General features: G+C 42.4%; 9 protein-coding genes across 17 annotated transcripts; 6 read left to right on the forward strand and 3 right to left on the reverse strand.

The window, feature by feature from the left end:
* The first annotated feature begins 15,421 nt into the window (after positions 1-15,421).
* On the forward strand, positions 15,422-17,050 carry LOC136779184 (uncharacterized). 3 transcript variants are annotated; one of them, XM_066736623.1, is made up of 2 exons: positions 15,422-15,563; positions 15,630-17,050. In XM_066736623.1, exons 1-2 carry the CDS (start codon positions 15,555-15,557, stop codon positions 17,004-17,006), a joined length of 1,386 nt encoding a protein of 461 aa, XP_066592720.1. In that variant the 5' UTR covers positions 15,422-15,554; the 3' UTR covers positions 17,007-17,050. The 3 variants fall into 3 exon arrangements, with proteins under 3 accessions (XP_066592720.1, XP_066592728.1, XP_066592737.1); XM_066736631.1 differs by having other exon boundaries at positions 15,441-15,563; positions 15,610-17,050; XM_066736640.1 differs by having other exon boundaries at positions 15,516-15,563; positions 15,607-17,050.
* A 3,049-nt stretch (positions 17,051-20,099) lies between these two features.
* On the forward strand, positions 20,100-22,245 carry LOC136779225 (protein takeout-like). Its single transcript, XM_066736701.1, has 6 exons — positions 20,100-20,304; positions 20,570-20,662; positions 21,228-21,378; positions 21,489-21,625; positions 21,705-21,854; positions 22,022-22,245. Exons 1-6 carry the CDS (start codon positions 20,244-20,246, stop codon positions 22,171-22,173), a joined length of 744 nt encoding a protein of 247 aa, XP_066592798.1. The 5' UTR covers positions 20,100-20,243; the 3' UTR covers positions 22,174-22,245.
* A 927-nt stretch (positions 22,246-23,172) lies between these two features.
* On the forward strand, positions 23,173-25,761 carry LOC136779155 (GATOR2 complex protein WDR24-like). 4 transcript variants are annotated; one of them, XM_066736570.1, is made up of 3 exons: positions 23,173-23,433; positions 23,642-24,349; positions 24,587-25,761. In XM_066736570.1, exons 1-3 carry the CDS (start codon positions 23,361-23,363, stop codon positions 25,432-25,434), a joined length of 1,629 nt encoding a protein of 542 aa, XP_066592667.1. In that variant the 5' UTR covers positions 23,173-23,360; the 3' UTR covers positions 25,435-25,761. The 4 variants fall into 4 exon arrangements, with proteins under 4 accessions (XP_066592667.1, XP_066592685.1, XP_066592676.1 ...); XM_066736588.1 differs by having other exon boundaries at positions 23,642-25,131; positions 25,244-25,402; XM_066736579.1 differs by having other exon boundaries at positions 23,642-25,131; positions 25,206-25,361.
* A 253-nt stretch (positions 25,762-26,014) lies between these two features.
* Positions 26,015-30,388, reverse strand: AdSS (adenylosuccinate synthetase). Its single transcript, XM_066736655.1, has 7 exons — positions 30,247-30,388; positions 28,805-29,020; positions 27,989-28,091; positions 27,280-27,643; positions 26,801-27,193; positions 26,469-26,725; positions 26,015-26,336 (listed from the first exon to the last, which is right to left on the reverse strand). Exons 2-7 carry the CDS (start codon positions 29,000-29,002, stop codon positions 26,287-26,289), a joined length of 1,365 nt encoding a protein of 454 aa, XP_066592752.1. The 5' UTR covers positions 29,003-29,020; positions 30,247-30,388; the 3' UTR covers positions 26,015-26,286.
* On the forward strand, positions 28,998-36,277 carry LOC136779216 (putative nuclease HARBI1). Its single transcript, XM_066736689.1, has 4 exons — positions 28,998-29,808; positions 34,433-34,574; positions 34,666-34,822; positions 34,930-36,277. Exons 2-4 carry the CDS (start codon positions 34,436-34,438, stop codon positions 35,705-35,707), a joined length of 1,074 nt encoding a protein of 357 aa, XP_066592786.1. The 5' UTR covers positions 28,998-29,808; positions 34,433-34,435; the 3' UTR covers positions 35,708-36,277.
* On the reverse strand, positions 31,374-33,955 carry LOC136779233 (protein max-like). The gene is made up of 4 exons (XM_066736713.1): positions 33,398-33,955; positions 33,227-33,286; positions 32,926-33,160; positions 31,374-32,840 (listed from the first exon to the last, which is right to left on the reverse strand). The coding sequence occupies exons 1-4, from the start codon at positions 33,434-33,436 to the stop codon at positions 32,659-32,661; spliced, it is 516 nt and encodes a 171-aa protein (XP_066592810.1). The 5' UTR covers positions 33,437-33,955; the 3' UTR covers positions 31,374-32,658.
* Positions 36,278-42,886: 6,609 nt separating the features above from the next.
* LOC136779174 (SET domain-containing protein SmydA-8-like) lies at positions 42,887-50,496 on the forward strand. 2 transcript variants are annotated; one of them, XM_066736610.1, is made up of 5 exons: positions 42,887-42,911; positions 48,510-49,041; positions 49,143-49,517; positions 49,627-49,962; positions 50,174-50,496. In XM_066736610.1, the coding sequence occupies exons 2-5, from the start codon at positions 48,614-48,616 to the stop codon at positions 50,481-50,483; spliced, it is 1,449 nt and encodes a 482-aa protein (XP_066592707.1). In that variant the 5' UTR covers positions 42,887-42,911; positions 48,510-48,613; the 3' UTR covers positions 50,484-50,496. The 2 variants fall into 2 exon arrangements, with proteins under 2 accessions (XP_066592707.1, XP_066592698.1); XM_066736601.1 differs by lacking the exon at positions 42,887-42,911 and having other exon boundaries at positions 48,478-49,041.
* On the forward strand, positions 45,063-48,337 carry SMSr (Sphingomyelin synthase related). Of its 2 annotated transcripts, none has more exons than XM_066736677.1 (6): positions 45,063-45,300; positions 45,639-45,968; positions 46,040-46,365; positions 46,442-46,585; positions 46,744-46,898; positions 46,969-48,337. In XM_066736677.1, the coding sequence occupies exons 2-6, from the start codon at positions 45,663-45,665 to the stop codon at positions 47,367-47,369; spliced, it is 1,332 nt and encodes a 443-aa protein (XP_066592774.1). In that variant the 5' UTR covers positions 45,063-45,300; positions 45,639-45,662; the 3' UTR covers positions 47,370-48,337. The 2 variants fall into 2 exon arrangements, with proteins under 2 accessions (XP_066592774.1, XP_066592765.1); XM_066736668.1 differs by having other exon boundaries at positions 45,064-45,300; positions 45,635-45,968; positions 46,969-48,335.
* An 11-nt stretch (positions 50,497-50,507) lies between the features above and the next one.
* On the reverse strand, positions 50,508-66,389 carry lov (jim lovell). Of its 2 annotated transcripts, XM_066736516.1 has the most exons (11): positions 63,620-64,213; positions 62,306-63,367; positions 58,554-58,592; positions 53,795-53,821; positions 53,346-53,492; positions 52,699-52,832; positions 52,311-52,617; positions 51,956-52,214; positions 51,639-51,872; positions 51,170-51,328; positions 50,508-51,085 (listed from the first exon to the last, which is right to left on the reverse strand). In XM_066736516.1, the coding sequence occupies exons 1-11, from the start codon at positions 63,808-63,810 to the stop codon at positions 50,714-50,716; spliced, it is 2,931 nt and encodes a 976-aa protein (XP_066592613.1). In that variant the 5' UTR covers positions 63,811-64,213; the 3' UTR covers positions 50,508-50,713. The 2 variants fall into 2 exon arrangements, with proteins under 2 accessions (XP_066592613.1, XP_066592623.1); XM_066736526.1 differs by lacking the exons at positions 50,508-51,085; positions 51,170-51,328; positions 51,639-51,872; ... (3 more) ...; positions 53,346-53,492; positions 53,795-53,821 and adding an exon at positions 66,347-66,389 and having other exon boundaries at positions 58,534-63,367; positions 63,620-64,221.
* Positions 66,390-138,219: the final 71,830 nt, after the last annotated feature.

The raw sequence follows: 138,219 nt of genomic DNA on the forward strand, positions 1-138,219 counted from the left end.
CCTCCCCCTCGCACTGACATGAAAATTTCTCCTAAAACTCCCCAAAATTAACGACCCCTCTGTTCTTTCGCATGCCTCTCGTCTTTTTAAAAACCGACGGCACATGAATAAATGATTTAACCCCTTCTCGTCCGCCGCTTTCACGCATGCAACAGTCAAATCGATTTAATCGCTCTCTCCTCGCTATACATATACATAATCTACTTTCAAACCTTTTCTGCAAATTATACAAATTACTCATAAACGCTCTCTATATGCCAATCGATGACTAATATTTCTGTCACTGTATTAAACCTTCCACTTACCTCTGCAACGAAAACAACTTGTTATTTAGTACTTTGTCCTCTCAGGGTTGTGATACAAACCCATAGAATATAGTATTAAATTTCATCATTTTTCCCGTGCAAGCACTCTGCTCTCTTATTTACAGAGACACACAAACACACATGTATATGGATAAAGAGAGGAGAATGAAGGAAACCGAGCGGTTTCGTGCGTGCAAGCGTTAATAATTGCTGGAGTATGGTGAGTATGGATCGCGTACAGGGAGTTTGAGAAAAATTGAAGAAACTCTGGGTGTTTCGTGCTAATGGACTATTCCTCCGGGTGATAATCCATTTGATGGGGTGAATTCTTCTCGCCAACAATGATCGCGTTGGAACGAGTAGTTTGCGTTGAGAGTCAAAGTCGGAGCGTCGACGATTAGCTTTGCCGGCGGCGTGTTTTGTGGGCTTGGCCCGCGGGGGCGGAGCGTATTATCGCCACGCAGAGGGGTAACGGGATCCGTTATTGGCCACACCGACCGAGCCGAGCTATCAAGCCAACACACTCTTTCCTCTCCGAGTCAGCTCTCTTTTAAATTCTTTTCTCACTTGAATTTCTCTTCTCTCTCCATTCTTTCTCATCCTCTTAACTTATTCCAATGCTACTTTCCGTTTGTCTCCCCTCCTCCTCCCCCCCCCCCCCATTTCGCTTCGTGTCAGAAACCTCGTTTACCCAGAACGAATTTTCCCCATGCGAATTAAATCATAATCCTTTTGGATTTTTCACTACAGTTGCAAGGATCAATGCAGTTATGGTAATATTTTTAAATTTTTAAAAAAATTTAGTTTATAATGTTGGAAACGCAAACTCAAAATGTACTCGTGTATTCTTCCAATGCTTGTATTTGATTTATATAAAGTCTATATCCAACGACTGATCAACTTCATCAAATATTCCAGTTTATTCAAATAATTGCAAGTGTCGAAAGATTCGCGTCTCGAATATTTATCATTATTTTTCTAATCACCTTGCAAGCAAGCAGATGCAAAATGACCGAAAGTTTATTACTGGCGTTTGAAAACGGTACTTCCTGATGTCATGATTAAAATAGCGAGGGGTTCAATCTAGGATCTCCGTAGTCCATATATACGTGGCCTATGCCGCTTTGCTTGAGAAACAAAGTTACAACAATAAGAGCGCCACGCTTCGTGAATATAGCCGATCAACCGCTCGATAGTTCTGGACCGTAGCTGCGCACCAACACGCACACTAACGCACCTACGCAAACAACGTATACACCGTCAACGTATAGCGAGGAATTACAGAAGAAGACTGGGGAATAATTAAGCACGGACCGTTCCAAGGTAAATAGAGTCCCCTAGTCTGTCTACGACGTCAGATTCGTGTTTGTATTCCCGTAATTATTCTGAGGAAGCGCAAATTAGCATTCGCCCATTATCGAAATGCTGAAGCGATTAAACGTCTTGAAAAAATTAATCAAAGGCTCCATATATTTATATATAGCATATATCCCAATAGCACGAATATCCTTGGGAGATCCTTGGAACGTCCCGAAGGTACAACCACAAGTCCTATGGACGTACTCGAAACATCCTCCGAAGATCATAAACTTTATTTCTACGTCATTGGTAAGATTTCTTAAAATTCCAAGGAAAAGACACTATATAGATATATATAGGTACGTTTATTTGCAGAGTTAAAGGAGCATAATGTAGTCATTTACTATACAGCATCTTCGGACGTTTATTCGATGAGCATTCCCACAAGTCCTCCGTGGACTGGGGCTAAAAATGAAGCTCGACTGTAATTTTATAATAAACGTTTGGATATTGGTAGCTGGCTGTAAATATACAGCAGGTAGGGAGAGGAAGGTTCAACGCGAGGTCAACGAGGGTCAAAGAGGATCACGCGGTTGATGTCTCTACTGACACGAGTGGTCGAGGTAATACAGCCATATATATATATACATATACTATACAGAGAGAAATCCACGAGGAGCCTGCAGTTTTGGCCCTCTACCGAAAAACCGAGCAGCCCTCGCGATCGGACGGACAGGTGCTCCTATAAAATTAGATAATGACCGTGATCCTCCAACAAAGCTTTTTTCACAGCGTCCACCTTGACGGGAGCAAATCAAATTATACGCTGATCGATGTCTCCTATATTAGAAAGTAAGTATATTATACTTCGATCGAGCGATCCACCAACCCGTTTCCCTTTTAGGACGCCAACTTGTCATTGCTCTTGTAACACGCGTGGTAAATCGATACTGCAATATCGATACGAAGACGATACGGGATGGAAGGGAATACCGAATCTGCCCTCGATCCTTGTAAATGTCATACATATGGCTGCAATAATTTTGTGATTTTTTATATCAACATTGTTTAATTAGTATATAATTATTCCGAGAGCTATAATAATTGTGTTTCGAAAAGACTGTGAGTAATACCTCAAGTGGTCATCGGACGTCTCTCGATCTTGTATGACGATCTTTGGAATATCCGTATATTGTTCACAGACACTGATGAGAAACATAGGAATCTTCGAGGTGTCCGAACTGTGTACAGTTGTATTTCTCATAGATTTACCAGGTTTTTTAATTAGTATATAATCATTCCTAGAGCAACAATAATCGTGTTTCGAAAAGACTCTGAGTAATACCTGAAGAGGTCATCGGACGTCTCTCGATCTTGTATGACGATCTTTGGAATATCCGTATATTGTCCTCGGACACTGATAAGAAACGTAGGAATCTTCGAGGTGTCCGCGCTGTGTTTCTCGTGGATTTTCCAGAAGGTCCGCGCGTGGCTGGGTTAATCGGGGAAAATCGCTTGGAGCGATCGCTCGTCCGGTGAATTCAGAGGCGAATTTGGAGTTTGAAAAGTATATACGTAGCACGGCGCTTCCCATGGCGTTACGTGCGCTGCACGTCAAGATTAAAGGCTTCGGAGCACCGGAACGGGAGCGACAAAGGAATACCACCGGTGCTTTCATTCCGACAACAAAAAAGCCGCTCGCGGTTGCATCGCTTTCCCTCGATATCGGCGTGTATGTAAACGAGTCTCTCTCTCTCTCTCTCTCTCTCTCTCTCTCTCTCCTCTTATTATTCCTCCACTTGTGCGCAAGACCGGATGAAAGTACAAGCGCGATTGCTCAACTCAGGAAGTGACCAAACTTAAAGTACCAAGTAATGCATCTTCGTGAACACACACATACATCACCTCGACTTTTGCCCATTGTGCCTTCGATAATGACAGTTGTCCACGATTACCAACAACCTGCATCACCGACAGTTTTATATATACATTACTCTCCATTTGGAAGCTAAACTTTTAAAATTCGTCAAAAAAAAGTGACAACTATTTTTATATCCACAAATTTCTTACATTTATATAAAATAATTAATTTACCTCCACCACTTGTCACGAGTTTATAAAAATAGGCATGGAAGAAATCTTCGATAAAATTTCAAAAGAACTCGTCTATATATATATATATATACGTTGTACACTCGAGTTTGCGAAAAAAGATAGTTTCCTGGTCTTTCATACACAGTGGCTATATTATATATACATGTATACACACAGTATACAAGGAAAGTAGCGATTGACGCTGACGAGAAATTCACATTGCTTTTATGAGCAAGATCGGATCTACTTCATTGAGCGTGTGTAAAGGGAATATAATTAGGAAGCTTGAAAGGCGTGCTTCCGAGAATAGTAGAAACTAGAAAAGAGATACAAAGAGGCGAGCGCGAATGGGCGGTTTCCACGTTCGCCGAGCGTCTAGCTGCTTATTCAAATAAGAGGATAGCTTCCGGAAGACGAGAAGGCCTGGCACAGTGGTATGGCATTCTCTTGTCTATACGTATATAGGCCGTGTACACATCCTACATATATAGGTACCGGGCCAGCTGACTCCTACAGCCACCTCATTTGACCCTCTTTATAGCCTTTCTTAAGCTAGTTAGCCACATAGTGAACCTTCACGCGTATTAGTAACACCTATTCGACTCGACACTCAGAAAATTGCTTATTCCATAACAATTTACGACTGTCTATTAGCTTAATTTGAATGACGCCTTGTACACACACTACTACCGTCCTGCCATTGTATAATCTCTCAAAGCACACACGTACGCTTTTAATATGATCATCCGAATCGTGCGTTACGTGTACACATGTATAATGCGTCGTTAAAAACACCATAAGAATATTCTTATCTCGCCTGATTAATATATCGTTCCCAATAAAACCTTCTCGATTCTTATGCACGATACCATCTTGTAACGCTGACTCGTGATAGATTAGCTTTTGAAAAAAGCCACTAACGAGATTTCTTTCTGAATTTGTAAAAGGGCTAATTAGGTTGGTACAGCTGGCCCGTCTAGTTTTATCCTCTCTCGTATATTATTATTATTATTATATATATACTTTTGCATCCTGTATCTACGATTCTTCGGCAACCAAACTGCTACCTCGTTTGTTATTGTGTTGGTTAACTCTGAGGACTGTGGAAAGATGCGGAAGAAGTATGTGTGTGTGTGTGTGTGGTATAAAGGGTTGCGCGGTTATAACGCGGACCGATAGATTTCACGATAAGCCGATAGACTGGCCCACAAAATTCATATGCATGAGCCCTTATTATATGGTATTAGCTATGCGCACAGGTGGTTGCCTTAGAGTGTGGTCGTGAGCTTGAGATATGTGTAACACCTTGGCGAGAAGCTTCGTCTTAACTGCGTTACGCGACTCCAAATTGAGTCGAATAAATGTAACGATGAAAAATCCTGTAAATCGTTACAACAATGATCACTCCAAGTCTTCGTTTTTATTCCTCTTCACTTGTCTCATTCGACTTTAGATATTCAGTTGAATAAATGTAACAACGCGATAAATGCTCTAAGTCGTTACAACGATGATCACTCCAAGTATTCGTATTTATTCGTCTGTACCTACTGCGTTATTTGACTAGAAATTTAGTCGAATAAATGTAACAATGAAAACTGCTGTACCTATATATATATAAATAATCGTTACAACGATGGTCACTGGAAATATTTAATTTTGTTCGTTTACAGCATTTATCCGATTCGAAATTCATTCGTATAAATGTAACAACGAAAAATCCTGTAAATGGTTAAAACGACGATCGCTTGAAATCCTCGTCTTAATCGATTCTTCGAAATATATTCTGAGATTCTTGTAGTAGAAAGAAACGAGCGTAAGATAAACGTATAGAAAATGACGAGAAGGATGATCACCAAGAATCCAGCTGTTCATATAGGAAAATCGATAGGTCCGTTTATTCTTTGGAGGTGCTGGCGAGCCGCGGGGAGGAGAATAAGCGAAGGAGCGTAAAGGAAACGTAGAAACTGTCAGAGTTCCCTGTCCTTGACTTCCATGATCGATTAGCGGTCCGGAATGGAAGAATCGTGCAGTAAATTGCAGAAGCTACGCAACCGCCACGAGTAGATCTCGCGCTCTAAATTGTCGGATTCCTTCGATAACTCATGATTATTTCCCATCGGTAGCCATTTTATTCTGAATTGCAGAAAAACCTGCATCCTGCCCGCCATTAATTGCATTAATTATGAAACGCTCGTCGCACGGTCTTCCGGGTCTCTCGCGCGACGCTTTAGAAATTTGCAAGACGTCGTATACATATATATACATACATGCACAAAAAGAGAGAGAGAGAGAGAGTATACACAAGAACATATGTCCTATACAGTCGCTGGATATCGCGAGTTCCACGAATTTGAGAGAGTTTTCTCATGGTTGTCCGGTGCGAAGGATGGATATGGCGCGTTCTTATAATTGGAGTCGCACAAAGAGCAAAAGTGGAGTACCATTGGTGGACAGATGTCGCGTGCAGGGTCGTGCTATCCAGAACCAGCGAATCGTCGGTTCTTGCGTTATTTAGACCCGAGCTATAGATATACGCATGGCTTAATTGCATTAATTAATATCCACGGTCCCTTTCCGGGACTTTCTTTCTGGAACAATGAGAAACGTGGAAGGAACGTTCCGGACAGATGCTCGATTCCCTCGCTCGCGTTCGATCATCGCGGCGCTCGCAAAATTGGCTGGTGTCCGTTTTCCCGAAGCGCGCGCGTCCACTCTCGTTGGACGCCATGGATATACGCGAGGGGATACATATATATATATATATATATATATATATGCATGTATACATGGAGGAAGAAAAGTGGAAGGTATATATACAAGCCGGGGATGAGAGTTAAACGAACACCTGTGCCAACTGGGGCGCGACCGAACCGCAGACGGATGGACGAGAGAGCGAACGGGTGGACAAAACAGGTGGGTCCGTCCCGGAGAGTGGTCAAGATTCTTACCACTCGACGCCGCTCGACGCCACCGCACTCAGCCACACCGCGCGGCCTCGCTCGATTCACAATGCGGCGCCAAACTCGCCTCCGATACCTCCCTTCTCTCAATTATGCAATTTCCTGCCGACTTTGCTCCTTTTCCACCAGCGATACCCTAATGAGCTCCGTGAAAATCATTACCCACCCTGAATAGTAATTTTTTGCACTTATTTTTCTTAAGCCTCGCCTCGTGTGTGTACGCTAATGCATATATTAACATAACTGATAGGGGTCGTGTCATATATTTAATACAAATTCACATTTTTTCTTCGTGTCTTGCATACCCCCCCCCCCCCCCTTTTTTTATGAGAGTGCAGGGTGTGTTAATATATAACTTCCAGTGTACGTATATATATATATATATATATATATATATGTAACGGTGTTCAATTATTATTTGGCGTTTCTATATATACAGATTTTGTGAAAGCATTCCATCTATACGTATATAGAATCCCTCAGTCATCGTTTTTTTTTCTTCCTTCCGTTGATTAGTCTCGCGGTTTCTCAATTGAAAATTTCAATTGACTTGGTTGGGATTAAGGTAAGGCACGTATAGGCAGGTTTTCTCTTGCTTCTTATGCAAATCCTCTTCCAGTGACTAAAGCACAGAGCAAACAGTATAATAATATAATAGACGGAACGACGCTACGTGTAATTATCCTGTTCGCTTGCGTTTTGCATGATATTTCTCATTCTTCTACTCTGTGCGTGACCTTTAATGCCCACGAAGACTCATCGATGACCTTGCTCATGTATACCCACACATTTATTCACATTCCAATAAATTCTTGCAAATTTCAACGATAGATAGGTATATATGCACACATTTTTACTCATTTATATTGCTTCGTTTATATATCTTTCCAATCAACTTTCAACATTTTCAGCTAAAAATACCAGAAGGATTCCTAACAATTTCGCAAATTGCTTTACATCCTATTTTTCTTTCTACAGTCTTGACAAGTGGTGACTGAGAATCTAGTTTAAATTTCAAGAACAGAAACATAAACATTTACATAAATTTTCATTGCTTCGTTTGTTTTTCCAACAAACTTGTCAGATTTCCAATTGAGGAAACACAGAATTTTCAACAATTTCAAGAATCACCTGAAATCATGCTTTTCTCCCACAATCTTGACATTCTATCGAGATTTGAGTTTGAATTTCAAGAATAAAGATATATAAAAATTTACAAAAATTCTTACAACTCCATTTATATTTCCAATAAAATTTCCAGCTTTTCTGTGAAAAAACCGCGTGCAATTTTTATTTTCTAATTTAACGAGTTGCCTCAGTTGGCATTGTTTTGCTAGGAAACGTCATGAAAGAGCCTTGACACGCGGTCGAGAGCCGAGTTTAAATTGCAAACTTTTAATCCTGATGGATGTGCGTGTGTACAATCGGTCAGCTTATTAATTCGCAGCAGCGACGCAGTTTGCATGCACCGCGGGCAGGTAAACAGCGCAGCCGTGCCACGCTAATTAGCCGCGATTATCACGGGAAAAAGAGGAAAATTTAATTTCGATGATTTGCAATTTTCGATTCAGCGCGTTCCTGTCTTTTCTCGCGCGATTCTCACCAGCAGAGTGCGCCTTCGAGGCCCTTACGTAACCAATACGAGCGGACGAAACTGCGAACAACCACGCGAGAGTGAAAAACCTCGACGATGCGAGGTGCTGTGTGCGATCGATGGTCCGCGACTGCACGGCTAACTCTATAAACGCTATATAAACGATATATATATATATATACATGTCCGACAAACAAACAATACTCGAACCTCTGAAAGCTTGGGAAACTTGGAAACGAGCGCGTTTGGTTGGAGGTGGATCGAGGAAAAACTTTGCGACAAGTTGATAATATGAAAACGAGAATAGCAATATATATATATATACACGTGGAGGTAACGAATGGTTGGCGAGTAAGCGAGAGGGAGGGGGATTTATCGAAGGGTTAACGTGGATCGTTTAGCGATAATTGTGTTGAGCTAGGAAGCCGCTAATTGGCAAGCGTTTCGTATCCGTTCCGCTCCTAATAGCGCCTGGGATTCTCCCAGGAAGCGAAAGGTGAAGATAAGCGGATATACCGCGCGGAGGAATCGACTGTGATCGACAGGACTATGGGCGCTACCGTTTACTTAAACTGCCTCTCTCCGCTATTATCTTCGCATCGTACTCTACATATATATATATATATATATAGGCATAGAAAGAGAGAGAAGCGATAGAAAACTCTTGGCAAACGCGCGACACGAATTCGCGAATACGCACAATCGCACGAGCCATTAATATTCATCTTTGACCCCTGCCATCCCTCTTTCCTCATTTCCCAACGCAGCATTGTAAGCTGGAACAATATACGAGCAAAGAAATTCGATCGCGATTTGCGCCAGGTTAACGAGAATAAACCACGAAGAATATGTTTCTAATCGATAGATGCAATTGGATTACACGCGCCATTGCTTTTCGGCTTTCCTGCTGATTTGGCAGGCATAATCGAGTTGGAGCGGGCTGAAAAAAGGGAGCGAGGGTGGTTAAGTGGCGGCGTGGATCGTTTTCCTTTGCTTCGAAGGTAGATGACGTGCCGATAATCGCCGGGATTCGAATCTGCTTGCTTCCGGGCATAATGGGTTGAGGGAGGGGAGTGCGAATACCTATATATATATATAGAGGGTCACCTGCCGAATGCCTGGCTGGCCGTGGTACGTCGTCGCTAAGCGGCGAAACCGCTCCTGCCAGATGTTCCTCCGTCCATCCTGCACCACGGGCCCCGGCCTGATATATCGCGATGCACGCATTTTACGTACTCCCCTTCCCCCCACTGTATCCGCCACGCTTTTTCGACCAGCTGCGTCGATTCGCCAAATTTATCGGCGCATCTCCGCCGCATAATCAGCCAATCGGACGTCATATCGCGTACAACGCCGTTTAATGATAACCTCGCATGAGTTACGACCACGAGGAACTATCTCGCTCCTTTCCGGTAAATCATGCCTTCGAAACTCGAGCCGCTATTCGTGTGCGTTAAGCGCGCCTCATTGTTCTTCCTAGTGTACTGCCACTTTGTATCCCCCCACCCCCCTCCCCCCTCTAACCGTCTTAAAAGACTGGATTTTCACGGCCCTGCAATTTCACTCGAAAACTTGGCATCCCTCCCAAAGTTTATACGCGCGTCGACGCATCGGAGATTGCCATCGGGGAAGATCCCATTGTTCCCGTCACTAAAAGACAACGCGATTGATCGATCCAATCGCCTTTATTCTCCCGCACGATACTCGCGAATTTTCTGGTTTACTATATATATGTATGTATTTAACTGCTCTCTCTCTCTCTCTCTCTCTCTCTCGCAAAGGAAATTAAAATTCTCCGTGGTTCTTACGTTGGTGGTAATTTTTTCCCCTCTCTCCCTGTTTCGAAGCGAATCACAATGGGATCGGGAGGCACGTAGGTATCCAGCTGTGACGGTCCCGGGTAAAGTACTAATGCGTCCAACTTATCGCTGAATCTTCGCATAATGAGTTAATCGGATGTCGTGCCGTGCCGGCTCCTCCCCGTGATAAGTGCGTAATGCAAACACGCGAGGATAGGTCAAGTTCCGCGCTGAATCTCCGATATTTTTCATATTTTTCCCTACGCCTTTAAAATTTTCTGCCTATGGATTGTGGCGTGCTCGAAGGAGAGGGTGGGACTTTGGCTCTCGAGGGAGAAGAAGACGACGACGACGAAGAAGAGGAAGAAGAAGAAGAAGAAGAAGAGGGAACAATGAGAGGAAGTGAAGGTCCAACGAGTGCGGCTATTTTCCACCGATAAATATCCATCCCCCTCTTCTTCCTCATCAGCGTGCCCGTTAGGCATACATCCATTCTCAGATCTTCTATCTCTCCCCCCCCCCCCCTCTCTTCCCTGCCATCCACCTTAATCTATACCGTACTCCAACATTATTTCGATCGGGCTGACCTGGCGCGCTCTGCGATGCCTCGGTGCCACTAGAAATTACCACCCCCGCCTCCCCTCATCCTATTCACATATTCTCGTAGCTCGCATCCGGCGAACAGATCCGATCCCAACCGCGATATCTCCCACGAAAGATGAATTTTCACACCGAAATGCTCTTCGTCTGCATATATATAGTTGTTATTATTATTATTATTATTACGGTTTTCACCCGTCCTCTCTTCCCTTAAAAAAATATCATCTCGTAAATACGCGAGCTTTGCTCGTTTTCAACGGTAAAGATCGTTATTGGCCGAGATCGATGACAGAAACCGTCTCGAACTGGAAATGTTTTCCCTCTACGATCCGACTTTAAGGCTGCAATTAGTCTCGATCGAAATGTCCGTTTCGCCTCAACGATCCAGCGAGAGAACGAATGCTCGCGATCACGAGGCGATTTTCCTGTGGCTCTGATTCGTCTTTAACCTGCAAATGCAAAACTTCCAAGTGTACGCCGAGAGAGTTAATTTGTGATTAAAATAAATGTTTATCCAAAAAATTGCAAATTATAAATACTTGGTTTTATAATAAATAATTGATTAAATTGTAAGAAGAGAAACGATTCAACCATGAATCAGACCAAGTCATCGTAATTAAATTTCTTTGGTATCGAGCAAATATTTAACCAACAATATTTTATTCGAAAAAATTATATTAATTTTTTTCTCCGTGTGGTAGTAATCTTCCTATGTGTATAATCTCATTTGGTGCAAGATAGCGATTGGGTGGGGGTTGCAAAGCTCGTCCATAAGAGGAGATTAATTAGACAGCGTTGAACACGGTGGTTTCAGGGATCTAGTCGCTTCGGTTTATTCGCGGGTTTAGCCATGTGTGCGTGAGCGTTACAGTGTTAAGTGTGCGTAAACGCGCGTAATGGGTGGGGAGTGGCAGCGCCAGCTGGCGTCAGAGTGACAAGATCTAAAATTAGAGCGCCTGTGTTGCGTGTCGATCGTCGCATGCGCATATCAACCGCCCCCTTCCGGCTTCGCCTTATTTTCAAAACTTCTTCAATTCGCTTCTCTCCCCTTTTCTTTCTTACGCGATACTCGTCGCGTCTCTCTGGCAAACTGGAGAAACCGTGAGAAGGAGATCGATAATGCACGAGTGTGGACGTGCCTTGCTCCCCCCCCCCCCCCCCCCTCCCATAATTTCATCCTTTGCAACTCCTCGCCGCAATTCTTTTACGCGACTCGCGCGAAACCCGCAAACGCTTATCGACGTGGGTCAGCTGCTGGAAGTAGCATGATCAGACATGTGCATGCGCGCGCTGTGAAAAGGAATCGCGGGGGGAGGGGGAAAACGCGTCACGAAAGTCCAGAATGCTCGCTTGTTGACGAGACTGGCTCGATTAAACGAAAATATGTCGAGCCCCGTGTAATCCATTCTCATCCGCTTAAGGTCGGATGATCGAGCCAGCAAACCTCCTTTCTGAGGCGCGTACAGTCGCTGCAGCCTAGCCATTCCGAGTTCAGCGAATCGTCCGTTCAAAGAGGATTATACACTTTAAATAGAAATTTATTTGTCTGTCTCTCTTCGATCTCCTCCCCCCCCCCCTTCCTTGCGCTTTTAATCCAGCTAATGATCACTTGCGTAAGCGATGCTGCAAGAATTCCGTTCAATTTCTGCCAAACTTTTAATCTGTTTCACAGTTGTTCCTTTTTTGTCCGAGATAAATATTAAAACTTCGATCAGATAAGTTTTCGAAGCTTTTAAGACACGTTTTAGATGACTGATATAGTTATTCGTAAGAGACTCGCGCCTGGCGAAAATTCCCTCAGAGCGAACATGTTGATAAGCGATTATTATTTCACGTTTCTCTCGTTTGCTTGATTGTTTAAAACGAATCATTATTCTTATTATTTATATGTGATTCTATAGGCTTAGCTTTTTGCATTTTCAATAATAAAATAATCGCTCAAACTTTTTACACATAATTTCAATTAAATTTTTTATAAAATACATTTCATGTTAGATGAGGCAATCAGGGTACTCAATAGTATCCTGATAAATTTAATAAATGAAACAATACTTATTAAAAAGTTTTTAACAAGTCCTTGTAATATGCGAAGCACTATAAGACTGTGAGTACTTAAAAGAATAAATATTACCAAGAAACATTTATAGACGATATAAAACAATAGAAAATTTTCTCCCACTGATAAAACAATAAATTACAAATCGAGTTAATAATTCGATAAAAGTGCAATGAGATCGAAGGCTGATTTGGTATTACAAAGGCTGAAGGTACACGTTGAAGATGGTCGCAGCTGCCGCGAAATCGCGAATCACTGCTGGACGCCCAGTGTGAAATCGGTGCTGTCCGCTTCAAGCTGCTCCCGTTTGGGGCCTGCACAGTGCACAGGTGCCTCGACTGCCTCGCTTACGGCCGTCTACCCGGTTGCTGACTGCCTTTCCAATCATCGAGTGCGGCCCGTCGCTTTCGTGAGCATCGCGCCAGCCTCCGACCAATTATCGAAAATTGTTCTTTTTGCCGGAGCGCGAAAGGCAAATTGCGAGAATCGAGGACAATCAGAATCGGCCGGGAGGAGATTTTCGCGAAAGTGACAGTATACATAGCTATAAACAAATACGGAGGAATCGCTTGGTTGCCCGGGGCGAAAAGCTGCCCATCTGCGCGGGCTTGAAAGGAGAGCGAGTTTCAGTCTGTACAGCGTCGTATATATTTATTAAGAAGAGGAGGAGGAGGAAGAAGAAGAGGGAAAGAGCGCGAGAGTTACTTGGGAGCGTACCGTATTGAGAGATAGGATCTTGCAGTAGCACCGGCTGCTCCAGATAACATCGGAACAAAGTGAGCAACCCCTTGGTCGCTTTCAGCCACCTTGCAACGATTTGCTTATCTAAGGCGCACCTTACGGCTAGAACAACGTCGCCATCTGTACCTCATTAGCTTAAGCGGTACAAACAGAATGTGCTATCTCACCTCACCTCGCCAAGCCAAACATCGCATGGCTGCCCTCATCCCCACTCCACTCTCTTACACTCTGTGCTTCGGGCTACCACTTCACGGTCCCTTGTACTCTTCTGTGTATACGCTCGACCATTGGGACACCCGGTGCACACCTACTTAACGTCCATTAAACACCTTATTAAATCCTATACACCCCCTTCTTAAAATTACGAAGGAAAAAGTAGTCTTGAAATGTTTAGAAAATTCAAGTATATCGTCTTTGTTTATCGGTCACTGGAAAATCCTTTTGTTTGGTCGAGAATATTTGTTTTTAATGTATGCTTTATTAAATTATGTACAGCTCTTGTTGAAAATTACAAGAGAATAATGCTGATAAATTTTAAGAGATTCGAAGCGTATATTTTTCAATCATCGATTCCTGGAAAAATCTTTTTCTTAATTGAGAATATCATTATTCTTGCTGCACACTTTTCAGGATCCATTAAAAATTCTATTAAATCTTACGTGCGCCCTGTTTAAAATTACGAGAGAGAGAGAGAGAGAGAGAGAGAGAAAATAGTCGTGAGAAACTTTTAGAAAATCAAAGTATATAGCCTTGATTCGCCAATCGCATGGAAAATCTTTTTATTTAATGGAGAATATCTGTTTTTAATACCTACCCACTTAATCTTCCTATACAAAACACCCTATTAAATCCCAGAAACCTCCTCTTAAAAGGACGAGAGAGAAAATAATGCTGGAATACTTAGAAAATCGAAGCGCATAGTCTTCGGTTGTTGATCTCCGGACAAACCTTTTCTTTCATCGAGAATGTAGCTGGTTTTAAAATTCCAGCCTGCGACGGAGCCATGGCAAAAGCTGCATCCGGGTGTAGGTCGTTGCTCAACAACTCGTAATAGATTCCACAGTTGCCTGACACTTGTCGAACGTTGGTATTTTCATGGATTATCATGAGAAAATGGGAAGCAGAAACAGACGCAGGTAGCCAAAGAGTTTTAGGTGTACCTGCTGCTTTGAGGAGTGGTCGTCTGCCACCCACGCAGCATGAATACCAGTGGAGGAGACGAGGCGAGTTTACGCGACAATGGCAGCTCGCACAATGCCAAGAAGAAGGCCCTCCGCAGGAGAAAGCATTCACAAGCAAATGAGTCTCGGGCACTCGGTACTTGCTCCCTATATCTTCGCCTATACTTCATTCCTCTTTACTTTGGCCACATCCGTCGCCTTTACGTGCGATACCCGAAAACGCTTCGCGCAAATTAATGCCGGATGCTAATTGCTAATTTATCGTGCAATGGCCAATAGCCGTGACGAATGCTACATCCCAAAAATGATTCATCGCCATACGGATCGGTTAATTGTTTTTACCGATCCCTCGTTTATATCCAATGACACAGACTCTGCTTTCGCGATGATTAATGCTATCTCGTTCGTATGCACGTCCGGCTTACCTTTCTTAATTAGCTTAAGCTTAATTCAAGGAGCCTCGGCTTAAGATAATTAATAGTGGAGAATTAATTGTTGTGAAAGAATTTCTTATTCTTAATTCTCTTAGCTTTTGTTATACTGCAAAAGTGGTTTTCTGTTTTGATACTCGTCGATAAGGGTGAGAAAAGGATAGTCTTAAGGTTTACCAACGGTCGGTAAAGTTGCTCTCGTTGGATAACGTATCCGACAACGTTAATATATCATCAGAGTGAGGTCTCTCTCTCTCTCTCTCTCTCTCTCTCTCTCAGTGGTACCACATAATATAAACTAAGTTTCTTCTGTTTTTCTCAACATTTGGTAGCACTGTAGCGTTTATAGCGTTGTTTCCACACTACTGTCAAGCTTGATCGTACATTTCTCTTTTCCCATGGAATATTACTGTGTTTACGTTGAGAAATAAATAGAAGAAAGAAAAATTCATGCACAAAAGCTGCCACATCTTTAGTTCGTCGCTCGAGAAATAATGTTGGAGGTAAGGTTTTAAATTTTCACTGATACATCATTGAGGTATGTAGTAGAATATTGACATATCTTGCAGGTAGAGAATTGCCCCAGATATTCAAGAAATCGGACAGATATTGATAATAGAAAATGGAGATTGAGGAATGATTCCAGCGCTGTTAATGGAATTTTGTGTCCCGAATATTTCCGACCGAGTGAACAAAATAAATCTGAGTCTGCTGCAGAGATGCCTTCCAAGGGGAAAATATTAATTACTTCAAAAGATCAGAGAAAAGAACCCAGGTGTAGAAAACCGATAAGAGAATGCTATTGCAATTTGGAAGGAAGAAAAGTTCATCACAAGGACAAAATTCTGAAGAAATCATCGTCATTGAGCGACTGCAGTAAAGACTCCAGTGACGCGGTACAAATGGCATCGAGAAAGGACAACGAAGAGCAGTCGAGTTCTCCTCTCAGCTCCGACACTTTAAGAAGAATAAACAAAATTAATTACGTACCCAAATCACAATTCCTGCGTAATGTTCGGAGCAAGGCCTCTCTCGACAAAAAAGCCACATTTTTCGACCAGTCGGACAAATGCCCGAGGTTAAATTGTCACGAGAGATTGCAAGGAGGAGCCGATATAAAACGAGATAAATATTATCACCGAATACCCACGGCCAGTACTCTCGAATCAAGCAACACATACAGATTAGAGAAATCAGATTCTTTACCGGAAATGAGAAATCTCGAGGAAAATCATGGAGCCTGCTCGCAAATGCACAAATGCCCGAAAATATCCCAAACCAATGCCAAAGCAGTGAACAGGAAACCTACCGTGTTCTCCAAGCGTTCCTTGCCCGGCGAGAAAAGGGAGAGGTCGTTATCAGGATTTCAGACGAGGAGTAGAAAAAATATGGAGGCCAGGAGAGAGAAGGATTGTTATTGCAAAAGTTGCAAGAAAGTCCACGGATCGAGCAGGAAGGATGCAAGCAGCAAAGAGGATAAAAGAACTTGCGGTTCTTGTTCCAATTGTTGGAAGCACGCTTACACCCTGAAGGAGGAGATGAGGAATCTGGTGGACGAGCACATCAACGAGCTTCGAAAATTTCGTGATCAGAACTATTTCGACACGCATGGCTCGGAACACACGCTCTCCTCCTCGGTATCCTCGGACTCCGTTCAGCAGTGCTACTTGAACGACCGCCTCTTCCCCGAACCCGTTAGGAGAGTTCAGAGGGACAAATTGGCGGTGACCTTGCCACCTTGCGCCACGAAGCAAGGGAAGCGAATCCACTGCTTCCCGAGATACGTGGTCTGGCAGAACAAAAGCAGCGGTAGGAAGCTCCCGTGCAACGAGAAGAGGCGATGTCAAGGCTGCCCATTAACGGGCCACGCGATTGATCTTGGCGCGTTGAAGAGAAATTTACCGAGCAACAGTTTGGCCCTCGAGTTTCAGAAGCGGCTACCGTGATAAATCAGACTTTTATCCTTTTTCAATAAATTTTTCCTCACCAGCCTCTCGTTCTTCTTCATTTATCAAGACGCCTGTCCAGATTTAATGAATCCCGTGGAAACCTTTATCTTTCGAAGGTTTTCTCGGAACGCTCATACGCCTCTTTTTCTCGCGGAATATTCGGATGCAATCTATACGAGCCTAACTGGTTTATTCCGAATCCTCATGAATGTTTCATGACTTTTCCGGTTCCTCCGTAAATGGACGCTGCGTGGATGCAATGAATCTTATCTTCTAAATTTATTACTACGGTTTATCGACGAAAGCAAAGATTTTCCGGAATTGGCACGTTAACCCTTGCCGCTGCCGATGCTAATAAAATTTGCTTTCAGTCTTTATAGCCTACTTTTTTCCCCTCGTTGCGCAACGTTATTTTTATTTCATAGGCTTTCCCGTGAGAAAAATTATTCGAAACGTGTGTGCGGCGAATGTTTTTATCCTTGAAATATTATTAATTTAACTGCGGCCGCAGATTTCCATGTACTGCAGTGCAGAGTGTATCGCTGCTGTTTAGCGAAAATAAAATTTAATTTTTTCCGCCGTGAGACACGCGTTGTAAATCATCGAGCATGAGCGTTTTAAAGGCGAATTTGCACTGGAAAAAAAAACTGCTTTATTGGCGCGCGCTCTTCCCTTGCCGAGCGCGTGCAAGCGGCTCGATAAAAAATCACTGCGTATGAAAATTCGAAGTCAGAAATTAAGAGCGAGCGATGGATATAACTGCCAAGTGCCAGCTTCGTCGTCGAGTTAAGTGGTGATCCAGGAATTTTTATCGCGGATAATCATCTTTCTCGCATTGTCCGCGTATATGCACACGCATATATATATATATATATATATATATATATATATGTGTGTGTGTGTGTGCGTGCGTGCGTGTATTATGCGGTTTCTTCGATTCATTATGCCTCCCTCGTAAAACAAAAAATTATGATTAATGAGAAACCGCTCTGATTCTGTGTCAGGGTAATTCAATTAATTTATTATGCACCATTAAGACTACTTATATAGCCGACTCGTTAAGTAATACCATTAAAGGGCAGTGAATTAAACCATACGGTATAACGGTTGCCAACCAAGTTTTTCCACTCGAGGCTTTATGCATCGAACAACAATTTGTTTATTAAACAAGCGCGGTAATTATTTTCAGGATCATGGTTCAACGCCAAGATAAATTACTCACGCGTCGATGGAAGTTTCTTGTAAGATTTTCTTCGGGATGCTCATTCATATTCATTTACAAATGAGTCAATGAACATTCGTTCTGACTCACTAAAAGCTATCAAGAGCCTGTTATTATTTAAACAAAAACGTAAAACAGCGTTCATAAACTTTTCGAGAGAAGAAACGGTAGACCGCGAGGAGTATTTAGCAAGGAGAATCAATAGAGAGAGAGAGAGAGAGGGGAGAAGAGAGACATCGATATAGAAATTAAAGCAACGAGCCTCACCCTCCGACTAATTACAATTTCTAATGGAACAATTATAAAACACTTTGGAATAGGTTAATTATCCAATTATTACAAAACATTTGTTTCTTTTTCATACCTCCATGCAGATTACGATTACGACATGACGTTTATTCGTACGTTTAAAAATTACTGCCAGTGTATACAGTGATTACTTGATTAACTAGCATATATAACCGAAGAAATTATTCCATTTAGCCAAGGAATTTCATGATTGTTGACGAGAAGCATCGAGAGATTTGTTTTTCCTGGTTAGAAATTGAAACGCTTATCACGGAAGAAAATTAATTAACACATGTTTGTACAAAAAATTGTAATTTTTTATTAAAACGATATACTTAGACGAGGGACTATTTACATTTACGTCATTGACAATAAATTTTATAAGGCCGTGAGAGAAGCTGTGCTACTGCACCGTTTTAATGAGCTGGACAGTCGCGATATTCGCAGACACAACAAGATCTCCCGACGGATTTTTATCAACGCAATTGTGGAAATGCGAACGAGCCAATAATCGAGTCCAAGAAAACTGTCGCTACCTACTGTTTATGGATTCTCGAGAAATCAACATTCATATAGCAATCTCTCTTTCTCGTTGAGCTATTTCAACGGTCCAATAAACCATATAATGACATAATAGTAATTACAATAAATCGCCCGCTTTGGTCGGATGTCAATGAAAAATCACCTTTTCCTAATAGATTGTGTAACATTGATGTTGACCTTAGCAAAAAGTTCAGATCGACGGAACTTCTCAGCTTTTATCAGAGTGTCCTTGGTAATCCTTGAATATTGATGCTGTAATGAATCAATTAATATTCAGGGTAAAGATGTATAGGTGCGGTCATTCAGGTTTTAGTAAAACAATTCTCTTTGATCGAACGAAGATAGACGAGTGGCTCTAATTCAATTACAATCTTGCTCAATTTTATGGATAGATCGTTTCAGGGACCAACGACCACGTAGGGCACATAGTCATTGTGATTGACTACGTGTCTCGCTGCATGTGTGCTTCACCTATTAACAGATGCATACCCCCCAGCAAAATGCACCTATCGATTCCTACACTTATTTCAATCAATGCTCGTTAAGAAATAACCCAAACGAAGTCCCAAGATAACTTTCAACCTATTTACTGAATTTTCCATTATCTTCGAGTGCGATCATGAAAGTATTATTCAACGGATGATTTATAGCAATTTTGATAAATTAGAGCTGAACAAATTGTTGACTAATAAGATAAATTATTAATTTATGCGTACATTCCTAAACGTCATACGCGATTTTGTGCATACGTGTTTGGGTATACACGAGGCTGAAGAAATGAAACCTGCTGATGGCTGTACGAGGAAAGATGCGTGGTTCTGAGAAAAGAACTACCCTTCGGTAATTTTTTTATTCTTCTCTCCGCAACTTTTTACGTCTTTTGATTTATCCTTGTTTCGAGTTCACGTGTTTTCGTGACCGAACCGTAGGAATTTTTTCGAGGATTTTCGCATAATGCGGCATTAAATGATTCACGTACGTGTAATATTCAGCGTCGAGTAGTGGGGCGGTCGGCGTTTAAATACCCTGTATGTTTGACCGCTTCATTCAGTCCACACATTCGCTATCTGCCAAGTATACTCGGCAGGAACTAAAAATTACAGTGTCTTTAACAAGGAAACTCGAGTGTCCTTAAAGTTACCGTCGCGTAAATAAGCAATTACACCGCAATTATTATTAGAATGATCAAAGTTGCAGTCCTTCTCCTGGCAGGAATTGCCATTGCAACTGCCGCGGAAATTCGTAAGTATTTTTCCTTTCCCCGAGAGCGTTCGGATTTTTCTATCAATTTCCTTTGTTTGTCTTTTTTTTGTTCATTTTTTATTTTTAACTTAAATTTACGATTGATAAATACTAGGAATAATAACTGCACGTGTATATGTGTGTGCATTGAAAGAGAAAGTAAAGTTCGAGCTTATGGTGGCCATGCTTCACCCAATTCTGCAGTAATGCAATCGGTTATATAATAACTCGCTTTAATGATCAAACATAATTTTCTCCTATCTAGCGAGAGCCTTCCACATTTGCAACAAGTCCGAGCCGAATTATTTGAATTGCATTGCTGATTCTGCGACAAGAGCCATTGTGTCCTTGGCAAATGGTAAGATTAAACTTTATATTTAATTAAATTAATATAATATTATTATGAAAATTCAGAACAAACCTCACGAACGATATTTCATTGATAAACTCTCTGGACCACATTCGCTGTGTATGGTAAATTATACAGAAAACTATAGAAATTAAAAAAGAAACGCGAAAAGTGCGAGTGCTATATAATAATAAAAATTAAAAATAATAATTAACGTCTAGTCCGGTGGGAAAATTCAGTTTCCTGGGTTATTTCTTGCAAAACCAGCGATGCGTTTTTTTTCTACTGATTTCACCAGAGCTGCTAAAGTATACCGCCTTTCCTTCAAAGAGGTACACGAGTTTCCCCACACGTATAGTGGCGTATTGTAATTTGCAGAGGTTCTCCTTGACTCGGACGTGTGCCCCTTCGCTTTCTTCCATCGGTTCATTGATATTTGCCTAAATTTTTCCTCATCTTCTCTCAGCCTTCCTATATATATATATATATATATACTCGTACTCCTATATACACATGAAAATCCATTAATATTATTGCGCAATTCAATAAATAGATTCATTTGAAATTTCAATAGGACTCAAGCCATTCAGAATTCTCCCAATCGAACCGTTGGCCGTGGAATCTGTAAAGATCGGCGAATCCGAAGGATCCGTCACGCTCAAGCAGGAGTACAGAAATATCAAATTGTATGGCTTGACCAAAGGTCTTCAAATCTCCAATTACCGGTTGGTATATGCTGCAATGTTTCATCAAATTTTTCATCCACAATTTATTTATATTAAACTCTGTATATATATATATATATTTAAATATTAATACGAACCAATGGTTACAGAATAAATCTCGACGACAAATGCGAGCTTCTCTCGGAAGCTTACAATCCTCAAGTTGAATTTGTAGCAGATTATAAAATTAACGGTCGTATCTTGGTGTTGCCTGTCACAGGAAATGGAAAATCCAACATTACTATGTGTATGTAATGCCTGATTGAAGAGATTCGAGTGTATTTGGATAATGTTCATTAATACTGACCTTGATTACTCCTCGACAGATGACTTAAAGACAGAGACCAATATCTATTGTGAAAAGTACCAGAAGAAGGGAGAAACCTTTATCAGGGTGAAAGATTACGTGGTTAAATTCAGTCCTGGACGAGTGTCATTGCAATTCGACAACCTCTTCAATGGTGACACAGTATTGGGTATGCCTTGAAGAATTCTCAACTGATTATGTATTCCTATTGAGCAATACGTTCTTTTGATCAATTTGTAAAAGGATAATATATTCCAGTAGACTTTTCCGGTTGATAATAATCTATAGTCGCCATTGATGAATATTTTTTTCTAACGCACAATTTATCGATTGCAGGAGACCAAATGAATAAATTTATCAACGAGAATTCAGAGTTGCTGTTCAAGGAACTTCAAGCGCCGTACGAAGAGACCTTCGGACTTGTGTTCCAAAAACTCAGTAACGATATTTTCAGTCGAATACCCATGAACAAACTTTTCCCAAATTGATTCAATAAATTTACCCTTTTCTTGTTAAGTTTTGTATATAAATATAAGCGACAATAAATTTTGTTTTTATTTTTACAAAATCACTGGGGCATCTCATTATATATCCTTTCCAAAATCTGCACATACTCTTTTATAACACAATGAAAGGAGTACATGTTATATGTATATATGTAGTTATATAGCTCGTCGTTTAAACTAAATATGTAATGCAGAAATAACGCGAAACTCCTCAGACACTTTATGTCACGTGAGCTAACTCTTATAATAAATGAGTAAAATCTGTTATTCTTGAATTTAACGATTGCTATATATATTAACATTGAGCAATGCAAGGATGTATATAATTTTATTAAAAACAAAGTTTTCTAGATATACGATTAAACAGACTTTTCTTGAATTATTTAATGCAATAATTAGAACTACATTGAAACATTTAAAATGCAAATATACTCTGTATGTTAAAAGTATAAAATTATAGAAAATACGTGTAAAGCTACTTATCGAATTGTAATAAAAATTAATGGGACAATCATTCTTCAAATATGAGAACTACGTAAGAAGTTACTTTCAAAGTTGATCTACTATTTTTTGTTTCAAAGTAGACTGCAGATTATATATTAACGAGCAATTATGGATTTCTAATTTGAATATTTACTGAAAGTACATACATTCCAGTTGACTATTAATTTATTATTAAAGTAGTCGCAAAGGGGGGGGGGGGGGAGATCGCGCAGAAAGGGCTAAAGATACTAGATAATGTAATGATATTACCATTTCTGCGATTCAATTTACCTGACCTGAAGTTCGCGTTTTTCTGCCAAAATATCTTTTCCTTCTTCGTATGTATACATATTACCGACAGTTACACCCGTAAGTAACAATTCGCTCAGGAACTCGAGGGGCAGCTCCTGAAGTATACCGAAGCTGACCGAAGCTCAGCGAAGAAGGCCGAAAAATGCGCACCAACACTTCACAGTTGTTCACGCACTTCACCGGACGTAAATCACGTACATACCGACCGAATGGTCCGAATGGCGCACAGAAGTGACTGAAAGTTGCATCTTTGTATACATTTTTTTTTTTTGTAAATCTGTGATAATTTGAATTCTATTACTTGTAAAACAAAGGAATTTAATTATATAATTTATTGAATTTCAACCTCAGTTTGACGTATATAAATATATATAATGAGTAGAAAAAAGTTACGAGTAAAATGCTCGAGCTTAAATGAAGATAATAATTCTTTCCGAGAGAAAGAAGGTATAATCTAATAATTATTAAAAATTAGTTATAATTTCTGTGTGACTTTCGACGCAAGACTTTATCGAGTTCCTGATAATTGCTTTAAAATTTTTGTGATTCTTCTGTACTAACATATGATTTAATTTATATCGTGTTTTCCTTAACCTATATAATTGTACATTATAATAATTATAACACTAAATAAACTTAGCATTCTTTTTATCAGGTTCATCAAAGACTGCCTACAACTATAAGATTTGTAATCAAGATGCTGTTGCTGTGACAGCATTCGTCAATACTTACCAGCCAAAATTCAGTACCCCGATCAGAAATAAAGATAATATTCAAAATGCTAAAAATTCTCCAGAGCATGAATATGGTCACAGTCCAGTATCTCTTCCTCTTACACAAGATGGAACCAATGAAGTAGTTTGGGATTGGCAAAATTCTTTACCTAGCACTGTTAACAACAGGGGGAGCTTTTCATCTGACACACCTAAAAGAAGAAAACTATTACAAAAGAAACGAAATTCTAATTCACCATTGCTTTATAAACCACCTAAGAGAAAACTAGTAAAAGAGAAGGAGATGGAAAGCATGGGCCAGTGGAAAGCTGAGTTACAGGCTTTATCTGAAAAAGTTAAAACAATACAAGAGACAGAGGATATTAATATTTGTAATGATAGGAACTTAAAAGAAAACAGTAATGGAACTGAATTGATAGTGGATGTAAATGTATATAATAGTGATAATAGCACAAAAATGGATTCAAATACAGATGACAGCACTTCTCAAAAAGAGAGTGCTGATTATAGTGAGTTATTTGATGATTCTATTGATGAGTCCATGATGATTTGTAGTCAAGAAATAGAATCAAAATTTCAATCGTGCGCAATTGCTGATGCCTGTATCATTACTAATAATTACACATATGGTAATAATAAAGTCTTATCAGATACTACAAAAAATGAGATACAGTGTAATATGGTAGTAAACAGCTATGCTTCGAGCAAGTTACCAGCCTTGCAGATGCTTGGTTTATGTAACAGATCAATGATAAAAACTAATAAGCTGACAAGTGTAGTAACCAATTTAACAAGCAATGGTTTAGAAAATCCAAAAAAAGATACTGAAGCTGCTTACCATAATAATAATATAATTAATATTTCAGAGCAAACATCTTGTGTGCAAAAGATCAAAAGCGAGAAAAGTAATTCTATTTTATTGGATTTCCCAGATGATTCGTTTGATGACTGTTTAGCAAATTGTATCGAAGATGATAAATTAACACCAAAAACCATTAAAAGTACTTATAATTTCAAAAATGAAGAGTGTTCAAATATGTTATCCGAAGCAAATAAATTTCATTCATCCAATGTAACACAAAAATGTAATATGTCAAATAAGTTTGCAAAATCATTTGTTCACTCAAAAAAAAACCAAGAAGATAGCCACCTTATCGACATTACAAACGGAAATATTACCGTTCAACCAAACAGCATTACAAATAAAATTGTACCACAAACAGATCCAATTCATACCTCGCTTATGGAGAATAGAAAATTTTTTAAAACCAAATGCCTGTCAGATTCTTACTTTGCTCAAAACAATCATGCTAATAATAAAGACAAATTTGGAGGAGTAAAATCTTCGATGAATAAAAATTTACCAGTAAAAGGTCTGATTAGAGCTCAGTCAAATTCGAATATTCAGTCAGTAAGTACAAATGCTTCAATCAAGTTTTCTTCAAAAACTACAACATCTAGTTTAAGCGGACTTCAAATCAACAGATTAAACAAAAAAGAGGATAACATTAATGTTCAAGCAGGTCGTAATATAGAGAGTCATGAGCCAACCAAAAATTCCCAAACTGTTCATTGCACTCCTGAGGAAATTGAAAAGAAAAGATTAGAAGCAAAGATGAAATTGGAAGCAAAAAAAAGACAAGCTAGTGCATCAAATGTTAACAATTTGGTAAATTCTAAATTAATAAAAAAATCTATACAAAGGTTTGGTTGAGGATGTTGGAGAGAGAAAGAAACAAACAAAAGCCAACAAATTTCGTACAGGAGGAAAATAAATATTTTTGGTTTTTAAATTTATACAATACTATTTTAGTATCAAGAAAGTGTTGTTATATATTAACTTTATGTGTTATTTCCTCTTCTACATGTTTTAAGATCAGACTTCTATTAAGCACCATTATTCTTTGTAATTTCGATAATAGCAGAGAAATACACAAGTGATAACAGCTGTAATAAATTAAATGTTAAAATAGTTTTTTTTATATCTTATTTTCTAAGAATTTTTTTCCTTTTATAAAATATTTCCATGCTATTTGTGTACATATTTAAATGTTAAAATTACTCATATTCAAGATATGTAATTTAGATAAGAACAAATAATTTTTAAGCAATAATTAATACATAACACATTTTATTAAGTATTTTTGTACAGTAACAATAATTGAGTTAAACATAAAATAGAACATTTTACAGAAACACTTGATAATTAGTCTATTGGAATCTAATGCAGTAGCTATTAAATGACTAAATTCTCATTATTACTTACAGTACATTTATTAAGATATGTAATTAAATAACTTGAAATATAATACTATTTTATTGAAAACTTATAATTAAAAATTCACAAAATTTGTGCGCATCTGCCATGAATAGCAAGTAAGGTATTCAACAGAGCAAGCCTTTGAGAAATTATAATTTAAAATTCCGGTGTTAATAGATTAAACACGAAACAGTTGTAGTAAATTTGTTCCTCTCCCGGTAAAGGAGACGCGGATGATTAAAAGTAATAATACATTAAGCGTTATGTACGTTTATCAAACGGTTCATTGTTGATAATGATGCTTTGTCAAAGAGCAATGACACTTTCACGACCAGCACCCACACCTATCCATTTGACTACAGCACAAAACAAAAAGTAATGTTGACATTATTAATAATATCCTTAAATTTTCAAAGAGAGAATAAAGTAAAATTAAGACTATTAAAAAAAATATATATTTTCACATTATTTTAATTGTATTAACATACCTGGTATATTTAAATGCTCCTCTATTAGCTGTATATATTTTCTTGCATTGGTCGGCAGTTTATCTAAAGAGCGCACTCCTTCGGTATTTGAACTCCAGCCGTCCAATTTTTCATATATCGCTTCGACTTTAGATAATTCAGATGTGCTACTTGGAAAATAATTGATTTCTTTCCCATTTAATTGATAGGCGATACATACTTTAATCTCCGACAACGTATCCAAGATATCCAATTTCGTCAAGCATAGAGAAGTATACCTTTGCAGAAAAGAATAGTTATGAATGACGTCTAAAAATTTCACTCATATCCTAATTATTTTAGTATTTTCTTACCCATTAACCATGGCTGTGAATTTAAGGACTGCCAAATCCAACCAGCCGCATCTTCTTTTCCGTTTAGTCGTTACACCAACCTCATGGCCTCGCTTTTGCAGCAGCTCACCTGTAGCATCTAACAGCTCAGTTGGAAATGGCCCATCGCCAACTCTTGTAGTATACGCTTTTACAACGCCAATAACTTCACCAATTGTACTTGGAGGTAACCCAAGCCCAGTACTCACACCTCCTATACTACAATTGGAGCTGGTTACGTATGGGTAAGTACCAAAATCAATATCCAACATTGCAGCATTGGCACCTTCAACCAACACCTTTTTGCCTTCTTGTAAAGCATTGTGCAAATACTGAACAGTCTCTTTAACATAAGGTCTGATTCGTTCTGCAAATCTGTAAAAGAATATATCTGCTTATAGTAAAAACGAAATTTATATTATGGAGCTTTTTAAATCTGTTAAACAAAACAGATAGCGCACCCTTTATACCGCTCGAGCTCTTGCTCGACGTCCACATGTAATGCTGGAAACATTTTTTGATACGAAGTAACCAATGTTTTAAATTTTTCGGAGAATTTATCAAAGTCACCGAGAAGATCGCCAATTCTTAGACCATTTCGAGCAGCTTTGCTAGAATACGTGGGTCCTATGCCTTTTTTTGTTGTACCCAAGGATTGAGTTCCTTTCTCCAATTCTTGCAATCCATCCACCTGTTGATGAAAATCGAAGACAATGTGGGCCCGATCTGATATTATAAGACGTTCTTTCCAATCTTTGAGTCCTTTGGCTTCATTTTTCTCCAATTCCTCGAATAGACCAGGTATATGAATGACCACACCATTTCCTGTAAAGTAAATATCACTTGCTATCATGGACATAGATTTATAATTAAGACATAATAGAGCTGAAATAATAAGCCTATTTGTAGTAGTATTATAGCACATAACTCATAAACAATATTCAAAAATTGAAGTATTGATAGACTGATAAATGATTAACACCTACAGTCTCAAAATTAAATGACGTATAAAAAACATTATTTGATATTAGACTTAACTTTCCAAATAGAAAGACTTTCAAATTTTGTGTAAAGAAATGTAAAACATTATTAATCACATTAAAACTTGATAGCTATATCTGAAGCTGGCCTCATGTGTTCTCTGTTTATCTAATCTTAAAGTAATATTACCTATTACTGATTTGCATCTGGGATTGATTATACCACTAGGCAGAAGATGAAAGTCGAATTCAGCACCATCTACAACTACTGTATGACCAGCATTATTTCCTCCCTGTGGAATTACAGTAATTTTTCAAGAATAGATCTTATCTCTAATTGATTATAGTGAAATTGACAAAACAAAAATAAAAACCTTTATATTTTGTTACTATTATTACTGACTTTTATAAATAAACAACTCAAGGCAAATCATAAATGCAATAGCATACATAAATTTTGCTTAGTTATCCTTTTCATTTAAAAAGAAAATATTATGAAATGTTTCCTTTATACAAGTATGTAGAGATTAATTTGAAGATATCACTTTCAATTATGACATGATATAGAGATATATGTGTTTTAAAAATATATTATACTGTGTTATCTTGAGATTATATAATTGAACCATATAGTAATAAATGACTTAATGTTGAGGAAAGAAAAGACGAATGAAATTGAACTTGAGTGTAGAACATTATAGATGAAATGTAATAAAAACTGTAAAATAAGTAGACTTGTATACAGTGGTGGATATCCTGAAATTGGCAGATTTTTGGTAATTAAAATTGTGCATGTATGTATTAGATAGTGTGTGATTGAATTATAGGGCAAAATACATATAATAACAGTTATATAGTATAAAAATATAGGCAAGAATTGCGATGGTTTGAGTTTGCAGTGAGAGACCAATATAAGACTGATAGGACTATTATTGCGAAAGATTAAATGATTTATACGTAAGGACAATCATAAGAATAAATAGTAAGATAAAACGCACACACACACCTGACATCTGCATACAATATCAGCATCGGTAGCTAACATATCCACTACTTTTCCTTTGCCTTCATCACCCCATTGTGCACCAAGAACAACCGTGACCTTGGATAGAGCACCGCTCGAGGACATTCTCTGCTTCTTTCGTGGAGACGTTAGCGTAGTACAAGTTCCATTTGTTTGCTGATTCGAATGCTGCTGCTGCATCCTCGTCGTCTCTAGTCTCTGCACACAAGTATCGTATATCGATATTTACAAATTTCTAGGTTACCAACCAGAAATGAGCATCCGCTGGCATCCGCCAACGACCGGGGCAATACGGACAAGACCGACGGGACAGACAGACGGGACTCACGAGAGACACGAGACTTGACGAGACATAAGTCATAGGACTATGGGATAATGGGAATTAGGTGGGGTAGGGTAGGAGGTAGTAGTAACTATTGAGTTAAAGTGTTATATATAGGCCTTATTCTATAAACAACAGTAAGCTCAAATTTCAATTTGGTAATTATTTAAAATAAGGAGCCATCTAACATCGTATTAAAGGATGAAGCGAGGCATTGGCTATTAGTTAAGACGCATATAATCATTGCGAAACGGTTTCGTTTATAAATTCGGGGCAGTTTTCCAAATCAACCATCTGATACAAGTATACAGTTTGTGTGACACGCACTGTATAATTCGTTTCATTGGTCACAGCCATACGTAAACGTCCACAGATACGGTGGATGGACAACGGAATGGAAACGAGTCTGAGGCGTCTGAGCGGCTGCAACTGAAGTAACTGAACAACCATGAGTTAAAATAGTTTAATTCATTTAACGGAAACTATTTTTTAACTTAAGTTTAATAAGTTAGACCTCGGTTAAAAAGATTGGTTGAGAAACGGGGATGAGATGTAACCAAATTCTGTGATTGTAAATTATCATTGTGCACTGGACATTACGATACTCGTAAGCACTCGTATTCTGCCCCGTATTCTGTAGCTTTAACGGCAATTTTCGGTACCGGTAAGAGTCAGAAAACGATATATATTTGCATTTATCATTACACGTAGTGGTTTATGCTGTCAACTTTACCCTAACGATACGAAAATTTGTTGGTAAGAGATACAGAATTGCCCTACTGCGGTAGTACTTCATAGTAGTCAAGAGATACTATACACACAGGTGGTGCGTACTACACGCGCGGGAGTTGTGATAAATGATGTCGAATTAGATTGAATTAGTCGTAAAATCATAAACCTCGTGACAAGGAGTGAACGGTTCTATCTTTATATTATTCAGGGCCGATTCTTTCACTTATTGGTAGAGGTGTTGGTATATTTATCTGTTCGGTAAAACTTGAAAATGAATAGAATTCACTATGGTTCGTAATCTTTACCTAACCATTTTATTTGACCAATAGGTTGAAAAATTTGGCTACAACTTTATTATAGCTTTACTTACTGTCCTTTCTGCCAAAGTACTGCTCCTCTCTACCCTGTTTGCTGCGTGTTCTGGTTTGTGTTACACCACAATCAACCGCAATATCTTGTGACTTGCATTGCATATAGTTGATATGATAAGAGGGTTAGGATGAGGGAGGAGATTCGTCACGACTTAACCAGAATTAGTTCCACGATTCGCTCATTTTCCCACTCCGGTAAAAGTCAGCTTTTGTCGCGAGCGCCAGAAAACGAAGCGGAGAAAATGAAAACAAGCTCTCACGGACACGTGCTGCCTGTACGTGTCAAATGTATGAGCATGTTTGACAATGTGTGTGATAGTATGGTGAGGTAAGGGGTTTATTTTCATCGCCACTCGCAACTTTAACATAAATGTATTCCAAAATATAAAGAAAAACGATGATAAGCTTAACGCTGTTTCAGCTTAGACTAAGTTTGCTTCAATTTTTTTAGTATAATGCTTAGCTCGGTCATCGTTTTAACTCAGTGTCCGATTGAATCCCGAGTTTATATCCGTTAAATTACAAAATTCATGACAAATTTGTACTTTTCCATCTAGCCTGACTTGGATGAGGCTCCTAAATGCGTCAAGGACGCCAATAGCGGCGATGTCCTAACATTCACTGTGGAAAATTAACTCATCGACCTTTTAGTTAACTTTTCTCTATGCATACTTCCTGTCTGCTATAATTCTTATTACTGCACCATAGCAATAAAACGATGATTTTTCCAACAGACTGAATTCCAAAATAGCTGAAACCACTTGAAATTTCTATAAGATTTGTCTCATATTAACATATACAAAAATTTCAATACTTTTCATAAATTCAAATGATTACAGAATGCAGTTCTATATGTAAACTTTATCTTTTGCCTCATTAGACTACTACATTTTCTCCCATTGCATCTAAAATTTATATAATACATTTTTTCTTCTATTATACAGACTTGGTGTCTTATCATCACCATAAATAATGAAGTCTATGCTTCAATCATGGAAATTTTTTTTCATAGTAGCATATCTCAGGAGATAAAAGATAAGGTTGAATAAATATCAATGATGATGTTTAATTTATATTTCTTAAAACACAAGTGCACTAGAATGTTTGTAATATATCAAAATCAGTATTAAAATGTAAAATGATAAATATCAATTTATTCGCTCAAGATTTTTAACAAATTGTTCAACTAGGATATAATTATATCCTGATTAAGAAGATACTCTAGAAGCATACATATCTGTTAAACATAAATTTCATACTGATAGGCAGCACGAATTTAGAATGCCAAAAATATACACAGTTTAGCAATATCACCTAATGTTTCTGTTGGAAGGTATCCTGAAGGTCGTTTAATGATAATACTAAGTCCCATTACAATCAATAAAATGGTTTTTGATGTATAATTATTTTTACATACAATGTCTGGTACAGCCAGCACTACACTTTCAGATTTCATAAATTAAATTAATAATTGTTGGACTCTACAAATACAATCAATTATTGATTCCACTATCATTTACTAGAGTCTAAACTTTTCTGATTCACCTTCCTCAATATATTTTTAAAATTTAAATAAAAAATCTTTTCTTTTCAAGGTTTTAATTTCTGTTTTACTGTAAGTATTGACATTGCCAACACTGGTAGCATAAAAATGAGCTTTCATTACTATGAATAATCAAAAAAGTGTAGACCCCCTGAAGTGCTTAACTGGTTAAACTTGTGTTACAACATTGGGTGCATTCAGCTAAGATAACAGTTGCGGAACTCTGTGTGTGTGTGTGAGTGTTGAGTAATTCTTCTTAAACTCCTACTTCTATTAGGTAAAATTGTGGGATCTAACAGTAGTAGCCAATAACATACACTGCTCCCTTAACAGTTGACTGAATTGAATGCACCCATTTGTGTGATATTGTATCAATTTGGTAAAACTGCTGCATATAGAAAAACCTTAAAAAAAAATTCTCTACATTGAAAATCTTCTAATCAATTTTGATCAGATTTTAGGAAAATCATGAGACGACCCAGAGGAATTTATCCTACAAAACATTTTGGTGTTACTGTCACACCCTGTACAGTAAGCTAACTTTGAATATACTGAGAAATGTTGTTTTCGATTCTAATCTATTTGCACATCTTTTATACACTGATCTATCCTTCAAAGTGAGTTACACACTATGCTTAGAATAGTTATATTTCTTAATATATATTACTTTAACAGTTTAACTACACCTTTCAAATGCATTATTTGCATTTACTTTAACATAATATTTCTAATGCAATGCTTTAAAATATGGAACTTAGCTAGTTACTTAAATAATTACTTACTTTATATATAGATGCAAATTAAATATACAGTATAATAATCCATTTTTTTTCTTTATAAAAAATTAAAGATTTTTCTCAATGCTAACTCAATGATGTAAGCCAGCAACTTTTAATTTTTTTGGCTGGCGTATGGCTCTTCCAGTTTCACTGTCTGATGACTCTGATTCTGTATCATTGAAATTACCCACACTTACTGAATCAGACTTTGATACTTCGCATGTTTCAGCGGCAAAATTACCAGTTACTTTTGCCTTTTCCAAAGTTCTTACTATTATAAGATTTCACCAGAAAAAAAAAATAATATTAATCTCTAAAATAAATAACTTAAACATATCTCGTCTGTATAAACATACCTTGAGATTCTAATAAACTATTTTGTCGCTTTAGATCATCAATATCTTGTTGATGAGACATGTTCTTCCGACGCATAAATTGTATATATTCTGCAGCCTTTTTTAAAATTTGTGCTCTACTTGCAACCTTTTCTCCTTGTAATGCAGGAACAGAATCTCTAAGACTAGAAAAACTGTCTTTGATATGATCTCGACGCTTACGTTCCAGAGCATTATGATGCGCTCGCTTCTCGGCCTAAGAATGAAATATTTACATACTTTCATAAAGATCCAACTTAAAAGTAATGTGTACCATTGATACCTGTGAATAATACTGCGTGTTATTTGAGTGTCTCTGCCTAGAATCCGAATCATCGCCTTCCTACAATAACAAATCGATGACGATTACAGTTCTTTAGTAACACTACTACTACCAGCAATATTCATAATCATAATAAAATATTTTATAATTCATTGATAGATAATAACTTACATCGCTCTCAATATCTATGTCCCTATCATCGTCACTCATTTTTAATTTTATTGAGTTATTTATACAGTAAACAATCTTTTAACCTCCAACTTAACCTCTTCTTTCTATTTCTTGTTATATGTTACTCCACTCCACTCATCAATTACTGATCACACTTTTACTCTTCTTAAGCCTCTCAGGGCCCATGCACGACACGCATAGCCCATAGGAGTCATAAGGACGCACAGTGTCGCACACTCTCGCAAGTTGCAGAGGCCACCTTCCGGCTGCGTTCAGTTTCACGCATATACGGACGGGTCTTTTCCTAATAGCGGAGCAGCGTTGTCAAGTGTAGTATAATTTTCCTATTGCGTAGTATCCTTAGGATACTACGCTACAGTTTCTGTTCCCTGCGGGATCCTACGCTATAGTTTCTGTTCACTGCGGGATCCTACGCTACAGTTTCTGTCCTTGCGGGATACACGGAGCGTTTCCGTTTTGCAATCGGATTGGAAGCGAATTGATTTAGCCGCAGGGGTGCAAACGAGACGAAAGATCTGACGAAAAGTTCCCTAGACTCTAATCCAAACCTTCCGATAACCATAATCGGATTTCGGATTCAGATTGAGGAATTGGTGGGGGTAGCTAGATTTGAATTCAGCTATTGAAAATTTGTCGTGTTTTTAAATTAAAGCGGTGAGTAGAAATAATAGACATTCACTAAACGTAAAATGATAATAAATTTCTAATAGTGAGAATATACGTAATAGCATAATGTATATCCTATAATATTTAGAAATTTATCATAAAATTTATTCTGAATATTTGACACACAATTCATTCTTTGAGTAAAAATATTGATCTAGAAAAAAATTAATTCTTAACAGAACCAATTACCAAAAAATTGATTTTCAACTTACTTTTAGTGAAGTATGCTTTTAGAGGCCGTAACCATTTACTAAGTTTAATTACAGATGTATAAAAACAATTCTTAATGATTAAGAAGTATTATTTAAAATTATATTTTTTTACATAACATTTAAATACTTATTTTAGAGCATGGATCATTTACACACATGGACTACAATATTTGATGATGACGAAGAAGTTATTGAAGACATTATGACATATGACAGGGAAAATCATTTACGGATTGAGGAATTTTATACCAACATAGCATTAAACTATTCGTTAACAGGTGATATCGGAATAAAATTTTCCTTTAATTATATTTAAAATATATTTAAAATTGTATTGTATAACTAAAATGTTACTATATATTTGTATAGATTTCAAGTCTCACTTTCGTTTATTCAGAACCACTTTTGAAACTGTTTTGGAGAAAATTGGGCTATGTATAGTAAGCAGGACTGGACACCCTAAAGTAAATCCTGATAAACAACTCGCAATGACTCTCTGGGTTTTGGGGAATCAAGAGGTTTATAGGTAAATTAATAAATGATACAATGCTATCATCATATTAATAATTTTCTTAAACATAAAGAAAGTCTACAACTATATAGTAGGGTTACCTGTATTTTTCTGTAATGCAGATCTGTTGCTGACCGGTTTGGTGTAAGCAAAGCCACGCTATGGGATTGCGTTTTTAATGTGGCTTTTGTTTTACAAAACCATGTTAAAGAATATATTAAATGGCCAGAACAGCAGCAAATTTTTCGGAATCAATATAAATTCATGGCAATTGATAATTTTCCTGGAGTAGTTGGGGCAATAGATGGATGTCATATTCCAATCAGTGCTCCAAGTGATAATCCAAATAGTTACATTAATAGAAAAGGTTTTTATTCTATGGTGCTGCAAGGTATTTGTAACCATCGAATGAAATTCATTGATGTCTTTGCTGGATTTTGTGGAAGTGTGCACGATAGTCGCGTGTGGAATCGTAGTGAAATCAAACAATTAATTGATAGGAATGTGGGTCTATATTTTCCACAAAATACACACATAATTGGTGATTCGGCTTACCCATTATCGACATATTTGTTAACTCCGTATAAAGATAATGGGCACTTAAACCAAATACAAATGAACTATAACAGAAAATTATCAAAAACGAGGATAATTATCGAAAGGACTTTTGGAGTATTAAAAGGTCGATTTAGAAAATTACATTTCGTGTATATGTACAATAGCGACATGATTCCACTACTAATTTTAGCTAGCTGTATTTTACATAATATATGCATTGATCACGAGGATGATCCATTTGATGTAGATTTAAATAATAATGGAGACTTGCATAATGAAATACATAATATTTTTTCAGACGCAGTGGAGAAAAGAGAGATAATTGCTAATTTGATAAATTGATTCTTAAATCTCATTTACTATCATCTTCTTATTCTACTTTTGATTCTTCGAGCACTAGCAAAGGGTTAATAAAAATAATGTTATATATTATAACAATCAGAGTATAATGCAGAACTTATCTTACATTTTAAGTACTATTAACTATTATTAGCATTACTCATCGTTAAAGTTTAAGTTAATTTATGGTTTTGTTGAAACTTTCATGTTTTTAGGAAGTGTGTTTCTAAATTTATGCCTGCAGGTCCTATTGGTAATATCTAGAACCAGTTTATCATTGTTTAAGCATTATATTAATTGAATGGTTGAAAAAAATATGATAACAATATTCACTTAAGATACTCCGAAACATATATGTAAGAAAATGTTTATCTTTACCTACTCTAACAATTAAGGATACCAATAATGATAAAAGGCTTTGAAAAGGTCTTACGCAAAAATCGAATACTTTGTTTTCAATCTATGCTTTAGCGTTGAAATAATGGTTTCTGTATATGCATTTAGTACTAAAACATTTATTTTAATCTTTGTAATATAATAAAATCATTTATGGAATAAACGTAATCTGTAGTAAGCAACACTTAATTATAAATCTAATTATGAAACTTTCATCATGTAAACTATTAATATACACAGTAACGACTAAACAAATATTTACAATAGTTTAAACATGTCCATATTTGTAAATAAAATTTTAAAACTTTATAACGCTTAATTTCATATTCAACCAAATGTTTAATGTTTCACTTTTCTTCATTGGCTTCAGCTTCTATTGTTTTCTAAAGAGCAATAAAATATATAAAACAAAAATTATTTAAAAAAATAACCATTATCAATGAAAAGGTTGATTATTTATGTTGATGTTCTTACTTACAGCACTTTTTTTATAAAGCGATAACACTTCTTTCTTAATCCTCATGTTTTCTATATGATGTTTCTCCCTTTGTGCATAAATTTTCTCTAATAAGGATTGATTATTTGTTGATCGCCTTTTTCGCACACTACGTTCTATATTTTTGGACTGGCAATGACATTTACTTGGTATAGTGTTACTAGGGCTCACTTCACAATCAATGATCTCTGCAATTATATCTCTTGAATCAGTTTTATTTAATTGACAATTATATCCACTAGTACTAGAAGCTAATGCAATTGGCGATATCTCTGGTGAATGCTCCAATAAACCTTGCATGGTTTCATAAAAGAACCATGTTTTATTACCCTCTCCTGTTTGGCTTTTTTTTTCTTTAATATATTTAAACTTTTGTTTAAGATTTTTCCACTTTGTACAGCATTGCTCAAAATTCACTTTGTAGCCGTGGCTTTTTAATTTCTCAGCTATACTTAGCCATAAACGCTTTTGGTAGCAATTTTTTTCACTTAGTATGTATTTCTTCTCACTTATTTCGTGTAAAAGGAGTTTTGTAGCACTTATATTCCAATGAAAATGCTGAAAATTTATGCTCTCCATATTTGAAAGGTTATTGGCCAGATCCATCTAAAAAGAAGTAAATAATATTAGTGCTGATATTATAGAAAATTCGACTTAGATCTTATTTTTCTTAGCTAAATATTATAATTTTTATTTAGTTAATTTTACACTTATTTAATTATGCTATTACTCGCATATTCTAACTTTATTAAAAATTTATTATCATCTTACGTTTAGTGAATGTCTATTATTACTACTCACCGCTCTGATTTAAAAACACGATAAATTTTCAATAGCTAAATTCAAATCTAGCTCCCCCCACCATTTCCTCAATCTGAATCCGAAATCCGATTATGGTTATCGGAAGGTTTGGATTAGAATCTAGGGAACTTTTCATCGGATCTTTCGTCTCGTTTGCACCCCTGCGGCTAAATCAATTCGCATTCAATCCGATTGTAAAACGGAAACGCTCACGTTTTGGCCATTAATCTTGAGTATTCTTGAGTCTTGGCGAGGGGAAGTTAGAATCAGAGGGGCGAGGGGATTTCTAGGGAGTTTGTCCGTAGCTGTCAAATGGCGCGATTAACCCTCAATTTTATATCATCAACAAAAATAATATTTTCGGAAAACGATTGTGGAAAAGAAGGAAGGATTTTAATAAATAACAGAGAAGACAAAATATATAGGATGAGTATAAATTAATAAAAAAAATGAAAATTATTGTGAATTTTTAAGAAAATATACTTTGTGGTTATTTTATTTTTGTTACAGTTGAAATCCGGTTATGATGACTTTCAATTAAGGAAAAAAGTAATTATAGACTAATAAATGAAAAAGTATTAAAATATGAAGCACTTCTCTGTATGGCCCAGTCATTTCAATAATTGTGACTTAATGTTATAATAGTGAATGTGTAAGCGATTAGTGCATATACAACAAACTCTTATTGTAAATTTAATAATCTTGTATGACAATGTTTTAATTGCTATTATTTTAAATTAAAGCTAGTTTAATTAACATATTTTTATTTCATCCCTTTCTCAAAATTCTAAACACATGGTAATTACCTATTCTTATAGTAGTCATATATTCGTTAAATTACATACAAAATTACAACTGTTTTATATTTGTAAAGCATAGCTGTTTGTTGCAATGATTTTTATTATTCAATGTGAGACAAATCGCATTTTGTTTAGGTAAATGTCTTATTTATCCGCCACATCCTTCCATATCTTATGCGACATTTATTTGACTCCGTTGCACTATTTTCTTCCAGTCTATATCATATAACATTAATTTTCTAATCATTTATACATACACACAGATCTAATAATACTGCTGATCTGCAATTATTTTTGTAATTGTTGAAATGATTGTTAAACCATTATCTTGTTTAATTTGTAAAATGGACATTTGAATGATGCTATTAAAATTTGGCAACTTTTCTGCGAGATATGTTCTGATAATATTTGTGAAGATAAAGTTCTTTAAAAGGTATATGTATACTGCTGAGTTCATCTTGTTTTCAGCTTTAAATAGTTTTCCAACTACACGCATGGATATCTATTTTGAATATAGAATACATATTTCATTACATCTATTATGATATTGTTAAGATTGATAGAAAGATATCAATTCTTTGAAAATGATATATTATATATCTAGTAACTGGATTAATTAAGGTTTTAGAACAGATAAATTTCACAAACAAATAGGACTAACAAAATATGTATTATATATTGAGGAAGGATATCCAAATGTGAATTATTTGAAGCTAAAAGCAAGATAAATTCAGCAGTATCCTTAAATGTATTGGAGAACAACATCCTCTCAAATTTAAAGAGAAGATATCCTATGGAAGAGATGCCAAACATTATAAGTAAAATAATTCAAGTGTCCATTCTTCAACTTTAATAGAACAATGGTTTACCAATCATCTTGACATTTATAAGATTAATTAGTCAATAGAATAGGTATATTTGAGTGTATATAAAAATAGCAAAAAATTAATCGTATATTTTGAAAACTAAAAGAAAGAACTAACAAGGCAAATAAATGTTACATAAGATATGGAAGGATGTGGCGGATAAATAAGACATTTACCTAAACAAAATGCGATTTGTCTCACATTGAATAATAAAAATCATTGCAACAAACAGCTATGCTTTACAAATATAAAACAGTTGTAATTTTGTATGTAATTTAACGAATATATGACTACTACAAGAATAAGTAATTACCATGTGTGTTTAGAATTTTGAGAAAGGGATGAAATAAAAATATGTTAATTAAACTAGCTTTAATTTAAAATAATAGCAATTAAAACATTGTCATACAAGATTATTAAATTTACAATAAGAGTTTGTTGTATATGCACTAATCGCTTACACATTCACTATTATAACATTAAGTCACAATTATTGAAATGACTGGGCCGTACAGAAATGCTTAATGTATTAATACTTTTTCATTTATTGGTCTGTAATTACTTTTTTCCTTAATTGAAAGTCATCATAACCGGATTTCAACTGTAACAAAAAAAAAATAACCACAAAGTATATTTTCTTAAAAATTCACAATAATTTTCATTTTTTATATTAATTTATACTCATCTGATATATTTTGTCTTCTCTGTTGTTTATTAAAATCCTTCCTTCTTTTCCACAATCGTTTTCCGAAAATATTATTTTTGTTGATGATACAAAATTGAGGGTTAATCGCGCCATTTGACAGCTACGTACAAACTCCCTAGAAATCCCCTCGCCCCTCTGATTCTAACTACACAACGCCACGACGCAAGATTAATGGCCAAAACACGTCCGAAAGCAGTAAGCACTGAGAGCTTATTATTATACCTAAAACACTATACTTCGTTTCTTCTCTGTGAATCACACTTACTATACATTTTGCGTGGTATATTCAATTCTCGCCAACAAACTATACAGCGTAGTATCTTCCAACATGGCGGACTTGGCAACGCTGAACTGAATACACCCCTAGTCAGAAATTAAGAGCGAGATTCGCTCATGCCATCGGCGGGCGGCGGCATCGGCCGCTGTCCGTCGTATTTACTCCTGTTCCGTTTCCGCTCCGCACTCCGCAGCATCAATCATAGTAATCCTCGCCTGTGCTTTAGGGTAATTCTGTAACTTTTTAACGACAAATTTTTTATATCGTTAAGCAGGGAAGTTAACGATAAATATCGGTATTTGGTGAGCGGGAAATTGATTCCTTTACTTTACAATTTGGCTAACTTCACTCTGTACTTTACATCGAAAACGATATATGTACTACACTATAGCTGAACACACACGATTCAATGGTACATACTAGATTGTCCGAAAACTTTTGTAGAAGTGAGTCGACTACCTATATGACTAGTGAATATGGCCGAAATCTAGTAATATATTGCTATAATGTCGTAAGGCATTTATTGTAGTATTCATTTAGATATCAAGATGAGAAAAAGATAATTGAATAATCTTCAAGATAACGTCAATTTAAAGAAGCAGAAGAAAAAACTGCAAAATAAATGTAATTAAGAAAAACTATGGATCTTAGATAAGTAAAAACGTTTGAATAATTTAAAGTATTTATATATTGAATTTACTAGTGTTACTTTGTGGAAATATATTTTGTACAAATATGATTTAGGTGTTTGTGGCTTTCGCAAAGGATTAAAGAAATGCAGCATAAATGTTTATCAGAATAATAATGAGAGACGAGACAAAAATGACTGATAAGTGTAATTAAAATATTCATGCGTACTTTATTGACATATATGTCATCTGGTATAACTTTTACTGCTACGATGTCCATATTAATTATGATTTTATGATGAGAAACGCATGGGTCAAAGAAGGCAATACTTCTTACAAGGTAAATGTAAACAATTTGCAAATGTATTATACTTTCAATTTCAAATATAAAACTGTGTCTTAACTGTTTAGTTGATTAATTATTTAGATATTACTTTTATCGCTGGAATGATATCTTGCTCATATCTACGATGAGCAGAAATAAGAAGATATGAAGGACTTTCGACTAATCCCATCCATGTAAATTGCTTCCTTTGGCACAGAGTTTATGGTTAGTAATCGCAAGGTATATGTAATTTTTATTACAGTGTTTATTAATTCAAAGTTACTTTTAATTTGCTTAGCTTAATGAGTTTATATATTAAATATGGTCTGCTTTGGTTTTTCAGATATTACTGAGCGACTGAAGTGGAACTTTTATCAAATAACCTATTCAAGGATTATAATAAATATATAGAGTATGGATATATATATAATTATTAATAATCATACGATGCAAGATTTGTACAGATGACAAGTGTCTTTATAACAGTGATTTTGCAATACTTAATTAGAACAAGTTCAAGCAAAGTTAAATTATACAAGTTAATATTGAAATTTTATCATTTTCACTATTATTAAATATATTTAATAGATATACAATATGCAGGGCGTACCACTTAAAATGCTCCAGAACATAGATACAAAAAGACGCGTACCTCTTCAACTATAAGAGATATTCAATGTTTGCACAGGACTTTTTCGAAACCTTTTGTTATTTGCTTCCAAAAGGGTCATATGAAAAAATTGAATATCTCTTATAATTAACGCAATACACGCTTTTTGTATCTATGCTCTGGAGCATTTTAAGTGGTACGCCCTGCATATTGTATATCTATTAAATATATTTAATAATAGTGAAAATGATAAAATTTCAATATTAACTTGTATAATTTAACTTTGCTTGAACTTGTTCTAATTAAGTATTGCAAAATCACTGTTATAAAGACACTTGTCATCTGTACAAATCTTGCATCGTATGATTATTAATAATTATATATATATCCATACTCTATATATTTATTATAATCCTTGAATAGGTTATTTGATAAAAGTTCCACTTCAGTCGCTCAGTAATATCTGAAAAACCAAAGCAGACCATATTTAATATATAAACTCATTAAGCTAAGCAAATTAAAAGTAACTTTGAATTAATAAACACTGTAATAAAAATTACATATACCTTGCGATTACTAACCATAAACTCTGTGCCAAAGGAAGCAATTTACATGGATGGGATTAGTCGAAAGTCCTTCATATCTTCTTATTTCTGCTCATCGTAGATATGAGCAAGATATCATTCCAGCGATAAAAGTAATATCTAAATAATTAATCAACTAAACAGTTAAGACACAGTTTTATATTTGAAATTGAAAGTATAATACATTTGCAAATTGTTTACATTTACCTTGTAAGAAGTATTGCCTTCTTTGACCCATGCGTTTCTCATCATAAAATCATAATTAATATGGACATCGTAGCAGTAAAAGTTATACCAGATGACATATATGTCAATAAAGTACGCATGAATATTTTAATTACACTTATCAGTCATTTTTGTCTCGTCTCTCATTATTATTCTGATAAACATTTATGCTGCATTTCTTTAATCCTTTGCGAAAGCCACAAACACCTAAATCATATTTGTACAAAATATATTTCCACAAAGTAACACTAGTAAATTCAATATATAAATACTTTAAATTATTCAAACGTTTTTACTTATCTAAGATCCATAGTTTTTCTTAATTACATTTATTTTGCAGTTTTTTCTTCTGCTTCTTTAAATTGACGTTATCTTGAAGATTATTCAATTATCTTTTTCTCATCTTGATATCTAAATGAATACTACAATAAATGCCTTACGACATTATAGCAATATATTACTAGATTTCGGCCATATTCACTAGTCATATAGGTAGTCGACTCACTTCTACAAAAGTTTTCGGACAATCTAGTATGTACCGATTCAATTTCCCACTGTGTAAAAATTTTCATTAAAGTTACAGAATACGGGGTATGCAGACAGCGTTTAAAACAATTAAAACCCAAGCGTTGCTTCATTCAGATGGTTATTGGTTAAGCCCTTGTGCTATCTATCGAGTTTGCATTTCGTTTAGCAATTTAGCATGCATGTCGCGCGCCATAAATGAATTTTAGTTGATATTTATGCCAAGTTGCGCTACGCGAAATAATTAATAGTTGTATCATTTGTATGTCAAGCAAAAAATAACCTTATTGACCAAACATTTTACATATTATTATAGAAACTTCGTTTTTATTCTGTTATTAATTGTAATAACTTATTATTAACTATTCCTAAAAATATTCTGAAATGATTGGTTACAAAGTTAATATAAAAGTTTTGTGAAGAGGAATGGAACCTGGAACTATCAGTTTCATAAACAATTACCACCTGCAATACATCTTACGAGAAACTGTAAATAAAGCTGCATAAAATTAACAGCATTATCATATATTACGGAAGAAATAATAGCGACAATTTAGGTGAATTTGCTACGAAGAGTATATTCGGGGAAATTGATTCTGTTTAAAGCAATCTAAACCCAAAACAAACGTTATAAAGGGTCTGGACTTTACTAGCGGGAAAGGTTTTTCATATTACACGCCCCGGTATACTTGAAGTAGCCCTGAGACCTAAGCAATAAAACAACGATAATAAATGCAGTAAAACGGAGAAGCCTTTATATCCGTTACTCCAATAACTAACACAAATATTTATAAATTTCATATTTTTAAACAAACTTTTTTTAAATTATTATCAATAAATTGTTTGTATTATTAAGATAAAAATAATTGCCTCAATACGATATTATTTGGATATTTTTTTCTTTACTAGCTGAAAACTTTAGAACATAATTAATGTGAATAATAATTATCCGAAAAACATCGTACTTGTGTTTATTTTCACCTTAAAAATAGAACCAGTTTATTGGTAATAATTTAAAAAATATTTTAATAAAAATATGAAAAAATAAATTTATGTTAGTTATTAGAATATAATATGGATATATAAGTTCCTACGTTCTTAATGCGTTTATTGTCATTGTTTTATTGCTGGTATCAATGTGCTAGTTAGGTAAACCATGTGGTGTGACAAACCTTCCCCCCGCTAGCGAAGTTCAGACTCTTTAAAACCTTTGTTTTGGATTTAAACAGAATCAATTTCCCCGAGTATACTTTGGCCTGTATAGTTGAAAAGGGATAAAATTTGAACATTTATTTAAAAATTATTAAATATTCTGAAATCTTTGTTTATATGCATATATTTGATTTAAAATATCCTTTTTATACTTTTTTCCTATTCCTTTTATAAATCTCGCTGAGATGGGTTACTTGCATAGACACATAACGTATGATCGCTCCATTTATTCATTTATTAAGTATTTGAATATCTTAAATACGGGATTTTTAAAGAAAAATTACTCGGAACTTTTTTTCTTCAAATGACGTTAAGAGTACAGGGTTAAAATTACATACATTTCCTTAATATATGCGGAACACCTTGTACATTTTAAATTAATTAAGAGGAGCTGAAATGTTCCAATTTACATCTTTTTCACCCTTTCGCCGTTAGTCCATATCAGTCCATATTCTAGGAGTTCGAATTTTTGACATTTTTATTCCTTTCGGTAAACTTTTCTTGAAGTAAAACAAAATAAATTATGTTTATAAGTATTTTTTTAGAATATCTGCATTTTAACTTTAATTTGACCAAACTAGACCAGAAATCAAAAAGAAGCGCCGCACGTATCCAAATTTCTGTATAAATATGCATTTATTTTGCTATATAGTATAACCCCCTCTACTTGACTTTTCCCTGCTGCCCGGTCCCGTGTATGTAGCTAGTAGCTACATTATCTCCCGAACCCGAAGTTAATTGAGTTGAGGCCGTTGATTGAGGGCCCAAACCATATCAACTAACTTCACTTTATACTCTTCAGGCCATTGACGCCATTAACGGTCTGCCCCCCCCCCCCAACCTCCTTTTGAGTTCTGTCTGACGTCATTCGGAGACCATTTGTTCTCTCTCCCCCCTAATCTTCATAAGTTCGTTCATTCTCATTCCTTCTTAATTTCCTATAGCAAAAAGTAATGATGTATGATTCAGTCTCGATACACAATATTCGATGTAGTGAAATTTGTTTACTAATACTGCCAATGTGTGATTTTCTTTGACAGCAAAGGAATCTTAATTAAAATCTATAATGTTCCATAAACGCACTAATATATTGTGATAAGAGTAATTGATTGCTCAAATGAAATAATTTTATTATCCATTTAGGGTAAGTAACATTTGCTTCTTAATCTTCATATACAGGTTATGTGATTAAAATAATCTATTAATAGAAGATAAAAAACAATTATTTTAATTACTGTTTACTATTTATTACCATTATTACTATTATCTAGCTTCTATTTTATGCTGTTTTTCTGATAATACTTTTTAACCAAGTTTCTGTTACATATAATGGTAAAAAATTTTATCACAGGTGTATAACTTATCTAATATTTGATATGCATCAAAAGTTCAATAATCTTGTTTCAAGTTCTAATTAAACTCTTATCATTAATTCACGATTAGATAGTAATATGGAATTTTAAAATCTTTTATTTTAGGTAGAAAGTTTAATTAGTGAAAATAAAAATGCCTGATACAAAGAATGTGGCTGAATGGACGATAGAAGATGTAAAAACTTGGCTAGAAGAATCTGGTTACGGTGCATATGGGAATCTATTTGCTGGTCGGCACAAGATAGATGGGAAAGCACTATTAATGCTAAAAGAAGATGACTTAAAATCTGAAGGACTGAATATTATTGTACTTGGTGATATGAAAAGATTATACATCAGTATAAAACAACTGCAAAGAGAAAATCCTGTGGTATCATTGGAGCTTGGATATGTTGATTCATTTACTGCTCCCAATTTTTTTAATCATATTAGACATGATGTAAGTAGCTTATTTAATTGCTTTTGCTGATGCAGCCAGTTCAAATATTTAAACTTAAATTTCAATTTTAGATACCTCATGTTGGAAATAATGAAGGCTCTATAGAACAGGAATTTTATTCAGCTTCTGTGTCGGAAGATGGGCAAGCTTCTCACTTACCACCAGAAATTTGGAAGACTTTGATCAGTTTGGCATATCTATTTATTGTTACATGGATCACAGCCTTTGTGATGGTCATAGTGCACGATCGAGTACCTGACATGAAAAAATATCCTCCTTTACCAGATATTTTCTTGGACAATGTCCCTCATATACCATGGGCATTCGATATGTGCGAAGTTACTGGCACTGTTCTCTTTGCCATGTGGCTTGTTGTTCTTGTCTTTCATAAATATAGGTCAATATCTTGTTCACCATAGTTGTAAATACAGTCCATAAGCCATTTTTCTATCATTGATCTTTATTATAAATAGGTTTATTCTATTAAGAAGATTTTTTGCCCTTTCTGGTACAGTCTTCCTACTTAGATGTGTAACAATGTTAATAACTTCATTATCGGTGCCTGGTGCGCATTTGCAGTGCCAGCCTCGTAAAGGATCGGACGAAGATTGGACAACGTATGAATTAATGAGAGATCTCATGGTGTTTGGAGGAGCAGCGCATGTCATACGCCAAAGGCGTTGCTCCATACCCGCCATGAGATTTTACCTTTATACTAAAAGTAACGAGAAAACTTATATTTAATTTTCAATTCTGAAGAGAGTTTTATTTACAGCACAGCTTACGGTGAACTCTATAATAAAATTGCCATGGCCTATGTTATTTGGCGAGGAGCTGGTATGTCTATCCAAGGGGTAAGGACATGTGGGGATTATATGTTTAGCGGACATACCGTAGCACTGACAATGCTAAACTTTTTCATTACGGAATGTAAGCGATAAGCATATTGTTATCAGAAAAGATGATTTGTTTACTTAAATCTTGTTTTTTTTAATTATAGATACGTCAAGGCAGTTGTACTTCCTTCATACCTTTTCGTGGATGCTCAACATGTTTGGTATATTCTTTATTCTAGCTGCGCACGAACATTATTCCATCGATGTATTTGTAGCGTTCTATATAACGTCACGTTTGTTTTTATATTATCATACATTAGCAAACAATCAAGCTTTGATGCAACGTGACTCAAATCGGACTAAGATATGGTTTCCGTTATTTAGTTTCTTTGAATCATCCGTTGACGGCATTGTACCAAACGAGTATGAATCACCGTCAGTTATTATTTGTAACTTAATCTGTACTGGGAGGAACATAATACAGTATGCTCAATCTATTGTTTGCTTCCCTAAAACATGGCGTAGTATAAATGGTAGTGTTGGTAGCATAAAGAAAAATCACTGAGAAAACGATCAAATTCATAGTTCACGATACCAACAAATTTTTGTCAAAGAGATCACATGTAGTTTAAAAATCGAGTAATTGAGATGGAATATTTATTTTTTATAAACGGTATTCTGTCTTGTTAAGAATAAAAGTCGTAAATGATCATTATGATATTTCGAAGTAATCGAACGTTTACAATATTTGTTGCGCCATGGTACTGTTTTATGCATGTAAAGCATAAACGTAGGCAATCAAAAAGGTTTTTATGTTAAAAACATGAGAGCTATTACAATAAATATTTTGTACAAGCAAAAAATAGGTTACTACATAAAAATTGCAGATATGACTGATATTCTTAATACGGCAGTATTGTACATACTTTGTATAATACATACATATATAACTATGAGCGCCTGTGTATTGTGTATATGAGATTGAAGAAAATATTTGTACCGTCTTTTGAAACTCATGCGGAGAACAGTAATATATAAGTAATGATAAATAATACATAGAAACTCGCGAATATTTCATGATAGTATTTATATTATCCAAAGAGACTTTACTATCCTTTATCGGATTGATGCGATAAATAATTGTTTATCCTTTGAAGAGATTTTATATTAGTGTAGTATCTTATAGTTAATATATTTATTAAAATAGCCAAAAGATATCTTTATTTATAGTGCGTTGATAACGCTACAAATATTTCGAAAGAAGCTATTGTGGAATGTCGAAAACGTATCAAACAAATATATAAGTACACATATATATATTTGTAACGTTTGCACAGAAAAGAAAGTAATTTTCCAAATACTATAAATCTGACTAGATTATACATTCCTCTTCCAAACTTTGTTTAAAGTGGATAAAAATGATTTAGCCTTGTTTGTAAGATACGAGAACTACTAAGTTATCGAAGAATCTTTGTATCTACCTAAGATAATTTATTAAACGTGTCTCTCTTGTTGATTTTGTACAATAAAAAAAATACACTTTGTTACATGAACCATATTGTTTCTGCGCGCGATTTCTACTGCTTCGTTTATTTCCATTTTTTTTTTTTTTTTTTTTAATCAAGCAGCTTTCTTTTGCGCCTATAGCTTTCTAAGCAGAGAAATACTAGTGGACGCGCGTACTAAAATTAAACCTGGCCACCAGCGGTGGTCCACATTGCACCGAGATGCGAGATGTAAGAGCTAGAGTGGTGGATAAGAGTTCGTACAGCAGTAGTACTAGGTGTCGTGCATTTGAAAGCGAGAGCGATGAACATCGAGGAAGAGAAGAAAGACGGTGAATGTTCGATTTGTGGGAAAGAAGCGAGCCTGAGGTGCGGCGCCTGCAAGCAAGTCTTTTACTGCGATAAGGCTCATCAACGGGAGGATTGGAAGCGTCACAAGTCTCACTGCACCCGACCATGGGAAGTTCGCGAGAACGAAGAGCTCGGGAAACATTTAGTGGCATCGAGGGACCTGCGACCCGGCGAGATCGTAATTTGCGAGCCGCCATTGATATGGGGACCGGCACTCCATTCCGATCTGAGAAGCTGCGTTGGTTGTGGCAAAGCCTCCAGCGAAGCTAGATGCGAGCTCTGCATGTGGCCAGCGTGTTCGCACGACTGCGCCGGACTCTTGGACAAGAATAGGCACGGTGCCGAGTGCGCGTTTCTCCTGGCTACGAAAGTCATCCCCAGGTGAATTTAATCCTCTTACTCTATACATAGATATATGTTAACAATTACTCCAGCTTACTCCAACGAGTGTACCAACGCGCAACTGCGCGATTTCCTTTCAGATGCGACGTTCTGCTGGTCATCCGCTTGTTGATCCTGTGGCGCACGAAATCTAAGAAATGGGCCGTTTTGTCGAGCTTCGAGAGCCACGAGGAGTCCCGGGGCCCAGGAACAGAGGCCTACGACGAGACGCAAAATATAATCAACCATCTTGGGCCGATCGCGTCGATCGATCCGACGATAAGAGATATGATTGGAAAAATTTGTGGAATGATAGACGTGAATGCGGTGGAGAGCTTGCCCGATGGCACAGTTGCGTTTTACGAGACAGCTTGTCTCCTGGAGCATTCCTGTTTACCCAATACGAGGCATAGTTTTTCTTTGGATGAGAAAGGCAGGCCGCGTATCACAGTAAAAACGACCAGTGATATCGAGAAGTACTTGTTTGTTTATTCCTTAAACTATAGAGCTGGAAGATAGGGTGCTCGATCGGTGAGGTGGAGATGGAGATTTATAATTAATTACTGTATCTACGTTGTGTTTCAGGGGTGATCACCTGACCACTATGTATACGCACGCACTGTGGTCCACGAGGGTACGTCGAGAGCATCTTCGAGCCACGAAGTATTTCTTATGCAAATGCGCGAGGTGCGCGGATCCAACGGAACTGGGCACTCACCTGAGTAGCCTCAAGTGTCCTTGCAAGGATGGCTCAATTTTACCGAAGGATCCTTTAAACTTTGACACCGAGTGGTGTTGCGATCGATGCCCCGGTGTCTTGTCGAGCGTGGAAGTTGCTCAGCTGACGGATAGATTGGAGGAAGAAGTGGAGGAAGCATCGAAGCTCGCCAGGAAAGAAGTATTCTCAGATCTGTTGTCCAGGTAAATGTTGACTCCAACACCTTGTAAGACTTCGGATTTGTCATTATCGAGTCAACGTTTTCATCGACTTGTTTCGAGGAACGTTCAATAGATACAGTCTATCATTTTGGTTTCAATGCGGATGTAATAAGTATCGGTGAATAATATCGACTCGGTGAGGACAGAGCTTTAAATTAGACTAAAACACTAAGCATTATTTTTTGCTATTCAGACTGAGCTGTCTGCTGCACCGTAATCATCAGCACTGTATAGCAGTCGGCCATTCGCTGATACAATTGTTAGCCCCCGATGAGCCCATGAAGGCTGAGCTGTGCAAGGGCATTCTGGAGGTCGTGGACAAACTGGATCCACAGGGTGCAAGGTTGGCCCTTTACACTGCGATCGCATTGCGCGAATTGTCCAAGTGTCCGGGAGAAGACAGACAGTCTTTGTTGACTCGCGCAATGTTACTGTTAAAACCTGAACCGGCCAACAGTCCTGGAGGAAAATTGCTGAAATTAATAGAAATGGAACTATGCTAAAATATACTTGTGTACAAATGCCGCTTCTTGTTTCTCGCAATCTTTATTTCAATTTGCACAACGCAGCGCATTGGTTGAAAATGTTCACAAGATTTGACACAATAAAGATTACATATACATAATGTGTGGAGTATGTAGGGAGTAGATAGATGTGTATGTATGTGTGTGTGTGCGTGTGTGTGCGCGCGCGCGTGTGTGTGCTCTGGACATATGTGTATCCATCACATGCGTCAATTGGGCAAGCAGGAGCGTCGAGTACGTACGCTCAGCAAGGGGTAAGAGAGAGATTGTCCTTTGAGCTGAGCGGTGATCTGAAGGAGGTACGCTCTACCTGGTTGAAGTTTCTTCAGGGTAAATGGCAATGCTTTGTCTCTCGGAGGACTCTGTTTTTCCTCGCAAACCTCCAAAGTGTATTCCGATCTGCGACGTCTCTGCAAGCCGCACTGGTCCGGAATGATCGTCGAGCTGGCCAACGACAATGGACCTCGTAATTCTCTCACCAAAATGCAGTACTTGGCAGCACCGGCTGGTTCCACTCCCACTGTGACCTCGTTGCAGGTCCTCAACGATCTGTACTCCCTAGGACTACTTCTCGTTGGGATCTTGAAAATAGAGCACGCAAAGGGTGGTAATCATGAGCCGAGTATACAAGGTTCTATAGAGCTATAGTATCGTTGCATAATTACTTGTGGATAGATGGTCGATGACGATTCTTGGGTGGCAAGAACCTTGACGCTCGAAACTCGCACCAGCTCTTGCGGAGTGGCAGAGATGTGCAAGGTGTACAGTTTTCCGGCTGGTATTGCAGGCACCCTTAACGATTCGTAGCCTACTACCTCTTTTTCCTGCACGGATATATTTATAGAATCAAAGAATAACATAGAAATTGTAAAATACATTTGGAACAAATATCCTTCGGTTCAAATAAATCCTTGTTGAAACGGTCGCAAAATAAATATTTATTCAGTTCCAAACAAGTGACTGATTCGACTAGGTAAAATTTGTTCGAATGCGATCAGTTTAAATCCATTTAAACAAAATTCACTAATATCAAGTAAATATTTATCCACGACTACGCAAACAAAACAGTTATTTAAATGGAATAATTTCGTTCCAGTGTATCCATACGTAAAATTGTCGAATAAACTTTGATACCCTCAGTATTCCTGGTCCGTTGAGTTTCGCTTTGACGATTCCACCGCCGCAAGGAAGAATATGGAAGATCGTCGACGCGTTGTCCACTGGGCGATATCGGAAGTTTATGAAGCCGTCGTTCCTTCGCAAAGTGGCTGTGGTGTATCTGCCAGTTCGCAGTAGGAATTCAGGTATTTTTCGAAATCTTATCGAGTCTACGGCCACTCGATTGGACACGTTGTTCCTCATATTTACCTGTATACAAATCGTTCTTAGTAGTGTTGATAAACATAACGACAGTGATGATAATAATAATAATGCTTGAATCGTATACCAACCACGTAGAGAGTAAAATTGTAAACAGTGTCGTATTTCATTCTGTGAAGCGTCAATTTGGTCTGACGGACGCAGTGAAGTCCCTCGGGAATACTGCGATGCTGTTGCTGATGTTCCCTGCTGGAGGAGGAGGATCCACCCCTATGTGCACCATGGCTTTCTGATTTTAGGAGATTCCTAGCAGCGCAAAGCGTCGATGGATGGTGCTGCGTTCCGGAAGTCACAGCGAGGCAGTAGTTCGAGAGATGAGGATCCACGTGGCTATAACGTCAAAACACACACACACACACACATAAGTGTGACATAATTTTCCAAAATTCCATTTGAACGAATATTTTTTGCAAACCATAGTCCCACCTCTTGTTCCACGACACCGTGAGTCGTCTTCTGCTCCTACGCTGCTGAAATCTCAAGCTGCGATGTCGATTCTCTTTATTATTGTCGGGTGACCTCTCCAGCGACGGGATGTGCTCGAAAGCACTGGAAGTGGCGTAGAGCAGGACGGTGGAGTCGACGGTTCGCGGTACGGACTCGATCTCGAACCAGTAGAGCCCCGCCCTAGTTTTTGCTATCGTAAAGTTTTGGTCCTCGGCTCCCTCGTAACTGAACAACGGGGAGCCTGCTTTCAAGGTTTTCACGGGCCATCTTGTTTGCTGTTGCGTGGCTGAAATTGATAAAAGAACAAACACCATGCGACTGGTGGAATGTGACGCAGTTTGAGGAATCTCTAGAGATTTTCACCGACATTTGGATCCGTCGGTGTCCTGTCCGGCACTGTCCGGGGGTTCGACGTAACTGACGCTCCAGGAAATGGGGCCGCTGCAGGGGCTGACCAGTAGAGTGAGCGGGGGACCCTCTCGTGGATTTAGGTAATAGAATCTGCAACGGTATTTATGTTTACTATTTTCGTCTTGTTCTCCGAAATAACACTTACTTATACAGAGAGTACAGAGAGTATATGTAGTATTCAGTATTCGCTCGCGTCTGTTTATTTTTCGTTGCGCGGCGCGCACGTGCTCTCCACTGACTGAGACGGCTATTGTAAAATTAGCGTTATGCGCGGCGTGGCGCGGCGTCGCGACGTCTGCAGGGTCGCGCTCTCGACCCCCGTCCCCGTTATCTATATTCGGCAGCCGCAAGCGCGGATTCGGAATCATTCTGTCATTTGACTTTTGGCAGGACTTTATGGTGCGTAGCGTCCCCCAGCCGCCCCCCTTCTCCGCGGAACCATCTTGCGACCATACTTTGTATAATTGGAACAGGAGAGAGACGCGGTGACTCTCTTCGGCATTGCCATTACTATTATCATTATCAAAGCTATACAAAGCAACTTTCTCGCATCGCTAAAACGAAAGAGGGAGGATGCAAAGATGTATAATTTGCGAGACTCACCGTGACACGTTGCCCGATCTGACGGTGGCCGGGATCTGGTACTCGGGGTGGAGGACCCCGGTTCTGTTGAACTCCTGGGCCCTGGTCGGTCTCTCGGTGCCGAAGGGACGCGGGCTCCCGAAGCTTTTGTAGGATTGCTGGGAGAATCTCTGGCAGAAGGCACAAGCCGAGCAGAGCTCGACGATCAAGGCAATCGCGAGGAGCAGAGAGATCGACGAGCGGTGTATCATGTTGCTGTTGTTGTTGGTAGTGGCGATGGTGGGTTCGGCGAAGGTTCTCGCCGGTGCGGGTAGCACTGGCGCCGCAGACGTCGACGACGGCCACGGCATCGGGAGACTGCGAGGCAGCAGCAGCAGCAACGGCGAGCGAGAAAAATGGACGCGCGCGTCCGGCGGCGTGTGCCGAACGGCTTGGACTGCTAGCGGCTTGTTGCGTAGCGTGTGTGTTGCTGCTGGTGCTGCTGCTGGTGGTGCTGGCTGTGCTGGTGCTAGCCGCGGAGCTGTTGGGGCTGGCCGCAAACGTCGCGTCGTCGTCGGCGGCGAAGCAGTAGGAGGAGGGGGGGAGGGGGGACGGGTAACGGCGAGAGACGTTGGCGCGAACGTCAAGTTGTCGCTGCTCCGCGATAGGTGTAGCCACGGGCTCGTTAAAAAGAAGCAAACTTTAACGGTATATTTTTACGTGCACGCGGTTGCCGCGATGCGTCTACAATGAAAGCGACTCTCGCGTGGCTTATTCACCAGTATATTTACGGTCTGCGGTCGAAAATGGGCTTTTTCATATGGTCGATGAGTGACGGCTCGACTCCGAGAAGTTGTGCCGTTTTCGGTCGCTATTTGCGCGCCTGCCTGCCTTTCCGTCTGCCTTCCTGCTCTCGCGCGCGCCGTGCCGTGCCGCATGTACACATACGTACGCTGTGCATAGACGACGCGCGGCGGGGCTATAGACAACGGATTCCCCTCTCGACTCCCCCCTTCATCGCCCATCGTCGGGATTTGGCGACTATCGCGCGTCCTGCGACGACTCCTTCCTTGCAAGTGTCATCTGCCGCCTGCCACTGCTGTACCGCCGCCTCCGTCGCCGCCGCCGCCGCGTGTATTTATAGCTGCGCTTGGAAATAGTCTCGGGGCAGCGAGAGAGCAGCCGTGCGCTAGTGTAGCTACTCAGGATTCGAGGAGAAAAATCACGAAGCTTTGCAAATGTTGCTACTGGTGTGCGACGCGCTGTACACACACACACACACACATATATATATATATAGAAGCAAGAGATAGCGAGTTCCGGGAAATTTATGCTTTTTCTAGAGCGCACATACGGTAATGTCGATAAATATCAGGTTTTTCTCGCGGTATAGACCACGACGAGGAGGAGGAAATACTGGTTAATTGACGATTATAGCGAGACAAGGAGAGAAAAAGCGATGAAAAAGAAAGCAGGGAGAGGCTGTTCGCGGATGGGCGATCTTTCGTTTAACCGACGACGTATTACTTATTTATTAGGACCGTGTGCCCGGGTGGTCCGCGACATGACGGAATCGATTACGCGAATTCGCGGAACTGGCCTTCCGGCGCGCGGCTGCTGGGCTCTCTGTGGGCTCGGGGAGCCGAGCCCTTCCTCCCTCCTTGGGACTCCCCCCCCCCCCCCGCATCCATCTCCCTCTACCTCTCGGCAACGCTTACCCCCTCCCCCCTCCCCCAGTCCTCTCTCCCGGCTTATTATATAATCAGAATAACAATAATTGCTTCGGAACTGCTTCGACTGCTCATCAATCCGTGTGACAGCCGGTAGCTGCGGGCTATGCGTTGCGTCGGGCGGGCGCTGGCCCGGCCGGCTCCTTGGGGCCCGCTGCTCCGGCCGCTGCCAGCCCACGAATTATCTCCGCTTATTCGGCGGACGCGCTCTTTATCGCAGCGGCCGTTTAACGACATCAATAATATATAGGCTGGCCTTGTTTGTAAACGCACACACGTATCTCCATGCAACGTTGCTCCGTATACTCTGCTAAGGGTGGTAAGAAGGCATATCGGGCAAATTAACAACGCTCGCTTTGCAATTGTATGTACAGTTTTTATTAGGGTTAATATAGTAATTCTCATTATCAGGGCGGGTGAATACGATTGGGTCGTGTCTTGTGTAGTACGCGTCTCTTGGTTAGTCCGAAGAGTGAACGTGGCTTCTCTCTCTCTCTCTCTCTCTCTCTCTCTCACTCACTCATTCTCTCTCAAGGTAGCTAGCCTCGTCCTAGCCTCGTGCGCAGTTTACATATTTTCTCTCTCTCTCTCTCTCTCTCTATCACACACACGCATACTCTCTCTCTCTCTCTCTCTCTTATCTACTCCTCTCATTGCACTCATCATTACATAATAATCCGTCAATGAATAAATTCATAATAAATCCATATATAAATGTGAATTGTGTGCGTGAGTGAACTAGTGGCGCCGATCCTGTGGTAGGATCGACTAGGAAGTCTCTGTAGTAACCAGCGGTAAACATATCACAAGTTATGTAGCGTTTGTTATTCATTATCGGATCGAGGGTGCCGGGACGAGCCGGTGCGGGAAATTTGGAAAAATCACTGGCTTCCCAAAGCCCGTCCGTCTGTGTGTGTGCTTCCCGCGTATACGGCTCGTCCATCGACTCTCGGAAATATTGTAATTGTAAGTAGTTCTATAGAATGCGCGCGCAGTGCCACGGCGATAGGTAATTGTTCTTGTATATCAAACTTTATAAACTGTAATACAATGTAAACCTGTAAAAAATATACTGGGTGGCGGTGACTCTGTATAATATAATAAGTAGTAGTATAATCGTTATGGTACAATTGTAATTAGTATAAATATATTGTATATTATATTAGATTCTGCGACGTATATGTTCAAACGTTTCCATCATTCCTCCCGTTTCGCAACAAAGCGTTCTCTGATCTCGCTGATGCACCATTTTTCTCCCCCTCCCCCCTCCTCTCTTTCTTACACGCAAGCATTCACACATGCATTCCATCTCTCTCTCTCTCTCTCTCTCTCTCTGAAAAACTGACCCAAAAAACCTAATATAATCCCACGTTTCCATCGTACGGTAAAAAGGCACTAGGTTTTCCTGTGTATACCATTAAATTACTATCGGGTCGTTCTCCACATACCGAGATATTTGTACTTTATACTTGCGCCGATGCAAATATCGATAAACGTGGATAATTCTATGGAAAAATGAAAGAGTCGTTTGTGAGTGTATGCAGACGAACTTGGCGAGGCATGGAATGACGATAGTTCGCGGTAACAACAGTCGTAATATGGTGAAACAAGAATTATTCCATTGATAAAACTGCGTGTCCTTATTACCGTATGACGTAATAGCGCAGCGCTTTCCATCAGTACTCCTCTCGTAATGCGCTCGATTCGAGGCTAGGGCGACTTAGGAACTACGTGACGACAGCACAACCGATGCGAGAGTAACTCTCTCATTTTTACACGCGAGTAAACACACTCCGCACTCTTCTCTCATCCATCTCGCAACTCGCTCGCACGATTTCCCTGTTGCGTTTTTGCTTCATTATCGTTTAAAGCGCGCGCGCCATCGATAGCGGTGATAACAAACAAGTTTTGGATCCTCGATCGCGATCCATCGATCTATTCCGCGCGGCGAGACAAACTCCGACTTTCCAATCTCTCGGCCGAGTGGCTTTATCACGCGCGCGCGCGTGGAAAGATCGATGAGCGGTAGGTATACAGTGGTGGCGCTTGGTGAAGAAGAGGAAGCAGTTTATCGACTGCCGGTAACTTATCGGATAGAGCACGAGAGAGAGAGAGAGGGGGGGGGGGTGGACAAAGATACAAAGAAAGAGAGAGAGAGAGAATGCATTCGAAAATGCCAACGGTGGATAAAACGAACGAAGAGAGGATAAAAAGACGAGAAAAAAAGAAAAAAAAAAGTTTTGATTGTGACCCGAGCAACATCTCTGTCCCTCATCGGAGAACGAACATGGAAATCGTGCTTTTTCAATCTTTACGGTACACTGTACTATTTTCTCGATATCGATCAAAGGTTGTATCCGAAGATGTAACATCACTCGCGAAGCACAATTATTATTAAATATACATATATATATAGATATAAGTGTATCTTTATATTTATATACATATGTCCGTTTGTACGTGTGTGTGTGTGAGTGTGTGTATCTCTCGTGTGTACAAGTATATATTACGCATAAATAATCCATCGCGCCTTTTCTTCTTCTATTTACAAAGTGTAGATTACGAAATGAAAAATAATCTCTCGGAGATACAACTCTCGATCCTTTTAGCATTCTTACAATTTTTTCCCTCTCCCCACCCCTCTCCCCCCCCTCTCTCTCTCTCTCTCTCTCTCTCTCTCTCTCTCTCTCTCTCTCTCGCGTTCGAACACTCATGCACACACGCGCAAACTCGTTCACTCGTTCGCTTCCATCCGATCGTTTCTCCCTCTCGACAAGCAGGTTAATACTTTTATCGGATAATAATCGGCTCATCTTTCGTACTGTAGGAACTTAAGATGGTGACCTCCCTATGGAGTCCCAGAAAAATAAAAGTCAGTTTTGTTTCATTCGGTGCCTCTTCTTATACTTAATAATCGTGTGTCTATGTACGCGTGTGTGTAACAAGTCGGCTGTAGCACGGAGGCATAACGGATAAACCGGTGATAATAATCAGCGTAATCATAATAATCGTATAGTTTCAATTTGTTTTCATCTCGATCGTCTCAGTCGGTAAGCGATAAAAATACTTGTATAGGGGCGATGACAGTAACAGCAATAATGATAAAATCCTACTTAAAGACTACGCAGAAGACGGTAGTGTTGCGGCAATGATCATTGCGACGACAGAAATCACGGTTAATTACAAAAATTACAAGTAATCTCAATCACGAGGGAAAATAAAGTAACGTTAAGCCGATAGAGCGCTAATGATATGTTGCGATCGTTTCTCTTGCCTATAGGGATCGTAACTTTTTATAATTGTTCTCAAATAATATTAGATAATCATTATAGTATACACATAACGAATTGCTCATTGATAATGATAATAAAGTAATAATTACAATAATAATCATAATCATAATCATAATAATAATAATGATAATAGTTTAAGTAATAGTAACAGCTACAATGAGGAATACGGGCGGCGCACAATTAATAATATTTTATAATATTCGTGGATTTTCTCACAATTCGAATACAACCTCTCTCTCTCTCTCTCTCTCTCTCTCTCTCTCTCTCTCTCTCTATTTGATTTGTGCGCGTGTGCGGATTCAAGTTTTAACAACGAATTATAATATCATCAGCCAACCCCCTTCAGACCGTTCGTATAATCGGCTTTCACGCGACGCGCCGATTCTCTTCTCCCACTTTTTTTTTTATTTCATTTTTCTTTACTTTTAAATTTAACTAACGCTTACTACGGCATGATAATATGTATATCCTCGTAATAATAAAGTAACCAATTATACGCGTTTTCTATCTACACTCTATGTGACAATGATAATGATTTATTTTTCTTAAATGGAGCGTGTTCTTTGAGAAAGTTTTGCGGAAAAACGTGAATGGGTTGGGGAATGTGTGGTAGAGGGGGAGGAGGGAGGGGAGGATGGGGGGGGGGTTGTAGGCATTCGGGGGTCGAGTGTGGAAAGGGGTTCGTGCAGCCCCGTACGAAGCGAAACGTTGGCCGGATTACGCTATCCTTGTCCCGTTGCTCTCTCGTGTAATTTTGTCATTCCCTCTCCCCTCGAACGATTCGTTTCGTCTTAGCAAAGGGCTCTCGAGTGTAATGAAAATGGGCACGTATCTAACTAACGTATTGATTTCTTTTACCCATTAACTGCTGCACAAAATAATACTGAAGTCTGCACATGGTGCCTATCACATATGTCTATAATATATATATTTATATATATATATATATATATATATATATAATATAATATATGTCTCTCTCTCTCTCTCTCTCTCTCTTTTACACGCACAGACACTCACGTACACAGGCACGCAACACACACACACACACACACACAAGCGCGCGCCATAATCATCGGTCGTTCGAACAGTCATTCGCGCATTTCACACACACATTACAACGTAAACTTCTCTTCGCGTCAACAGAGTGAATAAAAAAAATCGTTGGAACCATTTTCGATGTGGCTGTACCTCTTTTGGCAATCTGTCTATATATCGTTACAATATCATGGTGAGACGTTTAATTGGAACAATATCTAATATATAGTTACAAGAGTAAAACTGCGTCGGTGTAGTGGGAGTAACAAAAATAATTATGTAACAAGTCATTAAGAATATAATGGAGTGCGTGTGTGAGCTTGTTCGGAATGTCCAATTGTCATCCAAGCGTTGCTCTGCAACCAACGGCATGGGATTGAACGCGCACGGTACAGTCCATCATCGAATCAGCTATAATAAACTCTTTTGAAACACCCTGTTTAAATATATAATATATACATATAATAATCATCATATCGTCAATAATATCAGTTTGTATGGTACAGGCCATTTGGGCTGTCAGCCTGCGGTCTCTAATATTTTTATACTTAAAACCCTTAGTTTTTCTCTCTCATATACCCATACAATTCTCTCTCTCTCTCTCTCTCTCTCTCTCTCTCTGTTTCTCCGTTATACACTCTACTTATAAGATATATTTAATAATAGATTTCATCTCGCTCGCGTCGCTATTTCAAGCGAGATGTCACGCAACGTCTCTCTTTCCGCAATATTATTCTGCCACACTCCTCAGCACATTTTTTCTTATTAATTTGTTTCTTCTCTTAAGTTCTTTAACGAAATATTATCATCGTATTATAGCTTTATGTATTTACCTTTACCTTTACAGTTTAATATGTAGCTTCTTTTTTTTATCTATCGTAGATTTGTCTGTGGCTATCCCTGATGTGTTAGTTACCCTGCGCTTCCGTCTGCTTGTCGAAATATTCTTGTGAAATTGTGCTCTACCATTAAGCTTATTATTCTTATTCCCGTTCTTCTTGGTTCTTATACAGTCAGGTTCACACAGAGATTTCGGTGCTCGCCAAGATATTCGCACTCTTGTTTCGTGCACCAACGGTGATATTCGCAAATTTATCCTCTCTTCATTTCCATCTTCCCTTCTCTCCGTCGTTCTCCGAGCGTCGCCGCGGCCGTGACAACCGGCAAATAATTCGACGGGCGCGTCCAAACAAGGTCCGAAAGGTCGTCGCGATACACACACACACACATATATATATATATATGTATATGTCAATAATAAATAAAAACGCTGATTTGGAGGAAGGACGCGAGGAACGAAACGTCAACAATTAAAATATCATTATTATTATTTACAAAATTCAACTACCGTATATATCGACACGGGTATTGCACCGATCCCTAAAAATAATACGCGTGTCACGGGAAAGAGGGAAACGAGAGAAAGAAATCGTGTACGCACAAGACTTTTGGCTGCTGGCTAATCATCGTCTTTCCATTGGACAGCGCGCGCGAATCGATCGTGCGTGTTCAGTCTTTGCGTGCGTACGTACGCACGCACACGCAAGCACGCCTCTCCAGAAATTAAGAAGCGAAACGAGTCAAAGTAGACGCGATTGATGATTGTTTCTAGATAAAAATTGCACCGTGCGCGCGAGCTTTGTCCAAGTGATTTATTTGGTATGATCGCTCTCGCGTAGCAGGAACTATTATATCGATCAGCGACGACGCTCTCGTTTGGTCTCTCGCTCGTCCCACGAGAGGCGTCGGTCTGAATCCGCGGTGACGAAGAAAAGGAAAATTGTTGTGGGAGGGGGGGGGGGGTGGGGTGGGGTTGGAGGAAGGGAGCGAACGGACCTCGGATCGACCGGGAAGAACGTGTTTTGCGGGATACATATACTATATGGAGAGAGATATACTATATAACGAGTGCATCAGCGTCGAGTCAGTCTTGTATGCGAAAAAGAGTGAGAGAAAATTTGGCGAAATCGTGCAGATGGTACACTCGATGAGCGAAGAGGACGAGGAGGACTCTTCTTAGTCGGAGCCGTTCTGCTGCAGCAGTGCAGGTGCCGATTGGGGTGGTTGTGGCTGGTGAAGGGGTTCGTGATGATGCCGATGATCCACGGGGGAAGGCGAGCGGCTGCTTCTGGCGGCGTTCATGTCGCCGGCTCCACCGCCGCCAGGATTCGAGCTCGGATCGAAGGCCTTCTGCTCGCTCGGGGGCAGGAGGTGTACCATACTGACCGGAACCGGGAAAGCGGCGGCAGCAAAGTCCGGGAAGAATCCCTGAGGAAGATTGGCAGCGAGCAGCGAGTGATGGGGAAACCCACCGTCGTCGGATGGATGACCGGGCAGACCCGCCAGTGGATGGGAGAGCTGAGTCGGCGGTTGGACGGCCTTCACGTTGTTGTTCAGGGAGTTCATGACGACCTCGCCGGTGGTAGCACCGGTGCAGTCCCTCCTGAGTTGTTCGAGCTTCAGGCTCTTACCGTATTTCCCGCGCACGTACATGAGAAGACTGTTGTACGGGATGCCGAAGATCCTGCTCGCCTGGGAAGTGGTCATCTTCTTGTTCCAGACGTGCTGCAGCGCCTCGGTCAGCTCCGCGTTCGTCCAGGATCTCGGTGGTCCGCCCCTGGGGGCGCTGTGCTGTCCTTTGGGCCTTCCCACCGGAAGTCCCCTCGCCCCGTGGTCGGTCCACCTGCGAGGGGTGTCCCCACCCCCGCCGCCCCCGTCGCCCCTGTGCTTCTTCGGCTTCTTGCTCGAGTGATGGCCACCGAGGCCGGCAGCACCGAACAAACCGTGCAGCGTTTCCGGTTTGAAGCTGTCGTGCAGATCGGCCAGCAGGGAGCCCCTGTCCAGTGCACTGGCGTGGGGAAAGAGACCACCGGCCCCCAGAGACACCCCGTCCAGAGGGAACATGGACGCTACCGAACTCCTGCGCGGCGTCATCGGCGACTCCTGCTGCTGTTGCTGCGTCTGCTGCTGGGATTGTTGTTGCTGCTGTTGCTGCTGCTGCTGCTGATAAGAGTGCGTTCTGCTCGGTGTGTGAGGACTGCCGTCCCTCTGATGGTGTCCTTGGGGCGGAGGTAGCTGGCTCTGCGGATGACTCGGCAGCCACTGAGCCGCCAGTTGACCGAGACTCGTCAGGTACTCGCTGTGATGATGAGGTGGCGTTAGGGATAACGCTGAGATTGCTGGTAGTCCCGTGGCTACCGCCGCTGACGGGATATCCTGGAGGGAACCGTCCGGATGGAGGAGGCTGGTTCCGGTGAGGGGCGAGCCACGCGGACTGCTAGCGGCCTCGCTGCTCTCGGCCTTCGCGTGATGCTGCTGGTCGCTGGAGTTCGGGGAGACGGACCTCCTCTTCATCGACAGATTCTCGGCCATGTCTTCGTGCTGCGACTGTTGCTGCTGAAGCGATTGCTGATGAGGATGCTGCTGCTGGCTCCCGCTGAGGTTGAGACCGCTCGGCGGACTCAAGCTCGGGGGTGGATGGGGTCTGCTGAGATCCTGCGGCACCAGTTCTCCGGATCTTCTTCGTGGTCTGGCCTGTTTGCGACGTGGCAATAAGGGGGAGGCACAATTTTCACGTAGCTCGCGCATACTGAAGTTCAAGTGACTCATGTGGGGCAGCCTGTCGCGGTGGTCCCTCGACGGATGGAACATCGACGGCGTGGGAAGCGCGGAGGATTCCCTATTGGACGCGCCCTCGGAAGCATTGTCGTCCTCCTCCGGTGTGTCCTGGCGCGCTCCTTCGGGCGTCGACGCTTCCGCCAATAGAATCTCCGCCGTCGGTGTATCCGGCGGAGATGCTGGCCTTGGTTCCGAGGAAGCCAGCCCCCGAACTTGCAGACTCTCCGCTGCTCTCATGAGTCCCGGCAAATCTTCCCGTCCGACCCGGACTTCGCCTCGGTACATGAAGTCGATCAAGGCAGCAACCTCGTGGCCGGGAAAGTCCTTCAGCACGATCACCGGATGCTTGCACGGATGCTCCGCGAATATCCTCTCGAAGAACGGACTGCAATCGCATATAAATCCCTCGTTACACCGGTCGAAAATCGACAACGTTAAGTTTGACCTCTGGAGAGATAGGGGGAGACTAACCCCCCTCTAAATACATTGCGTTGGGTTAAAATTTTAATCGCGAACGATTCCCTAAACGTCCTGGGAACATCCCAGGTACATCCACAGGATATCCTTGGAATATTCCGAGGATATACTCGTGCTATCGCAATGGGAATAATGGAATTATCCGTATAGCAATAATTACCTGCAGGCACTGAGCACAACCTTGTGCGCCCTGAGGCTGGTTTCGGCACAGACGAGGGTCACGTCGACGAGGACCTCGGCGTGAAGCAGCGCTTCGAAGGCCTGCAGAATGTGCGTCTGGTGGTTGTTCCATCTAAGCGAGTAGTGCGACTGCAAAGCCATCCCATCGGGACTCTCCGCGGTGCTCGACATTTTTTCTCGGCTCTCGACGTTAGCGGAGCCACCTTGGTGCACTCGGTGGCCCTTCGTTCCTCCCGGTAACGCGTCCCAAGTTTCTCTCTTCCATGCACGCACGCACCACGAAACGCACGCACCAACAATAATAACAACAACAAACCTGCTGCTACTACTGCTACCTCTACCAATGCTACCGCTAATGCTCCTCCTCTTTCCTTGATCCACCACCAAAAACAACACAAGCACCAGCAACAACACCGATACCACTGCCACTCTACCACCACCACCTTCTTCTTCTTAAAATATCTTCTTCTTCCTCTTCCTCCTCCTCCTCTTCCTCGTCTTCTCTTTCTTCTTCTTCTTCTTCTTCTTCTCCTCCTCCTCCCCCGCAACTCCCTCGTCAGTAGCACCTATGACGCCGGTCTCCTGGAAAAATAAAGACGACAAAAGTTACTCCACGAGACCCGATAGAAGAGGATTGTCGAATTCAGACTGCTACTAAATGGTTCATTGGTATTTCCATTTAGGGGAAAAAGTGAGTGTCGCGTTGTTTGCAAAGATCCACGCCAAGTTATACGAGCGACGAGTAGTCGGAAAGTTTTGTATTTTCAAGTCAGCAAAGTTTCAAAGTTTCGAAGCTCTTGCGTGTCCGTAGCAGTATCGCGCAAGGACGTCAAGATGGAATTTTCCGGCTGCTGCTGCGCTTCTCTCTCTCTCTCTCTCTCTCTTCCTCCGCCATCAAAATTAGCAGCTTCTTATTTCGTGCGAGCATAGAGATCGAGTTTTAAACTCTGTTCGGTTTCCAATGTATACATAAATATATATATATATATATATATATATATATATTTATATATATACGAATGAAAGAAAGCGTAAACGTCGAGAGAGGAAAAAAAGCCTTGCCGACATGATCGATTACAACGCTTTCTATCGATACTCGCTTTTCCAGACCATTTACGAGATTCCGAGAAACGAGTTGCAGTTGGCCGCGCTGTAGGTACTCGTAAACAATAACTAAATATAAAGAGAGAACGTATATATATATATATATATATATATACACACTCTATAGATTCCCGCGTATAAAGTTCCTTATAGGCTCGGTACGGGATAGAGTTACTCGCAGGATTCATGCAAAGTCATTCGGCTTGCGAGTGAGGAACATGGCAAGGAAATACAATAGCGAAGGGCGGGTAAGACGAGGCGAGTCTTTGACTTTTCTTTCTTTCTAGCTTTCTCTCTCTCTCCATCACGCTCGCTTCCATCCTCTCGTTTTTCTTTTCGCCGCAGCTCGAAATAAGTCACGAGCGTCCTAATGGCATCCCATACGATCAACGGAAGTAAATCAACGATTTTTCGCCCATCGAAGCATCTCCTATCGGTCGATCGAATATCTGAATATTAGCCGTGCGCGCTTTGAAAGAAGCTATATAGACGACGACTGCCGGTAAGTTTGTTGTCAAACTCGCACACGTGTCTCGAAGAAGTACGAATTTACGGTGCGCTCCGAGCAATCGATGTTTCACTCTGTTTTTCTCTCCCCCTCTCTTTCCCGAACATGTACGCACACACACACACGCGCGAGAGAACAAACACACACTCGTCCCGCAGCCCGTCTACCATACGTCACGTACTGGATTGTTTCGTACGTCAGGCGAATAATAGGACGTGCAGGATTTATCGAAGCTCCAACTATGCATATCAAGCTGAAAACGACTCACTCACTCTCGGACTCTGCGCGCCTTACATGGCAAACGGATCAAAAATCGGAGGCTCGATCACGATTTACGCTCCCTGTGCCCGCTCGCGATCCTCGAAAACCGTCCTTCATATCCGAGATTGTGGAACGACACGCGAGTTTTAGGCGACGCGCACTGTTTTCCTCCTATATATGCTCGGCGATGGAACGCTCGAGGAGAGTATAGACACAACAGAGAGCACTCGTCGACAGTTTTTCTACCAAAACAGAAAACACCAAACTACACTGTGAGAAACTCGAACGACGTATAATCACCTTCTTTCTTTCCCTCGGAAAGTTTACGGTAGGAATTCTTGGTTTTTAGGGTTAGGTCGGTGTTGGTAAGAGGAGGGAGGGGGGAGTGACGTACTAGAGTTTTAGCAATTTGGCGGGAAAATTAAGAATAGACGGTGGCAACCGGCGATCCGGTGCCGCCGCGTGGTTCCTCCAAGGGAGAGAGAGAGAGAGAGAGAGCGTGGCGCCTGAAACGATCAGCTGATCCCGCACACTGTCACCCACCGTTTCCAACATAAACACACGAAATCCGTGTCAGAGACGGATGTGAATCTCTCCGAGAAGAGCAGTATACTATATATATATATATACAACGAACACTCGCCGGATAAACAACACAATTGAACAGCACTGTCTCGAAGTGCACGATTCTCCTAGAGAAATTAGAGGTTGTCGATGCAGTTGCAAAATACACGATGCGTCGGATCGGCGTGATGGTTCGACGCGGTGCAAGGAGGGGGTGGGTGGAAAAATGTGGAGCCAGCAGCACGAGGCTGACAAGCGAGTGAAACTGACCGTATGGTGTGTATTGCGTGTGCGGCACAACGGCGTCGACGACGGCCGGTGAGTGAATGCGCCGTTACGTGACGTTAGGCGCCCCTCCTAAGATCTCCGCCCCTCCAACTCCTTAAACTCCAGCGCTTCCCCGTACTCTCCTACCCTGAACGCCCCCCTACTCACTCTCTCTCTCTCTCTCTCTCATGAACCACTCTGTCGCTCGCACACCAACCAAAGCGTCGCTCCCTCCCTCCAATCGCTCCCCCCCCCCCCCCCTCCCCCCACATCCTCCTATTCCTCCTTCGTCCATCCTATTCCTCCCCACCAGAACCTTCAAAACTTTCTCCCCTCGAGCCCCTCGGACCTTTTACCCACTCCCACACCCACCCCCGACCATCGCTCAAAACCCTATAATACATACACGCCGCCGCGTGTCCTCCTGCCAAGCAACATTCGCGGATCGCCAGCTCTACCCAGCTCCCTTTTCAACTTTTCCCTTTTTTTTCTCCTCTTTCCCTACGCCCGCCAACTACCACCCCCGCAAATCGCACGATATCCCCGATGCTTTGCGTGCACGCATCCACCGTTTCGCTCCGTTCATGCATACACCCTCGCTGCTTATTGCTTTAAATACCAATTGGGCACACGCGTTATGTACGGTGCGATTGACGAGCTACTCTCTGTCTCTCTCTCTCTCTCTCTCTCTCTAAATATATATATATATAAGCTACACAGAGTTGAAAGATTCTGCGTCGGAAATTTAAAAAAATGATGATCCTCGTCGAGAAATAAACCGTTAAATAGGGATTGTACCTGCGATGATGCGCGGTCCTTCCTCGGGCTTTACGTACATGAGAATCTCCACTCGAAACAGTTGGGAATTCATGGATGGATCGTTCACGGCGACGAGTAATCAGCAGCGATATTTAGCGAGATCCTGTTAGCGGGGAACGATGGAAGAATTTTCAATTATGCGCGGAAGAAGCTTCGGGAGTGTGGAGATTGCACGCGAGAAAAAGCACAATCTGGCGGATCGATGATCGATCGATCCGCTGCTTTGGATTGTCTCGAGCCAGCACGGAGACGATAGTACACATGTAGGGGCACACACACACACACACACACAAAACGAAGACACACACGTACACACACAGAGACACAGAGGGATGTATATACGGGTTCACCGTGTTATCGCACTGTTGGATCACGTTGGAGCGCGATTCCGCAGGTGGCAGTCATGATATTGGCGCGAAAAGGCAGTCCGAGTCCTGGTGGACCCCCTGGTTCGTTTGGTGTTTCGACGCGGACGCGCGAGAGTGGCTGTTCGAGAGGAATTTATAATAATGTACTACTGGCAGAGCGTGTAAATATGTATAGAGCGAGGACACGACACGGTTGGCGCTCTCCTCTCGCTCTTGGAGCAGTCGCGTTGTGACTGCCTGGGCTGCCTCTTGGTACTTGCCACTGAAAGTGGAGAACGAGCCTAAGAGTCCCACCTCCTTGGCCACCTCCAATGGAGGGGTACCAGCCCATCGGACCCTCCTCCTCCCCCTTTACTCGCCACGCCGGCTACTATACCTCGACTCTCCACCAGCAGTACCACTGTTCTATACATATATATATATATATATATATATATATATATGCAGCTACTCTTGTCTCTTCTTCCTCCTCTTCTTCTTCTTACTCCTCCTCTTCTTCCTCTTCCACTTCTTCTTCTTCTTCTCGCTAGTGGTCAACGAACAAACCTCCGACAAACGTACACACAGAACGCATTATCCCTTGGTTCCCTCTATTACCTGTGACCCTGCACACTTTCCAGGCCCCTTACCTTGCCTTACCCTACCTTACCTGGCCTACAGCCCGATGCCTCTCTGACCCTTAGCCCCCTGCGGTCTCAAAGTCTTAGCCCCAGTGTCAAACGCTTTATACCGTACCTTGTGCCTTCTAGCTTTGCTTCGCTGCTGAGGCGGTGTGCACCTGTTCGTACTTGAAGAGCCTCGCATGCGGATTAACACATAATTTGCCTCTCTTTCCCAAATTTTTCCAATAAACTCCTAGACGCTATCCGGCATTGTACAGGACGCTCTTACTCATTGGTCATCGAGCTTTATGGTTTACCTTTGTCCCCTACTAAATTTACCTGGGACAATAATTTCTGGAATAAGATTATTGTACTGTTTCATACTTTAATTACCTCGTGCCACGTATGCACGCTCGTAGTAGGATATGTTATGGTTGTATGTACCGTTGGTGGATCAATGAGTCAGGTATACAGTAATAAATAACGTTTATTGATCTACCCATGTCGGTGTAAACAATTGCTTTCCCTTTCACCGAAACAACAACAACGAGAATCGACACTCTTAACCAATTCCCTGAAATATACGGTAAAGTCTTTTTTGCACGTGGAGGAGTTGGAGAAGAAAACGCGCATAGCGGTAGCTTCGTTCAGGCGTTGTATTGCCAAGAGGTATAGCTATATATATATATATATATATATATACATATATAGTACTACGAAATTTTTCCGAACGAGTAAAGTTACTTGTACTCTCTCTCTCCCTCTCTCTCCCCCCCGCAAGCTGTCAGAAGTAGGGGTGCCGGTGGGTTCGCCGCAGTCTGGATTAATTAGTATTCTATAACCACGATAATAATCGCGGTAATTAAAAGACTCCGAAATCCAGTTGGTCGGCAAGTTCGAACGTCGGGAAGTACGTACTTCCCGTTCCCATTCCCATTGGCATCCGGCGGCAGGCGGGCAAGCAGCTAGAGTAGCGCAGGCTGGTACCACTACACACCCCCGAGGAGCCGTGTCCGAGCGACTCTCGAGTCTCGATTCTGGCGGCTCTCGGAGGTTTGCGGTGCCCCTTTCTACCCCCGTCGTATAACTACCCCCTCCCCCTTACGGCCCCTCTCGGAGAAATTTTACGCGAGTTCGGTGCAGCGGTTCCCATTCGCGGCGGTGACCGTCGCGCGCGCCTCGGTGTACGCCACACTACGCCACGCTCTATATATAGAATGGTACGCAGGGCGGGGTGCCGGCGAGCACGCGTCACGTGGCGCTAGAAAAGCGAAGGTGCCCACGGATGTATTTTTTAATTATTGATTTTAATGACGAGGGGAGCCGCTACCAACGCCATCTTGGATGCTGGGCGGAGTAAGAAGCGGCCGCGTGCGCTCTCTTTCTCTGCCCCCCCTCCCCCTCTCCATCTCCCTCTACCTCTTTCTCTTCCTCTTCCTCTTCCTCCCCTCTCACGCGCTCTTTTCCACACTCTTTTCCCTACTCGTACTCTCCGCTCTTTTCCATTCACCCCACCCCAGCCACTCTCTCTCTCTCTCTCTCTCTCTCTCCAGGTCCTTACCCCCTCTATTCGAAGGCTCTCTCAGTTTTCTCCGGTGGTCCCCTTTCTTCCTCCCTAATGCCGAGAGATAGACAGATGATGATTAAGAAAGCACACCGCGCCGCCACCACCGCCTGCTTCTACGTGTGAGACAACGCCGGGACGCCATCAGCCACCCCCTCCTCCCACCCCCCACCCCTCTCCTCTCGTCCCAGCCAACTCCTCCACCGATTCCTCCTCGTCGCTTCATTTATTCCCTGCCTCCCTTTTTTCATCCCGTACCTACTCGCCACGCCACGTAAACCTCCTAGTTCATCGAGTACATTATCGAGCCTTCGCGTTCTTTTCAAAATCGATCCCCCTCCCCTCCCCCTCTTAACACCTCCTATGATATCACCTGTGGAGCCGCTGGCACTATTTTTCCGCGTTGCTCTCCGCATCGATATAGTCTCCTCTCTCCCAATAACTTAAGCCGACTGTGCGGGCCAGGATTCTTCTGGAAAAGGAGTACGTGGTAGGCGCTGCAGCTCGAAACCCCATTGTGAATTCATTAGGGGCCGCACGATGCAGGCAGGGGGTAGTTGCTTCGAGCCGGCCTAACGCCGTCGAGTCACGATTTTCTATATAATGTACGATACGCTATTACTATATATATACATGTACCGAACGCCCATACGTGAACGCTTATATCGATCAACTCATCGACTCGGCGAGCATCGCGCCTCGAAACAGCAAACGCCCACTTGATACCATTCCGATTGCGAGCGACTCGGTCCAACCGACTGTAATTTAATAGCGATAATAACAGGTGCATGCACCACGCGTGTGTTCGTGTGTGTGTGTATACCGTGTGAAGTGTACAAGCAGATCTCTATCGGCGTGAGTCAGTCAGTCAGTCATATGGAAGATGCGCTATATACATGTATATATACATATATATATAGGGGTAAAGTCCTTGAATGTTTAATTGCATCGGCAGCAACGCGATCCTCCGACGCGAGATTTACGTTATAGCAGCCTCCTTTCGTATACATATATATATATATATACATGGATACAAGGATAAAAATCGTTCATGCTCGACGATGCGGTTGCTAATTAAGATTATCGCAGCTATGCAGGATGAGCATGGCGAGTCTCGATACAATGGATATTGATATTTATGTAGGTCAGTCTTTCGCCATGAAGCGGCAACTCGTCATTCGTCAGAGCACCGAGCGAACTTTCCGAAAGCGGATAAAGCGCGACGCGACGCGACTCGACTCAGCGGTCCGGCAAGTCCGAGAACGATCCGTGAGCATCGATCCAGAGATCGACGACGCAACCGAGATTTTTAATCCTCGCTGATCGAGCACGCACGTTTCTACAATGGGATGGCTTTAGCCGCGGCGCGAGGCGCACAAGCGTTTTACGCTTTCTCACTCTCCTCGTCTCGATACACGATGGATCTGAGAACTCATCGGGGGGGGGGGGGGGGGGGGAGGAGGAGGAAGAGGAGGAGGGGGGGGGGGAGGGAGGGAGAAATAGTCGTCGCGTGATGCGGTAAAGTAACGGGGAGCGTGAGACCGGGGATGGAGTCGAGGGCGAAGGATAAGGAAGTTGGTATAAGGTTGGAGGTGGGAGGCGGTGGGTGGGAGACTCCGTGGCAAGAGGATGTAAGGGGCAGGAGGCAGAAAAGTACGAAGAAATAAAACGAAATCAGATCTCAGCATCCGTCGAGGTTTATAGGAGGAGAGCCATGCCGAGACTCGCTGTATATATATCCTAGCAATTACTATTCCTGCAGGATAAGAATACGTTCGGTTTCTCTCTCATCGATGATGCTCTGGTAAATCCTTACCAATTATATACGTACGTGTAATGTACTCTGTATGTGTATATATAGTGCGTTGATGGATGAATCTTGGATGATCCTACGAGGAAACGTGTCAAAGGCTTGTATATATATATATATATAGGAATAGAAATTCGTTTATAGCTTTGGAGAGGAATAATTATTTTCAGCATCGAAAAGCAGAGACTTGTATATATATAGAGATGTAGTATTGGGAAAGACGTCTCGAAATTTTGAGAAAACACGAGGACGTCCACCCTCCGCAGGGTAGCGGATTCATAGGCGGCCGAGCGTTGATGAGTCGAGGCAGGCAGGCAGGCAGGCAGGAGGGGTGCGGGAGATAACGAGTGTGAGGAAGAAAGATAACGAAGAGACGCGCGGGAGCAAGTGCGATGAGGTAGGAAGCGAAGAAAAAGGAGGCAAAGTAAGACAGAGCTTTTGGGGTGGCTGGCTTGACTGGCGAGGGGGTCGGAGGTGGCGGAGGTGGAATTAATGCACGCACCGGGCCACGCACCCAAACCCCTTACGGCAGCCAGCCTACTTCGTTATACGACAAGTATAAGAGGAGAGCACAGAGACTTTTATTGATCGCCTGGCAAAAACTCAGGAACCCTCATTTCGTGCTACGTACCCCAACCCAACCCCCTTACGAAGCGAGCACCTCACCCTACTACTTCTCATCCTCATCCTCCTACTAACGCTCTTCTTCCCATTACACCCTCTACCCCTTCCCTTCTCTCTCTCTCTCTCTCTCTCTCTCTCTCTCCTGCCATCGTCCCTACCCCCACCCTCGAAGGGGGGAGGGGGGAGGAAAAAGTGGGCTGCTGTCGTCGCTCCGGGCGCTGATACTAGTGCCAGTCCGATAATCTTTTACACTTAAGATCCTAACCCTTTCCCCACGTAACTCGATCATTTCTTCTTTCTTCTTCTATTTTTTCCCTCTTCTTCTCCTTTCTAGCCGACCAGCTATACATTTCCTTACGATTTCTCCCCCTCCTCCTCCTTGTCCCCCACCACCCTACTCCTCTTCTCCTCCGCTTTCAATTATTCTTCCTTTGCGTACCACTCCTCTCTTTACGGCGCGCGTTTGAACTTTAATGCATTCGTAACATGGTTGGCGTTAATTAAGAATGGAACATTTGCCCCGGCTGATCGATTTCCTCGAGATAGACGCACCACCACCACCACCACCACCGTCACCGTCACCGTCACCGTCACCATCACCATCAACAGCCCCTTTCCCTAATGCTGCTTTTCCATTCGATGAAAAATTTTTCACGTTTCTTCTTTTTGCTTTATATATATATACATAAAGATACGCGTCTGTATACACACATTCGCGCACGTGTCATTCGCTCGAGACACAATGGCAGCGTTGATGCGAGCAATGTGCGCTAATACGCGTGTGCGTGTGTGTATGTGTGGACGCATTGTGTACAAACGTTGCTTTGAAAACTTGAAAACGCTAGTATGTGGAGTATGCATGGTCGTTGTATCCGGGAAAGAGAGTCACAGAGCTATATACATATACATATAGCAGGGGTATGCTATATGTATATAGAGGAGCAAGGGTGGAAGAGAGGACACGAAGGTTCGGGGTGAGAAACGACGACGAACGGGTAAGATGTGTTTGTTCCACACGAGCTATTGTCCGCCAAGACTACCTTACCATTGTTCGTTACAGTCTCGCCCTCTCTCTTTCAACGCACAGCCTCCCCCTATCATTCGCGCGCGGTATCTTACATCGTGCAGGGCTTTGTAACGGCTCTCCAACCGAACAGTTCCTTCTTTTCCCCTATTGGCCGAAAAGGACAAGAAAAAATTGTCATCCCCGATTGCGGAGCGGTGGTATACACCCCCACCCCCACCCCACCCCACCCCACGCGCACCACCATTCTCGCAGTTTTAATTTCTCCGACGATTCCACGAATCCTCCAGCAATTTCTTATCGCGATTCCCCCGGGAGAGATTAGTGGAGCGCGGCAAGACACTTGTACGTTTAGCTGCTGGATGACACACAGTCACGTGACATTAATACTCAACTGCAAAGACAATCGTCGCGGACGAGTCCGCGCGCGCGCTTATACACTTACCTTGTATCGAATGCCAAGTCGACCGTGTCGAGACAACGTCTTAATTGCCATGGCGCCCTTAACATCGATACTGGGTCGAACCGAAGAATTTTCATAGCCAGCGATGAATGATCGTGAAATATAAACTACCATTCGGATAAAATCCAGCAATTATTCTTTCCCCGAGTCTCGATCATTTCCAGATTCACTCCGCTGCAGCAGCTTGACTTTGAATTTTTGCAAAATTGCAGGTTTAGAAAGGTGTCTCGTGGATTTATGTCCAGGGGAGACCTTGTACTTCGGGACAGTTTTCTTTAAATTGCTGCTGCTGTTGGTTGTGCAGAAAATAGTTTATTAAGATTCTTTTATCTATTCGCTTTGTGCATAGACTATATTACTTATCATTAAAATTTTATCGTCTAATTTTTTACGTTTCTTTAATTGGAAAATTTTCTGCACTTGAGAAAATCAACAAATGCTCCAAGGTACAAGGCTCTCCCCTGTATGTTATATGCTACAGCAGGACGTATGTCTGGAGATTGTGCGAGTTTCTATTTCAGCATTATTCGGATAAAATCGTTTTATCGTTCTTTTTATACAGTTCGATGATTTCTACACTGATCGTATAGCAAATTGATTTAGAACTTTTCTAAGCTTACAGAGGGAGGGGAGGTTTAGAAGCGTATATACCATATCATTAGTATATTCTCCATATAACATAGTGAAATAAATCATTATACTATATAGGAAAAGTCGAGTAAAATCATTCTTTTTACAAGACTCGATGATTTCCAAGTTGCGACTGTGGTAGATTGATTTTTAATTTTCGTAAACTCCCAGGAGGGGGGGGGGGGAGTAGAACCGTGCAGTGTATTAGTCATAGCCTACAACGATAGCGAAATAAACCACTATGGAGATAAATCCAGTAATTATTCTTTCTATAAAACTCGATAATTTCCAGATTGTCAGAAGCACACGTTGACCTTGAGTTTTCGTAAACTTGCAGGTTTAGAATATTTTAGTGTGTGTGTGTGTTCTACCTAGCACGACGCATGTCTAGATTGGGGAACGGGCCACGTGATAGTATAGCGCGAAACTATGAAAAGCGCGCGCCACTCTCTGCCACGCTGTAATATCTATACCTACTTGCGTATATGTTGTAGGCTGGAAAAGACAAGCTACTGCTGCGTGTATAGGGGTATCAGTGAAAATTAATGAAAAGCGTGAACGATACTGTTCGAATACACGAGGCTCTCCAGTAAACCTATATATTGACGATGAGTAACGAAAAAAAAAGAAATAATAATTAATACGTTAAACTCACACTTTTCTCGTCGTACCGCACTGTTTTCTTAAGAATAAAAGTGGAATCTGCAAATATCTAAATTTTCAGTTTTTTGCACCCGTGTCTTTATCTTTACCCTAAATATGTACTCGTGGTATTTTGACATTAAATCTGGCCTTTCACACAAATTTATATATAATTTGAAATTTTGTCTCGTCATGGATGTGCATATTAATTTGTAAACGTTTGATTATTTCGAAATATCACAAAAGTCAATTAGGAATTTTGTTTATCTTTATATACTTGAATCGGTTATGAATCACAAGAGACGCGACACTACCACATGTATAAAGACACGTCATTGAAAATCAGTGGTAAAGTTGAACAAGTCGGTTTGTACGCAAAATTTTCTCTAGTGTGGAGGACGAACAAGGCGAAAAGAAGAAGAATTTTAATAATAATAGTAATAATTAAAGCGCTGAACTCGCGCAATCATAGTAATGGTAGCTATAAGGCTCGCGCGCGATTAGACTGTGGAACGAGCGTAGGTACCTCGAGTAGGTAAAAATGGTAGTGAAGGTTGATTGAGAGGAGGGGTGGGGAAATATTGTAATAAGGAAAATTTTCGCTTTTGTATACGTATTTAAGAAAAGGGAAAGAAGAGAAGCAGCAGCGGCGGCAGCGGCGGCGGCGGCGGCAGGAGAGCAAGGGGTTGGTATTGGTTTGTGTATATAGATAATATAGGTGTAGTGCAATAGTGGTAGTGGTGGTGATGCCGGTTTCAAGGGGGTAGTGTGCGCGAGAGAGGTGTGGAAGGGCTGGCCTCTCTCTCTCTCTCTCTCTCTCTCTCTCTCTCTCTCTCTCTCTCTGTCATGCAGGATGGTCGTATTGTCTCAGCAGGGTGGTTGCTGGGGGGTTGCGCGGCTCGAGGGGACATCGCGCGCGCGGAGAGAAGCGGCGCCTAGGTGTGGGTCTTCGGAAGGAACGAACGAACGAACCTGGCTCGAGGAACAAGTGAGAAGAGAGAGAGAGAGAGAGAGAGAGAGGGTGGAAAGAGAAAAGAAGGGGCCCAGAGGGGACGAGGAGTCAGGCAAGGGGTAAGACGTTGCATGAAGGGTTGGAAATGTAGATAGAATTTCTTCATTTCGCGTACTTCGCCCTCGCTCCCTCCGGCTCGCTCCAACCCCCCACCACCAGCACCACCACCAGCAGAAGCAGCAGCAGCACCACTCTCCGGATCTTCACTACCCGACGTTTTCCTTCACCTTTTCTCTCTCTTTCTTATATTCTTCCTTCCCGTAGCAGCAGGCAGCGCACAGCAACCCCCTCTCCCCTTTACCTTTCTCTCTTTTAGTCTTTCCTCGTCGTTACCAAACACCCCAAGATTTTGCCTCTTCTTCATATCAGAGCCGTCTTTCCTCCACCCTTCTTTCCGCGCCGCCCCCGCCCACCCCCGCTACCCAGCAGCCTCCGACCGAACCCCGACCCTCCCCTCTCATTTCACCCATCCCCGCCATTCTTTCTCTTAAGACTCCGCGGCAGAGGAATCGTTAAAATCTGGCCGTACCCTCGTACCCACTCCACCACCACCGCCACCACCACCGCTGCCAGTGCCACCCTCTCTCTCTCTCTCTCTCTCTCTCTTCACCCCCTATCCTCGTCCCTCCACGCTATATAGCTAGCGCTGCCACGAACCGACCCTGCCGACGAACCACCCTATCCACTACACACTCACCAACCCTTGAATCGCACACACACACACACACTGCTGACATTCGCGAATGCATATAGGCCCATATCACCGTCTTTCACGAGTCGAGCGTTTCGCGATTAGCGTATTAGCGTTTCACTCTCGATTCTGCGATAATATATTGTGCCTACGTTATATATATATATATATATATATATATAATTATCGATATTCATTATTCCCTCGCCATGTTTATATATAGCAAAAGTGATTTATCCAGACTTTCCACACGAATACTATTTATCCGAGTAGACGACAAACGCGTGTCTCGAGCCATACGCGTATAGAGTATAATATATAAGATAAGAATATAGTTGGCGCTAATTAAGCGTCGTTTGTAATTCGTGCACGTTCGAGAGCCTCGTGTTGTTCGCACGCACCGCTCGGTTAGCTCGATCTATATACATACATATATATAGCGATTTAGCCAAACACTAAATCAGTCTCCGCGCGGGCGTCGACGGCGCGTGTGACTCTGGGGTCAAAGACGAGGGACTCTTGGAATCCTCCCTATATACATATATATATATATATATATATTCCTGAAGAGACTCTTTCTTATACATCGAGTTCCTCCATTTTTCACCTCTCGATCGAGAGTAACGAATCTGTCGCTCCAATATGTAGAGTTATAGGAAGCTCATTACGCGATTGTTGTTGGCAGGCTCGGGTGTAATTAAAATTTATGGACTCGGAGCCGCTTCCGCTCGCCTTCTACCAGCTATTACGTCAATATGCATCTCATTAATATCTCATCGTCTCTGAATGTTTTTTAATCCCACCCCCTCGCAGCCGCCACCAACTAGAGAGCCGCCCTCCGATATGCTGAATTGAAAAATAATTGGAGAAGCATGCAAATGATCGAACAATCTTCCTATATATATATAGACACTGCATTTTGTTTTATTTCCATTCGTGTCATCGAATAATCGCAATATATATATATATATATATATATGTAGTATATGATAGAAAAGAGATGGATATTTCGCAATTGTTTATACGAAAAATTAATTACAATAGTTTGCGCGCAGGATGACTGCTACTCGATAGGAGGATGTTTTTAGCCGAATGGAAGCTGCCGGGTGCGACCGATTGGACAAAGCAAGCCCCTCTGACTTGCGTGAAAAATATGTAAAGTATTGATTGCATTTTATAATTACTTGGGAGCCGAGCCGGTCGTCTTAGCTACCCTACCTACTCTCGTGCCACCCTCTCAGCTTCTACGTTCTCGCACCCTCCACTACCCTACGCTGTGGGATCTTCGCCTCTTCGTCTTACTCTTATTTTCCATTCCCCTAACTCTCCCTCGAACCCCCCCCCGCCCCTCTCTCTCTCTCTCTCTCTCTGCCACCCCATCTCTCTCCTCTCCCTCGTCATCCCCCCTCGTCAGCCCCGTCCCCCCTCCCCCCTCCTCTCGCTCTTTCTCCTTTTCACCCCATCTGTCTTTTTCTTCCGCTTCAAACGGATAGACCTTATCTATACGCGACTATACCTAAGTACTTACGTGCGAGCTTGTGCGTGTGCCTCTGTGTGCACGTGTTTACACACTCGAATATCGAAAGAAATCTCTCCCCGAAGCCACCCCCTCCGTGCATGCGCTTCTCCCGCGCACACGGATCCATCCTTGCGATTAAAGCCATCGATTAACGTTCGACTAGTTTACCATTTCCAATTAAAGAAAACTTCCTAATTAGTGGATTCTCCGGGAGAGATCTTTTCGCGGGCTCTTCACCATTCTCTTCCTCGCTCCGAGACGATAGCTTGTATCTTGCGCGAAAATTTTTGCGTGTGAACGGAGGGTCCAGCGATCGCTCGGCGAAATTAGAATTACACGCATGATTCTGTGCAAAAAGTTCGTATACGTATTTACGACGCTTGTTCGACGGTCGAGTAAATGTGAAATCGCGCGTTATTAATTTTCGGTACGATAATTAAATACTGGCTTGAGCGCGCAGCGTGTTATTTCCCGCGGAGAGATATTAATTAATATCCTACATATATATATATATATATATATATATATATATATATATACGATTGGACAGAGTCTCGCGAGGATTTGGCAATTTGTCGAGTGGCTCGTCGGTGGATTCCGTGCGTGTGTCACGCACACATGGAGGGGTGTAAGCGCCAAGCTATATATCTATATATATATATATATATATATATATAAGAGGTCGCGGGAAATAATTCGTCGCCCGTGCTGCGCAGGAGGATTTAAGACGAACGAATGTTAGGTCTACTCGCAGCGAGACTGCCAGGCCAGCAGGCAGGCAGGCTGGCTGGCAGGAGTGGAATATCGGAAAGGTAAGGAAAATGGGCAAAGAGAGAGAGAGAGAGAGAGAGAGAGAGAGAGAGAGAGTGGAGTGGGTTGGCTCGGGCTGTAAGAGCGGGTGCTGCGAGACGGAGAGTAGGTGGCTTGACGAGCGGAGGGTGTCGAGAGGAGGAGAGCGAGGGGGTGGTAAGGTGGGCAAAGTAAGGAAGGAAAGGGTAGGTAAGGATGGCAAGTGTTTTTACCAACCAGCATGCGACTGCCGCGCGCACTCATTTACTCTCGGTAAACTAAGACAGTCAAAGCACATGGCCGAGGTATTTGCACGTAGAGCAGCCTCCCCCCTCCTCCCTCTTTCCCGTTTCATTCCCAGACGCCCCTATACGTCCTCTCTATACACACACACACACACACACCACATCGTCTCAGAGTCCGCGCCGTTTCGACGGAAAGAGACGCGTGGTCCGCCGGTGAGCCATGCTCTTTCCATGTGTGAGATATCCTATATGTGTGTACATTTGCAAGTACACAGAGACGCGCGGTAATCACGCATACCTACACACGGATGCGCCGCCCGCGCGGCTGTGAATGTGCCGCCTGCGGAGGGTGCAGCAGCGCGGAGAACGAACGCACGTAAGGGTTTTCTCGGTTTCTTACAGCGAAGGGGGAGGAGGAGGAGGAGGAGGAGGAGTGGGAGTTTCGGGCTTCCGTGGAGGGGGCAGAGAGAGAGAGAGAGAGAGAGAGCAGCTCTGCCTAGAAGTTGCGCCCAGCATTTTAATCGATTTCATTTGCGCGCATGTGAGCGAGTGAGCGTGCCAGGTGAGCGAGAGAAAAGAGTGGAGAGAAGAAAGAGAAAGGAGCGAGAGAGAGAGAGAGAGAAAGAGAGGCTCGATGGCTAAAAGGGGGATGACGAGAGAGAGAGAGAGAGAGAGAGAGAGAGAGATAAGCGGCGAAGAAGCGAGACGAGCTCGCTCCTCCGCGCTCCGGTGTATAAACCTTTCTTTGTTTTGCTTTGCTTGCGTCATTAGGGGTTGGGGATGGACGGGGGTGGGTGCCGGAGAGACCTCCGTGAGAGAGGGCGTGGTTCTTCTGCAATCTACATATAGGCATTCGTGCACCGAGCTTATAGAGATACGTTCACCAACACACACGTGGACGCACATGTGCCTCGCGCCTCCTGGCCCCACCGCGACCGCCCAACCACTCGTGCCGATACATACTCTATGTTGTGCTATATATATATATATATATATATATGTGTATAGCTGTGACTGTGTGCGTCCGTGTGTATACACATTATACCTCGCGCTTCTTCTTCTCTTCCTCGTCGACGTCGAGTCGTTGCGCCTGTCGTGGCTTTACTCATAATTCGTACGATGCCTCGACACACGCTCCAGTTAAAACTTTGCATCCCCCCCCCCCCCCCCTCCAACCCGACCCGACCCGGGAAGCCATCCCCAGACAGTCGCCATTCGGCGAGATCCCATTATGTACAATGTGCATGTCTCGCCGTTTGCGAAATCGCTCGTGAAATCCAACCACGATGCCAATGGTCGAGACTCTCCGCTTGAAAAAATCTTCCTCTGCCTCTTCTTATTAGTCTAAACTGTGTATACGAAGCCATTTCGATATGGACTTTTTTTTCTAATCGATATTATGTATATATATATATATATATATAAGTTTATTGGGTAGAACGAGTTTTAACGCGAAGGAATCGTATCGTGATCAATTTTAAGCTTTCTTCCCTTACTCGGTATTAGAAAAGTCTGCGAAACGCAGAGTCACGTGTCGCGCGTACGGTGGGGAGGTTACCACGTGGTGAGGAAACTTGCGGAAAGTAATGTGGGGGTGAGGTCCGGCAGCACGCGAAGATTTTATTGGCTTTGCTACGGGATGGTCCACTGCGTGGTCAGCTGGCGTCGGCGCTACGCGCGAAATCGGCCCTGCCAGAGGGGTGGAACGGGGGTCTCTACCAGGGGGAGGGACTCGGTCACCACGTGGCTGAGCACGTGGTCTTAACCCTCCGTCAAGCCCCATCCACTTTCCTCTTCGATGCACTTTCTAACCTTCGCACACTCCTCTCGCTCACTCGCTATCCCACTTTTCTGCAACTATATTCTGTATATATGTATATGTGTATGGTGAAAATTACATTCGAGAATCCTTTTTCAAAATCACCGTCTCTCCAAACTATGCCATTTGCTCGAGACTCTATTAAAGCGATATAGTATTATTGCGTATAGATATTTTATTACGAAGTTGGTTGGGATTAAATTATACGAGCAGTGATTGGCTATTTATTTTCGAGTTTTTAATAATGCAGTATGTGATTTGTATTTTTAAAAATTATTGCTCTGCTTAATATTAATTATATTAAAGCAGTGTGTTATTGCGTATAGATATTTTTTTACGAAATTAGTCGCATTAATTTATAGGAGTATCGATCAGCCATTTTCTGCCAGTTTTTAATAATGCAACATGTGATTTGTATTTTTAAAAATCATTGCTCTGTTTAACGTTAATTATATTAAAGCATTGTATTATTGTTATAGATATTTTTTTACGAAAAATTGGTCGCATTAATTCATAAGAATATCGATCATCTATTTTTTTGCCAGTTTTTAATTACGCAATACGTGATTTTTATTTTAAAAAATTATCTCTCAGCTGACCATTGATATTAAAGCGATATGGTATAGTTGCAGAGATATTTCGTTACGTAACTGCATGGTTGCATTGATTTACATAAGCATTGATCCGTCATTTATCCTCGAGCTTGGAAACGGAGCCTGGTTTACGTTTAAAAAAGTAATTGCTCAGTTTACACTCGATTACATTAAAACGCTCTACACAATATCACAGATATTTAAATGGCGCAAAATCCATCGCATTGATCCACAAAAATATCGATTCATCCTTCATCCCACGAACCTCCAACAATAACTCGATTTACATGGAAGAAAAAAAAACACCGCTCAGTTTTGATAAATTTCTCTATAAACATTCTACGAGTTAATTATACAAAGGTGGTCCCAAGCTCGAGTCTCAGAACGCTCGACGGAGATTGCTGAATTCTGGTTGATTTCGTGATAGGGAAAATGTGCTCGAAACGGTTCTTTCCGTGGATCGTGCAAGGGATGATTATAAATGGAAAGGAGGGAGGGAGGGCTTCTTACACGCATGCACATAGGTTAAAAAGCGGTTTGATGCATGCATGTATGTGTGTGTGCTTAGTATGGTATATGGGTAGCACGGGATGAGTAGAGTAGTACACGACATGTCATGCCGTGCCTGGCTCGCCTTCACCGGTGCGGCGCGCCTCACCCCGGGCCGCAACCCCTCGCCACATCGATCCGCCTTAATGAGTGGAAAGAATAAGACAGCCTCCCCTCCGTGAGTCGAGCAGCTTCCCCTCCGTCGCTGCTCGCCTTCTTCTTCTTCTTCTTCCTCTTCTTCCTCTTCTTCGTCGTCGTCGTCGTCGTCGTCGTCTTGTCGTGGTGGTAGTGATACACATATATATAGAGGAGTATTTAGCGGTGGTGGTGGTGGTGGTGGTGGAAGAGTACTCCCTGTGTATTCCCAGTGAAACTCGGTGCTGTAGCAGTGTTGGTGCTTTACGTTTTCCGGGTGGCGAGGAGTTATAGCAGAGGCTTGCAAGAATAAGAATAAGTAAAGGAAGGAGAAGGCCGGAGGGGGAAGGGGGAGGGGGTGGTAATGCTCCCGTTGTTTCGTGAACGAGGGTGGCACGCACGCACCCCCTCCGCTACCAGGAATGTTAATTCCCGGCGCTTTAATTCTTACGAATATTTCCCTCGTGCCTAGGGACGATCGGCTGCCTGCCTCGGTTCGGTTGTGGAGGGTGCCTTTGGCTGAGGCTCCAATGAGGAATAAGTAAGGAAGAGAGCAAGAAATACTACCAGACTCGAGCATCGACTATTCCCAACCTTTCGCTCCGCGAAAAACCACCCGATATCCGCAGAAAAATCTTCCTTCGCTAAATAAACTTTGTCGTTTAAATATCGCAACTACCATCGGTTTATCGTCAATCAATGTCTTCCTTGAATATGATTTTTAAACGAGTTTTTAATATATATAGGTAGTATATTATTGTAATTAATTTTGTGTATCGACAGTTGAATTTAAACTCCATTCCGACGTGTATATACAAAAATACTTTATTTTAAATTTTACATAAAGATAATTTTTGCAATTTGTACTTTCTATATATAAAAATCGCAGTGGTTGTCATTTATGTATTTAACAGTATTTTTGAATCAAAGTGTTATGTAACTCTGTCGATTTGTTAAGAAAATATACGATTAATTTTATTTCTTTTTCGATTGATGACACTTCACATTTTTACACACTCTCGTGTGTAATGTTATATATATATATATATGAAAATCCAATTGGAGTGGGATCTATCGGCTGTGATTCGTAATTATTGTCAGTTGGCAGTGAAAAAGAGTAATTGTTATTTACCATTGTCGATTTCCTCGATTCGTTCCGAGGAAAGGAGGAAGACGGGACGAGAGGATCGAAAGAAAACGAAAATCGCGCAGGTATAGAGCTATAGTGGAAGAAACGCGGGGCAGAGCGTGAGGTAAAAAAGGGCCAAGTACGGAGAGTCGAGGAGAGAAATGTTGCTCCTGCGGTTTTTGCCGGAGCGTCACATCCGGTCATCCGGTCGTAATCTTCGCTTATTGTAGCCTGTATCCCTCGAAAGGCACTTTTGAATCACTGAAACTTTAAGCTTGAGATTTCTTCCCTTTTTCTATGAGTAAATAAAACATTTGTTTGTTTTTATCCTTCAAGATGGCGAGTGGTACGATGTGTAGTATTACTTATAACAGTTTATTCGAGTCAATAAAAGCCAGCACAATAATCCCCCCTTTTAATGGTCTGAAAAATCCAGTAAAGAATTTTTTCATATTCGTATAATGATTTTCTACACGTAGCTGCCTCGTTCTTTTTTATACTGACATTCCCTCGCGCTCCCTTTGCTATACACTCTCCAATGGACTCTCGATACAGACTCTTAGAGGATGAAAAAGGCCACGCAGGCCCGTGCGGTATTAAATTATCTAGGGAGGTCGGCCTGCTGTGCACAGCCTATATATATATATATATATATATATACATATACATATATACTGGAGGGTTCATCAGAATATTATGTAACCTGTCTTCTAATTCATCGAGAAATTTTTCTATCCAACGAGTCACTTCCTACACTCCACATCAATTTGTATTTTTCCCATCTAATATCTTTATTATTGAAAAATACAATCTGCAGTAAAAGGATCGATCAAACTAGTATTCATCCAAATATCGATGTAAAATCCTTCCATACTTTGTTCAAAAATATTTCTACTCAAAACAATATTTATCTATACGCTTCATATTATTAATGAACATTTTTTCAATACAAGAAATATCAAGCGGAAGTAAATCCATACTTATCAAATATCTCTCTAGCAGGCAGCATCGAAATATACACGAAGAGTATATACATAGATGAATTATGTGCACTCGTTGGAACAATAAGCACCGTAAGTTCGATGTTCGATCCGCGCGATCGTGAAACTACCTATACCGTAGCAAACGTATCGTGGAATAAGGTTAGCTCTCCGTGTAGCCAAGTTATCCGTCAACTCTTCCCAAGAAACATTTATCGATTCTTCGGAATCATTACGAGAGTAACCGACAGGAGAAATCTGTTAAACATTACGAATTTCGTGCGAAGCAAGTATTGAATTATGTTTACTATAGGTTTATGGCCGCAATGATAAAAAGAGAAACTTGACACGCAGCTATATTCGAAATTCGCAGGAGCATTTCCTGCGCGCAAATTGTTTGTCCGCCGCGCCGACGGGTGTTGCGCGCGAGGTCCGCGCTAGCAGCATCTTAATCTTCCCGCTAGAATCTTCTGGCCATAAAGAGCGACTGGCCGCTGCCTCGGAGATGCATGTGGAGGTGAGACGCGAGGCCCGCTCGCTCGAGATCTAAACTCGCCACGGACGATAAATTCGACCGACGAATAAAATAGATCTCGACTAATTGTGAGAGATGCACGACTCACTCGTATACACTCTCTCTCTCTCTCTCTCTCTCGAACCGATAGAGGCTCGTGTGTGTTGCACAGGCTTGTGCTCGAATACCCCGTCGAGTCTCTCTTTGTCCAACCACCCTACTCCCCCCACTCCTTCGACTCTCATCGCGTCTCGAAGAGGCAGCCGCACGGAGACTCGTGTTCTGAAACGTGGCGTGCACTCTTGGCCTATGCGCACTCCGAGTGCTATATATATATATATATATGCAACATCTTGGAAAGATTCAGCGAGCGATGGCTACACGAAGCGATACACGCGAAAAATCAGTCGATATCCGTTTGATGGACCAATTTGCATGTTTCCGATAGACGTTGAATATTGCATCCCGTTGCCTAAATTGGTAAGGGGGCAGCTTAGGAGAATTTTAGCCGGCGTCTTTACGGCTCTCTTTGTTGCGAAAGGGAAAATAAAAGCTTGGAGAGCACACTCGGCCGTCAAGTACCTTAATTGCGCCTGCTGTATAATGATCCTTTAATTGGAGCCCAAGATGCATAAGCTGTTTTTATGAATATTAATTTCGTTAACGAATGTCGCGCGGATATAATAAAGCTTGGCAGTTGCATTATGCAGCAGTATTTTTCCTATTCGATCAATTAGGAACTCGCTTTGTCCTCGGAGTTTTGTTCCTTTGTGTCTGCATGTCTGTTTAGCGACTTTCAGCACCGCGAGAGCGCGTCGCGGTCCTCCGCCGTTGCGGTGTTTGCGGGTTCTTGAAAAAAAAATCGTTTGATATATATATATATATATATGTATATAGGTACGTGTTTTTTATATGCAGGTTGAATTCTGGCCTCTGGAAGTCTAATAGGGAAATCATCAATTTTTCTGCAAATTTCACTTTTGGATCGATTCAATGGGTCTATTCTCGAGACGCTCTGGTCTTGTCTACTATGCACATATTTAACCCTCTCGAGATGTTATATTAATAATGAGTGGTACAATTAGCAATTTTCGTACAGAGGCCGAGGGAAACCATATTAGACATTTGTTATTTAGAGTTCTTCTCGACTCGCTTTAAATCTATTTTGTATGCTATATAGAGAAGTCTCATTTTTGTGTATACAAATTTGATCGGTTCGCGATGTGCCAGTGGACCAGTTAAACGGTGTACAGCGTTATTTACGAGGTTCTACTTATCGTCGCGAGAATGTTTCAATCGATAAAATTAGCAATTTTGGTTTAGGTCGAGAGGATATTTGTTATTTAGCTGCAATTCTCGTGATTCGTTTGGATATTATTTGATTTGTGTCCTATATATACACTGAGATAATTGCTCATTGCTCGAAACATATTTCTTAATTGGTGTGTATATATATATATATATATATAGGTGTCTGATTTATTACGGATTTGATTTGTGCAGTATTGTGTGAAATGCTAAGACGTATAGAATACAGCATTATATATATATATATATATATATATAAAGTTCGACTCGTCGCGTGAATACTTTGGTCGGTACGATTAACAATTTTTGTTTGGGTCAAGAGAATATTTGTTATTTAACATTCTTCTCGACTCGTTTCAAACCTGTTTTATATTCTATATATATATATGTGTGTCTAGATTTTATATAGATTTTTTTTGTTGGTCTACAATGCAGCGGTGGATAAATCAAACCAAACGATACATGCATAACATATATAACACTATACAAAATTGGACTCTTTGCATGAATACTTTGATAGGTATACAATTAACAATTTTAGTCAGGTCTAGAGACGTTTAATTTTTTATAGAAATTTGATCGGTCCACCATGTAACATTGGATGAACGAGAGCCAATGATATATCTATAGCATATACAACGTTATACAAAGTTGGATTATTCGCGTGAATATACTTCGATGAAGGGCTAGGAATTATTTGTACATTTCAGCTATTTACTATAGTCATTAATAGGGATTTCCTATTACTGATTACAGTAATAAACAACCGAAATGTGCAAAAATTTCCGAGCCCTGCTTTGATGGATAAAATGAACAATTTCAGTTTGGGTCTCAAGAATATTTCCTATTTTAACATTCATCTTAACTCGTTCAAAATCTGTTTTATATGCTGGACAAATTCGTCTAATTTTTTATAGGAATTTGATCGATCCACGACGTAACATTGGATGATAGAGAGCCAACGATATATACATAACATATACAACACTATATACAAAGTTGGATTCTTCGCGTGAATACTTTGATGGATAAAATTCGCAATTTCAGTTAGGTTCGGAGAATATTTCTTATTTAGAATTCTTCTCGACTCGCACAAAATCTATTATACATTCCATACAAATTCGTCTAATTTTATAGAGATTCGATCGGTCCACTATGTAACATTGGATGAACGAAAGCCTCAGCGATACACATATAACATACATAGAAGGTTATACAAAGTTGGAGTGGTCGCGCGAACGCTTTGATCGGCCGAGGTGTCGTGGAAGAAGAAGGGTGGTCGGCCTGGCGCATGTTCGAAGCCCTCGCCTTGGTTGGTACTACTCGTCTCGGTAGGCTCCGAGAGAGAGAGAGAGAGAGAGAGGGAGAGGGAGATGGCACGAGCGCAAAGATCAAGCAGGATCGTGCGACCCGGACCCCTCGCGACCTGTGCGCTTCGCTCTTCCATCGCGCGCCGCGAAGATGCGATCCACGCCTGTGATGATGCAACTTCTCTCTCCTCGCGGCTCTCCCCGCGCCTCCACTTATTTACTTATTCGCCCAAAAACAACCAGCACAAATACTAATCGCAATTACCCCATGCAACCTATATACACACACACACACATACATGCACCAGAATTCCAACGCATCGCATCAATCGAATACCAAAGGAAGAAATGCAATTAAACTTTTTTATCCACGTTACTCCAGATTTTATAGCCTTTCCATTTTAAAGGGCGGGGGGGGGGGGGGTTAATTCTTGGATGTTTTTATCGAGAAAATTTCGTTGATGCGCGAATAAAATCTCCGTGCAATTCGGTGGAAAAAGTGTGCGCGAGTCGTTGCTGTAGTAGCGGTGGATGAGGAGGGGGGATGGGATTGGTGAAAACTAAGATGGCGTCCTGTTTACTTCGTTAAGGAGTTAATTACTCCGGGAGTCCCAGGTCCTGCCGCTCGAAGGACGATGGACGTGGGAGTGACGCTGGAATCTGATGCAGACGCGGACAACGAGAAAGTATTTCTCTCTTGCGCACACACACACACACACACACACTTTTCCATCTCCTTGTATACGGCGCACCTGGCAAGCAGCACCCCCGGTAGCTAAGGGTCGCGAGTTAAGTGCCTTCGCCGCCCGGTAAATCCGATCGAGGCTTTTCCGCGGAATCTATTTATCTATTTATCTCGGCCTAGAGGTAATAAGCTGATATTAAAATAAATAGGAAGGTAATCGTGGACAGGTTTGCTTCGCTATAGGTAGATAGCTCTAGTCAGCTGTCAGCGACTGTTCCGCCCCCGGCTCGTCGGCGACTGGACTATATACTGTGTATACATATATATATATATATATATATATATATATATAGATAAGCAGAGGTCATTTCTGCAGCGTTATAATAATCTCTCGAGCCTCCTGGTAATCGAGAGACTCCTCTGATCCAATTATTTCGATAATATGTATATATATATATATATTGTAGTATTATAGAAAAATTAGGCCAGAAGAAAAATTGCAAATATTTTCAAGTGGAAAATCGCAGAGTTATCGATCAACGCTGTTCGCGTGTGTAGGATGAGAAAGAAGAAGAAGAAGAAGAAGATGATGATGAGGAAGAGGAAGATGAGGAAGAGTGCTAACGAGTATACGCGCTACTTAAAGCATTTGAACTGTAAGACGGTATAGAATGTAGCAACACCTCGTTTCGGGATGAATGTATAGCAGTTGATAGGGAAGGTTAAAGGGGGTGGGGGAGGGAAGGGAAGGGACGCAGCGAGCTATCCAGGCAGGGTAGTAGGCACTTCTAGCTTCCATCAGCAAAGTAATTAATTTTTAATGTACTTTGCCTGCTTATTTCTTTCGTATCATGAGTTTTTTCGCTGTGCCTCCGGGTAGCGGGTGCGGGCCGACGGTTATGAATTTCTAATGAGATTCCGTGGAAGATCTGCGAGAGATTAGCGTAGTCGGTGCTGTGGTGAGGCGGCGAGCCCCGGCTAAAAGTGTGTACCTTGCATGTCTAAGACTACGGGGACCTAGGAAAATGCTTCACGGATGAGAACAAGATATCGAGATAACGCCAAAGACTTGCTTTTGCACGTACCCAATGCTTCCACTCATTTTTCTTATCTTCTACCCCCTTTCTATTTTCCCCATTGCTTCACACGCCCAAGGGTTGCTGCGTTACACGATTAGTTCGAATCGTTTGGATCGAATCCCATAAGAATAAATATAAAGGTAACGTTGGTAATGTTACACTCTCTCTGTAATACAGTTTTCCTATGTAAATTCTTGAAATACAAGTTTTCTACACATTTTTTTATCATTTACCCCTCTCCCTACTATTCTCCCTTTGCTTGACACGCTGAAGGGTTGTTGCATCACACGATTATATAGTTTGAATCATTTGGAATACCATATAAGAATAAATAGAATGTTTTAGTACTCGATACCACTATTCTGCAACTAAAAATGTCTAAAACTATGAAGACCTACAAGAATATGTTTCACGAGTGAGAATAAGAAATCAAGATAACGCCTAAAACACGTATCTCAACAAACCCAATTCATCCAGTCATTTATCTCACCTCCTCCCCTTCCCCCTCCAATTTTCCATCTACTTGACACACGAAGGGTTGTTACGTTGGACGATTAGTCCGAATCATTTGGAATCCCATAAGAATAAGCAGGATCCACAGCATTGGTAGTGTTACAGTGTACTCTATACGAATGTTTTCCCATGTAAAAACTTGAAGAAGTTACAAGTACCGTGTTTACACTGGGGACTGGCGAGTCTACGGCTGAAATATACGAGGCTCGTTCCAGCTTGCACTTGGCTGGCTTGTTTTCATAAATTTTCCTATTGCCACCGCAGCGAGGCAGAGCACAGGAGCAGGTATGTAGGAAGGAAGCACAACTACGTCCTCCACTTGCTACAAGAAAGACAGGTAGACGTGCGTTACGGTACTTGGACCCTCAATAACGCACGATCTTTTCAACGTATCCATGCACCATCACTAACACACACACACACACACACGTACACTCTACTGTGTGGGATAAGCTCTCTGCTAAACCAATCCACGACTGCCATTGTCAATGCTCAGGTGGTCTTCGTCTTCCTCTTCCTCTTCGTGTCGTTTCGCGTGTGAATTCTAGTTATCCTCTTCTCTCTCCCTCTAGTTGTGCAGGGACACTCGGAGGACCACTCGGTACGATATACAGGGTGCACTCGACCTTTCGACAGTATTGTCATCAAGCTTTTCATTTTACCTTCACTCTACCTGTGACCATTGTCAATTTTAACTGCACCGTTACGATCTTTGACTCGCGCGTCCTTTCCATTCCCTTATCGATAGCGTGTTTCGTGATTTAAAAGCTGGGCCCCTTATCTTTCCAATAATTATTGTTTTCTCTGTCCTGACTGACGCGCGAGCCGCCGCGCCACGACTCAACGTTAAACACTCGGACACTATTTTACTCTGAAAATGACAAGGCAATTTCTTCTCCTTTGCTTCTCGTTAAGTAATCAAACTGAATGCACAGGCTGCTCCGAATAATGTAACATTCGAGTAATATCCAGAATTATTTTCTTTTTAATCTCAACTAGAATGCTGTGTATAGTATACTATATATATAAAGTTTGTACCCTACGACAAACACTGCAAGAGCCAGTACTGGTTTATTTTTTTATTTTTGGGAAAGCGTGTAAAGCAATGCCAATAATTAATGCAGCAAGGGTATATAAATCATGGAATAATAAATATAGAATTGCTGAGAGAAGGGAAGGTTTAAGCCGTGCGCGCTACCTGAGGGATGCATCGGGGAACGAATGGTCAGGTGTACAGTATATATATATATATATATACGTGTGCACGGAATAGTGGAAAGTGTGCCGAGATTTTTCGCTTTACCTGGCTTTTGTTGGACGTGTAACACCGTTACGAGGTTTCGTGCATTAGGCACTAATTTTATAATCCTGGTATATAGCATGGATGAGCGACGGGCCTCCACCTTGGTCCTCCTCGTCCCATTGACGGTTTCAACTGGCAAAAAGAATCCTCGAGAAGGACACCGAATCTCTCATCCTAGTGTCTGCGCCATTATTCTAATCCCTCGACACCCAGAAGCTATAATATGGTAGCTGCAGTGTATAGGGGGTCGACATGTGTTTGCAGTTTCTTGCCTTGACCTTGACCCAGCTCCCCCCCCCCCCCCCCCCCACCTTCCCTCTTTCACTCCATGACCAACACGACACGTTACGTTACACGTGGCCATATACATGTCTGCAGATGTATTTATTGAAATTATGCACTTTCCTGGCTCTCTTCCTAAACTTTACGAGCAGCACCTGTAAGCCAGCTGCATGCCTCTTATAAAAAGCCGAACGCGCAGGTACTCGCCTCTGCTTCTCGCATTTGCACTACGTTTTCCTGCATTTTTCTTCGCGTCCGTGCCTCCTCTGCATATACTGCAACGCACGACAAATCTTTTGCTCGCCGAACCGTTTTCTGATTTTTTGATTTTTTCCATTCTTATGGGTTTTTGTGGAAATTAATTTTTAAAAATGCAGTGTAGCTTTTTAATTACGAGGTTTTTTTTTGTCGATGATGAAGAGTTTTTGGATATGTGCTTTTTTGGGTTAAATTCTATTGTCAATAGTAAGGCAATTTTATATAAATATAGTTTTCTAAACTTTCGATTTTTCCTGTTATACATTATTATTCGAAATCAATTTGGAAGAATAACAGAGCGGAAATATGATGGCAAATTTTTTTTAAAATATTAAGAGTTTGAAATCATTCCTGTTACTAGGGTAAATGACATTGTCACCAATAAGTTATTCTCTTATACATATACTCCTAACATTCCCAAACTTTCAATTTTTTCCATTCTTACGTTTTACTAGAAATCAATTATTAAGAATGACATTGTAGAATTTCAACCACAAATTTTCTGTAAAAAGAAAAAATTTTAAAACACATCTATTGTCATAATTTTCATCGCCAATAGAAAGCAAATCTCAAACACATATACACAAAAGAATTCTCGAAACTTTCAATTTATCCAATATCGCACGTGATAATTAAAAACAAATTCCAAAGAATGACATCGCAGAACCGTCATTGTAGATCTTTCGGAAAAAATGAAGAATTTAAAGGCACATGCATTACTGGGGTAAATGGCATTGTCAACAGTAAGGTAATTCGTTGTTACGGATGGTTTCTCAGTAGTTGGATTCTCGGTAAGAGTAGTTATCTCGATCTAGAAGAAAAGCTCCTCGTCCTCGTATCGGTTGGCTCACGGTACGCCTCGTTTTTCACGATTCAACAATTCCGTCTTACTTGGCCTTGCCGATAGGTTCTCCAGTCTTCGAGGAACGCGTAAACCCTTGCTTTCGCGCGCATTATCTGTTTATCCTTCTTTATCCCCTTTCCTTTTGTTCCGCAGGCCAACCTTATGCTTCATCAGCGCTCAGCAGGTAGTAACAGATTTATGTGTACGTCGGACGCCGACCGTACGCGTTTCTCTCTCTCTACATAGTCGGACCAAGTACAGGTGTACTGGTTGCACGTACCGCTCACGAGCCTAAGCGTCTAATGTGCGTGCGTGAAAGAAGGACGCATATATATATATATATATATATATAGCTATGAGAGAGTGCAGTACGTATATATATATATATATATATATATAGAAAGGGGAGGGATAAGGAGAGAGGGAGCATGGGAGGAATCGAAGGTAGCGCAAAATAGGCAGAGAGGAGCAATAATTATGAGACATAAAGTGACGAGCACGAGAAGTTGAGGAAAGGTTGGCGCGAGAGGTAGAGATGAACGATGCGCGGAGAATTCTGGGAAGAGGCAGCTAAGACAATGTTGCTTCTCTGAAGGTCCAAGCTGAGCCATTAGCGCGAGCTCCATACCGGTGGCCGAATGCCAAGTGCCCTTCGTTTCAGTAAGCCCGAGCGAGCAAGCAGAGTCTTCGTGCTTAAGGATAGCCCCAAGGCCTCGTCTCTCAACCTTCTCGTTGGAGTTGGACTCGCTGCATTCAGCCCCATCTCTTTCCCCTGACCCCCCCCCTCCCCCTCCACCACTCATTCCGACCCTTCCCAATACTTTTTTCGCTTCTTTCCCCCCTTTTCCCCCTTTTTTTCCACCTTTTGCCTTTCCCTTTCGAAGCCAGTTTTTTCGAGCTTCGCACGGACACACGCACCCAACATGACCTTTCGTCCTTTCGATCCCACCGCGCAAATTTCTCCCGCGTCTCTCTAAACAATTTAATAATTTCTCTTCAACTTACCATCGTCTTTTTATCTATCTATATTTCGATGTATAATATATATATATATTGGTGTATGGAAGGAACCAGTAGCCCTCGCGGAGCTTTTGCACCATCTATATATATATATATATATACATGTTTCTCCTTAAGATATCCGAAACGCCCATCCGAGAAACGGCGCTTTGTCTTTAGAAGAGATGCCGCTACGGGAAGCGTATTGAATTTCTCGACAAGCTAATTACAGCCATCTACTCGATCATCGACTAGAAATGCGTACAATATCGGTGGTCACTCGCCAACAGTCTACGAGGAACACAAATCACTGGATATATTCGTCCTCGCTCGATATACACTCTTCTCTCTCTCTCTATATATATATATATATATATATATAATGAAAAAGTTTGAATCTCGAATTCTGCGAGAAGTCTAGCGAGGAAATTAAACGATTGATGCGGTAGCTCGAAGAGACAACAGCCACTTGGCTCTTTGACGAGCCGCCTCGTGTATTACATACTGCAACGGATAGGCAAGATTTCATACGTCCCCGAGCTCCATATACCAGTCCGTTTTACTCTCCTGCGAGGAGGTGTTCTCACCACCACACTCTCAGGTAGAGCTGTAAACCCCTCCGCAACGCTGCTTCTTGGAAAGGTTCTCGCGAGGAGAAACTATTTTCACCGAGATATGGTCAGAGTTCAGTGTTTGTTGGCGAAAGTGAAAATTTTATGTCCCGTGTCTGTGTGCGTGTATTATGCTGGGAAAGGATTGGAAAAGGGGGGGGGGGGGGGAGAGAGGTGTTCGATCATGTCGGTTCGGGAGACTCGATCGAAAATTGCGGTTGGATCATGAATGAACCCTCGAAACGACCTCGCGAACCCCACGTCGAAGCTGTGAATGAATCTAACTATTCCTATATACACGGTGAGAAGGGGGGAGGGTGAAGGGGGGGAGAGAGAGGAGGGGAAGGGGGGGGGGGGGAGGGAGAAGAGTGCCGCTGCCGCGCCGCGCCGGTGGCTCCAAGTATGAATGAAGTCTGAAATAGCTGGCAGGAAGTGGTACCATAATAAATACCTCGTCTACTGACTCCCCATGTTAGATTCCTTCCACTCTCCGGCCCCTCAATAATGCAGGACACTCGTTTCCTCCGTTAACTCGGACAAATCTAATAGACCAATTTGAAATCTTTGCCATCTTTGGCAAACTCGCGATATTCTCGTATACGCAGTCCCATCGAGCGTTGGTTTTCTCCTTGTACATGCACACACACACACACACATATATATGCACACTTACTTTCCGTTCAATTTTCAGATTTCAAGCAGATTAAGCAAAGTATGTTTGCCCCGTGAAACGATGGACATTCGGATAAGCGTTGGACGTGGAATCTTCGATCGATGATTATTTGATAAGAACGCGGCGCCAGTCAGTGGATGTATTAACAGATGGTGAAATATTCATGCTACTTATATATAGATATATATATAGATATATAAGTGGGTTATTCCAGTATTTTCTCGTAATAATAGCACGAAGGGTTATACGGAAGAGGAGGAACGAACTAATTTGCTTGGTGAATTCCTAGGTACATGGACGTCGATTTTGAAGGGACGTTCGGCCGGAACGCGATGCACTCGGGGGACTCGATGACTGGAGTCAGCAGCAGAGCAGCAACCAGGAGCCAGCACCAGCAGCAGCTCGCCAGTAGCCAGGCAGGGAAATTTATCGCTCGAGACGGGGTATAGTTCCATCGTTAGGAGTCGGAGTGGTTGTGGCTGGATAGGGGATGGTTTAGGGTCCACACATAGAAGAGGAAGGAGCACACAGCACGTATAGGATGGAACGTGTGGGGTATTGACTAGCCGGCTGGTCCCGGCAAGGGTTGCGGCTAAGACGGGAGGAACAGAGGCTGAGAACAGTAAAGGCTAAAGGAGGAGTCGGGGATGAAGCGAGGAGGAGGAGGGGGGAGGAAGGGAGAGTGAGAGGGAGAGCTCTCTCATTGCTAAAGGTGGTTCTAGGCCAGGGCTTGGGAAGCTGTGTAGGGTGGACTACCTAAGACTGATATGGATTGTAGATTATTCTGGACTTCGGGGTGCGGCTTGGCCAAGGGTTAGTATCTCTCGCAGAAGCCTTGCGCTCACCTCCGCCGCATCTCCAGCTCCGTCTCCTCTTCTTCCTCTTCTTCGGTTCTCCTTACACCATCCACCACCACCCTCTCTCTCTCTCTCTCTCTCTCTTTCTCTCTATCTCTGTACTCTGCCATCATCCCAACTGGCCGACCTCCCCCTCCTTCCTATTTCTACTCTTCCTGCCTTCCCATCTCACCCAGTTCCTCTAGCGACCCTTCATCCCCCTCCCCCCTCCTCCTCCTCCTCCTCATCGCCATACAGTACGTCAGTACTGCTCCTCGCAGAACTTGATCGTCTGTTTCGACGCGCCTAGGCCTGCGGCCGATTACATGCCTTGCTATAATCCAATCTTCAGCGAATCCTTCTTCTTCCCCCCCCCCCCTCCCTCCCTCTCACACACACAAACACAACGCATATACACATTCTACTCTACTTGATCCTACAAAGTAGCACTAGCTTCATAATCACTCTTAATGACAGTTGTTACGGAACCGTCGACGCTCGACGACTATTAGTTTCTCATGTAGTACCTGGTACACCGCGGCACACGCTCGCTAATTACCTGTATACGTACCCCGTTCCATCCCATCCCATGAACCGCCTCTCGGCAAACTAAAACTTTCAGTCCCGAACTTGTACTTTTCCAAATTGTAATTCGCCTTGCTCGCGTATTACTTTTCCTCGGTGTTCCTCCAATTGAAACGTCATGATTTCAACGTGCAACGCGTTCGTTTGTTTCCTTCGAGATTTATGCGTAAAACTCGTATAATATATATATATATATATACTATATACAGGATAGAGAGTGAGGGAGGGCAAGGGGAGGGGGGGGGGGGCTCTATTCGACGCTCCTCTCCGACTGCAGCAGTTTCGCGGAAGCAACAAGCTGTTTATGGCTGTTCCTTCTCCACGCAGTCGTCCTTTTTCTTCTTCCCGCATCTTCAGCATCTAGCAGCCACGGTCTCTTAGACTTTGGCTCGACTCTCCGCGCGTGCATCGCGTCGCAGCCACCTTTTGCTCCGCTACGCTCTCTGTGCTCCGTGCTTCTTTAGGGGTGGATTATACCAGTGGAGAGCGCGTATATACTAGAAAGAGAGAGAGAGAGAGAGAGAGGCAAACCCTCCGGGGAGCGAGCTTCGCCGCGAAGAGCGTGCCAAGTGGCTGTTTACATCAATTTTATCGCCGATTTCTGAACCCCCTGTCAGGAAAGATTTCACGCGCGCTACGCTACGACGTTTCGAGCCTGTCTTCGGATGTTCTCGTGGAGGAGCTACAGGGAAGTTGGCGACGACGCCCACTGCGTCTCCCTATAAACGCCAAGATTATTGCTCGATGGATCTTTGTCTCATCTGCTCTTTTCTCGCGGCATAAATAAGAAGCGGGGGCCTTAACCCCCACCCCCCCCCCCCCCTCAGCAACTCTTTTTCTCCCATAATTCTTTCTCCGAGAGGCCAGGACGATTCTATCGGAAGATTCAATTGGCAATGTTAATTATGCTAATCGAATATCCAGCCGGTAAACTTAAAAAGTTAAATGGTTCTTATTTAATGCAAGTATAACGAAGCGTCTCTCTGAAATTTCATTTCAAGTTTTGTTACATTTGTAGATGTTAGTCAAGGATAAAGACGTCCGGTAAATACACTTATTGTCAGTTTCAAAGTGCACGCCTTCGGATGGGACCCACAAAGGCACGATCGATATCACGAATGGTCTGTTTCGTACACATTCAAAGTGATTTATGTTCTTACACGTAGAAAGCGCGCGAGTATTGTATTGGACATGCTCGCCTACAGTTTCTCGTGGTCTGCGCTTTCTTAATTCCTGCTTTCTTATTTCGTTCGTGGAACGAATAAAAAGTTGGAGCAGCTATGTCCCCCGATCGGCCGGTTCATACTTTGCAGCTAGCTACCGCTTTATTACCGCTGACGTGTAGCGTGAATTATGCATTGCGATAACTAGATTGTCTTTGTATAAAGGGGACAAAATGCACGATTCCTTTCGCGCCTCGTGCATATATATATCTATATCTATATGTATATATATAAGGCAGCGATTAATCATAGGAATTTTTAATCGCGGCGCTAATGCGTAATTAAACTCGAATCAACGACTAATTGTTCTTATTCAATGCTTGCGAGAAAAGAGGAAAAAAAGCATTGCTCGTCCAAGGCAACTTGGCGCCCTTATCACATTCCGACAATATAAGCTGTGGACTTGAATATATAAAATCATCTCGGATTAATTTGTCGCGATAACTCGGACCTCTTCCTTCCATTATTATATTCTTTCAAAATTATTACTGTACAATAACTCGGTTAGAGATGTAATAGTGTACACACCAGCTTGGTACATATATATATATAGTTTGGCGTTGTCCTGCACGAAACAGAAGTACGTGTCCATGGTTCTCGTAATGGTGGGTGGGGGTGGATAGGAGTGCCGAAGGTAGGAGAGAGAGAGATAGAGGAGGGAGAGGGTGGCGTATGCGCGCATCTACAACCCTTTTGCATCCGTCTATCCGGTCAACCCCCAAAGACCGGGTGGATAGAGGTTGCTCGGGAGCCGATCCGGGACGTGTGCTGGGCAGGCGAATACGAAGCTTCTCGCGAATACAAGGAGGGATGGAGGTTTACAGAACACGGTTTACAGAGGGACACGGGTGTATATATATATAGGATAGAGAGAGAGAGAGAGAGAGAGAGAGGGTGAAGGAGTGGTAGGGGGTAGTAAGACTTGGAAAGACGGCAGGAAAGCCGAGGGAGTCGAGGGAGTCAAGGAAGGAATAGAGGAAGAGGGTCCGAGTGCGTGTTCTGTGTGTGACTGGAGAGAGAGAAGGAATGATGGGAACGTGGAGCATTCGGCGATTGGCGAGAGGAGGAGGGCGCTCGCTGAGAGAGCGAGTTGGATCGAGAAGTTGATAAGGGTAGTGGAAGGAGGGGGAGGGTTGGGGAGGTGGAAGGGTGACGCGGAGGGAGTACCGTTAATTCCCCGATACAATGCTCATATCACCTTCCCCTCTCCCTGACCACCCAGCAACGAAGTAGCGTCCTACCCCGATGCTCCCCTGCTTTCCCTGGCCCGTCGGTTCGCTCGCGGACGTTCCTTGTCTTACTGGCAAACTTAATCGATATTTCACAGTTTCTTACCCCCTCCACGGTTCGCGCCGCTCTTCGTGTCCGGCCGCAGAGGGGGTGAGCGGCGAGGCATCTTCCTTCCCTCCAATCGCACTTCCGAGCAGCCAACCCATTCACCCCCTCCCCCTCCCACCCACCTCCTCCACCACCCCCTAACCATCCACATCCCCCAGCTATGAGAAACTGTGTGGGTTGCAAATATCTATCTGCATATTGTATTACGCGTCACGATAATGTAGACCCTGACTCGCTAGTCCTGCTGCTCGTGAATCCTCCTCACCCCCCCACCCCCCATCCCCCTCTCCCACACCCCATCCAACGGTATACAGGTATTTCAACGCCAATAGCCCATCGTCTACTCTCTCTCTCTCTCTCTCTCTCCCGTTCCTCCTGCCAACGACAATATCAACAACGACGAGCATCATGACGCGTCTCATTTTTCAGCGCCCTTATAACGGCGCGCGTCTTATTATTCTAATTGGGCGATCTGGCCGATCTCTCCATGCTTTCTTAAAGGCCGATACTGATCGCCATCGTCTTCATTAGCCGCCGGGGGAAGAGGGATGCTTTTCGGTAGGTGCCGCTCGCTCTTCTCTGCTTCGGCTACTGCAATAATGAGGAGATCGGTATTAACGAGGCACTTCTGTGTTATCCTCTCGTACAAATGTCCCTTCGCGTCTCTCGCTCGCTGAATTTATTTATTATCATAATTAATCGATAGGGAGTGTTTATATATACATATGTTTGGTTCGCTGATTTTTTCTGTGTATATAACATAGCACTGTCACTCGATACAGCGTCCAATAGAGATATTGCCGCACGAGACTCGCCGAAGACGTTGCCCAGGCTCCGCACTTGCCGGATAAGACGTAAGGGAATCCAGTGGATAAAGCTGTAGGACGGGCAGACTCGCAGCATCCGCGTCGAATAATGAGAATCTTCCTTGTAACGAGACTCTCCCTCATTTTGACGCGTTGATTTATCGCGAAGTGTGTAATTATTTTTCATTTTTCACTGCTGCTTGTGTATAGAGAGTATATATATATATATATAGCTATGATTTTTGTGCGACGGAAAGAAACCGGTAAGTGAGCCAAGGTCCTCGGGATACCTTCCGCTATTACGCATAGCGATCTTTGACCTTCCGAAGCTCTAGGTCGAAACGAATAGCGATATCGATTTGCTGCGGATGCAAATTCTATTACGTTCGATTGATACGCTAATATGTGGAGATACGGTGAAAGGAATTTTTTGCAATAATTACACTAATCAAATATATTACAAACTACGACGCTGTGTGTTATACAGAAAAATAGTAGAAACTTTGTAAAAACTCAAATTAATATAGAAATTTTAAACGCATTTTTTACTAATTTTCTCAATTTCATTAAAAATTGTTAGCCAACGTTGATAATAACTGTATAAAAACTTTGTAATAATGACCATTCAATCGAATAAAATTCTTGAACAAGATTTCATTTGCTTCTCCGATAACCCTTTATCCACGTCAGAGTACAAATTCTACCCACGTGTATCTACATATATAGGTAGTATAAAGAAATCCTTGGAAAGTGTTTTTATAGCAGTTGCTGGACGTTAAAATTGGGAAACAGCATTTGGATTGGGTTAGGCAGGCTGGAAGGAGGTGGGAGAGGAGAAGCGAAGAGAAGAGAAGTATCTAGATAGAGAGAGGGCTAGGGGAAGATCCGTTACTGTCAAACAGTGGCGGCCGTCGGTGCCGCTTCTAGCAAAGCACCTTGTGCACGTGAATCAATAGCATTAACCCATTCCCATTCCATCCTATCAAAAGGGGGATGAGTGGGTTTGCTGGCTGGTGGGGAAGGACGAAGAGGCCTGGGGGGAGGAGTGGTTGGTCTTCGGATGGCAAAAGGAGGAGGATGTAGAGGGGGTGGCAATAGTAACAATCCTGAGGTATTTAGCCGCTCGCCCCCAGGACAGCGAGGGAGCCAAGATACCGCTAAGACCGTCCGCGTACTCTCTAGCATCCATCCCGTATAGTGGAAGGCCTTCTCCTTCTTCCACTACTACCACCACCACCAACACCAATACTACATCGCTGCACCACCTTGCAAGTCGCGCAACACATCAACTTGCTTTGTTCCTGTCTCTCTCTCTCTCTCTCTCTCTCTCGCTCTCTTCGTATGCCAACCCGACCGAATATTCCCGAATATATATCCTACTGTATTCTCATACGAACTCTCTCTCCCTCTCTCAATACTCCACAACCGACTCTGTGTGCATCCTATATGTGTAAGTGTGTCCATACCGGGTGATCACCCGGGAAAGCCTGCCTCGGGCTAGGTCAACGTTTCCGAATCCACGTTGCTCCACTTGTACAACTAATACGCGTCATCTTATATGTATATCTATATACTTGCTCGTCTCCTTTGAAATTTTTCGTACGTTTGAAAAGCCAAGGTCTGCTGAAAAATCCAATGGGAAACACGTGGGGAAAACGTTGATATTGCGAGTTTAAATATGTAGCGCGGTTCATTGAGGAGATCTCGTTAAGAGCCGCCGTACCCAATCGATTATTTCCTCTCCCTCATCCGCTTTCCAAGTCCAAGTACGACTTATTTCATTTTCAAGTAAGAATAATTTTGTTAGCCCGTTCGATTCGATTCGCAGCTTCCGTTACGTACAACGACTTCTATACCATTATATATATATATATATACAGTGTAGGTAGGAATTCTTCTTTGACAGACGGAAATTATTTCCAGACGTAATATTTAACATTGTGTTAATGAGATTAATCTGCTCGTTCTTGTTTCCTCCAGAGAAGACTACGTTTTCTCGGAATATATTTAGATAATTTGATAGTGTTTTTCTTCAAAGAATTAGCATCTATATATATAATGTAGGACTTTAATATCGCGATTGCGCGAGAAAAAAATTAATAAAAAGTACCGAAGAGGTATATATACTTGTCGTTGGTTCGATTAATCCGAATATCGGGGAAACTGGCATTAAGACGAGCGGTCTCTGAGTGTGGAGCACGCCAGTGCGGAGCAGAGTGGAAAGAGGAGCGAGGAGAGCGAAGGGGGTGGGTGGAAACTGGAAGGATGAGACGGTTGTGTTGGAGTCGTCGACTGGCAGAGTCAGAGAATCTTGGTGCGGCCAGCAGGAGCGCGCTGGTCGCTCTTAGATTTAGCGAGGCTCTCCTTGTTCTATATAGGGATGCGGAGCCCAGCAGAGAATCCACCGTGGAAAACGTGCCTGATCAACATATGGATCCACGTTTCTTCCATAACTACCACGCATACTTGGTCTCTCACTACACCATTGGATAATAGAGAAAACTTTTTTTGCAATTACTATATATATATATATATACCTACGATTATTACCACTCAGATTTTACGTGATTATATACTGTACTTCTTATATTGTATTGACTCTTATGTAATGGAATTAGAGTGATATAAACCTATGAGGATTGATTCAACGAATTGATTTTTTGTTTAACGTTCGTTGAGCAATGCCGAAGAATCTTGATGTGGACAATAGACAGAAATATTGTGATTTAAATAAATATTGCTGTAAATACGTGCATTGAGACGTATAATTGATTTTAATTATAAATAATTATTTAATTTAATGCATTGAATTTTATTTGATTCAAATAACTCTTTATTTTTATGCAAGAACTATCTGATGCTCTTGGATTTAGCGAGGCTCTTCTTGTTCTATATAGGGATGCGGAGCCCAGCAGAGAATCCAGCGTGGATAGCGTGGCTGATGAACATGTGGATCCACATTTCTTCCATGACTACCACACATACCTGTCAGCAGCACTCGATAAAAGAGATAGTTTTGCAATCACTGTAACACTGACTATTTCATCACTGAGATTTCAAGAGATAATATACTTCTTGCTAGTATTATCAACCCTTGTAATTGCTGGACGATCTTTACACCAACCTACGATGACGATATCGTTCGCTACCTACAAATAGAGACACAAAAAGTATTTCAATATTTTAAGATATTACAAAATATAAACATTGTCAATCTTACTTAAATTAGATTATACAAGTTATCAATATTATACACTGTATTGCAAGAGCATCGTTGCATGATTCGATGATATATAAACTGGGTCTGATTAATGAACAAAATATTTAATTACACTTATGACTATTTAGCAAAGAACGAAAAAATCGCAACGAATAAAAACTTGAAAGAATGATCTCACTACCGCATTTATTCACTCACACGAAACATATAAAGTAACCTTATTACAAGAATCCACGTGACAACACAGAAAAATTCAGCGCAGCAAAGGCGTCCGACGATCACACACGAATGCACATTTCTTCAATACCCATGCATAGCACACATTCCCGCGAGTAGCATGCGCCTGATAAAAGAGAAAGCTTCGCAATCGCTATAGCACTGATCATTACCACCAAGATTTCAGGCGATAATACAGCACTTGCTCGTATATCGACCCTTATAATTAGAGGACAATCTCTATGCAAACCTACTCGAGGATGATACGAAGGAGTCGATTGGATTGCGAGACACCGAGCCGTGACTGAGAAAGCATGGAATATTTACGATGACATGAAAAATTTATACTATAATCGGGAGAGCATTAAAAGCGACAATTACGGTTTTTCATCGGGGCAAATAGAGATTTTTCAGCGGATGAACGTGGATCGTGGTTCAATGGTTATCGGGTCGTGGTTCATTTGCGTAACGATCGAAAAGTGGCCGCACGATAATTCGATGTAGATGAGTGGTGGAGGAGGAGGAGGAGGAGGAGGAGGGGGGGGGGGGGGGGGAGGGCAGCACGTTGGCAGGCAGACTGGCAAGCTGAAATCATGCCGGATGTGGACTGCGGTCTCTGTCATGCATCAGCAATTCATATCTGCCGGGTGCATTGTCTCTATCGATGCAAGTGAGGAATCTCACGTACTTCCACGCTTCTCCTACGATCCTGCGAAGATCCTGTCGAGCTACTGGCTACATCCACGCCGTACAATTCCTTTTATTCGCCCTCTCTCTCTCTCTCTCTCTCTCTCTGCACAGTACACTATATATATATAGCTGTGCTCCTCGCTACGAACTCGACTCTCAATGGACGCAGTCACGTGAGATGAAATACTTTTTTTGCACAAACACACGCACACTTTTTTAGCAGAATAAAAAATCTACGAGAGTTTCGCGATTCCCAATGATCGCAGACACGATATATTGGTCCAACGAAAGCGTAGATCGGTATCCGCTGGAGGGTAAATCGAAGACGTGGGCTAGGCTAGAGGTTAATGGTGTACACATACGTTAACCGTGTAATAGTCACGGCAAGAGGTAAGCTGGCCGAGGGATCGTCCTTATGCTCCGGGGTGAAATTACACGCGAGGCGTTATTGGGCACACGCGAGAAAACGCTTGCGTGTTCTCATAAGCATACTATATATATATAGGTAAGAATGAAAAATCCAGGCCGATTCCCCCTAGATATCCAGACTATCGATGCCTATCGGAGAGACCTCGCCTCTATTACCTACCCTTACACGATCCTATCGCATATACACCATTATTTCATTCTTTTCACACAAAAGTTATAGCAGCTTGTTATTATTGCTACGACCATAAGCTTTATTCTTATTATTATTACTAATAAAGGATAACACGTATAAACAGAAAATTTATATAGCCCAGCGATTCTCCATATAATATCTCTCAAAGTGTCTTACGGGATGAACCGTGTTACGTATAGATACCATAAGCGCGTGTGCGCGACAGGTAAATCATTTCGCGATGAAGGAAGGTTACCTAAGAGTCATCGTTAGTCGAATAAAGTGGATGGAGCAACGAGTGAAAACGTGATTCACAAAAATCTTTGCAGCATAATTCGTTTCCTGAAAGATCGCGTCTGCCTTGATGGATCTTCAACGATTTAACGATCTTTCGAGAATTTATTGAATTTCTCGCGAGTGAATTTTTTCATATTATATCGTATAGTTTTAATAACGTTGCGCTAAAAGTAAGGTGTAAAAAATGTGGAGAATACTCGATGCGTAGGATTCTATGGTATATATATATATATATATATATATTTTTTTTAATTCCTAGGAAATTTCACACTGAATTTAGTAGACGATCTTCAACGATTTAAAGATCTTTCGAGAATTTATCGAATTTCTTTATATCATATCGTAAGTAGTTTTAATAAAGTTTCTGAAAAATGCCACCTAGAGATTTTCTGATAAAACAATGATGAGATGCGAAAACTTTAATTATACATTTTTCTTCCATATATAAGTGTGACTAATCGATGATACAAATTTCGTGATATTAAATCGTATAATTCCACTAATTAAGTTACTAAAAAATACTACCTATGCTCGCGTTGCAAAAATAATAGGAAGCAAAAATGATTTATATATTATACATCGTGTTTCTCTTCTGCACAGGTGTGACTAATTGATGATGGAAAAGCTCTCGTACGATCGTCGTTTGATCCCTTTTGGAAAAGTTTATGTAAGACTACGTATATAAGTGTCCCTTACACGCTATTGTGCTAGCCACAATGCTGGATAAGAATAGGGAATAAAAGAGAGAAAGAGAGAGAGAGAGAGAGAGAGAGAGGGAGAAAGGTACACGTGATGCGTTGCACACTAGTAAAATCGCCTCTTATTTCCAAGGCCCATCCTCTCCATTCTCTATCTTGCTACTTCGCGTACTCTCCCTTTATCTCCCCGGAGGAAGACGCTCGCGAGTTTTGCGTGTATATAATTGCGAGCGTGGGTGTGAGGGTGGGGGCGTTGTGTACGTGCATGTGCGTCCGTGCGTGTTACGAGGGGGTTTAGACGTGGAGTCGAGGCGAGGATGGTGGTAGTGGTAGAGGGTAGTGGTGGTGGTGGTGGTGGTGGTAGTGGAGTGGTGGTAGTGGTGTAGGGAGGGTGGGAGGGGGGAGGGGGTGGGTGCTCCGAAGGAAAGACGGTTGCTTGGCATGAGGAGCGTTCATCAGCCCCCGAGGTTTTAAATACGAAAGGAGGAAGGGAACTAGGGAAGAAACCACCCCATCTACCCCACCAGTGACGGATTGATTAAAAATCTAAGGGGCGAAAATAACATCGGGCGCCTCTTTAGGCTCGCTTCTTCTCCACCCTACAAGCTGACGTATCGAAAATCTTTTGTGCCAAGGGACTCTGCTCCCCCCCCCCCCCCTCCTACCCTTTCTTGTCCCTCTCCTTCATAATAATTAATCGTTTATTCAAACATTCATTAAAATTTTTCCATCTCGTAATTGGAGAGAAAATACAAAGACTCTCGTATGGTATAAGTGAATTATGGCTGTTCCATTGGAAGGGGTAAATCGCTACATGCACGCTGTATTATATATATATATATATATATATATAGATTTTCAAGGAAAAAATGATTTCCCCTTTTTCGAAGAAATTGCCGTGGGTGGCTGCTGCTGCTACTGCTGCTACTGCTGCTGTGGCGCTCCATATAATTGATATCGACGTTTCGCCGGATAAATGTATTACACTTGCATTTCCTCCTCGTCACGCCTAAACTTTTTCCCATCGAATGGCCTTTGCAATAAAAGCCTGGCGACGCCACGGTAAAATCTAATATACATAATTGCGGCTCTACCAGCTGAAATCTAATAAATAATATCGCGAGCGAGAAAGATGCCACGTATAGTCCAGCAGTGATAGGATGGAAGTGGGAGAGGTGGAGGAAAAGATGAAGAAAAAGAGGGGGGGGGGGGGGAGGGAGAAATTAGCGAGGAGTAAAATGGAGATTCGGAGAGAAAAAAAATCCTCGAGATCCGTTAATGCGTGTATTGAGTTCTTTTGGGGTGAACAGCGATGCAATGGTGGGGCAAAAAGATAGAGTAGGATGGATTGGAGTGATATATATATATATATATATATATATATATATATATATAAAGGGGGATGAGTAGTCGAGAGAGAGAGAGAGAGAGAGAGAGAGAGAGGCAGAAATTTGCATTATGGCAGATTTTGGGGTGAAGAGAGTGACGTCGGCCCTGTGTCCCCTCGTGGTGCGACGCGACGCGACGTATACGTCTTACGCAGCAGTGTGTATAGTTTTAAATAGTCAGACGAGGTTAGGTGGGCGAGAGAGGTGGCTGAAAGGATGCTGCTGGACTAAGAAAAGCCGCGGAGCAGTAGAGAAGAGGGTGTCGAAGGATGAAGCAGGAAGGATCTGGAAAAAGAGAGAAAACGTGGGGGGTGGGTGAGGAGGGGGAGGGGGCGAGGGAGGAATTGTAGAGAGTAGACGACGCGACGAGGGCCGTCGGAGATAAGACGCAAACGAAGCCCCTTCGCGTGTCTCGATCGATAGCTCTACGCGGAAAATTCGAAAGTAAGATGCAATTAAACAGCGAGCGAGGGTAAGCAAGAAAAGGGGTGAGTTTTCCAGGCCCGTAGGTCCTCCTGGAAGCCACCCCAACGAACCACCTCTCTGCCCCCTCCACCCCCTGCCTCACTCCACTATAGCTGTTCTCTCTGCACAACCTTCCCTTCTCTCTGCCTTATATTCCTCAGCAGTACTCCGCACCCTCCACCCCTCCCCCACCCCCCGCCCCCGCCCCCGCCGCGCCTCGCGGACTCACCACCTCTCTTTTCTCTTTTTCTCCTCTATCTCCAGCATCTCCTTTGGCATCGTTTTCCATTGCTCCTTCAACCTCGCCATCCTTCTTTCCTCGAAAGACCGAGAGAGAGAGAGAGAGAGAGAGAGAGAGAGAGAGAGAAAGAGAGAGAGGGAGGGATGGAGTTGGTGCACGCGGCCTCCGGTCTCGGTGCGGTGCGGCGTCGTCGGCCCGAAGGGAAGCAACCCTTTTTCTCTCAACCCCCTCTAGTATTTATATTGAGCGTCTTAAAGCATCCCCCTCTCCCAGCCTCCTTCACCCTCCGCCATCCACCTTTTCCCTACCCCCGCTCGGCCCCGTGACGTCACTTTAAATACTCTTTTCGAGGGAGGTGGGCTGCCGCCAGCCTGCTAGCTATAAGGGAATTGGTAGTCGCTGCCTTCGAGAGGAGAAAACCTCTCTCTCTCTCTCTCTCCCTCTCTCGCCTCATTCTTACTGCCCCCTGCAGTCCCTCACCCCTTTCTTCGCCTTCATTTACCCGTCTTCCTCCGGTTCCTGTGCTACACCCTCCACCTATCCACCCTCTCTCCCTCGAATCAGTCTTAGCACACCTACACGCTACACCACTACTTTGCTTGGCCCGCGTTTCTCATTTTCTCCTTTCTTTCTCGCTTTCCGGCATACGCCGTCTTTTTTCGTGCGCACGCCCTCTCGCGCTCCTCCTCCTCCTCCTCCCCCTCACCCCACCTCTTGATCCGCTCGCGCGCGGTCCACCTGCCCCCTCGCACGCTCCTTTAATTCCTCGCCACCCACCGCCCTCCCCCTCCACCCCCAACACCCCCCCCCCCCGTTGTACGCTGTCCCCCATATCCCTGCCAGCAGAGTTATCTCGCTACGCAACGAGAATTAGTAAATATTGTCGAGGTCTCCCACTCTCCTACCACACCGCGTCGAGTCTCAACCCCTTCGGGAATCTCCTCGGACGATATCTCGAGCAGGGATTTCAAATCTTCATTCTTCTCCTTTGACTCGCTCCTATTTCCAAACCTCCGATCGCGTGCTCCGTAGCTAGGCCACCTGTCATTCGCACGCGAGAAAAACTTGTGCCTCCACGTCGCGAATTCTCATCCTTATCAACGTATTTCTCCATGAATATTAACGACCTCGAGCCTCTTTTGCGTCGTTTTCAAACAATGTCCCCTTTGACTATCTTATTTACGAACCTTTTGATCGCCCCAAACTATCCGCCCCTATTAAGACCCTCGAAACATTATTGTCATAATCAAAAAGCAACGTTTCTAACGCGGTTTCAACCTACCTTCTACATACATCGTCCTTAGGATTACGTACAAACTCGGAAAATCCTGCCAAGGTATATTTTCATGAATTTTAACGAGTTTCAACCTTTTTACATGATCTTGATACAAATGTCTTTTTTCACTCTCTAATTACCAAAGTTCTCCAGTCGCGTGCACTGGGCCAACTGCTACTCGCACTCCGAAGAAACTTGGGCCTAAAAGTGGCAAATATTTATCGAAGCATTTTTCGCTGAATTTTAACGAACCCCGATCTATCGTGCATTGTTTCTGAACAGCGTCAATTTTGAGTCTTCCTTGGAAATCTCTGATCGCACGCGCACTATATAGGCCAACCGTCATTCACACCCCAGAGAAGTTTACACTCGAACGTCCCAAATCCTCCTTATCCACGCATCGCTCCCTGAATATCAACGAGACAAAGCCTTATATTTTTGTTGTCCTTTTGAAATAATGATTTATCCCATCGATCCCTCCTTACCCTTGCATAGTTTTTCAAGCAGCTGGCGGGAGACGAGCAATTTCGGTAGCTGTTAATTTACGCACTTAGGTATACAGTGACGTTGGCAATATTTTTTCATTTTCTCTCCGCTGGCACTCTCGCGAAACTTCTCACGTAGAGCCCCATAAACGTCGGTGGCCCAAGTCTTGCGAAAGTTTTCCGGTGCCATCGATAGGATGGGATGCCTTCGCCGTAGCGCGCCGCGGTCTTTAAGGCCAATCGAAGAGTTTTGTTCTACTTTCGACTCTCTCGCCAATGAAGAGAATACAATAGCGACGTGGATACGAGGATCTCGATAGAGAGCTGCACTCTGAGGGAATAGCTGCGGAATACGGAATGACCGAGAGATCGGAGTTAATTTAAGGTGAGCATGTATCGGACAAAGCTCTGCCAAATAATTTACTTCTATGCGAATATTCTGATTTTTTATTTTATTAACAATCGAACAATATTCTGTAGTCATTTATATATACTTATTTTCTTCAGTGGATACGAGGATCGAGATCCTGTAGAAATTTGTGCTATATGAGTGAGAGTTTACGGAATACAGATTATTGGAGTTTACTTAAAATTATTAAAGGTGGCAAATAAAAATTTAATTGTATGATTATGTTGCGATTTTTTATTACATCAACAATTAAACAGTATTTTATGGTAATTTATATTTCTTTTTTTGAGTGGATAAGAGGATCGAGATCCTATGGAAATCTGTAGTTCGAGTGGGAATTTACGGAATACGGATTATTAAAGTTAATATTTAAGATGAGAATTATCAAAGATGACGAACAATAATTTAATTGTACAATCATTGCCATTTTTTATTATGCGAACAATTAAAGAGTAATTCATAGTAATTTATAAACTTCTTTTTTTTAATCAATACGCAAATATCTATAGATCGTACAAAGAATCCTATTGATATTAAATATAGTAAGGAAATGCAGAAAATCAATGTTACTTTAAAACGAGAATGGTGAAAAAAGTGAAATGATTACTCGAATGACCATTTCGATTTCATATTACACGAACGGTTAAGAAATAGCTCGCGATGACTTACACTTATTTTCATGTAAATATATACCAAAGTGACGTGGATGCTAGAATATAAAGAGTTGCGGCTGTGAGAGAATAGCTGCGGAATACAGAATGTTGAGAGTTCAGAGTTACTTTAAGGTGAGAATGATGGACGAATAAGGTACGCGGCAAATAATTTACTTGTATGATCGTTGCAATTGTGTATTACGAACACTTGAAAATATTTTCATAAGTGGATACGAGGATCTCGATCTTACGGACAATTGCACTGTGAGAGAATAGTCGCGGAATGCAGAATACTGCGAGATCGAAGTAAATTTAAAGTGAGAATAGACAAAGATGGCAAATTATATTCGCTCGTATACGTTCATCGCAATTTTCCACCGCACGAACAATTAAAAAACAATCTGCACGTTGACTCACACATATTTCCCTGACAATACATATTACACGTGTATACACAGTGACTAAGCTAGTTAGCACACGATTGGACTGTTGATTTCTAAAGGTGATTTTCGTGCTCCGTGAAAGGGCGAAGGATGAAAAAATTGAGCGAAACGATCTACGATCCATCTGAGTGGCGCGAATCCCGGGGCAAAGCACTTGTTTCTCGTGCACTATATACACGAGCTTACTTCTTTCGTGGACCAGAAATCAGACTTTGCCACAACTACACTCGAAGAAGATGCCCTTATACCATTATTATTATTATTTATTTTTATATCTCGCTGCATTTGCAAGTTCATATAGAGGTATACACGATTTACAGGAACCTGCAAAATATGTGGAGGAATGCCTTCCGGCTCACGAGGTCCATAAGGTATGCGTAACTTGGCGGCTATCTTACCCAGTGCCTACGTACTGGTGATTTATTCATTGTACATAATCGTTCAGCCATAAAGCAGCCAGGTATAGGGTACCTGTCGGTGTGCTACCTATAGAGGCCGATACTGGCTGGACTCTAACAGCTTTCTCTCTCTCTCTCTCTCTCTCTCTCTCTCTCTCCCTCTCCCTCTCTCTCTCTCTCTCCCTCTCCCTCTCTCTCATCCTACGACTACGAAGTACCACATTTACAATTTTCCACCTAGTATATATATATAGCATAAATATCCAACTGTGAACATAAATAGCCAGGTGGACTGTCGCAACATCCTACATTCTTGCAAGTACAAGTGTTGTACTCGGTACTACGACTATGTGTACCATACCTAACTACGGGAAAAGCCGAAACTACGAGAAAACATACAAAGACTCGGGTGTTAATAACGGCATTACTCCGAGATTTTACAGTCCTTTAAAGCGTTTCTCAATAAACATATAACCCAGCTGGGGGACCAATAATGACGCAATCCCCCCTCGTATATATATATATATATATAGAGCTGTAATATGTGAAGCTCTCCAGGGCCCGATCGTGGTAGCTGTTGACGCTCGAGAGAAGGGTCCGCCGCCGCTCCCACATCAATCATATTTTGCAGTTTCGTGGTAGAAAGTATCCGATCGGAGCAAATCGTTCTCCTCCGCGCGCATTGGGGGTCAGGCGGCTCTTGCGCAACGAGTCAACGTCGTTCCTTCTATATTCGTTTGCTCGACTCACCGTGGACCCCATGCACCGCGGCCGGCGTTTCGCCTTCCTTTTTTTATCCTCGTCATCGTCGTCCACGTCCTCCAGGCTTACCCGCCGCCGTCAATGACTCCGCGGATCAATTTCATGCAAATCACTCGTTTGCGATATACTCCCGTAGGGCTCGATGCTCTTTGAAAATTAGCGAATTTTCCAATCGTTGGAACACGATCGGTCATGAAACTTTGATTCTCGGCTGTGGTCTTCGTGTTTATATATATATATATATATATATATATATATATTGGTGTATTGCGAGTGGTAAGAGACTGAAGTTTGGACGAGATTTGTGCGTCCTTCTTGCTGTGCTTAATCTGATATTGGGTGCATTGATTTTAAGTGGATCTTTCATTTGTTGTATATTTAATTTTTATGTAATTTTTTTGAGATTGGTAGATTTTATAATCATTGAGAATCCAAGTTTTGGAACTGATCAGCTCGCAATTGTGATCTCGACGTTTATATATAGTAGTATATTACAAGTGGTGAGAGTATAAAATTCGATAAAGATTTACTTTATTCTTGCTGTTCTGAATGATCCGACGTACAAATTTAATGCAAATTACTGCAGTTTGACATAAACTTTTCTCTGACATAATTTTTTGGAAATTAGTAAGTTTCACAATTATCGAGAATCGAAACTGCTTGAAAAAAGACGAGTTCGCAACTATTCTCTTAATATTCAGATATCATTATATTAAAAATTGCGAAGAGTCCAAAAATATTAAAAGATTCACCTCATTCTTGGTATCCCGAATCATCTGACATACAAATTTACTGCAAATTACTGTTTGACATAAACTGTTCTCTGACATAATTTTTTGTAAAGTAGTAAATTTTATAATTATCGAGAATCGCGCGAAGCTTGAAAAAAGACGAGTTCTCAACTGTGCTCTTGATGTTCACATATCATTATATGAAAAATTGCAAAGATTCCAAAAATAAAAAAACATTAACCTGAAACTTTTTATCCTGAATAATCTCACGTACAAACGTAACATAAATCCCTCCTCCACTGCATATACCTCCTCCGACAAAATTTTCATTAAATCGTGAAATTTTGCAAGGATCGAGAAGAGCAGGTAGGAAAAAAAGATGGATTCGCAGGTGCAGAGAGTCTGGATGTCCAGAGTGTAGCGTATTACGAGTGGTGCGAGTCGAAAAGTCGAAAGAGATCGAGTCGCGGAGTCGATCTTCGGTGGCTGTGGCGCGGAACAGGGCTCGATGGAGCGGAACTACCAGTCACCTGCTCGCTTCCGGCACGCTGCTGCTGTGGTTTGCCGCTCTTTGCCCCCTCTGAAACTCTTCTTTCTTTCGATTTGGCTCGTTCACATTGGTCCAGGGGAAGAGCGAGCGAGCAGATTTCTGCTGGAAGCGATCCGCGCCTGGGAACGCCGAGCATGACTGAGCGTCTTTGGGCCTGGTCAACGCTACGTCTGCACGCTACTCTACGCGACGCGACGTAACGCGACGCGACCCGAGATCGAGACCGATTTTTTCCGCTCCGTTTCTCCCGCACACGTATACATACCCTCCAAACGAGACCCACGAATCCCTCCAACTGTTCCACGGTGTCTCCTCTTTTATCCATTAGGTATCAACTATATATATATATATATATATAGTTGTACGAAGAAACTTGGCTGGGTCTCAATGCTGTGTAAAAAGAACACACATACACACATCGCAAAGATTGTATTCTCTTTTACAGCAAGTTCGACCACCCTAACCTGAAAAGAAACTTGAATAGAATCTACCTCATCGAATTATACATTTCACAGGTCGAACAGTAAACGAGCGTCTCTATTCTTCATTGTGCAAATTTCACGTATATCGATCTCGGAAGATCGGCTTGCATATTGGGCCAATAATCATCCGTGAGAATTCCTACGAAATGGTCTCACGTGTACCTTCCGCTAAAGGGTAATAAGATCGAACTTTCGAAGCTCTGCTATTATGAAGTACTGTTACCGTGGAATGCCTGCCGCCTGCCGCCTCCCGCGCCACCGATTACTATCCAAAGAAAGTGATTATGCGCGTGCACGCTTATTACAAATGTCGGGAAAATGCCATAGGTCCCCCGCGCGCAGCGCAGTGTGCTTGCTACTCGGTGGCTGCCCTCTCGCTGCACCACGCTCTTCAGCTTTCTTCTTCTTCTTCTTCTTCTTCTTCGTCTTCGTCATCTCGCTCGAATTATTTCGCTCGAGTCATACGTGCTCAACGTGAGACTCGCGGGTGAAATAACGAAGAGGAAAAAAAGAAATCCTGCAATGGCAGAGTCAATTGAGATTGAAGAAGCGAATCGTGGAAAAGGTATTCGAGTATTGGGAGCTTCCTCCGTATTTCTAGAGAGGGAGCAGCCAAGGGGCCCATTACGCGGTCATAAAACCCGTGGGCTAGGCCTCATGCACTGTTATACGCATCCCGTGCAAAAGTTCCGCAAAAAACACCACATTGTTCTAGGCAGGACACTGTGCGCCAGCGGCATACCAAGAGTGAAAGAACCATTTGGCAAAGTATTAGGTAAAAAAGAGCGTTCCGACTGATAAGTTGGCCGATTCGCGGAAACCTCTACTACTTAGTACCAAGGTACACGCGTTCTGTGTACGTCGTACATATACTGCACTCGCCTCGCGCGATCCTTTTCGGAGAAGCAATTTATCGCTCGACATTGAAACTGCGCCTCGATTTGCTCATATACTGCGTCCGATGGATGAAACCGACCGTTGGATAGGAATTTTGGTTCTGCGTTTGGCTTCAAAGAAATATCTTCTTTTTTTTTTTTTTTTTTTTTTTTTTCGTAACGTTTTATCGAGATTAAATTGAAAAATGCTTTGAAAAAGTTTTATGGAGAATATTCGTGTCTTGTGGTTATGTGTGAATTTAAGTTTATGAAAATTTTGTTATTATATGATTTTGGTCGTTTTATTTTATGGATCTTGTTTATAAAGATGGGTTTTTTAGTTTGAAGCGTTTTTTAATCGCACTATACAGATGTATCTTTATAGGTATAAGATATTTGTAGGTTTAAATAACTGAAATGTGTAAATTGCAGAAATATAGTAGTTTATCGCTTCAATTGTTTTGCAAGTGTTTTCTGGTTGTTTTGCGAATAAACGGAATTTGCTCTTTTTTAAATCATTTGTGTAGTTTTTAACCAATGGTAAATAAGGAGTTCTATCGCTTTGGAGCAAGTAATAAGACTTTTTTTATTGTAACTTTAGGAGAGAATTTTATTAAAATAGGGGAATGGGCATGATAGATTTGTTAAGAAAAGTTTAGTATGTTTCTATTTTATTATTTCTAATTGTTTAATCGAGTAGCTTAAATTGGATCACATTGTACTTTGGTAGATTGGATCCTGCCATATTACGTCCAGCAACAACAAGTTTTAAGCCTGGCTCATCAGTTTCTCCAAATAAATAAATAGTTCATAGAGCTCCTATCATTACGCGTTCATTTTACAAAAAAAAATCATTAGAATAAACGAGAAAAAAATGATACAGTAAAAATTAGTTTATTTGGTTTTATTTAATTGATAAAATAGAGATAAAGGAAAAAAAATATTATCCAGTGCTCACAAATGCGATATGTCTCGTACGAAAATGACTAAAAAAAAAAACGAATATTAATTACATCAATTGCCCTTCTCACAATTTATCTTCCACTTTAAGATATTATCCGTTCAAATTAAGAGACCGGTTTCTTTGATTCAATCAAAACCTTTAATTTTTTAAAGAAGCATCTCATATCCCCCATCAGTTACTTTATAGATAAATAAATGTGTTTATTTTGTGACTTTAAGTAGAAAGTTCAATGACCCCTACTTCATTCTCTTAATTAAATTACTCCTATATTCTACTTTCCATAAATTGCTCGGATGGTCCAAAATCGTCCAGCTTCCTCCATAGAACGAGAAACTCGTGACGATCCACGACCAGAACCTAAAAATTTCTACATCCAAACCTAATATTCCACAATGCAAAAACTTTTACACGAGACCTCTGACTCTAAATTGCAGTAAACAAAACCATGAAAAAAGTGCCAATTAAAAAAATTAACACGATTCGCAATTAACGAGATAAAATATTCTACACACACATGCTTCCATGTGCGTTCCACTAACAACACACCTCGCGCTCGAACTCGACGCACTCACCCACATCAGCGACACACCGGAGTACTCCCAATTTGTATGATTGGTTTTTGCGGAATATCGAGGCACCGATGGAAAGCAGGAGGAGCCCCAGCCCGCATTTTCTTACAGTCGTCACGCTTACGTAATTTGATTGCGCAACTCGAAGGAGCTTCATTAAATAACACGAATTAATTAATGCCGCACACGGTTTAGGAGGGATTGGCCGGAAGTATGCTTTATACTTTCTCGTCCACGTACAATGTCAGGAAGGTGATAGGGCCTAGGCTCGCAAGAAAATCCGTGATTAAGCGTGAATCGTCTTAACGGGAAAAGAGAGGCGTGGAGTGGATCGTGAAACGGATGTTGGCAAAAGAAGAGAAGAGAGAAGAAGTCGGAACATGACGGGCGGACTTTAGCCAGCTTAGTCGTAGCGGTACTTTTTACTTCTAAATCGTTAAGCATTGTTAGAACGAGGGCTGTTCGAGTGTTTGTGCGCGTGTGTGCACGCGGTTCCAATGCATATTGCGATATTTCATGGGAAGTGGGACAGATTGTGGGGGGGGGGGGGGGGGTGTTGGAAGAAGAGAGAGGGAGGAGGTTGAGGGGGGGGGGGGTCGCGCCAAGATGCTCGCTCGCCGCTCCGACTTGTCACTCGCGTCAATCCACATTGACAATTGTATTTTGCAGAGAGCGTCGGAGAGAGAGAGAGAGAGAGAGAGAGAGAGAGAGAGAGAGAGCGTAGGAGGCAGCGATAGGTAGCAGTGGGAGGAGCCAGAGCTGGTCAGGAGGCTGCCGCGCCGCGCCACGCCGAGCGCTTTACCCGCTAAGAGGGGGCCGATCTGCACATTTTTACTGATTTTTACCGGCAAATACCGGCGACTTCTTTTCTATCGGAACCTTTTTTTTTTGCCCCGCTGAGAGTCTTCCCACACTCGGCTCGCACGACCCCACATTAACTCGATTCGTATTAGCCCGGTCCACGTTAAAACGCGAGACTGATGCGTGTCCGGCGTGGAGGAGGCCGAGGTATATACACGGGGCCCGCAGCCGGGCGGCGCAGAGCTCGGTCCTCGGGGTCCCTCGACCTCCTCGTCGCTCCGCGATTTCTTCGGGATCAGCGTCTCTTTCGGCTCGCGCGGTAATTAATACGCCGCGATGAAAAGCGTCTCTAAATGCGAGGGCTTTTACCGGAGTTTTCGCAGATCCGTGCCATCGCCCCCGCAACTGGGCTATGTATATATATATATATATGTATATAGCTGTGGGCTTCTTTTTAACTTTCGAGAGAGTTGGCTCGAGTCATTGGCGACTCTGCGGACGTGCGGCACGACTCGAATTTTCTGAGCCTTTAACTCCTTGCTGCTGCTGCTGCTTCGCTCATTCCTTTGATCTTCGCGTGCCCACTTACCTAACCCGAAGAACTAGACGGGCTCAAACATTTTGCATCGATAACCTAGCCACTGCGATGCTGTTGCCAAAGAGAGATGTATCCAATCTTTAAAAGTGTGTATATATATATATATATACTATAGAGCATTGCATCAATATAATTTTATTATGTTAATAGCTCCCCCCCCCCTCTACCTCGACTTCATCACCCAATGACGGACCCTTGGCGATCCAATTTTTTCCCCTCCCCTTCTTCGTCTCTTTCTTCGATTCTACACATATATCCACAGGTGTGAAATTACTAGCTTTCGTCGCGCTCTCTCTCAGTCTTAATCGGCATTTCACAGTTAGCGTGCGCGCGCGCGCGTGTGCGTGTGTTCCGCCTGGTTTTCAGAGAAGGATGGAAGTCTCGATGATATTACCGACCTGTGAGAACGCAAGGTAAAAAGTGTGTCGAGAGATGCACGAGCGGGACGACGCAGCTCTTACTTTTTCATCGGTCCCGCCCACATCTCGGTAGGCCTGCCATGACGCGTCCGCCTACCGAGCATTGCTTCTCTTCTTCGATATTTCTCACCTGATTCACCGTAACGATGCAACTCTCAATCGTCTAATGAATTCTTCTCGGATCGTACTTGGTATGTATACTGTACGTACGTCCGGTGTATAAGAATGATGAGATTGTTTAGGATATGGAACTTACTGAGAGCATCGCTTCTCTATACGATATCTTTCGCTCGATTCATCGTTACGATGCAGTTTTGGGTCGAGTAATGACCCTGATAGCGCGGGATGTTCAGGGGACATCCTTGGCATGTCCAGTGGACGTGTTCGGAGTGTTTTAAGGATGTCCCGAGGATGCTCGTGCTATTTGGATAGATTTTTTTTAGGATTTTATTTCGTATGTCCTATGCACGTCCTGTGTAAGGCACTAGTAACGTGGAAGAATAGAATATCGTTTAAATTAGGAAACCTATACTAAATATTGCTACTTTTTTCTCAATGTCTCTCACCAGATTCGCCATAACTATATATGCAACTCTGGATGCTTCAATGAATTTTTCCAGGATCATACCTCGTACATCCCACATAAGTCCTGCATATGTACTATATACGAGTAACGTGGAAGAGTAGAATATTTTTTAAACCAAGGAACCTACCAAAGATTCCTACTTTTTTCTCAATATCTCTCACCTGATTCGCCATTAATCATGCAACTCTGAATACTCCAATGGATTTTACCAGGATCATACCTCGTACATCCCACATACGTCCAGCATACACACATATATAGGAATATAGGAAAGAATGAAATATGGTTGGAAAAAGGAGAATACAAAACTAGAATATATATATATATATATACAAAGAAGGAAGGAGATAGAATTGGATGCTGCGGTGAAGCGATGATCTAGTCATGGTTTTCTGGCGCGGAGGCACGCGGTCGCTTCCGGCAGTTTCCTCCCTTCTTCCACGACGGTCTTTCCGCCATTTCCTCTTCTCGTTCTCGCTCTCGACACCTCCTGAGAAACTTGGCTATACTATAATACTACGAGTGTAAACGGCCAAGGCAAAAAAGGAAAATATGTGTCGTGAGAGTGAGAGAATAAGGAGCGGGAGAAGGGGGCAAAGCCTGAGAAGGACCAAACGCACAGTTAAATTGTTATGACATAATTAGGAGCGATCCTCGGAGAGTCTCGGTGGTGGTGGTGGTGCGTCTCGTGTACAGTTGGTTGCTGCCGCTGTGCCGTGCCGTGTTGCTGATGATGATAGCGGCGAGAGGGGCTCTCCGCTCGAAACGAACTGAAACTGCCGGAGCAAACCATTCATTCTTCACTCGGCCGAGTACCATTTGACCAGTTCATTCAGGGATTTAAGACTTTTCCTAGAGCTCGCCCCGTGGCTTTGTTTCGCTTCTCCTTTTTTTCATCCTCCTCCTCCTCCTCCTCCTCCTCCTCCTCTTCTTCTTCTTCTTTTTCCTTCCCTTCTTTTTTTCGACTTTCTTTTTTGTTTCTCCTCGACCCAGCAGCAGCAGCCTCGATCCTCTCGCGCGGCACCACGCGGCCAGCGTAGGTAAGTACACTTTATACAGCGTCACGTGAGGCCAATTTTCTGCCCCGCTGCGGCACTCCTGGAGCCTCCGAGAAGACTGGCAGGATTCGCGTTAGGCCAGAAAAGACAGACTGACGCGCTTCGGTACATCGCTGTTTACAATCTCGCCGCTTGTTCTCGGAACTCTTGGACGCACGACCTTACACCGATCGCACTTTTTTCCCCCTCGCTGTGTTTACATACAGTCTCGATCCTCGACATATTTCCACGGAATTTTGGCAGACTCGTCCACGCCTGTTCGCTTCGCCACACGCGTTTCAGCAGCCGTCGTCCAACTACGAGGAGGAAGGATTATTAAAAGCCCGAAGAGAGTCCATAGTTCAATGATCCCGGCTGCGTAGAAACGTTGAGAGAAATGACTCGTAAAATCCCTTACCGGGAAACACGCGGTAGGTGTATATATTTCGCGCTGAGTATTCCCATCGGCGCTTGCTACGCCGTGAAAGTAGATCTACTCCTCCGAGTCGTGGATGCTTAAAGCTTGATAGAGCGCAGTTTTTACTGCCGTCGCACCACGCCACGCCACGCCACGCCACTCGCCGACCGATATCGCTGCAATTGACAAACTCGTAGAACAAATTAGGCCCTTTGTCAGAAAAATTGCGCGGCCTTAGGCGCTCTTCGCTTCGTTTCATCTTGAAATCTATCGTGCTCTGGTGTATATACTATATATATATATATATAGCGTATAGAAAAAGTGCGCTGAAAAACGGAGAAACTATGGCGAAGCATGGACCAACTGCAAAACGTAACCAATTACACACATGCTCGCGTTGTACCCTTCTATGGACACACGAGCGTTACAAATTTATTCAAGCGTGACAAGGGGGGGGGGGGGGTGGAGGTCAGTTCTTGTATTTACAATGTCAACCGCGCGAAAAACCTGAAAGAAATTCGTTATGATGACGTGCACGGTGAAAGTTTCGCACCTCTCGGTGGTACGAGGAAATCACGAGGAAGTTTAAAAAGTATTAATTAAAGTTTGACGAACGTTGCATCATTATTTACCAGTTTTCTCGTCGTCGAACAACGGGTATATAGACATATACACGCATACATGTATTGTTGCACCTGTAAAAACGTTTAAACGAAGGTGCGAGATCGACTTACTATATATATATATATATATATATATATATAGAGAGAGAGAGAGAGATAGGATCGATGATCGATGAATCGAAAATCTCTAGCAGGATGAATTAGTCCAGCTCGCCTATATGCATTTGTTCGCGGCGATGTATTAATCAGGCGGGTATAATCTCGCAGTAAATCTCGAATGAATTTTTGCGCATTGGATTTGCTCTGGCCGAACGTTTACGAAGAATCATGGTTATCGGAGTAGATTCGGAGAGGCGTGATCGATGGCCAGATCAGGCAGATGTAACGGTGTTCAATTAGTCCGTCGTCTTTGTACTGACCGTTCCGATAAATTACTCGCTATAATGATCGAGTGTGTTTTTCCCAAACGTGGAGAAATCTTTCGCGGCGTCTGCTCTCTCGGTCTAATTGCAGTGTGTGCATAATGAAGGGATGAAATTGGAAGAGGCGTTGGTGAAGCGTAATTTGATGGATACGGTAAGATCGCGAGGTGTTGATTAACTTGCGGTCAACAATCGCGGCTTAATGAAGTCGGATCAATCGACGATCAGAGAGACGGATGAGCTGTTATTAGTTGTCTATATATATATATATATATATATATATATATATAGCTATGTATCTATATAGCTCCACAGCCTAGTTTAGAATCTGGAGAAAAAGAATTACAGTGGCGCGTGTCTCGCGACTCGATCGCGCCTCCACGTTGATTTTCGTAAGGCAACAAAGCGATCGTCCCTCGCGCACCTGACGCGAGCTTTTCCACTCGCCTTCGATCGAAATAAATATACGATGTACGAGTTGGTAGTCGCGCGGCCAGTGTATATAGGAGAGGTAGCAGCGTTTTCTTCGAAGCTGGATTGGAACTACGTAGTAGATTCCACCTCGCAGTCACTCCTGTCGCCTCCTTCCATCCGGTCGCCCAACCACCACTACCACCACCACCATCACCACCACCACCACCACCACCAGTACCACCACCAGAAGCAGCAGCAGAGCCACCCTTCTTCGCTATTCCGCTCTTGGCGTGGTTCTCTCTCTCCCTCTCCCTCTCTCTCTCTCTCTCTCTCTCTCTCTCTCTTTCACTCGCTCACCGGTAACGAGAGGAGAAACACCCTCGCTACTTTTAATCGACCCGCGCTTTCTTCTGCTTATACATACCTAGGCAAGCTCTCTCCCTCAGCCCACTCACGCCCCCTTCCCCAGTTTCGTCCCGGTCACCTCCCTCTCTCTCTCTCTCTCTCTCTCTCATCTCCATTCCCCGTTCCAGACTGTGGAGGCAGCAGCACCGGCACCAGCAGCGCCAGGAGCCAGCACCATCAGCCCCTCGCTTCTCATCTTTGCCACACACCAACGGGCAACGCTCCTCGGAACGTATATATATATATACATGTGTATTATATACACACACAGCATGTATACCATCGCGTAAGGGCGTTGTCTTTCTTTTACAAGTCTCGCGGCCAAATTCAGAGAGTTCGCGTCGACGATTCCAATAGACAAAGAAGATCGAGTGCAGCTGCTGGTGCTTGCTGCTAGGCGCTGGCTCCATCGAGGACAACGGGCTGGTTCGCGAGTGCCGCGCGTATGCAATGTAACGATAGTTTCGCGCGGTTTATGACCGATTACCATGGAGCTCGTAACGTCCTGCCTGCCTCTGCCTCTCAAGCCAACTCCTCGCTCGTGCTCGCTCGCTCCCTCGCACGCTGTACGTGTACGAGCGCGTAAAATACATATGATTCCTCCGGTGAGCAATACGTGGCGAAGGCCTCTCCACCTCTGGATCGCAAGCGCAAATACATTGCAGCAAGTCAGTCAGTTAACTCGAGAGTCAGACCTTTCACTTCGTGGTCCAGAGAGCACGGTATGGTGCCCGATGGTTCCCACAAGTGGAAGCCTTAGCCTCCTCCGAGATGTGCTACAGTTTCCTCCTTCCTTCTTTCCACCTCGACCGCGCTTCTTTCTTCCTTCTCCTTGTTTCCAAGGCCCTCCGGCCCCGCAAATCCGCCGAACCAGCATTTCTCCTTCGATCCACGATATACCGAGGATAACGCTCTATATATAGTATATACGAGAGAGTCAGTCAACCCCCCCCCCCCCCCTCCCGACACGAAGAAGAAATCTTATTAGGATATACTACACGTAATAGTACACACCAATGAGAGAAAAGAATTCGTCGAATTGGAGCACGAACAATACTGTATCCATATCTTGAGCGCAACCTTCTTTGAAATGACCAACGCGTCCGCGCGCTGCTCGCAAAAACATAATTGGTAGGCAGTGAAGCTGTGATTATTCCAGTAGAATTTCACGGAATGGAGCTAAATGGGTTTGAGGAACAATTTGCGCGGAGCAGCTCGGCTGATTGCTCATAAAGTCGTGTAAGTGCAAAGTATCGGTGGATGTTTGCTCTTTGCCGGACCAATGCAATCACCGACCTTATACTTTTAATCCTTGCGATTGCGCGTCGCCGCGTAACCGTCCGAGTTGGCTGCGAGTATACTCCGTACCCTCCGATATACGTGTCGTTCGTTATACCCCCTCCTCCTCCTCCTCCTCCTTCACAACCCCCGTGCGTATCGCTACGAAATTTCAGCAACCACCGCTCCCCGGTATCCTTATTACCGATGCATCTCGGGATCTTCTTTGTGTCTTTGTTTATCGCTCCTCTAAACGCGAAATAATCGCTCGTTTAACCACGAAACAATAGCGCTATACCCACTATTCATCACGCATTTATATCTGTATTTACGCCACCCGTATATACTTGACACGGTTTCCAGTAAACTATAATGCGATACAAGAGAGTATTGCGCGTGCAGTCTCACACGGGAGGACCTTGGTGACTCTATTATGTATATTCCTGGGGAAACTCCGATGTACATATATATACTTGGAAGAGGCTGCAGAAGTGGGTTTTTTTGCTGCTATTCCATCGGGAGGCTGGAAGAAGAAATCGTTGCCACGAGTGCATTCGGTTCGTGACGACTGACAGTTCCGAGGAAAAGAAACGGAACGAAATCACTCGTGCTAAAAGTATCGACACCGTGGGGGATCCGCGGAGTGGACGCAATTATGTAGACGTTGCTCCATGTAGAAAAAGGTTTGTTTATCGAACGGGAACAGGTGGAGCGTCGCGCATACAGCGTCGCGAGTCGAGGTGAAGCAATTTCTGCCACGCTCGGTTTATTAAAGTTTCGGTAAAAAATCAAAGAAGAGGGAGTATGATTTATAGATGGAGGCATCGATGCGTGTGCGCGAGCCGAGGGAGAGAATGGTTCGTGGAGAGGATCCGGAGGAGATATGCAGCGGCTCTGCTGGTCAAAATCCGTCCGGCGCGCGGTAAAGGCGCAACTATACGTGCCGAAGGTGGGAAAGAGTGGAGAGAAGGTTAAACGGGGGAAGGGGGGAGGTGGGGGTGCGCGCTCTGTAGAAAGAGAAACCTGTGGCTGGAAGGGGTAACTGCTGGCGATGTTGCGCGGGCGGGGGCGGTGGAGGAGGGGGGGGGGGGCGGACGAGGAGAGAAGAGAAGAGAAGCTGTCGCGCATTGAAATCTCCGAGCATCGGGGTGCCCAGAAGAGTAAGTAACACGAACGAACGAATGGACGAAGCAAAACTCAATTTCCTCCATCTTGGGAAACCTTTTACTGAAAAAAAGTTTCGAACCTACCGATGCCGCGGTTCAAAAATCGGCGCCACTCGAGATTTATTGGGAACGGGGATGAGTCGTTTGATGGAAAAGAATATCGTGTTTGTGTTTCTATATATATATATATGTAGAAGGGGTGGGGGGTAAGGTGAGAAGGGGAATGAGTGGAGGCGAAACGAGTCGAGCATCAGAGCTGAGCCATTGACCCATGCCACGAGGGGCTAAGCTGTGGGTTCTCCAACCATGCAGGATACCTACTATATATATATATATATATAGATAGATATAAAGTAAAGCCCGTGCACGTATCAACCGCGCACACAAACACGCGAAGCATGTAGGTATCCACGCGCACTGCAGACGTTACGGAACAGATAGATCGAGAGCGATTAAGAAATCCGTGACGGCCATTGTGTTTGTTCGCTCTCATAACGCGCCGATGCGATCCTCTGGACCCATCCGCCTTGTCCTGACATCCACTTGGTGTGCACTTTGTACTCGGACTGTGCAAAGACTTCGATTCACCTCTCACATGAGACTTCACAAACAACAACAATGCCTTTTCATTTTGCACGTCTCATGATCTGTCCCGATTAGATTCAGAGGAATCACCGCGTGTTCCTGATGTGACCACTCTATACACACGCGCTCAACACTGAAAAAACTCGACTTTATATTCGTTGCAATATTTTTCACAAGCCTGTGAATGGAATCGTGGATGGAAAATTCATCCGACTTGATTCGATTATGAGGATGACCACTTTTTTATGATGTGACCACTCTGCGTACGCGCATTTAATGCCGAATAGAGTGATCATTATTCTATAATATTCTTTTTTATGGCTGTGGATGAAATTGTGCATAGAAAAATCATCCGTCTCGATTACATTCAGAAGATGACCACGTTTTTTTATGTGACCACTCTGCATACGTGCATTTAATACCGAATAGAGTGATCATTATCCTATAATATTCTTTTATAAGGTTGTGAATGAAACTGTGCATAGAAAATGATTCGTCTCGATTATATTCGAAAGATGATCACTCTTTTGTTTTTCTGGTGACCACTTTGTACCCATACATCAATCACTGAAACAAGTGAGTTTTTTAACGCGGTACTTTGTCCCAAACAGGACAAGGCATGACGTTATACATATGATATTGATCTGTCCAATTAGGCTCAGAGGATGACCACTACACACACACGCTTAAAAATCTAAAAAAGTAGCCATTATTTTGCACAATACTTTCCTACAAGACCGTAGACAAAATTATTCATTAAAAAATGATCTTTCCCTTTCCAAACAAGAAGATGACCGCGTGTTACCAATGTGACCACTCTACAGCCACACATCGAACACCGGAAAAATTGGCCATTATTCTGCAGTATTTTCCTATAAGGAAGACTGTGTGGATGAAATTGTCCATAGAAAACTAATCACAGGTTCCTGTATGCGCCTATAGGAGAGCCATGGACATGCATGGCCGCTCAGGGTCGTGACCTACCTCTTCGCTACACAATAATCTTCCTCGTGCTGGTAGTCGTGTGTGCTCTGGTCGCGCTCTGGTATCTGCACGCTATTCCCATCACTCCAACGTAAGAGGCCCCTTTCGCCTTCTCCGATTCTCTTACACACGAATTTCACCTCTGCGCTCTCCGTAACAATTTCTCCCTCCTCTCTTAAATATATATAGGATACAATAAGAGAAGGATAAAAACAAGATTGGGCAAATAATAATATTAAGAGTGGTTTTGGAGGAAAACTGTCTCTTTCGGAGGCAGTTGGCGGGTCGCGTCACGCGCATTGCGGTTGCTCGGTGCAGGCAACTGCGGGCGGCACCGAATGATAAAATAATGTATAAAGAAAGATGAGGTGTGCGGGGGTGCCGAGGGGCTAGGGGGGAGGGCGCCAAGAGCGACCAAGAGACACACAGGTGGGCGTGCCTGCTTTTCTACGGCGATATGAAATTATACACGGTGGCTTTCGAGCGTATACGGTTATTCCGGTTGCAGTCGGCCGTGCCGTCACCGCTGCCACCGCCCGCTGCAGCTACGATAAATAAGAAAAACCGCCTGGGCCGCTTGTTCGTCACGAGCTGCGGTCGACAGGACGAACGCCGCCGTCTCATCTCGGAGCGGCCAATCAGCCTCGTAATCACTGAGCTCTCTGAACGTTCGTTCTTACCCCCTCCCCCCTCACCCTTACCCTCCTGCTGCTCGACTCACTCTCCTTATACTTTGACGCATCCTGCCCCCCCCCCCCCCCCCCCCCGTCCTTTCTTTCCCCATTCTCCATAACACTCTGTCCCTGCGATCCCCCACGAAAACTAGACAGAGAGAGAGAGAGAGAGAGAGAGAGACGCTTTCACCAGTAACCAGTCCCGCAGTCGCAAATGCAAGAAACACTACATCCTTATCACGTAACCTTATCACCGATAAGGCCAATCGATTACACCGAATTTCGATAGAAAATAATGCGTTCCCTCGACATAATCGCATATATAAACCAGTGTAACACACACACACACACACATATATATATATATATATATAGGAGGAACGCTCCGCAGCTTCATGCTTGGCATACCAGCATACAATCTCGAAGAGGAAGGCGACAATTAAGCCACTGCGCCTCTACCTGCTCGTTTGCGCTCGAAGATCACCTTAGAGCTAATGCCGTTAGCCCTTGTACACTACACACTGGAAGGGGCACGGGCATACGTGTGTGGTGTGACAGAAAAGGAGTAGAGCGAGAGCGGTGTAGGCAGGACGGAGGTGTAAAAAAATAATAGAGGAAGGCAAACTCGAGGCGGCGCGGCGCAATAATCTGTGTGTGGACAGCGCCCTGTCTTGCTTTACGAGCCGAGACAAAGCTGCTTCAATGACTGAGATCGCAATCATTTTTTTCCTATCCACTTTCCGTCACCCTGTTTCCTGCATCAACTCAAATTTACCAATTAACATATTTCACGGAAATCCATGATGAAATTTGTCACGCTGTGTTGGAAGGTGCGCTACATATATATAGTGTATACTCGCGGACATTTATTACACTATATATATATATATATATAGAAAGATTTACTTTTGTACGTGCAGTGCAGGTAGTAATACTATATATATATATATATACCGTGTATAAGGGTGAAAGTCTTGTACGTAGGTAACTCGAAGCGAGTTAAATCAGCGGATACACGTATTACAATCGGTATATAGAGGAGGGGGGCAGATGCACGCCAAGATATGCATTTACTTGCGGTAGAAGTCAGTGGTCGCAGCAAATCTTCGTTCAATTTGCGATGTTACAGATGAAGATCTCGCGTTGTAGGGCCTTTTGCCATTACATCCGATCCTCCCCCGAATTCCCCTCGCTGCGCTGCAAACTCTCGTGAGAAAACGCATCAGAGAGCTCTAATACGTGATTTGCCGATCGCAGAAGAATCGGACCGCACACTGCATGGCCGTATGATCGTACACACGCGTGCTGCTGTGCTGCTGCTCCTCGAAAGGCAAAGGTAACCGAACGCCTCGCGTAGTCTGCTCGTGGGCGATAAAGTCAGCGCGGCCAGATCTATATATGTATAACGCGAGTGTGTATGTCACGGCCAGTCACGACTTCGGACACGGCCTCATCTTTCTCGCGCGATGCTGCACTCCGCTTTTGCCTAGATACGAGAGTTTAGCTCTCGCGGAGCCGTGCGGCCAGATGCCCGGGCCCCGCCCGCGGGCCCCCGGCCATCCAGCGCCGACACCGAGATGCGCATGAGCGCCGATTCGCGCCTTTTCAACCGGTGCACATCGACTTCCGATGCTCTCGCCGAACGCTACACACCTGCCGTTCGAACCCAACCGCGTCTCTTCGGTGATAAATATTTCTTCGCCATTCGCGCATCTCTTTTCGGCATTTTCATTCGGGTTCAATGACCTATGGCTTTCAAAGTCGATGCTGTATATGTGTGTTTATATACGTTTCCTTGGGTACGACTGGCGCGCCCCTTGAGATTGGCGCCACTGCGATCGTACAAACCCGGACACACATCTCGTATACGCGATGTTTCAGGTGTTAAGTTACTGGGATTTTTCAGTGGAATTAACAGAAGCAGAAAGCGTTTAAGCGTAAAAGCGCGTGTATATATAAGCGTGCGTCCGATGAAATATGCTGCCCGTTAGCGTTGGCCTATCCAGAGTAAAATCAGATCCCCTCGTGATAACGGATAAGAGATCCTCCGAGGATCCTGCCTCCGTCCCTTCTCTCGGATGAGAGCGAGTAGGATCACTTTACTCATTGCGCTCACGCATGCCACTGCCTTAATCGCTTAACGATCAATTGAATTATTCTCTTCTCGGTGTCTCGTCACTGACTTTTATTTCGTTCAATTTTTTCTTTATTCTTTTAATGTGGGTTTGCACGTGGTACACTCTGTATTTATTGCAACAGTTTCTCAAGTTATTAATTATATACTTGGAGTAATTATTGTGATTGCAGATTTATTTAAATATATATTTTATTGTTAAAAATATACTTGTATTTTTTATAAAGAAATATTTTTATTAATTAACCAAATTGTGTTCAGTAAAATTACATTTATTCGACTCAAAGAAATAATTTTCTCAGTGTTGTAATAGTTGCACATTTCAAGTTTAAAGTGTCAAATATAAATTCGTATCGTCGAACATTATGACAAAATATTCAGAAGCTTTTGAGAAATTATAGATCCAGCGATAATAATTTGTCATTTGTAAGAGCTAATATTTTAAAATAAAAAAATAGGATCTTTTTCTTAGAAATTAAGGCGATTTGTTCATAAAACAATAATCATGTAAATTTGAGAAATTGTTATTAAAAACATTTCTATTTACTACTTTCGAGAAATCAGTATTTTTATTCATTTTTAAGTCAAAAATTCGTCAGAATACATATAGTTTTCGGTTGTATCCCGCTTTGGGATACACATAAGTACGTGTGTGCATAGTAGCAGCACGCCTGCTCGAGTTTTCCACGTAAAGGCGAAATTCGTTTTACTTCCTTACTTTGTTCGAGGCAATAAGGCGGATCTTGCACTAAAGTAACTCACAGTCGTTTTACACCGTTCGGTGCAAAGTGCCACGACGGTAAATAATGAATATATTTTCTCCTGCGGGAGAGAGCAGGGACAAGGGGCAAAAAAAGAGAGACAGAGAGATTGCTACCTGCAAATAACTGCAATTTCTTCGCGGTTATGTATATCATCGCGCGATGACAGCTTTCGTATCCGTTTCCAACACGAATTTCTATAGTGGTCGGTTTAGCCATCAGTTTTTCCTGATGAGTCGCCGAATGATTTTGCTGATAGCACCGGCGCTGGCGCTGGCGCCACAAACCTTCCATCGATCCTTAATTACAACAATCAAGATTTCATCGCACGTACTCCGCAGACGCGTGAATATAGCTGTCTACCGAACGATCTATTTTCACACGAGGAGCCCTTAATTTATAATCATCCTTCATCCCGAATCCCTCAAAATACGTCGATATTGATCCCTTTCGAAAATTCCGAGTAATTCACCTCTGTGCAAGGGTTAAGGTATCTATAATATTTGCGGATCGCATAGAAATGTCGTGTTTCTTCGATAATTAATCATAATTTACGTATATATAAGGGAGCTGCAGTCATATTGATATCTTTTTCGAAAAGTTGTAATAATTTATCTTTGTGGGTTAAGGTATGTATAATATGTGGATTTCTTATAGAAACGTCGTGTCTCTAAAATAATTAATATTAATACAGATTTAAGAAAAGTACAAGCTTCGAGATATATCATATTGAGCTTTTGGAAAATAGGAATAATTCATTTTTGTAAATTAAGGTATCTATATAATATGTGGATCTATAGAAACGTCCTGTTTCTTGAATAATTCATCATTTAATATATATAAGAGATTTAAAGTTTTCAAAATACGATATATCGATCTCTTTCGAAAACTCGGAATAATTCTTTCTGTAATAAACAATTTTATAGACATTTTTGTTGAAATTGGTTTCGAAGAGAAAGAACAAATTACTTGCCATATTCGTTTTACACAATAGTGTTTTTTGGGGAAAAATTTACTTCTATGAATTAAGCTACATTTACACGAATCACAATAATACAAAATATGTCATTATTGTTACCATTCGAAAACTCAGGATAATTTTACTCGTATATATATATATAAAATACCTCAAATGTAGGAATCGTCTAGAAAGATCGTGTTACCTGAATAATAAATATAACAATATACATAAGAGATCCATGAAATTGACATGCGTCGTAGCGTGTGTTAAATTGTTCGGGAACTTTGCCGGTGGCATGAAACAGGTGCTAATCCACGGGAAGACCCTCTTTATTAAGCGATCCGGAGCGACGCACGGATCTCGAGCGTCGTAACGACGCTAATTAATAAGCGCGCGATGCGGTTTAGGAAGGAGATCCGCTTAAATCGAGACGATAATCCGGGACATCGCGGTGTCCGACCATCAGCTTCGAGGATCGAGTCCGCCGCACCATTTATTTTCTTCCCAATTTTTCATCACTGAATCCAAATTGGAACGAAAGGACGGACGATTCTCGCTTAAAGCCGAAGGAGCTCGCGAATATCGATATTTGCGTAAAGAGGTGCGCGACGTGCGTAGAGCCTACCGACACGTTCGCGGTTCGTCTACGACACGTGCAATTTTCGCCCTAATTTTTAATCATCAAATCCAAATTGCAACAAAATGACGGACGATTCTCGCTTAAAGCCGAAGGAACTCGCGAATATCGATATTAGCGTAAAGAGGTGCGCGACGTGCGTAAAGCCTACCGACACGTTCGCGGTTCGTCTACGACACGTGCAATTTTCCCCCTAATATTTAATCATCAAATCCAAATTGCAACAAAATGACGGACGATTCTCGCTTAAAGCCGAAGGAGCACGCGAATATCGATATTCGCATAACGAATTGCATTACGCGCGTAAAGTCTACCGACACATTCGCGGTTCGTCTACGACACGTGCAATTTTCGCCCTAATTTTTAATCATCAAATCCAAATTGCAACAAAATGACGGACGATTCTCGCTTAAAGCCGAAGGAGCACGTGAATATCGATATTCGCGTAAAGAGGTGCGCGACGTGCGTAAAGCCTACCGACACGTTCGCGGTTCGTCTACGACACGTGCAATTTTCCCCCTAATATTTAATCATCAAATCCAAATTGCAACAAAATGACGGACGATTCTCGCTTAAAGCCGAAGGAGCACGCGAATATCGATATTCGCATAACGAATTGCATTACGCGCGTAAAGCCTACCGACACATTCGCGGTTCGTCTACGACACGTGCAATTTTCGCCCTAATTTTTAATCATCAAATCCAAATTGCAACAAAATGACGGACGATTCTCGCTTAAAGCCGAAGGAGCACGCGAATATCGATATTCGCATAACGAATTGCATTACGCGCGTAAAGCCTACCGACACATTCGCGGTTCGTCTACGACACGTGCAATTTTCGCCCTAATTTTTAATCATCAAATCCAAATTGCAACAAAATGACGGACGATTCTCGCTTAAAGCCGAAGGAGCACGTGAATATCGATATTCGCGTAAAGAGGTGCGCGACGTGCGTAAAGTCTAGCGGCACGCTCGCGGCTCGACTACGACATGTGCAACCTTCCACTTTATGAAATTCCATTTTATGCTATCTACTCCCGAGCCGAGCTCTTCGATTTCGTGCTGCTACGAGCCGAAGCAACAGGTGTGACGCAAGCCTTGACATTGCGGCCTTTGGAAGCTCAGGTAATACGTATAGGTTCTTCGAGGAAATCATTTTACCAAATCTTTTCTTTCCCTCTTATTTTTGCAACACGCTGTACGCGCGTAAAAGCTCCTTTCATCTCTCAATGCTTTATGTATGTGTGTGTGTGTGTGTGTGTGTGTATACAAAGTGTAAGCGCAACGAGGAGAATCTCGCCAAATTCTCCGGCAGTGTATTGTTTTGTTCGGGACCCATCGCTATACCGGATCTTTTAAGCGGTGCAGTGCGGCCGGAGGGGAAGAGGAGGGTAGGGGGAGGGGGGGGGGGGGCAAACAGGCACTCAGGCGGTGCAGCGAACCGCGAAATCGACGCTCTCACATATGAACCGAGAATGAACGGTTCACCTCCACTCTCTTCCTTCGGTTTTCGATCCTTTTCCATCCTGCTGCCCACCCATCTTGTTACTCGGTCAAACAGCTCGAACGAAAGGACAGAATGTTTTAGCGGGTACGAGCTTACAGGACGTTTTAAATTAATAATCCGGATGCAAAGTGCACGGCAGAGTCATGACACTAATCTTCCGTTGGAAAATTGCTAGTCGATGATCTCACGCGCCAACCGAGAATAAAGTGTCCATCTACGCTCTTCTCTTCGTTTTAGCTCGTTTTACGTGATTTTGATGGTAATGTGTTAAGATTTCTTGGAATCTATAATCTCGTGTATGTATCGACAGTGAACGGTATACTCTTGTTCCTGTTTTTTGGTCTTGGCTCATTTTGCATAATTTATATTAGGATGATAAGTGTTAAAATTCTTGAAAATTGATAATTTTGTGTTTCAAGTAAGAATCAACGGTTCATCCCCTGTGTCCTTTTTCGGTTTTGACTGGTTTTTTCAAAATTTAGTTGGAAACTTTCAGAGAGCCGAGAATGAACGATTCATCTGCACTCTTTTTTATTAGTTTTGGTTTATTCTCTACAACCCACACAGATTTGATAAGTGTAAAACAGCCTATATAAGGATGAACGTTTTCACATATGAATAGAGAATGAACGGTTCATCCCCAGTCTCCCCTTCAGTTTTGGTCCTTTTTCCATAATCTATTAGAAAAATTTATAGAAGAGTCTTGGTCTGAAATTTGAAGCTAAAAAAAAAGTCAAGAGACGAACGCTCTCTCCTACGAACCGAAAATGAACGATTCACCCCCATTTTCTTGCATCGATATTCACCCCTTTTTCCATAATCCAGTTGAGAAGTTTATGGTTGAGTCTCGTCGTGAATTTCCTGCTGAAAAAAGCCAAGGAATGAACACTCTCCCATATGAACCGAGAATGAACGAGTCACCCCTATTTTCTTGCACCGATATTCACCCCTTTTTCCACGATCCAGTTGAAAAGTGTATAATAGAATCCTAACGCCAACTTCGTTCTGAAAAAAACCAAAATTACGAATACTCCCCCATAGGAACGTAAAATTAACAGTGTACCCCCATTCACTCCTTCACTTTTCACCCCTTTGTCCACCTCACCCACTCGTCACGTTCGAGAAAACAGCTCGAACGAAATAACGGAATATTTCAGTAAATGCACGCTTACAGGACGTTTTAAATGAATAATCCAGTTGAGAAATGTAGAGGAGAGTCTCGGCGCGGATCTCGTGTTGAAAAAAAGCCAAGGGATGAAATCTGCCGGATCGCGAGGCAGTCCCGCATTCGTGTCGACCCTGTCGGAAGGGTAGCTAAGAAGGGTGGCAAAGGGTGGCGGCAGGCTGCTGTGTGCTCCACTACTGCGACGTTATACGAGGGAGACAAAGAGACCTTTTAATGTATGCCTGCCGAGAGAAAGCCTATAAAAATCAATACCTCAAATTACCAGGCGGTACTTAATTTTCTTCGAGCCCTCGGCCTGCCTCTTAAAAACTCCTTTCATCGACGCTATTCCTATATATACGTGTGGGTGTGTGTATGTGCTCGGAACATTTTTCCTATTCCACGCTCCTGTATACGTATATCAATACTATTTTAATTTCACATGTATTATATATATATATAGAATGTCTAGGCTGAGTCAGGCAGGTTTTTTCAAGAAATTATCGATATCTTCCAAAGTTTCCTAGGTGTTTTCACAATTTACCAATGTTAATTCATCACCCTAACGCGGGAGAGAAAATGAGATCTGGTATGGCCACCCTCCGGCAGCCGGGAAGATTACGTCTCAACTCCGGCGGAAGGGTTGCAGCCCCAACGCTTGATTTTATTGCCCATTATCCCCCCGCGCGCGCACTTTCATTCCCGGTCTGGGTCTTCCCTTCTTTTTCTCCTGTTTCTCTCGAGCGTCTCGGACTCTGCGCCACGATAAAACTTCCCTCTGGCTATATCCGTTTACGCCTGGCCGTTCTTTATATATATATATACATGTGGCTGTGCGAGGTCAACTGACCAGCGCAACCAGATCCGAAAAAGGAAAGTCCGACCGCGGGGTCAAGAGTCAAGGTCACCCACGAAGCTTTCCACCTATAGATAACACCATCAAAACTGACCAGCTTTCTATATGCAAGGGACTTTCTTCGTATATTTGATGTATAATTAATTTGTAGACTCCACCTTATATATATATATATATATATACAACGTTAATCTTCTATATATACAGAACTTGAACTACATTATTCTATATATATGTTACTCTATAATACTGGCAAATATTGTGCAGCGAGTTACGAAGGACGAAGAAGCTACTGCTGGTTAAAAATTCGTCGCTTTCAATGCTAACGAATGGTAAGGAAAATCAGCGCTGCTCATTCGACGAGAATTACCTCTTAACGAGAAACAAGACTTCCGTTTTAATCAGTAGTACGAGTCCAAGTTATTAAAATTCCTGCAGAATTTCGAGGCTGACGATGCGCGGTGGTTCAGACGACTGGACGACCAGACAGCAGGCTTTGCTACTTGCGGCTGGCTGCTCGCTGAGAAAAAAACTTTCATTCATTCGAGAAATATATATATATATATATATATATATATATATATATATGCAGAGTATTGGCAAACTAAAAACGTTAATTTATTCAATGGTAAAAGAGTAGGAATACGAGGTGGAGTGGTGCGCCCTGTGAGAGATGAGCCGTGGTCCAGAGAAGCGAAGGAGGGGGGAGGGGGAAAAGGATTGAAAGCCCCCGGCAGTTTTTCTACTTCGTACTGCTTCCTCGACTTCGGGCTTTCACAAGTTTTCTCATTTTTCTAATTAATTATCGGTCCTATTGATTGGCTCTCGATTTGACTCTCCAATGCCTTTGGCCACATCGAGCATTAAACCTGTATATCTATATATATACACGAAAGGACGAAAAAAAGAAACGTAAGAATTTCTCGGTGATTTGTCAGGCTATAGCCGAGTATAACGCGCAGGTTTCGTGGTCAGTATACGGTGTAAGAGGAAGGATTGATTGCCTCGGAGGTTTAAGGATGAAGCGAGAAGTGGCGGAGGAGCTTGAGAGACCGAGTGAGCGAGAGGGAGAAAGTAGGGGGGAGGGGGTGAGTTGGATAAATTGAGAAGCAAAGTGGGCGGTGGGGTTGGTTGCAAGGTGGTGGAGGGTGGTGAAAGAGCAGGAGTGAGACAGGTGAAGTGGCGCGGGGTGAGTCAAGGGTGAAGCGAGGGGCCGGCCGAGAATGCTGGAGTTACGTGAGCAGGGATGACTTGTGGTTGTGTGTCGTAAGATAGGCCAGCTGCCCCCTCGCCCCTTTCTTGCCCGCTCGCCGTCTTAGTCCTTGCGTCCGTCCATCTCGTTCGCCTCGTAACCGCACTTGCCCCCCACCCCTCCGAGCCAGCTCCTTTAAGGACCGTTCTCCTGCGACAGGCCAGGACGTTCTTGCACTTTGGACGCGACCCGAACAAATTCTCCCTCGACCAAACGACGCGACGCGCGACGCTCCTATATATATTTATTTATTTCGATCGGTTGCGTGTGTGTATAACTCTCTCTCTCTCTCTCTCTCTCTCTCTCTCTCTATGCTCCAACTAGATATATATATATATAAATATATATATAGACATCGTTGGAGAGAGCAACGTTAAAGGGGAGCGATTGACGATAAACATTCTAATAAACATCGAGTCGCGTATCGAATAACCGCGCGACGCGTGCAAAGATGCTCGATTGTACACATCTATGCATACATGTATATATATATACACGGATATACGTGTGTCATTATTACTCGTATAAGAGTACGAGACATCCGCGTGAAATCTCGCGACAAATACACGCGTGCGTTGGCTTTGAGAGCACAATAATTACTATAGGTAGTCGTAGTATGGCTGGTTGGCCGGCAATCGATACACATACACGCTCACCGGCAGACTCACACCGTCTCGCGCTTACATAAGTGAAGTTCCTTGGCCACCACCCTCAGTCGCCACCTCTTATAGTATACCCACCCTCCCGCTGGTCCTCCCTCGGCGCCCGCACCACCCCTCCCCCCTCCTCCGTCACTCTCTCTCTCTCTCTCTCTCTCTCTCTCTCTCTCGTCTTCTGCCCAAGCGTTTCTAATTTGCATTCCCCTCCGTTGAAACCCCCACCACCCTTAGCCCATTCCCCAACCGCCCCAAGAACGCCGCCCGCCTAGCCCGTTGTCCGTCTTCTAAGGTTTCGCACACGCACACGCACACGCGTGTCCCCGGGAGCGTGTATACACCGTGCTGTATGCGCGCTGTGCTCGCCCCGGGAGCCAAGGCAGAACGGCAACGAGACAAAGAGACCACCCTTAACTTGGACCTGCCAAGTAAGACGACCACCGCGCGTTATATATATATATATATATATATATATACGCATTGGTCCAGGCTTTCTCTTATACGTTAACCTAGGATTCACAACCCCCCCCCCCCCCACTTACCAACACCACTCTCTCCACCCGGTCCATGATAATTTCCAACTAATAATTCCAAGCAAGGGTGCAAAGAGTGGATATATTCCAGTGGAGTGTACCGATGCCGTCGCCGGTGTAGCGGCTTTCGCGCGAACGGACAATGGGAGCAATGAAGATAAAGAAGGGTCGTGGCAGGCATAATTCCAAGTGCGTTAAGAGATCCGAACGACTGACGGATCTGTCAGGGATGGATGGCAGTAAGGGTTACGAGCATCACTCATCAGTAGCGGCCATATTGCCTCCGGTGCCCCAACCCAACCCCTCGCCACGAAGAGCGCGAGCCCTGATAATTCCCCAACCCACCGGTGGTCCTCCCACCTACCCTACCCTTCGCCACCCCCTTCTTCTTTCTTCTTCCTCTTTCTCCCTTCTTCCAACCACCCTTTCTTCCCACGCTTCTTCTTCTTCTTCTTCTTCTTCCACTTCTTCCACTTGTACTTCTTCTTCTCCCGCTTCTACCACTCCACCTCCCCCCCCCCCTCTCCCCCTTATTTGAACCCCCAGCGCTCGGTGCCCGGGCTGCTTAATGAGAACCTCCACCTCTTCGTACAACCACCACCACCGGTACTACCACCACCACTACCACTACCACCACTACCCCACCGGTAGGTACTGTTTCCCTTTACCACCGCACCCCTCGTCGTCCCTCGACCAACAAGGGGTTCACCCCCAACTCCCTTTCACCCCCAGTCTCCTACGACCCGGCACACACGCGACTACGTTTTAGACTTTTAATATTGATTACAGCTAAGATGGTCCCACATTCGCGGAACTCTCTCCCCCCGCCCCCTCCCCACCCACCCCTTCTCCTCCTCATCCTTCTCCCTTTTCTCTTCACGACCAAACTCTAACCTACCCAGTTTTGCTTACCCGTTCATCCTCCCTTTTCTTCTCGCTGACTTAACGTTTCCCTCTCTCTCTCTCCTTTCTCTCGCAGACTCTTCGGCTTAAATTTATTGCCCTCCCCCGGAATCCAAGATCTCTCAAGAACATTCAATTTTCACTTTCCTATCTTAATTATGCACTGTGCATTTTCAATTGTTCCAAGCATTTTTTGTCCTTTGTCCGTTTCTTCACTCATATTATATATCGTAAATTTCTACGTATACCGCGGAGTGTTAATCACTCCAACCGACATAGTCTCGTAAATTATTTTCGACTCGTTCGAGGGGAGCTTACGATTTCGTGTGTGACCACGACAAATTAGTCATGTATAATCTGATTTTGATAAAACCTTGTCATTGATCGCGTACGGTCAAATTGGGTCACATGTAAATGAAACGGTCTTTCTCACCCCCCCCCCCCCCGCCACCCCTCCTCTCTAGGATTTCCTCGAGATTCTTTTCAATTTGTCAGCGAGGGTATATCTCTAC

This window comes from Prorops nasuta, unplaced genomic scaffold (genome assembly GCF_024137725.1).
Source record: "Prorops nasuta isolate Cenicafe-Biocafe unplaced genomic scaffold, Cenicafe_Pnas_1.2 PNAS00002, whole genome shotgun sequence".
Lineage (NCBI taxonomy): Eukaryota > Metazoa > Arthropoda > Insecta > Hymenoptera > Bethylidae > Prorops > Prorops nasuta.

What these genes read in the sequence shown, in the direction of transcription:
- LOC136779225 (XM_066736701.1), top strand. Translation starts at nt 20,244, where the DNA reads ATGATCAAAGTTGCAGTCCTTCTCCTGGCAGGAATTGCCATTGCAACT. An exon ending in CATTGTGTCCTTGGCAAATG is followed by an intron (nt 20,663 to 21,227) that starts GTAAGATTAAAC and finishes AAATTTCAATAG; the next exon opens with GACTCAAGCCATTCAGAATT. An exon ending in CTTCAAATCTCCAATTACCG is followed by an intron (nt 21,379 to 21,488) that starts GTTGGTATATGC and finishes CAATGGTTACAG; the next exon opens with AATAAATCTCGACGACAAAT.
- LOC136779155 (XM_066736559.1), top strand. Translation starts at nt 23,361, where the DNA reads ATGAGTAGAAAAAAGTTACGAGTAAAATGCTCGAGCTTAAATGAAGAT. An exon ending in TTCTTTCCGAGAGAAAGAAG is followed by an intron (nt 23,434 to 23,641) that starts GTATAATCTAAT and finishes TCTTTTTATCAG; the next exon opens with GTTCATCAAAGACTGCCTAC.
- AdSS (XM_066736655.1), bottom strand. Translation starts at nt 29,002, where the DNA reads ATGCAGCAGCAGCATTCGAATCAGCAAACAAATGGAACTTGTACTACG. An exon ending in TTCACAGCCATGGTTAATGG is followed by an intron (nt 26,726 to 26,800) that starts GTAAGAAAATAC and finishes TTTTCTGCAAAG; the next exon opens with GTATACTTCTCTATGCTTGA. An exon ending in GGAGCATTTAAATATACCAG is followed by an intron (nt 26,337 to 26,468) that starts GTATGTTAATAC and finishes TTTGTGCTGTAG; the next exon opens with TCAAATGGATAGGTGTGGGT.
- LOC136779233 (XM_066736713.1), bottom strand. Translation starts at nt 33,436, where the DNA reads ATGAGTGACGATGATAGGGACATAGATATTGAGAGCGAT. An exon ending in ACATAGATATTGAGAGCGAT is followed by an intron (nt 33,287 to 33,397) that starts GTAAGTTATTAT and finishes TTGTTATTGTAG; the next exon opens with GAAGGCGATGATTCGGATTC. An exon ending in TAGTTTATTAGAATCTCAAG is followed by an intron (nt 32,841 to 32,925) that starts GTATGTTTATAC and finishes ATCTTATAATAG; the next exon opens with TAAGAACTTTGGAAAAGGCA.
- LOC136779216 (XM_066736689.1), top strand. Translation starts at nt 34,436, where the DNA reads ATGGATCATTTACACACATGGACTACAATATTTGATGATGACGAAGAA. An exon ending in ATTAAACTATTCGTTAACAG is followed by an intron (nt 34,575 to 34,665) that starts GTGATATCGGAA and finishes ATATTTGTATAG; the next exon opens with ATTTCAAGTCTCACTTTCGT. An exon ending in GGGAATCAAGAGGTTTATAG is followed by an intron (nt 34,823 to 34,929) that starts GTAAATTAATAA and finishes TCTGTAATGCAG; the next exon opens with ATCTGTTGCTGACCGGTTTG.
- SMSr (XM_066736677.1), top strand. Translation starts at nt 45,663, where the DNA reads ATGCCTGATACAAAGAATGTGGCTGAATGGACGATAGAAGATGTAAAA. An exon ending in TTAATCATATTAGACATGAT is followed by an intron (nt 45,969 to 46,039) that starts GTAAGTAGCTTA and finishes TTTCAATTTTAG; the next exon opens with ATACCTCATGTTGGAAATAA. An exon ending in CTTGTCTTTCATAAATATAG is followed by an intron (nt 46,366 to 46,441) that starts GTCAATATCTTG and finishes TATTATAAATAG; the next exon opens with GTTTATTCTATTAAGAAGAT.
- LOC136779174 (XM_066736610.1), top strand. Translation starts at nt 48,614, where the DNA reads ATGAACATCGAGGAAGAGAAGAAAGACGGTGAATGTTCGATTTGTGGG. An exon ending in ACGACCAGTGATATCGAGAA is followed by an intron (nt 49,518 to 49,626) that starts GTACTTGTTTGT and finishes GTTGTGTTTCAG; the next exon opens with GGGTGATCACCTGACCACTA. An exon ending in TTCTCAGATCTGTTGTCCAG is followed by an intron (nt 49,963 to 50,173) that starts GTAAATGTTGAC and finishes TTTGCTATTCAG; the next exon opens with ACTGAGCTGTCTGCTGCACC.
- lov (XM_066736516.1), bottom strand. Translation starts at nt 63,810, where the DNA reads ATGTCGAGCACCGCGGAGAGTCCCGATGGGATGGCTTTGCAGTCGCAC. An exon ending in ACGGACCAGGAATACTGAGG is followed by an intron (nt 51,329 to 51,638) that starts GTATCAAAGTTT and finishes ATATCCGTGCAG; the next exon opens with GAAAAAGAGGTAGTAGGCTA. An exon ending in CATCGACCATCTATCCACAA is followed by an intron (nt 51,086 to 51,169) that starts GTAATTATGCAA and finishes TCTATTTTCAAG; the next exon opens with ATCCCAACGAGAAGTAGTCC.